This window comes from Manihot esculenta, chromosome 4 (genome assembly GCF_001659605.2).
Source record: "Manihot esculenta cultivar AM560-2 chromosome 4, M.esculenta_v8, whole genome shotgun sequence".
NCBI classification, from domain to species: domain Eukaryota; kingdom Viridiplantae; phylum Streptophyta; class Magnoliopsida; order Malpighiales; family Euphorbiaceae; genus Manihot; species Manihot esculenta.
Genome location: NC_035164.2, coordinates 30636942 through 30781120, shown reverse-complemented (window position 1 = coordinate 30781120; position 144179 = coordinate 30636942). Strand labels below are relative to the sequence as shown.

The 144179-nt window shown below is 33.5% G+C and overlaps 13 protein-coding genes and 1 pseudogene across 15 annotated transcripts in view; 8 read left to right on the top strand and 6 right to left on the bottom strand.

Moving 5' to 3' along the window:
* LOC110613289 (cinnamoyl-CoA reductase 1) overlaps positions 1-37 on the top strand; it is a 3321-nt gene extending 3284 nt beyond the window's left edge. The window contains exon 5 of the mRNA XM_021754341.2: positions 1-37. This exon is cut by the window's left edge and continues 315 nt beyond it. The gene's annotated coding sequence lies outside the window, so the exon portion shown is untranslated.
* Positions 38-11938: 11901 nt separating this feature from the next.
* LOC110612642 (calmodulin-like protein 5) lies at positions 11939-12430 on the top strand. The gene has a single exon (XM_021753417.1). It carries the CDS (start codon positions 11939-11941, stop codon positions 12428-12430), a length of 492 nt encoding a protein of 163 aa, XP_021609109.1.
* A 21431-nt stretch (positions 12431-33861) lies between these two features.
* Positions 33862-34347, top strand: LOC110612640 (calmodulin-like protein 4). Its single transcript, XM_021753416.1, has one exon. The coding sequence runs from the start codon at positions 33862-33864 to the stop codon at positions 34345-34347; it is 486 nt and encodes a 161-aa protein (XP_021609108.1).
* Positions 34348-50020: 15673 nt separating this feature from the next.
* LOC122723477 lies at positions 50021-51211 on the bottom strand. The gene has a single exon (XM_043955630.1). It carries the CDS (start codon positions 51209-51211, stop codon positions 50021-50023), a length of 1191 nt encoding a protein of 396 aa, XP_043811565.1.
* An 8538-nt stretch (positions 51212-59749) lies between these two features.
* LOC110613087 (probable WRKY transcription factor 40) lies at positions 59750-61594 on the top strand. The gene is made up of 4 exons (XM_021754025.2): positions 59750-60192; positions 60339-60668; positions 60756-60872; positions 60998-61594. The coding sequence occupies exons 1-4, from the start codon at positions 60007-60009 to the stop codon at positions 61340-61342; spliced, it is 978 nt and encodes a 325-aa protein (XP_021609717.1). The 5' UTR covers positions 59750-60006; the 3' UTR covers positions 61343-61594.
* A 1318-nt stretch (positions 61595-62912) lies between these two features.
* On the bottom strand, positions 62913-67057 carry LOC110613384 (probable GMP synthase [glutamine-hydrolyzing]). Its single transcript, XM_021754474.2, has 5 exons — positions 66323-67057; positions 64551-64608; positions 64008-64091; positions 63707-63848; positions 62913-63498 (listed from the first exon to the last, which is right to left on the bottom strand). Exons 1-5 carry the CDS (start codon positions 66786-66788, stop codon positions 63163-63165), a joined length of 1086 nt encoding a protein of 361 aa, XP_021610166.1. The 5' UTR covers positions 66789-67057; the 3' UTR covers positions 62913-63162.
* A 403-nt stretch (positions 67058-67460) lies between these two features.
* On the bottom strand, positions 67461-74043 carry LOC110613385 (phosphatidyl-N-methylethanolamine N-methyltransferase). Of its 2 annotated transcripts, XR_002487601.2 has the most exons (3): positions 73631-74043; positions 72203-72516; positions 67461-72044 (listed from the first exon to the last, which is right to left on the bottom strand). XR_002487601.2 is itself a non-coding variant. In XM_021754476.2 (2 exons), the coding sequence occupies exons 1-2, from the start codon at positions 73873-73875 to the stop codon at positions 72267-72269; spliced, it is 495 nt and encodes a 164-aa protein (XP_021610168.1). In that variant the 5' UTR covers positions 73876-74043; the 3' UTR covers positions 72202-72266. The 2 variants fall into 2 exon arrangements, 1 of the variants encoding a protein (XP_021610168.1); XM_021754476.2 differs by lacking the exon at positions 67461-72044 and having other exon boundaries at positions 72202-72516.
* Positions 67716-71007, top strand: LOC110613383 (photosynthetic NDH subunit of subcomplex B 1, chloroplastic). The gene is made up of 7 exons (XM_021754473.2): positions 67716-68134; positions 68214-68364; positions 69160-69350; positions 69478-69735; positions 69817-69922; positions 70372-70457; positions 70694-71007. Exons 1-7 carry the CDS (start codon positions 67716-67718, stop codon positions 70857-70859), a joined length of 1377 nt encoding a protein of 458 aa, XP_021610165.1. The 3' UTR covers positions 70860-71007.
* Positions 74044-74242: 199 nt separating the features above from the next.
* LOC110613256 (putative cyclic nucleotide-gated ion channel 7) lies at positions 74243-79349 on the bottom strand. The gene is made up of 8 exons (XM_021754298.2): positions 78916-79349; positions 77965-78102; positions 77276-77870; positions 76754-76969; positions 76076-76383; positions 75883-75994; positions 75439-75675; positions 74243-75229 (listed from the first exon to the last, which is right to left on the bottom strand). Exons 2-8 carry the CDS (start codon positions 78021-78023, stop codon positions 74519-74521), a joined length of 2238 nt encoding a protein of 745 aa, XP_021609990.1. The 5' UTR covers positions 78024-78102; positions 78916-79349; the 3' UTR covers positions 74243-74518.
* A 4644-nt stretch (positions 79350-83993) lies between these two features.
* Positions 83994-86848, top strand: LOC110612743 (putative receptor-like protein kinase At1g80870). Its single transcript, XM_021753525.2, has one exon. The coding sequence runs from the start codon at positions 84379-84381 to the stop codon at positions 86527-86529; it is 2151 nt and encodes a 716-aa protein (XP_021609217.1). The 5' UTR covers positions 83994-84378; the 3' UTR covers positions 86530-86848.
* Positions 86849-96969: 10121 nt separating this feature from the next.
* LOC110613824 (pleiotropic drug resistance protein 1) lies at positions 96970-104003 on the top strand. The gene is made up of 24 exons (XM_021755167.2): positions 96970-97454; positions 97562-97682; positions 97788-97876; positions 97980-98064; positions 98207-98366; positions 98447-98523; positions 98730-98783; positions 98871-98961; positions 99056-99357; positions 99449-99730; positions 99821-100137; positions 100241-100401; positions 100491-100594; positions 100688-100844; positions 100931-101008; positions 101097-101242; positions 101343-101675; positions 101898-102188; positions 102295-102378; positions 102474-102607; positions 102697-102924; positions 103026-103197; positions 103298-103552; positions 103639-104003. The coding sequence occupies exons 1-24, from the start codon at positions 97129-97131 to the stop codon at positions 103894-103896; spliced, it is 4305 nt and encodes a 1434-aa protein (XP_021610859.1). The 5' UTR covers positions 96970-97128; the 3' UTR covers positions 103897-104003.
* Positions 104004-106797: 2794 nt separating this feature from the next.
* On the top strand, positions 106798-114457 carry LOC110612639 (pleiotropic drug resistance protein 1). 2 transcript variants are annotated; one of them, XM_043956227.1, is made up of 24 exons: positions 106798-107207; positions 107316-107436; positions 107529-107617; positions 107758-107842; positions 108336-108495; positions 108621-108697; positions 108995-109048; positions 109143-109233; positions 109326-109627; positions 109714-109995; positions 110083-110399; positions 110539-110699; positions 110786-110889; positions 110979-111135; positions 111216-111329; positions 111414-111565; positions 111656-111988; positions 112213-112503; positions 112592-112675; positions 112855-112988; positions 113147-113374; positions 113470-113641; positions 113729-113983; positions 114091-114457. In XM_043956227.1, exons 1-24 carry the CDS (start codon positions 106885-106887, stop codon positions 114346-114348), a joined length of 4344 nt encoding a protein of 1447 aa, XP_043812162.1. In that variant the 5' UTR covers positions 106798-106884; the 3' UTR covers positions 114349-114457. The 2 variants fall into 2 exon arrangements, with proteins under 2 accessions (XP_043812162.1, XP_043812164.1); XM_043956229.1 differs by lacking the exons at positions 106798-107207; positions 107316-107436; positions 107529-107617; positions 107758-107842; positions 108621-108697 and having other exon boundaries at positions 108363-108495.
* Positions 114458-114507: 50 nt separating this feature from the next.
* LOC110614156 lies at positions 114508-115642 on the bottom strand (annotated as a pseudogene).
* A 10541-nt stretch (positions 115643-126183) lies between these two features.
* LOC110613765 (shikimate O-hydroxycinnamoyltransferase) lies at positions 126184-129522 on the bottom strand. The gene is made up of 2 exons (XM_021755063.2): positions 128776-129522; positions 126184-127380 (listed from the first exon to the last, which is right to left on the bottom strand). Exons 1-2 carry the CDS (start codon positions 129181-129183, stop codon positions 126493-126495), a joined length of 1296 nt encoding a protein of 431 aa, XP_021610755.1. The 5' UTR covers positions 129184-129522; the 3' UTR covers positions 126184-126492.
* Between the last annotated feature and the right edge of the window lie 14657 nt (positions 129523-144179).

The following is a 144179-nucleotide window of genomic DNA, read 5'->3' as shown; positions in this document are numbered from 1 at the left end:
GATTATGTATTCTAATGAACTTGTTTGATTCCCAGCTGATAAAATATATTATTGATAAATTATCCTATCTGATTCTCTGAAGATAAAATTAATTTTAAACCATTTAGAAAGTTGGTGAAGATAAAATAAATATAATTTCAATTTAGTTAAAAATTTTATTAAATCAAAATAGAAATTTCAATAATACTATAGTTTTATATATGCCGATTTAGTTTCATAATATATTTACTACTCATTTAATTTTTAATTATTAAATTCTAAATTTTAAAAGATTTAACTATATTTATATTGAATTAAAATATAGAATAACTCTAGTAAATATATATATAACCAATTAAATTTAATTATGATATTTCAGTCATGTATTAAAGCAAGACAATAGCGTATTAAATATGCACTCCGAGGCTTAGTCTGGTGGAAAGTGCATCCTTGTAATCCTTTGAGGTCAAAGGTTCGACTCCCCCACCCCGTTTCAAAAAAAAAAAATAGCATATTAAATATTAATTATTTCATAAAATCACTAAAATAATTTAAAATTTTCTCAAAATTCAATTAAAAGTTTTTAGTGATTGAAAAGTCTATCAATAATGACACGTGGTGATTAAAAATTGAAAATGTTCAACCACACAATTTCCTATTTACTTTTGTAAATAAGAATTGCCAAGAAAGTAACTTTATCTTAAAATAATAAAAATTTTAAAATTAATAATTTTATATTTTTATTTTGTATAAAATTATTTATTTTAAATGTAGAAATTCATAATTTTAAATATATGACTAATTTTTTATTATTAATTATTTTACTTATAATTATTTTTAATACAATAAAAGATATTATTTGTATGGTACAATTATAATATATATTATAAGTACAATAATGATTTATTACTAATTAATTTTATCCTATTGATAAAATTTTAAAATTAATAATTTTTGTTGCATAAAATTATTGATTTTAAAATTTAGTTATTTATAAAAAAATTAAATTTAATACTCTATTATTATAATACCAAATTATTATAACTATATCTAATCAAAATTAATTAATAAGATTATCATAATATAAAAAAAATAATAAATAAGATATATTAATTACTTTCGTCAATTTATTATTATAATTAAAATATTATAAATGTGTAATAAAATATAAAATTTTTATTGATGTAATAATGCTTATTATATAATAAAGTAATTAAGCATGTATATATTTTTAAAAAAGTATTATAACAGAAGTGGCAGGTAAAATTTATGGTTTATTAGCTATTAATTTTATTCTAATATGATAAAATTTAAAATTTAAAATGAAAAATTTTATATTTTTATTTTACTTAAAATATTTAATTTTAAATTTAATTATTCATAATTTAAAAGATATAACTAATTTTATTATTATTATTTTTTTAATATAATAAAAGATTGTTATCAATAAAGTTTTATTCTTATTAAAATCTATTATTTTAATTATTATAAATAAAAATTAATAGGTTAAAATTATTTTAAAATTATAAAATAATAATATTTGAAAATAAATCTTATATAAATATAACTCTTAATTTAAATATTTCGATTTTTTTTCATAAAAAAATAAGAGAAAAAAAAAAGCAAATATATATCCAAAATTAACTTTAATGGTCCCGTGTGAGATTTATGGGAGCCACAGTGGCAATTCAAACAGTTGAGTTGTTCTGTGTCTTTATCATCTGAAAAGCCTCTCTCCCTGATTCTACGACTCCATATTTGTTTATTACTATATTTACTTATAATTAGTTTAAATTTAATTTTCAATTTACTCTTAAAATTTTATACACTCTTTTAAGTATTATAGTTGTAATTTTTAAAATCAAAAAGTTTTTTCAAACCTTTTAAACATTCAAAATTTTTTATGATTACTATTATTCATTTTCGAAAGCTCATTCAAAAAGTAAAAGAATCTAAAACTCTTATAAAAGCTATATTCTCTATCTACTCATTGCACCGATGTTTTTAGTTCATGTTTAGACGTTTGAAAAAATTGAAATCGTGCTGCTTAAAATTTTTTATTAATCTTTATTTTTTATATTTTTTAATAATTATTATTTTTTAAATGAGTATTTAAAATATTTTTTAATATTTATAAAATAATATAATTGAAAAATTAATATAAAATTATTTTTCTTAATATATAAAAAAATAAGATAGAAAAAATTGTGAAATGGTGGAATCAAGGGATAATACATTTATGCCTTTTCGCGTCTCCAATTCAAGTTTAATCATTTCTTTTACATGTTTTTGTTAGCAATGCCACATTTACTAAATATAATAACTTATTAATTTTATGTAAAACAACTTATCAATATTAAATAAAAATATCTAAAATTACATCAAAGAGGGTATGATCATAATGTTACTTATTTTTTTATTAATATAAAATTAATAATAAAGAACAATTATATTATATAAAATTACCTGTATGATATAACAAATTAATAAAAATTAAACAAATATAAAACCTAATTTATGAATGAAGGGCTGGGATCATTTTATAGATTTTGCTTTTATTGTTTTTTAATCCAATGTTTAGAAAATTTACTTAAACAAAATTAAAGATTAGGATTAACAAGTGTATAATCTATTTCTTCAACTTTAACAAACTCTTAATCTAAGGGCTAAAAAATAAAAGGTACTGAAAATTGAATGGTTGGAATTTAAAAGTTCAATATCTTGTCTTGTTTACTTCAACAACTTTTAATCTAATAGGTAAGAATTAAAAGCTATGAAAAATTGAATCCTTAGAATAGAAAAATTTTGATCTAATGGTTCAAAACTAAATTGAATCATTTAATTCTTTTTAAATAATATTTTTTAAATTTAAAAAACAAAAAAAATTTAATTCAATTGAATTTTTTAGAAATTTTTAATTCTAAATAGAGTTGCAGATCGTGAAAAGTGAACCTTACATTTATGCAAATGAGGGTATTGCAAATATATAAAATATTAATCATTATAGCTGATTTATGCAATGAGCTAATGATTAAATTAAACGACAAGATAGAAAGAACATATAAGCTAGAAATTAATAGAGAGTGCATGGATTTGAATGATACGTTATAGCTCAGTCGCAATGATTAGGATCATAAATAGGAAGGAGAGTGCAGGGATTTGGCTCTGAATTGTATCCTCCGCCTTTGCTCTCTACGGAAGCAGCTTTGCTTGCGCCGAAAGTGGTGTCCTCCTCCCCACCAGAAGGCCTTGCGTTGGTTGCTGCTGCCGTGAATAATAGAAGAAATAATGCAAAGATCATTATCACCTTTGCTCCAAGAACAAGGGCTTTCTTCCAAATCAACATTGAACAGACCATTATGGTGATATAGCTATTTGGGGGGTTTATGTATACTGGCTACTATTGGGCAGTGGTGGCTATTGGCAGTTTCTGAAGATTGACGGTTTATGTACATATAGTGCAGGCTTCTTCCATGTGACCAGACACAAGTCTAGCTTTTCCTCTTTTTTTTCTCCTTTTCACAATTCAAAGACAAGCACATGCGAATCAGCGACGCAAGTCATTATGGGTATGTTTTGAAGTGTTCATAAATGATTTTTTTTAAAAAAAGAAAATTTAAAGAAAAAAACTGCTTCATCATATCAGTCAAACATTCCTCCTCACTTTCTTCTTTTTTTCTCAATGTTACTTTTTTTTCCTTTTACGTAGTAAAAGGTCTTATTTTCTTCAAAACGACAGCCTATAAATGATAAAATTAAGAGTAGAAATTTAATTTATTAATTATTGCATACGAATTAATGACGCAACCAATTTCTCCTCATTTTGAATCCATTTATTTTTGTTTGAATATAGCAGATATTATTTATTCAATTATATATAATTATCGATTTTTTTTATGAATTATAAAATTAAATTAATTAAAAATTTACAGCAAATCTTACATTTTAAGAGAACAATAAATATACTGTTTTTATTAAATACTAAGTTTATTAAATAATTTTATAGAGAAGCAAGTCGCAAAGCACGGGCCGAAGTAAACGTGGCAGAAATTAATTGGAAAAGTAGCCGTTGCACGTCAGGACTTGCGGGATTTGAATACGAAAATAGCTTGGGCTCATAATCTTATATAAATATTGATTTTATATTTATATTAACAGTTATTAAATTTATTATTATAATCAACCGAAAATAAAAAAGAATGTGAGATAAAATAGGGAATTAGGGATTTCAAAACTTGCAAATGAAGAAAATCTTTTTGAGAGAGAAAGAAGAAGAGGTGTAGGACTGTCTTCCTCCTTTATCGCCTCCACAAGTTACCTTGATCCTCAACTTTGCGCTGTAGTGGACGGCTTGCTGTTTAAAGAAATTTCGGCACCTCCATGGACGGTTTCTTTTTTTTCATGGACACAAATACCGAGCAAATTGAAAATTTTAACTCCTTTATTTTCATTAACATTTTTCATTCAAAATTCAACTCGTTAAAAAAAGAATTAGTTAGGGGTGAAATTTGATTGGTTGGATTAGTATTTAATGAGATAGATTTAAAATTAAATTAATTAGATCAAAAATTAAAATTTCATTATTTATAAAATCGAAATAAACAGAATAAGAAACAGTCAAACATTCCTCACTGTCTTTTTGTTTTCTTTCTCTTTTTTTTTTTTTTTTTCCTTTTTATAGAATTTATATGCATTCTCACTTTCTATGTCTATATAAAAGGTCTTCTTGTAATTTCCAAAAAAAAGTAATAATAATAAAAGGTTTCCTTTATAAGGAAATACTATAAATGACTAAAAGTAGAATTTTGTTAATTATTGCATAAGAATTAATGATGCAACCAATTTCTCCTCATTTTGAATAATTCTGTTCTTGTTTGAATGCAGCAGATATTATTTATTCAATTATATATTTTTTTTAGTGTTGTATATGAATTATTAAAATTAAATTAATTAAAATTTACTGCTAATGCAACATACTAAGTAGGTTTTATTTTTTTTATTTAAATAAATCATTATATATTTTCAACTTACTCAATTAAAATTAAATTTTATTTTCTTCGATTTGATTAATTTTCTAAGATGGATGGATTCCAAAACTTGCAGACGAAGAAAATATGTTTTGAGGGCTTTCATCATGATAAACGAAGATGTGTAGGATTGTTTCCTTCCTTTATCGCCTCCACCAGTTACCTTGATCCTCAAGTTTGTTGCTGCTTTGAAGAAAATTTCGGCACTTTCATTAACTTTTTTTTTTTTTTTCTCATGGACAAAATTGCCGATCAAATTGAATATAATTTTAATATTATTGAATTATACTCATATTCCATACTAAAATTGAAATTATTTAAGATTTTAAACCTATCCATGCGGAGATCCTTTCTCAAGGTTATTCATATTTTTTTTCTATACAAACTTTTGTTAGATAAAAATTAATGGAAAAAACCCAACTTAAACCAAATCCCAGATCAATAGATGCAACCCAAATACACCCATTTAATAAAACTAACTGTTAACCCAAATATTCTTGTTGTCTTGATATGACTGTAAAGATTAGATGTGGAGATATAAACGCATTTGCTGATAAGGGGTGTGCAGTATTCGGTTCAAACCGAAAAAATTGATCAAACTGAATCGGTTTGAAAATTTAGTTCAGTTTTTTATACATTTCGATTCGGTTCGGTTTTTAATTTTAGAAATTTTAGTTATTTCGATTCGGTTCAATTTTAATCAGAAAAAACCGAAAAAATCGAACTGAACCGATTAGTGATAATAATATGTTTTTTCAATAATATAGAGAAATTAAATCATATAAAGATTAAAATATTTTAATTAAATTTTAAAATATAAAAAATAAAGTGTAAAAAAGTAAAAAATTATTAAAAATCGAAACCGATCAAACCGAACCGAATCGAACCGAATCAGACCGGTTTGGTTCGGTTCGATTTCTAACTAAAATCGATTCGATTCGATTTTTATAAACATTAAAATTTCGATTTTTGATTTATTCGGTTCGGTTCGGTTTTGAACCGAACCGACCGAATGCTCACCCCTTGCTGATATAAGTACATGAGGGTTTCAGCCTACAAAGAGAAGTTAGCCTACAAAACCTATCTAAACAAAAGCCCACGAGAACCTAAAGCTTGTGGGCCAATATATTAGAAGAGGACTTTGCAACCTATTGGTTCACATTACAAGCTTGTTTCACATTTTTGAAAGAAATATTTTTCACTTTTTTTTTTAATTTTTGAGCATTAAAAAAATTGATTAATAAAAAATATTTTTTGATAAAATATTTTTATTAACATTATAATATAATAATATAAACTAAGTTATTTTTTTGAGAAATTATTCATATATATACAAAATATTTTTCGCTGAAATAATCACAGTTTAATACCATTTATCCATTTATTAATTTTGTACAATCATTTTATTTTAGTGACTAAAGGTGAAATGAAGATGAAAATAGAGATTGCAAAATTTTCTAACTTATAGTAATTATGAAAAGACAAACCATATAGACATGAGAATAGAATATATACGAATGTAATTTTTGTCATAAATAAAGTCACATTCAAAAATTTTATCGTAAAGTAAAATCAATAAATTAATTTCAACTTATGTATTCACAGACTTAATTTGGTGATAAGTAAATATGAATAAATTTGATAGGTTCTACTCTTCAATTTTCGATTCTTTTTTTTTTTAAAAAAAAAAAATCAATTTCAGTTCTAAAGGGAATTTTTTTGCAAGTTGAGTAAAACGTAAATAGATATTTAGAATGTTGACTATGGTTGTACAAATCACATGATTAAATTAAAGAGGAAAGTATTTTCATCTCTTTGGAAAGCTCACTGAAAGCTTAAAAAAGAAAAAGAACGAGCACAACTCTTAAACCCTAATATTAATACGTTTCTTAAAAGATATTATTTTAGATCATAATATAAAACTTTCGAATTGATTAATTATAATTTCACCTATAGACTATGATTTTTTGAAAGTTACCTCTTTGAATAAATTAATTATTACATATAAAAATCTAATTTGTAATCTAGTATTTACGCCTCCAATTTCTTGCTTGCTTAAAATATAATAGAAAATAGTACAAAAATTTCTATGATTAAGCAGGAAAAGACATAAACTCAGAGATTACACGAAAAGAATGGATTCACCACAATTTCAATATAAATTGCCCAAAATGCAGCAAAGCATAAGATACCAAACTTGTCATTCACCAATATGATCACTAATTATATTTTATAAAATTTTAATTAAATTATATCACATTAATAAGAACCATTTGATTTGATTTTTTTTTTTAAAAATCTGTCCATCATTATTGTTGAAATAAAATCCACTACTGCCCTTTCTTTCTAATATTCTTTTGACTATTTATCTTTCATGAGAATCGAGCAAAATAATATATTATGAATACTTGGCTCATTTCTTTCTTTATATTCACTAGGAATTTATTCTCATCATTCAATTCTAATCTTAACTGCTTAATTTTTGAAATTTTTAAAATTTTTTAATTTTCTAAAAATGGTGTAATTATAAAATATTTGTATCAGATAAAAATATTTGTTTCAGAAAAAAAAAAACTTAATATTATTTATTTTAGGATTTTTTTTTATTTATAAAATTTATTTGTATCAGACTGTTTGCTTGAAATCACAGGATAGGGATTTCTTGAGATTTAAAAGCAAAAAATGTAAGTATACTTTTAGAAGAATCTATAAAACCGACCAAGGAGGGTGGACTCATTGGTGACGTGACATGAAAAATGCCTTGAAGATGATGTTGGCCAACTTTCCATCTCACTAATATTTTGCCACTTCATTCAATTATATTCCAAAACTTTCGTATCATATGATTAAGAAAGATGAGTAAATCATTGATTTCAAAAAAAAAAAAAAAAAAAAACTTTTAGAAAGATGAGTAAATTGGAGGAAGTCTGGCCCTCCGTCCATTACCTTTCCCCATTGGTTTTAATTTTAGATTTTTTTGCTTTAATCTCTTTCAAAGGAAAAAATAGTGCACTCTGTAAATCGAACTAGATCTAGCTGTCCGTCATTGTTGGATTATAATCGAATTCTTAAATATTATAATTTACTAATAAAAATGATAAAAAAAAGAAAGTAAATTTTAATTCATTAATTTTATTTCAAATCAGGTAACTCGAAAGAATTATGATAATTTAAAGCATTGATGATTAAATAAGGTGGTCCAAAATGAAATGTATTTGAAGGCATCTATCTTTATATCGTGAGCCTCGTGTAATACATTCTCCACTACGTATTGCCATCTCAAGTTCTCCTTTACTTATTAACAACCAATCTAAAAGAACATGGAATTATAAATAAGTAAATTATATGTATAACAAAAGAATCAAATAATAAGATCAGCACTCACCAAGGCAAAATTAAATAAATAAATAAAAATGAAGGTAAGTGCAAATCCACTTGTTAGGAAGATAAGTTGGAATCATATGACTCATGCAAGTGGGGAAAAAAAAACAGCCTGAAGCAGCTATAAATAAGCTTGCTTCCATGGATTCAAATCCATTGCAAGTTCAAGGAAACTACAAACTCGAAACCTGTTTTAGTTTCCTTAGCACTTGAAAATCAATCATGTTTTATTCTCGCCACTATTCCGAAGATTATAACTTCAGTGCTTATCATTCCCCAAGCCATCAGCCAATGTACGAGGAGAGGCCGCCAATGTTTTATGACAAGGTCAATTCTTTTCATCCTCCAAGCCATCACCCGATGTACGAGGAGAAGCCGTCAATGTGTATTGACAGGCCCGCAGCTGGTGCTTTCTGGGGATCATCTCCTGCTGTTTCTCAAGATGTTTGGTTCCCAAGCAATCCACCACCACCACCACCACCACGTTCATATCATATTCCCTCCAATCCCCATCGTGTGAACAATTACAAAAGTTCTCCTGTTCCCCTGACTGAAGACCAAGTGAGGCAAATTTTCATGAAATTTGACCTGAATGGAGACAATGTTCTTAGCAGAGAAGAGATCAGACAAGCTTTCAATTATCTTGGTGCAATGTTCCCTGCTCAAAAGGCCCGTCAAGGGATCAAACTTGCTGATGGTAATGGAGATGGAGTTGTGGACATGTCAGAGATGGAAGATCTCGTCAAGTATGCTTACAATCTTGGGTATGTTGTTCGGTAAAAAGTTTCAAGTTGCTAATCACTTGGAGGGGGAAAGTAAATAAATGGTGTTCTTGCCATCCCAAATAATTATCATGCAATGCAATTTCCACCCACACTTTTTTTTTTTTCTTTCTCTTTTATTTCACTTTCTACTTGTGTTGTAAAACTATAGGAGGATTGTAATCTTCCTGCTTTATGTTCCCCCATTGTGTGGTATTTAAATTTCTTTTATCAACTGTGTCCGTAATTCTAAAAAAATATATAAAATTGGTTAGAATCAAAACAAATTAAAATTTATTTTATTATTTTATTTTTTTTCTAATTAAAAATTAAATTGGTAATGTAAGAGAGTAAATTATATCCCTTAAATTTAAAGACATGTATTTTTTTTTTTGAAAAAAAGGAAGTTAATCATGTTTTTATTCATTGTAATTTCTCAACAAGGGTTTGGTATTTTTCTTTGCAATGGTTATGAAGGTGCAATTTAGCCTACCTCTAAAGGTGGCATATATCTTTTTAAGCAGTTGTAGCTTTTAGCAAATGGTAAAATGCAGAGAAATTTTTGGTGCTGCCCCTTTTTTAAGAATTTTGTGGTCCTTGTGGATTCATGGCAATGAAGTAGCTTTTAAAGCTACGAACCCATGCTTCTCTTCTCTTTGCTCCATTATCTTGCATCCTTATGGATAAAAGGAAATTGTAAAAGCTTCCCGCACTCTGGTTTGCAATTGTCAGGAGAGTCCAATGCAATTCGTTTCTTTTCCAACAATAGAAAAATCAGACCTCCTCTAGCATGGTCTCCCCTTCACCAAATAGTAACATATATAGACGGTTCATCTTTGGGTAATCCGGGGCAAAACGGCATCGGTTCAGTCCGATGCAGTTGCTGCCATGTTTTTGCCTTCCATTTTTGTCCTCTTTTCTGGTTCTTCTCTTTAGCAAGGAACCTTTTCTGGTTCTGCCAATTGGAGCAATTGGTGGATTGTAATAGTTTGATTGGATGTCGTTAACCATGGTGCAGACATCATCCTTTCACAATGGTTTGATTGAATTTAGTGGATTGGAAAGATAAATTAAATAGTTACTTTTATATACATACAGGGGTCAACAATTAAAATCGAACCAAATCGAATAAATCGAAAATTGAAATTTTAGTATTTATAAAAATTAAATTAAATTAATTTTGATTAAAAATTAAATTAAATCGAATTGATTTAATTCGATTCAGTTCGGTTTGATCGATTTAAATTTTTAATAAATTTTTTATTTAAAGTATTTTAAAATTTAATTAAAATATTTTATGATCTAATCATTTTATATTATTGAAAATAATATACTATTACCACTAATTAGTTCGATTTGATTTATTTAATTTTTTTGATTTTTTTTATTAAAAGCGAATCGAATCGAAATAATCAAAATTTTTAAAATAAAAAACTAAATCGAATCGAAATGAATAAAAAACTGAACCCAATTTTTAAATTAATTCTATTCGATTAATTTTTTTTATTTGAACCGAATACTACTCAACCCTACTTGTATATTTGGACTTGTAATATTCTTAATTCTAAATTTTTTTAAAATTTTTTACTTAATATTTTAAATTGAGTATATTTTCCATTTAAAAAAATTGAGTATATTTTAGGTGTTTTATTAATTATAAATGTAGTATGAATCTTATATGTTAAGTTTTTTCTTTAAATTAAAAATAATAAAAATTTAAATTTCAAAAAGAATTAATATTATTTTAAAATAATAATAGTAATATGAAAATCACAATTATATTGTAAAAAGAAAAATGAAAACAAAACTATATATATATAACATATAAAAGTATAGTCTGTAGAATAAATATATTTTCATATATTTTAATTTATCGAATAATAATAATTATTTAATACATGGTTGATTCTCTTTTACTTTTAAAATATAAAAAGTGAGTCAATTATTAATAATATACTAAATTTTTTATAGTAATCATTATAAATATATATTAATTAAATAAAAACAATATTATTTCTATCTCTATAACAAAATAATATACTAAATTTTTTAATAACACAATTAGTTACTAATGCTTTGATTTTTTTCCATCATTTTAAAAAGAAAATAATTATTGAAATTATATAAATTAAAATAACTAATTTACATGAATTCTAAAATTAATTTAATAATAAAAATATCATTGTAAATAATATAAAATCTTACGGATAATCTAGGTAATTCTATTATTTTCAACATTACATTTTTATACAAGTAATTAATAATTTTTAACTATAAAGTTAATTTTTTAGAATTTTATTTAAAACAATTAAATAGAATTTAAATACAAAATAATTTGAATCTATATGAACTCTAAAATATTTTTAAATAAAAAAAATAAAATAAAATAATTTTGAATATAACTAATTAAATTTGATCTTGGACAGTCACAAAATAAAATTATTATGGGTAATTTAAAAATCTCATTATTATTCTCTTTTCATTTTCTATATATATTAGAGAATTATGGGTGAAAAAAAGAAAGTATACTTTTCAGAATAATATATAATTTCACGAAATACCGTATGCAGTGGGGAAAGGCATATAGAATTTGCCATAAAGTAGTTCCCTATCTGTGGCAGAATCCACTTTTCAGAAAGATAACTTAGAATATTATTCATGCAAGTGGGGAAAAAAAAAATCCCTGGAGCAGCTTATAAATAAGCTTGCTTCCATGGATTGAAATCCATCCCAAGCTCAAGAAAACTACAAACTCAAAACCTGTTTAAGTCCCCTCACCACTTGAAAACCATGTCTTACTCTATCCAATACACCCAAGAATATAACATCACTCCTTTTCCTTTCCATTCCCAAAACCATCAGCCAATGCATGAGGAGAAGCCCTCAATGTGCAATGACAAGCCCGCAAATGGTGCTTTCTGGGGATCATCTCCTGCTGTTGCCCAATCTGCTTGGTTTCCAAGCAACCCAACTCCACCACCACCATGTTCATATCATATTCCCTCCAATCCCCGCCGTGTGAACAGTTACAGAAGTGCTCCTGCTCCCCTGACTGAAGACCAAGTGAGGCAAATCTTCATGAAGTTCGATCTGAATGGAGACAACGTTCTTAGCCGGGAAGAGATTAGACAAGCTTTCAATTATCTTGGTGCTATGTTCCCTGCTCAACAGGCCCGTCAAGGAATCAAACTTGCTGATTCTAATGGAGATGGAGTTGTGGACATGTCAGAAATGGAAGATCTCGTCAAGTATGCTTATAATCTTGGGTACGTTGTTAGGTAAAGTGTTGGATGTTTCTATTGAGGGGAATCCAAGTAAATAAATGGTGCTCTTGCCATCTCAATAATTGACATGTATGCTTATAAGTTTCCTGCTATGTTTTCGCCTCATGGGTTTATATATTTATATAATGTTTGTGGTATTTTAAAATTTAATAATATCCCAAACTATGCACTCACAAATTTAGTCTTATAATAAGTGTATTTGAGTAAATCTAATAGATGTCTAATTCTACTCTCCAATTTTCAATATTCAATTTTCAATTTTCATTTAAAACAAAAATTCCAAACCATATGAGAGAATTATAATGGGTAAAAAATTATTAGTTCATTTATATTTAAAAATTATTTAATTAAAATATTTTTATATTTTATAAAATTAATTTTTTTATTAAAAAACAATTAATTTTAAAATTATGGTGATTTTAAACACTCTAATTCTATATAATCTATACACATACACTATCCACAATTTACATGCGTAGATTCTCAACGTTTCATTTATATTATTGTTCAAAATTCTTTTTTTTTTTTATAGACTTAGCCATTAAAGGCATTTAAAATTTAAATAAAATTAAATTGAAATTAAAATGTTTATATTTAAATGTAAATATTGATTAGAATTCTAATTTTAAAAAGACAATTGATTTCCATTTACAATATAATTATATTAAAATCAAAATTCTAAAATAATACTACTGTATGCACATAAATAGGCTTTTACTTAAATTATTATTAAGAATTTCTAACATATAATTATATTATAATTAAAATTATAAAATAATATTTAAATTAAGGTTATTTTTGTGGGCTCACAATTCCTCGTTCATATATAGCCCACAAATTCCTCGTTCATCCTTTTATATTTTTGACGGAATTAGCAAGAGATGTCTTTATTCTGCTGCAAATTAATAACCAACTGTTTCAAATGCTGATCACCAAGTCCACTATTTTATTATTTTTTTATTTAATTTTTCTTAATTTTAATTTTTATTGATTGATTTTTTATTTTTTTATTTTTTATATTTCAATTATATTATTGAGATTATTTTAGAACTGTGTTGAATATATTACTTATATATACTTAATTTATTATTGAATAAAATATAAATTTCTCCATTTACTTAAATATCTCTTATAGTATCAGAGTAATAATACACTCCAACGAGTATTGATTTATTTATTTTTCCCTTCGTCGCCCACAGTTTCCGATCTCATAATGGCCTCAACTATAAACGCTGTCAACTCTGACATCACCACCGGCACTAACATTGTAGTGCAATTTAATCCAGCATCTCAGTTACCTCTCAAACTCACAGGCAGCAGCAACTACACAACTTAGAAATCCCAAGTCTCCATGCTCAATGTATGGACACAATATTCATGGCTATCTAGATGGTAGCTTCCCTGCCCCACCATAAACAATCACTATTGACAACAATACTACTTCCAATCCGGCTTACCAGAAATGGTTTCAACAAGATAAATTAGTTCATAATGCCATATTAGCTTCTGTTGTTCCCACACTTGCTTATTCGATCACAAATGCTTCCATTGCTTGCAAAGTATGGACCTCTCTTCAAACTGCTTTTGGCAGCAAATCTCAAACCCGAATCATTCATTTACAAGACCAACTTGCTCGTATCACCAAAGGCAGTCACCCTGTAGCCGAATACATGAGCGACACTCGTCCAATTGCTGATGAGTTATCCATTGCTTTTATGAGTTCGTTTCTGTGGATCAACGTCCAAATTATGATGCGGGATCCATGCCCGATCCGGGACCTCTGCTGAATGGTCTTGTGATCTTTGTTTCTGCGGACCAATGCCTAAAATATGTGCAAAACTTATGCCCGATCTGGGACCTCTGTCCGGATAGCCTTGTGGCATTTGTTTTCAAAGACTAATATATGTGTGGGACCCATGCCCAGTCTGAGACCCTGTCCGGACGGCCTTATGGCCTTTGGTTCTATCTCCACACTTTTATCCATCCAATTTTTTTGATAAAAGAAAATGTTAAAGAATACATAATACTTTTATTTATAATATTTTTCACGAATTACCTCTTTTTAGAAATAAAATAAAAGACTCGGTTATCTAACTTGACTAATATCAAAATCTTAGAGTTTGATTCAGGGGTCCCCTATTAACTTCGGTTCTCCTTAAATCACATGAATAATCTTTCATAGGTTTACTGTCAAGGGTGATTTTGGAAATTGTGATCTCGAGTTTAGACCTCTTATCTTTTCTACTCTTTCTGATGAACTTTCGAAGTGTGCCGTTTTTAACCTTTCGATCTCGCATTTCAAATGCCTGCGCTCCTCTATTATATATCCATGGTCTTTATGAAAACAGTAATATCTAGTCCTATCTCGCTTTTCAGCTTCCTTTGGATTGAGCTTGAGAGGCCACCCGACCTACCTGTCACTCTTCCTAATCCACATTAGAATATGTATTCATAAATCATTCAATGGACTATAATTCTTACACTTACTTTGATTCTCCCTCTTTTGGGAGACTTGGTCACTTTTGTGATCTCTCTCATATCTTTATTTTTTTTTTACTTTTGGTCTTGCTTTTGGCTCATCTTTTTATTTTCTTTCTATCCTCCCTGGTACATTGGAGTAGCTTGTATTAGCCTCCGGTCGATGTCTTTCGGAGCATCGTCTGATACCTCATCTTCCTCGATCTTGTTCTTCCCTTTGGACCATGTCTGGATTGCTCCTGGCCGAGACTTTAAGGTATCAATGGAGACTTCCTCTCTTGTTTTAGGAGCCATGAGTGACGTCTCTTCCCGAGCTTTCCACCACTAAAAAATAATCCGTAATCTTCTGACATACTGAAGCATTTGCTCAGTGCTCATATTGTTAAAATTTGGCTCATGAACCCTAGAAGATGTGATTTATTCATTGCTAGGAATGGAAGATATAATGGTATCTTCATTGGCAGGAACCTTATTATCAACTCGTGAAATGCCAACCATTCAAAAGAAAATAAAAGAAAAGGTTTCTTTTAAGATAAAAGGGATAGAAAATCGGTTTTAATCCAAATAAACAGAGAAAATTCAATGGATCTCCCGACAGCGAAACTAATGATGTTGCTGGAACTGAAAAATGGTGATGTGGCCAAAGCGGAACTGAGTTGTTGTGCACGATTGGCTAATCCTGCGAGAAAGTGTGTGTGAGGTGGTTGACACCTACGACAGCCACTCTGATACTCAAGTCAGTAAACTGAAAAACAAGGCGGGAGTAAAAAATTACTTAAAGTTCAGAGTATTTGTGTGAGAAGATAGCATACTTCGATCTCTGATATCGTTCTCCTTTTATGCTATAAGAAAATGGAGATAAATATGTTGGAAAGAATCCCCTGTCATGATTGTAAATCAATCAGTGATCAAATCTTACCATGTTTAGCATAGCAATTCTAGGACATAATTGAGGGCACAATCAAAGGTCTAATTGTTCATATTATGTACTATATAAACACTGTAACTTACTACACAAGAGGTAAGAAAATAAAAACAGTTTTCTTCCTATAATCTTGCAAAATGGGGTCGCTGAAAGGAAAAATCGACATATTCTTGAGATTGCCCGAGCCCTATTGTTTGAAGCCCAAGTTCCTCCTAAGTTTTGGTCTGAAGCAGTTGCCACGTCCATTTACCTCATCAATCGACTTCCGTCTCGCGTTCTTAATTTCCAATCTCCCTTGCATACCTTGTCCTCTCATCATACCATCCCTTCCCATCTCAACCTTCCACCTAAAATTTTTGGCTGCACAGTTTATGTTCACATTCCTAAAACACACCGCACTAAACTTGATCCATGTGCTCTTAAATGTGTTTTCTTTGGATATGGTGTACATAAAAAGGGTTATCGGTGTTTTGACCCAATCTCTAAACGGATCTTCACCACCATGGACTGCACCTTTCTGGAAGAGGAATATTTTTTTCCCTCGCCAACTAGCAGTGAGGGGGAGACAGCGGCACAATCACCACCACTGCCAAATTGGCTTAGTCAGGGGGGGGGGGCCAAAACTTGATCATTCTTCCCTTCTTGAGTCTACACCAGAACCGGGAGACACTGACCATTTAGTACAGTCCTCGGCCTCAATGTCACAACCAGAACCTGACACCGTAGAATATCCTGAGGAACACACAACTGAGGTATGTGAATCTGAACTTTTCCCTGTTCCTAATAACCTCACCAGTGAACCCATTTCCCTTGAGGTTCCTGAAACAGGCCAATATATTCTACCCCCTCGGAATAATAGAGGAATTCCACCCAGGAGATATGATCCAGAATTCGAGGCAGCCAAGTCTAGATACCATGTGGCAAACGTTACCAGAGGAGAAAAACTATCACCTCAGTTGGTCAACCTACAAAAAAATATTTGCTCAGAATGGATACCAAAGGATGCCACAGAGGCCCAGAAGGACAAAAGATGGGTTGAGGCGATGGAGACCGAGATGGATGCCCTGGAGAAAAACAAGACCTGGAAAAAATGCTGGCTACCTAAGAGAAAACGACCAGTGGGATGCAAATGGGTGTTTACCATAAAGTACAAGTCAGACGGAATGGTGGACAGATATAAAGCTAGACTTGTAGCAAAAGTATATACTCAGACTTATGGAGTTGACTATCCTGAAACATTCTCTCCAGTAGCAAAAATTGATACAATACGAGTCCTATTCTCTCTAGTTGCAAACCTAGACTGGCCACTTCACCAATTTGATGTAAAAAATGCTTTCTTGCATGGTGATCTGGAAGAGGAAGTATACATGGATGCTCCACTAGGGTTCATGAGTGGATATAGAAGGGGAGAAGTGTGTCGATTGAGGCAAGCCTTGTATGGGTTGAAACAGTCACCCAGAGCATGGTTTGGGAGATTTACTCAAGCAATGAAGAAAAATGGATGTAATACCCGGCTAGTTCAGGCATCAGAATTCTTACCGTCCGGTGGAATTCAGAGCTGTCAGAGATTCTAGAAGGGTCAAAGTAAGTTTGTTCTAAAATGTTTTAACATGTTTTAAGCTTTTGATTAAGAAAAGAGTTGAGTTTTGTGGAGAGTTGAGTTTTGTGGAGAATTGGCCAAAGGAGTTTCTGTCGTGTTCGGCCCCTGAAGGTTAAGTTCGGCCGCCGAAAGTGCCCAATGTTCGGCCCCCGAAGGTTATGTTCGGCCCCCGAAGGTTATGTTCGGCCCCCGAAAGTTGCATAGTTTTGCATGCAGTTTCGGCAGCAGAAGCTGAGGTGGTCGGTAAGTTGTGCACGCTCCTCAGTCCGTGGTTTGGCCAGGTGTTCACCTCCAGATCATGACCAGAGGTTAGGCCACGTCTCCCTTGACTCATCTGCAAGCTTTTATCAGCTCGTGCAGAGGGTTGAGTGTGTTTCAACGAGTTTTGAAGGTTTTGAGAGAAAAGAGAGGTTTTGGTGGTTTGAAGCTTTGTGAAGGGGATTTGCTGAGTGCAAGTTGTTCCTCTTCTAGTTTCCGGAGGTAAGAGAGGTCTTTATACTTGTTTTCTTGGTTTAACAGCTTTTAAAGAGGTTAAGGGTAGAGTTGCATGTTTAGGATTTAGAGTTTAGTTTTGATGTTTTCATGGTGAAAGCATGATTATGTGTTGTGTTAGTTGTTTTGTTGGGGTTAATAGGTAGTTTGGACCCCTTTGTGCATATACCAGAATATATGTGAGTTGAGGAGTTGAGTTATGCATGTTAGAGTGAGTTTGGAGAGGTTGTGCATGAGAGGAAGCAAGGTTCTGCCTTCTGGAGAACCCAGCTTCGGCCGCCGAAGTAAAGATTCGGCCGCCGAACCTCTTGTGGAGTGGAGTTGGTGCTTGGCAGGCTTGTTCATGCACGAAGCTGAGTTCTGGATGAACTCAGGTTTGGCCCCCTAAGGGAGGATTCGACCGCCGAACCCCTTGAGGAGGTCCTTTCGGCTGCCTAAGGTTGCCTCCGAAAGAATGGACTTTCGGATCTGTCATGCACATTCGGCCGCCGAAGGTGCCGCCGAACATGCATGAGTTTCGGCTCTGGAGAGGACATTCGGCCGCCGAACCTGCCGCCGAATGTGTTCTGTTCAGCCTTCTTTTGCATGATTTATGTAATTATTTTCAGAGGTTTAGAGGGGATTATGGGGAATTGTTTAAGAGTTATTCAGAGTCTGTTTGACACCTCATGCGAGTCCATTTGTGTAGGTTTGGACCCGAGAGTTCGAGGAGGTCATCAGAGTTAGAGATTTCAGAGTCAGTACAGTAGCTGCTAGAGGAGCAGAGGTGAGTAGAACTAAACTTAATCTTTTATACTGAGAAAATGGAATGTGTTAGCATAGTTCATGCATCATGGATACCATGTTATGTATTAGGGTGATTGCATGAGAATCACGAATATGGTGCATTGCATTATTGATTGATAGTGGGGATTGGACCAAGGCGACATCAACAGCCCACGATCTGTCATGGCAGTGAAAATCCTGTGTGAGTTCCTACGGGAATCGGGTGCCGACAGAGGGAGTTTTGAGGTCATGTCTAATCCAAGATGTGGAATGTTTGAGTTGTGACACATTTCATATAAAGTGTGTATGAATGAACTATTTTCAGTGTTTCTACTCACTGGGCTTTATAGCTCATCCCTTTCCCTTAATCCTAGTTTTGCAGGTACAGAGTTAGCTGGGGAGTCAGAAGCATCAGAGTGTTGGTTCCAGTATTGCATGTGTAATAGAGTAGTGGACATGATGTAAATTAAAGAGATAGATGTAAAGGCATGTAATAGTTAGTAAGATCGTGTATGTATGAGTTAGAATGTGCTTTGCTTTTAGTGTATGTTGATCCTTATAGTATGTTGATCCCTAGTGTATGCATGTATCCTGTTTTATGTTTCTTGATGAGAAATGAGTCAAACCAGACTTAATAGATGTTGTGTTTCGAAAACCCAGTGAATTATAACTGTGAGGGAAGACAGGGTTTAATTTCCTTGACCCAAGACCAGTGCAGAGGGAAGATCAGGTTTGATTCCTGTGACCCATAGAGAGGCCATTAGAGAAGACCAGGTTTGAATCCTGTGACTCTATGGTAGCCAAGGTTAACTTATGATATGCTGACCCTACAGAGTGGGTTCTATGTTTCAGAGCATAGTGCATGGAGGTTACTTGGTAGAGTATCACTGGTTTAGCCCTGAGGGCTATTTCAGATTGAGATGTCTGATGTTTTAAAGGTTAAGTCTGGTAGTTTTTACAGAGAAAGAAAGTAAAACTTAGTAGTCGAGTTGGATCATGTATGGGATTTTACCAGGTACACAGAGTTCATAGCAGGCTTACTACGGGTCTAGGCGGCCTTAAGCCGATCTGGATCCTAGTGCCGAGCACTTTGGGCCGATACAGAGAGGTACCGGTTTCCGGGGTGTTACAGTTGGTATCAGAGCATAGGACCTCCTAAGTACGGTGTGTTGAGCATGTTTGTTCAAGGATTAGAGAGATCCCACATCGGAAAGAGGTTGGTTTAGAGTCATAGAAAGGCAAAGCACAATAAGTAGAATCATGTCCACTAAGATAGGAAGTTGTTTTGCATGCTGATGTGAAATACACATGTATATTCATGGGTATTAATGTTATGCTATGTATGCATGTATATATTGTACGTTCATGTGGTTTCATATGAACATGTGTGCTAATGTTTGTTTCTTTGTGTGTTGTTCTTAAGGAGAACTAAGATGAGTAGTTCTGTGGAATCAGATCCGTCTGAAGGGTCTTGTGAGGAAAATAGAGAAGAAATGGACCGAAAAGGAATGTTAGGAGACGGGAGAGAGATAGAGGTAGGTGTACAAAGAAGGGATATTGGTGTACAGGTAAATATGGTAGAAGAAGATGATCAGATCAGGGAGACTAAAATGTCAGGTGTAGGAGCGAATGAACTTTCCACTTGGAGTACAGCCACTTGGACAGGAGTGAAGTGGGGGAGAACTAGAAAGAAAAAGGTGAGAGGTTTTAAAGGGTCTGAGAATAAGGAGTTAGGGACTAGTGGAGCTGGTCCAAGTTCTGGTAGAGGTAAACCAAAATGTGAGAGATGTGGAAGAATGCATAAGGGAGTTTGTCTTGCAGGGACAACAGGATGTTATAGATGTGGTCAGGAGGGGCATATGATGCGTGAGTGTCCTATTGCGCCCTGGATAGTTCAGTCCCAGCAGACTTTAGCAGATAGAGTGGCTCAAGCCAATAGGCAAGGAAGAGAGGCAGACACATCTGATACCTCTGCGCCAGGTATGCTCATTTTGTTTTGAGTAATCTGAGGTATGTTTGTGAGGATCCTAGTAGGATGTCAGTTTTATGGCAAAGATTCAGAGAAGAGTTAATAGTTAAAGGATTAGTGAATCAAAGAAAAGCTAGAAAAAGTTGCTGTGAGATTTTAATATCTCAGGTTGTTATAAACCCAAGAATCGTGAGAATTGATTTCTCAAAAGAAAGAGGAGTAAGAGTGAGCGTAGAAAGAGGATAAAGTCAGTCTGGGATTAGTTGGTAGTTGAGGCAGAGAAAAGAGTCAGTCTTTTCTTTAGTAGATTCCCGAGGGAAGTTCCATTAGCTTTAGCTTGGATCTTCATCCTGATTTAGTAGGCGGCTAACACATTATGCACGGTGACGTGAGATACGTTCACTTAGAAGTGCTTGGATGTGTATGCTGGTTGTTTTGAAACCCAGTGTTTCATTTTCCTTGTTGCTTAGTGAGCCATTGATAGAGGGGGTTTGATGACTTCTGGGCTTAGAGTGTTTTCTTTGGGTCGGTAGACCTGAGTATGATCCATCAGAGGCAGAGTCAGTCCGTTCAGTTCAGCGTAGAGGTGAGTAGATGCGATCCAGCTGACCTTATGGTTCTAGATTTGACTGTGTGATGTCATTCTAGGGCGGATTGGCTAACTACTCATGGTACTTCTTGTGCCAACAGAGTGAAAGTAAGAAAGGTCAGAGTACAGGATGGATCAGTGGTAGTCCTTAGACAGGACAGAGTCCAGAGTATAGATGCTCAGAGGTTTGATATCAGCCCATCAGGCTCATAGCTACAAAGGAAAGGTTATCAGAAGATTCTAGCTCGTGTGAGCATGTTTAAAAGTCAGGACAGGGAATTAGCCTCAGTGCCTATTGCCAGTGAGTACTAGATGTTTCCTAGACGAGCTGTCAGGTTTTCCATCTGTTAGGGAACTAGAGTTTGGAACGAGAGTGGTGTCTGGACGCGGAACCATTTCTTTCCTTTCCCTACAGGATGGCACCTGCAGAGAGAGAAAGAGAGTTAAGAATTGTAAGAATAGTATAGAAGCTTAGTAGATAAAGATTTTATCTGACTTAGTACCTCACCCTGGAATGTTTTCAGTATTGTTGCGGGAAACGAAGGATAGACTCTTGAGATTTTGTTATGACTGTACACAGTTAACAAAGTCCCTACTAAGGACAGGTGTTCCTAGTTAGAATTGTTGATCTACTAACTGTTCTAATCAAAGATGAGTGGATTTACAGTTTGGTATGATCAGAGTACAGATATGGGTATATGATCTGTTGAGAATTAAAGAGAGAGAGTTTCACAGAGAGATTATTTGAGTTAAGAGGGAAAAGAGGACAGTTGAGAAAAGATAAAAAGAAAGAGAAGGATAAGGATCAGAGTAGCGCAGCGAAAGCTGTGAAGTTCAGGAATAGTTTGCGGTTTTGTTTGTTCTTGTGTGTTTTTTAACATTCGAGGACGAATGTTTTTAAGGGGGAAAGATTGTAATACCCGGCTAGTTCAGGCATCAGAATTCTTACCGTCCGGTGGAATTCAGAGCTGTCAGAGATTCTAGAAGGGTCAAAGTAAGTTTGTTCTAAAATGTTTTAACATGTTTTAAGCTTTTGATTAAGAAAAGAGTTGAGTTTTGTGGAGAGTTGAGTTTTGTGGAGAATTGGCCAAAGGAGTTTCTGTCGTGTTCGGCCCCCGAAGGTTAAGTTCGGCCGCCGAAAGTGCCCAATGTTCGGCCCCCGAAGGTTATGTTCGGCCCCCGAAAGTTGCATGGTTTTGCATGCAGTTTCGGCAGCCGAAGCTGAGGTGGTCGGTAAGTTGTGCACGCTCCTCAGTCCGTGGTTTGGCCAGGTGTTCACCTCCAGATCATGACCAGAGGTTAGGCCACGTCTCCCTTGACTCATCTGCAAGCTTTTATCAGCTCGTGCAGAGGGTTGAGTGTGTTTCAACGAGTCTTGAAGGTTTTGAGAGAAAAGAGAGGTTTTGGTGGTTTGAAGCTTTGTGAAGGGGATTTGCTGAGTGCAAGTTGTTCCTCTTCTAGTTTCCGGAGGTAAGAGAGGTCTTTATACTTGTTTTCTTGGTTTAACGGCTTTTAAAGAGGTTAAGGGTAGAGTTGCATGTTTAGGTTTTAGAGTTTAGTTTTGATGTTTTCATGGTGAAAGCATGATTATGTGTTGTGTTAGTTGTTTTGTTGGGGTTAATAGGTAGTTTGGACCCCTTTGTGCATATACCATAATATATGTGAGTTGAGGAGTTGAGTTATGCATGTTAGAGTGAGTTTGGAGAGGTTGTGCATGAGAGGAAGCAAGGTTCTGCCTTCTGGAGAACCCAGCTTCGACCGCCGAACCTCTTGTGGAGTGGAGTTGGTGCTTGGCAGGCTTGTTCATGCACGAAACTAAGTTCTGGATGAACTCAGGTTCGGCCGCCGAAGGGAGGATTCGGCCGCCGAACCCCTTGAGGAGGTCGTTTCGGCTGCCTAAGGTTGCCTCCGAAAGAATGGACTTTCGGATCTGTCATGCACATTCGGTCGTCGAAGGTGCCGCCGAACATGCATGAGTTTCGGCTCTGGAGAGGACATTCGGCCGCCGAACCTGCCGCCGAATGTGTTCTGTTCAGCCTTTTTTTGCATGATTTATGTAATTATTTTCAGAGGTTTAGAGGGGATTATGGGGAATTGTTTAAGAGTTATTCAGAGTCTGTTTGACACCTCATGCGAGTCCATTTGTGTAGGTTTGGACCCTAGAGTTCGAGGAGGTCATCAGAGTTAGAGATTTCAGAGTCAGTACAGTAGCTGCTAGAGGAGCAGAGGTGAGTAGAACTAAACTTAATCTTTTATACTGAGAAAATGGAATGCGTTAGCATAGTTCATGCATCATGGATACCATGTTATGTATTAGGGTGATTGCATGAGAATCACGAATATGGTGCATTGCATTATTGATTGATAGTGGGGATTGGACCAAGGCGACATCAATAGCCCACGATCTGTCATGGCAGTGAAAATCCTGTGTGAGTTCCTACGGGAATCGGGTGCCGACAGAGGGAGTTTTGAGGTCATGTCTAATCCAAGATGTGGAATGTTTGAGTTGTGACACATTTCATATAAAGTGTGTATGAATGAACTGTTTTCAGTGTTTCTACTCACTGGGCTTTATAGCTCATCCCTTTCCCTTAATCCCAGTTTTGCAGGTACAGAGTTAGCTGGGGAGTCAGAAGCATCAGAGTGTTGGCTCCAGTATTGCATGTGTAATAGAGTAGTGGACATGATGTAAATTAAAGAGATAGATGTAAAGGCATGTAATAGTTAGTAAGATCGTGTATGTATAAGTTAGAATGTGCTTTGCTTTTAGTGTATGTTGATCTTTATAGTATGTTGATCCCTAGTGTATGCATGTATCCTGTTTTATGTTTCTTGATGAGAAATGAGTCAAACCAGACTTAATAGATGTTGTGTTTCGAAAACCCAGTGAATTATAACTGTGAGGGAAGACAGGGTTTAATTCCCTTGACCCAAGACCAGTGCAGAGGGAAGATCAGGTTTGATTCCTGTGACCCATAGAGAGGCCATTAGAGAAGACCAGGTTTGAATCCTGTGACTCTATGGTAGCCAAGGTTAACTTATGATATGCTGACCCTACAGAGTGGGTTCTATGTTTCAGAGCATAGTGCATGGAGGTTACTTGGTAGAGTATCACTGGTTTAGCCCTGAGGGCTATTTCAGATTGAGATGTCTGATGTTTTAAAGGTTAAGTCTGGTAGTTTTTACAGAGAAAGAAAGTAAAACTTAGTAGTCGAGTTGGATCATGTATGGGATTTTACCAGGTACACAGAGTTCATAGCAGGCTTATTACGGGTCTAGGCAGCCTTAAGCCGATCTGGATCCTAGTGCCGAGCACTTTAGGCCGATACAGAGAGGTACCGGTTTCCGGGGTGTTACAATGGATATCGACAGAGTAACTCCGATCACACTCTATTCTTGAAGAGGCAAGGAAGGAAGATCACGTGTTTGATTATATACGTGGATGACATGATTATAACTGGAGACGATGTGGATGAAATCAAACAACTGAGGGACAACTTATTCCAAGAATTTGAGATGAAAGACCTAGGGATGTTAAAATATTTTCTTGGAATCGAAGTTCTCAGGTCAGACCAGGGAATTTTGATATCACAGAGAAAGTACATTCTTGATCTGTTAACTAAAACATGAATGATAGATTGCAAACCAGTCGATACTCCAGTAATGGTCAATCACGAGTTGAGCAAGGACTCAAAAGAAGGACCCACAGACAGGGGGAGGTACCAGAGACTGGTAGGAAAACTGATTTATTTATCACACACCAGACCAGACGTGGCATATGCTGTGAGTTTGGTAAGTCAGTTCATGCATAATCCAAAACAAGACCATATGGAGGCAACATTGAGAATCGTTCGATATCTGAAAGGAACAGCTGGGATGGACATGTTGTTCAAAAAGAATGGTCATTTCAGTATCAGTGGATATACGGACGCAAGTTGGGCAGGAGATCTCTCCGACAGACGATCTACTTTAGGATACTTCACCTTTGTAGGAGGAAATTTGGTAACGTGGAAAAGTAAGAAACAAAAGGTGGTGGCACTGTCAAGTGCTGATGCAGAATTCAGGGGAATAGCAAAAGGACTGGCATAACTCCTATGGATTAGAAAGTTGATGTTTGAGCTTGGATCAAAGGATGCAGCTGAACTCCGTTGTGACAACAAGGCAACAATAAGCATTTCTGAAAATCCAGTTCATCATGATCGAACAAAACATGTTGAAATAGACCGACATTTCATCAAAGAAAAGTTGGACAGTGGTCTAATATCTTTACCGTTTGTTCAATCAGAGGATCAATGGGCGGACATCCTAACCAAAGCAGTAGCTGGACGAATATTCCATGAGGTTTTGGGCAAGTTGGGTATGCTAGATCCACATGAACCAACTTGAGGGGGAGTGTTGGAAAGAATCCTCTGTCATGATTGTAAATCAATCAGTGATCAAATCTTACCATGTTTAGCATAGCATGATTCTAGGACATAATTGAGAGCACAATCAAAGGTCTAATTGTTCATATTACGTACTATATAAACACTGTAACTTACTACACAAGAGGTAAGAAAATAAAAACAGTTTTCTTCCTATAATCTCAAGAAAATATGGTATTTTTATTGGCTAATTAGTTGGAAATCTCGTGATCGCAGGAGATTTGCAAGATTGTAGCTAGTAGATAGTAACTTTCTTACGGAGACTCGTCTTATCGCTTAAGAGGACGGGTCTATCTGACCTGAAGCCGACTTGTCCTAAGGCCGGGTCTTTTCTTTTAATTCTGAGCATGATGGTTGCTCGAGCTGGTCGTTCAAGTCTTTCTTTCTATGAGTGAAACTGCTTATCAGTTTCTCAACCCTTGCTGCATGGCCCTATTTTACGGTGATAGTTGAGGACTTACTTAGAAAATTTTTATGTAAAATCATTAATATTAATAATTAATTTGATTTATATTGATTAAATAAAAATAACCATAAATAACTAAAGCTAACAAAGTTAGTTATAATAATAATAATAATTAAAATTAATTTTTTTAAAATATACTATTTGGTTCATATATATAATATAAGAAAAATTATTAGTCAGTTTTTTAATTTTTAAAAATAAAATATTTATAAACATTTAAAAAATTTACCAATTAATTTTTTTATTAATTTTAAATGTTAAATATTGTGAAAATAATCCAGAGAAGTTAATTAGTAAATATCTTTATAAAACTAAAATATCAATTAATAAATTTTTTTATATTATAAGAATTAAATAAAATAAAATAGTTAATGGTTAAAAGTAATAAAAAATTAATAAATATTTTAAAAGTTTAGAAATATTTTAATGTATTTTTTAAAATTAAGACTTACTAATGAGTTTGCATATTATATAGGCTAAATATTAAATTTTTTAAAATTTAATTAAAAAAATATACATGTTAATTTTCAATAAAAGTGGCAAATTATACTTGCATTAGAAGATGATATTATTTTAACCGTTTAAGAAAAATAATTTGCTTATATATATATATATATATATCTTAAATTTAAGGAGATATATCCCAAAAGGTTGAGGGAGACTTGATGAAATATATAGTAACCAACTGTATTTCTACTATTACATAAATAGATGAAGAGTTAAGGGTGATGAGTATTCTATTTAAATTAAAAAAATCAATCGAATTAAATTAATTTGAAAATTCAGTTTGATTTTTTATTAATTTTGATTATTTCGGTTCGGTTGGATTTTGATCAGAAAAAAATTAAAAAAATCAAACTGAACCGATTAGTGATAATAATATATTATTTTCAATAATATGGAGAGATTAGATCATATTAAAATTATTAAAATTAAAATATTTTAAATAAATTTTAAAATAATAAAAATAAATGGTAAAAAATAAAAAAAAAATTATTAAAAATTGAAACCGATCAAACGGAATCGAATCAAATTGAATTAGACCAATTTAATTTGATTCAATTTTTTATCAAAATCGATTCGATTTGATTTTTATAAAAACTAAAATTTCAATTTTTAGTTTCAATTTTAAACCGAACCGACTGAAATGTGCACTCTAATAAGACGAGAAGATTGAGAAAAGAAGAAAAGGGCAAAAATATGGGGGACAGAAATCGATTGGTGTGCACAATAGTGTTCTTCCTTTTAGTTATAAGGTATTGTCTGTTTCTAAAATTGGGTCGTTGTTGGTAGCTTTGATTGTGGTTTCTTTACTCTTCGAGGCAGAAAAACCATCAGTTTTGGCTTCTGTTTGACGACCTCATTTTCGTCGAACACATTGGCGATTTTTATTTAGTTTTTTGCTTTCTCATTTACAAGTCTCGTGGTATCCATGTAAAGGCTTCTTTAGACCTACTTTTAATTGGTTTATTTCTCTTTTCTCAAGAGACTTCTTACCGATGTGACTTCGGTATGTTGAGACTGTATAGTTACGTCCGGTGACCACCACGCTCGCCGGTGAAGATAGAATCGTCAACTCTATCGTCATCTCCTCCTCGGATATGCTAGTGTTTTCTATCTTAAAGAAGTTTTAAAAATACTTTGTCATGGACTTTTTCTGTCTTGATATTGTTTGCATGTTGCTTTTTTGTTGGTGTGTTGAGTCTTTTTAGTTTTTTCAGGTTGTTTGTATTGCCGCTAATATGGCCGATGATGTCTCTTATTGCTGAATTCCAAGCCGAGTAGGCTGTGCGGTGGATCAGTGGCTGATTATTTGGTTCTGTATTTAATTGTTTTTTTTTTTTAATTTGGTTTGTTTGTTTGATTTTATTTTTTTGAGTTGTTTTAATCGAGCTTTATCGAGTGTTTTCATTTGTATTTCTCTTAGTCTTTTGACTTTGCATCATATACCTCTTCAGTCTTTTGGACCTTAACAAAAATTTAAAAAACAGATTAATTTAAGGAATTTGCGTTTTCATTTTGGTGGTGTGTGAGTGGAGAATTTTTTTCGTTCTAGGACACATGGAGAATATAAATATGTAAGTTTGCTTTAATTAGAAAAAAAAATTCCTACATTGTAGGCCCCAATATGTATCAAGTCTTAGAGGATTTTATTTTCTAATTATCTTGTTTCTTATTTTTTTCTCTTCAGATTTCTTGCTTGCTTAATAAAATATATTCAGAAAATAATATTAAATTTCTATTATAAAATTATTATTTAATTTTTAAATATAAAAAAAATTAACTAATTGAGCTATTAATTTTTAAAAGTAAATTAAAACCTTCCAATAATTTTGATAATCTATTAAAAGGCTCATGCTGCTAACTTGAAAATGATTACTTTTAGCACAAAAGATTAGAGAACAATTTTTTTTTTTAAATTACTCTTCTAAAATTACTTTTTAACATAAAAAGGTTTAGGTACTTTACATATTAATTTTACGCCTTTCTAAAAAAATTCAATAGATATTTTAAAAATTATATAAAAATTTTAATATATTTTTAAAAGTTAAGAGGCTTATAAATTATTTTTTCAATATCATACAGATTAGATAATAATTTTTATTTTTATTTGTAAGCAGGAAAAGAATATTGAGAACTACATAAACTCACAGCTTTGAACCCTCTTGTACATGAAAGGGATGGATTCGCCACAATCTCAATATAAACTGCCCAAATTGCTGCAAAGAATAAGATAAATTATTTTACATATGAATCTTTAAATTACAAAATAACATTAAATCATCACCGCGATTATCAATTTAATGCCATAATCTAATCAGGAAAAGAAAAAAAAAAAAAAAGAAACGGCATGCATGCATTTCAAAATACTTTATGGAGAAGAAAAAGGCATATAGAATTTGTCAGATAAAGTAGTTCCTTATCTGTGATATATAGAATCCACTTTTCAGAAAGATAACTTAGAATATGATTCATGCAAGTGGGAAAAAAGAAAAAAAAAAAAAAAGAAAAAAAAACCTGGAGTAGCTTATAAATAAGCTTGCTTCCATGGATTCAAATCAATAGCAAGTTCAATAGAACTACAAACTCAATACCTGCTTTAATCCCCTCACTACTTGAAAATCATGTCTTACTCTATCCAATACTCCCAAGAATACAACATCACTCCTTTTCATTACCCAAACCATCAGCCAACGAATGAGGAGAAGCCCTCAATGTGTAATGACAAGCCTGCAGCTGGTGGTTTCTTTGGATCATCTCCTGCTGTTCCCCAAGATGTTTGGTTTCCAAGCAATCCAACTCCTCCACCACCACGTTCATATCATATTCCCTCCAATCCCCTCCGTACCAACAATTACAAAAGTGCTCCTGTTCCCCTGACTGAAGACCAAGTGAGGCAAATTTTCATGAAGTTCGACCTGAATGGAGACAATGTTCTTAGCAGGGAAGAGATCAGACAAGCTTTCAATTATCTTGGTGCTATGTTCCCTGCTCAAAAGGCCCGTCAAGGGATCAAATTTGCTGATGCTAATGGAGATGGTGTTGTGGACATGTCCGAGATGGAAGATCTCGTCAAGTATGCTTATAATCTTGGGTATGTTGTTAGGTAAAGAGTTGGATGTTTCTAATGAGGGGAATCCAACTAAATAAATGGTGCTCTTGCCACCTCAATAATTAACATGTATGCTTATAAGCTTCCTGCTATGTTTTCCCCTCATGGGTTTATATACCTATACAATGTTTGTGGTATTTTAAGTTTTAACTCTGTCTGTGATTCTTACAATATCCTAAACCATATCAATAACTCAAATTTTTTTGCATTTGGTGTATGTGTATCATGACAACAGGAGCAAAAGAAAAACAAACAAATCCAAACCCAAAAAAAAAAGAAGCTATAGCCAGCACCAACCCATTAAAAAGGCAACTATAAGGCATAGAATACAGTAGCGATAAGTTACCAAGAACTAGTGGAAAGCCACGAAGTCTTCATATCTATTTACACCTTGCTTATCAAGAGAGCCAGCTATGGATTTTCCATTCCGCAAAGTATGACAAAACTTAACCTTAGGCAACAAAGATAATGAAGAAGCATTGGAGTTTGCCAGAAAGATGCCATGGTGAGCTATCTAGATTTTGTGCCAAAGAAATTGCAGCTATAGAATAGGATTCTACTAAGAAATGAGAACCGATATGGGGGTGAAAAGAGGTTGAGCATAGCAGTTCCAAGGCCTTTGCTATTTCTTTGAATTCTGTAGCATTATAGGCATCAATACCTATTGGGCAAGAGAAAATGCAGAGAAAATGTTCCAAATGATCTCTTAGGATGCCTCCAAGGACACACATTATCATTTGCCATATTTCTTTATCAGCTTTACAACGTTGTAAAATAGCTTGTTTAGAGGTTGTAAGATCACGAACTTTCGTAAAACTTTCGAATAGATCTACAGAAAATTAATCTCAAAGAGTTTTGGGCTAGCCAAACCAAAGACATTAGCATTCCAGGACTTGAGCTTCAGTATCAGGAATCTGTTTAGCAGATGTTGAAGATTTGCCGCTTCTTCAATCTTATACAGACAAGATTTGGTTGAAAATACTCAGAAATAAAAGAGCCTCCGAGCTAGTAAAACTCAAGGATTTACAGATTCCATCTCATAAGCATTTACAGATTCCTTATAAAATACTCGTTAGTATTTTATAAGGAATTTATTTATCATGATTAAGCATTTTAAACCTAATATGAGGTATGCTGTTAAAAATCCTAAATTTATTGGATTGTTTGTAAATTATTTTTTATTAATTTAATTAAAATAATTTCAATTTTTTGGTTTATGAAATTCTCAAAACGAACAAAAGAATGAAATGAACTTCCAAATTTTTTATAATTAACTATGATGAGGAATTTAAACTCAAATTTTCTAAGTGGTCAGAAGAATACTCATATACGTATTTGATTTTCGTATGCAACTTCATACATGAATATTGCCATGATTTTATCTAATTTTCATTATTATATTTAACTTTTCAAAAAAAAAAATCCATATTTAAGATGAGAATAAAAGCTCCCTCCATGAAACAGGAAAAAAAGGCTCATAGATGCCTGTAGTGAGTTATATATTGAAAATTGAAAATATATAAAAGGAAAAATATTTATTTAGAAGTAATTTAATTAGTGCACTCCCAGACTTAATCTGATGTTAAGTGCATTCGGTTAAACCTGATAAATCTCATGTTCGAATCCCCATCCCCATTTCAAAAAAAAAAAAAGTAATTTAATTAGTGCAGTAATGTAGGTAAGTTAGATTCCAAAATTGAATGAAATAAAATGAAAAATTATTATAAATTTTTAAATTTTTAGAAATTTATTAATTTATTTATATTTAAAAATTATTTATTAAAATATTTTATATTTGTAAAATTTATTTTTTTAATTTTTTTATTAAAAAGAATTACCGGCTGTCTTGGATATTAATAATATATAAAACACCTAAGATTAAAACACGTGTATGTTCTCATAGTACTTTTACTAAATTACGACCAAATAAATTTTATTAGGAGTGTTCATAGATTTTCTGCAAACTTTCGAAATATTTTCAACTCAAAATTATTATTACCCTCATTTACTAAATTCATCTATAATATTTACTTTCCTTAATTTAGTTTCTCGTGGATCTTTGAGTTATCAAATATTTATATTGTTCAGTTCTATGTTATTTAGTCACCATAATTGATAAATATTTATACAATTTAGTCCATTTAATTAATATTAAAATAAATTGATTAGCAATTCTTTAGGCAGAATGATTAAATTATTTGAGTTTATAAAATGTGAAATATTTTAATTGATTAATTAAAAAAAAAAAAGGAAAAACTAGTAAATTTTAATAAAATCTAGTTAACTGATGGTAATTCTTTTAAATAAAATTAATTAAAACTTTTCAACAAAGTTTCTCCAAATCAGATGGTTGTCTTATTTTCCTCTCTGAAATTAAGCTCAATTTCTTGGACCATTCTGTTGCAACGGTGACTTTCATCCATCCTCAAAAGGGGAAACAAATTGCTTTACTGATAATCCTGCTAAATCTGGAAGTCTTAGATTGTACGACTTTGTTGCCTTGCTTTTGTTTTTGTTTCCTTTTGTGTTTCTTTTAAGGTATTTTTCATCATTAGACGTTGCTAGTTTGTTTAAGATGGATGTATGGAGTTCACTTGCTGATTCTGAGAGCCTCTTTTGATGGTTCTTTTCATGTTAATAAAATTTATAAGTTTTTTAGCTAATAAAAAATTTTAAATTTCATATCAATTTAGAATAAAATCAATATAGCCTTTATAAGAGTTTTAAACACTTCTCCCTCCTTAAACTAATTTTTGGGATAAATTAGGTTTGACCCAAATTGAACATGGTATTAGAGTTTTCCACCGAAATTAAATCTCTCATAAATATGTCATGTTTCAGTGTAGTTTTGGACGTGAGGGGATTCCACATCGATTTAGAATATAGGTGATGTGTCTTTTAGAAGTGTTTTAGACACTTTTATTTTAAGCTAATTTTTAGATAAGTTAGATCGGATTCAAATTTTAAAAAAAAAATTAAAAAAATTTATAAATTAAATTAATATTTATTAAAATTTTTTTAAAAAAAATTAATTTGATCAGATGATAATACTTTCTAGTCTAGTAAAATTAGAAAGTTGAATCGTTTTAATATTTAATTTACTAATTTAATAAATAATTTTAGAATTAATTAATAATGATTTTTGTAATCATTATTTAAATATTTTTCTCATTTAAAAAATTTATTTCTTAAATTATTGAATTTTTTTCATGAGATTGTTTAGAAATTGTTTTTTTTTTAATTTATAAGTGTATATATTTTCATTGGTTATTATTATAAAAACTTAAAAATTTCTAATTCTATGTATTGGAATTTTTTAAATATCGATTATAACCAAATTTATAAAATAATACTTTGAAATATAAATATGCTAAATTTATATTTGTAATTTCAATTTATTAATAATTTTTAAAAATTAATTAAAATATCTATAAAATTTTAAAAATTTTATTAATTAATTTATATTATAAAAAAATTTAAATATTTTTAATATTAAATAGTTAATAAATATTTTTATAAAAATGAGACCTACGGATCATATTTTTTTTAAATAATTAAAACTAATAAAATAATTAATTAATAAATTTTTTAAACTCTAAAAAATCATAATATATTATTCAGAATCAATATAATAAGTTAATGAGTTTTTTTAATGTCACAAAAAATATATAGTAAATTTTTTTAAATTTAAGTGAAAATTTTTTATTAATTCTCAATAAAAATAATAAATAATACTCTTATTAAAAAATATCACATATCACTCGTTTAAGAAAAATATATAGCTTACTTTGTATTGAGAGATAAATTGTCTCCTAAATTTAGGAATATTTGCATTTTCATTTTGGTGGTGGAGAATTTTTATGTTGTAGGACACGTGGAGAATCTATACTATGTGAGTTTGCTTTAATAAAAAAAAAAAAAAAAAAGAAAAGGCATATAGAATTTGCCAAAAAGTAGTTCCACTTTTCGCAAAGATAACTTAGAATATTATTCATGCAAGTGGGGAAAAAAAAACAAAACTACGAACTCCTTATAAATAAGCGTTGCTTCCATGGGTTCAAATCCATCGCAAGTTAAATAAAACTACGAACTCAACCACTTGAAAATCATGGCTTACTCTATGCAATACTCCCGAGAATACAACATCACTCCTTATCATTACCCAAACCATCAGCCAACGAATGAGGAGAAGCCCTCAATGTGTGATGACAAGCCTGCAGCTGTTGGTTTCTGGGGATCATCTCCTGCTGTTCCCCAAGATGTTTGGTTTCCAAGCAATCCAACTCCTCCACCACCACGTTCATATTATGTTCCCTCCAATCCCTTCCGTACCAACAACTACAAAAGTGCTCCTGTTCCCCTGACTGAAGACCAAGTGAGGCAAATTTTCATGAAGTTCGACCTGAACGGAGACAATGTTCTTAGCAGGGAAGAGATTAGACAAGCTTTCAATTATCTCGGTGCCATGTTCCCTGCTCAAAAGGCCCGTCAAGGGATCAAACTTGCTGATGCTAATGGAGATGGAGTTGTGGACATGTCAGAGATGGAAGATCTCGTCAAATATGCTTACAACCTTGGATATGTTGTTAGGTAAAGAGTTCGATGATTCTAATGAGGGGAATCCAACTAAATAAATGGTGCTCTTAATTGCGATCTAAATAATTAACCTTTTTTTTTTTTTTTTTTTCTGTTTGTGTTGTAACACCATAGGAGGATTATAATCTTCCTGCTACGTTTTCCCTCATGGATACATAAAATTATATATTTTATGTTTTAAGTATTAATGGTGTGTGCCATTCTTACATCACAAATCATATAAATAATTGGAAATTGCTTGAAGGTTAAATTTTCAAAAAATTAAAAAAATAAATAAATTTTATTTTAAATTTTTATATTTGACAAAACCAATAATATATGAATTCACTTCTCTTGATCCGTATAAGAATTTTTTTTTTTTTTATGGATTTGATCAGAATAATTGCAAATCAAATTTATTTTATTATTTTAATTTTTCCTACCAGAATAATTGATTAAAAATCTTCCTATCAGAATAATTTCCATCGGCTATACCAGCTCTAATTTTAAACTTTGATTTGAATTGTAATCAGTTGCCTATCAAATATCAATTTATGTATTTAGGAATGGATTCACCACAATCTCAATATCAACGGCCCAAATTGCTGCAAAGAATAAGATACCAACCTATCAAGCGGACAATATGATCACTAATTATATTTTACACAATTTTATTGATTAAAGATATAAAATTTTAAAGTTTGATTAAATTATGTGATATCTTCATATTTTCAAATATATATAAAAAAATGCTCTTGATATATTAAAGATTTATAATATATAAAAATATCATTTTTAAATAATATTAATAATTTGAGAATCACAATTATTCTATAAAAAAATAAAAACAAAAATTATATGTATATAACATATAAAAGTATAGGCATGTATAATAAATAGATTTTCAAATATTGTAATTTGCCTAATAATAATTACTATTTATTATAGCATAACTGACATATATATATATAATTAGGTAACTAATAAAATCAAAATATAAACTAATTAAATAACCATTTAATAAAAAAAAAAGAAAACTTAATGAAATTAAATAATATTATGTATGTTTTTTTAATATTTAAATACACTACGAAAAGGAATAAGACTCGAAATCTAAAATTTTGAAATCAAGTCATCTATTTTTTAGCCAATTAAACTAGACAATTTAACCTTGGTTATATAATTTTAAAATAAATTTATAGTATTCTTCTTCTTATTTTTTCTTTTACTGATTCACTGTTCCAATTATTAGTCTAATCAGTTCTACAATTGGTGGGAGTAGTATTCGATTTAAATTAAAAAAATTAATCGAATTAAATTAATTTGAAAATTCGATTTAATTTTTTTTATTTATTTTAGTTTAATTTAGCTTTTAATTTTAAAATTTTCAATTATTTTTATTCGATTTAATTTTAATCAGAAAAGAATTTAAAAAATCGAACCGAACGAATTAATATTAATAGTATATTATTGAAAAAGATCAAATTATATTAAAGTTAAAATATTTTAATTAAAATTTTAATTATTAAAAATAAAGTATAAAAATTAAAAAAATATATTAAAAATTCATACTGATCAAATTAAATTGAATTGAGCTGAATCAAAGTGATTCAGTCCAATTTAATTTCTAATTAAAATCAATTCGATTCGATTTAATTTATATAAATATTAAAATTTTAATTTTTAATATATTTAATTCAGTTTGATTTTAAATTGAACCGATTAAATGCTACCTTCTAATCGGATCACTTGGTTTTAAAGGATGAATGATGGTAAGATTTTGCTTTGCTTAAAAAAACAAAGGTAAATATAGTTTTCAGAATAATATGTAAAACCGACTAGTCAAAGGCGTGGGCACATCTGTGACGTCAAAAATGCTTTGAAGATGATGTTGGCCAACTGACCTAAGAATATTTTGCTACTTTATTTTATTATATGCCAAACTCTCATTTCATGTGATTAAGAAAGATGAGCAAATCTATATTCATTACTTTTCAATAATGCTATAATTCAAATTTAATATCATACTTAAATCTTATAATTTATACTTATAAATAAAAAAAAAATCACTTTTACATATCTCTGATGTTAATATACATATCATTTTACTTTTAAAATTCAACATATTAATTCATATATTTTGATTCTGTTAAACTGAAAGTACTTTTGTTAAAATAATTTTTTATTAATTTAATAAAATTAAAATATAAAAAATAAATTATTTATTTTTAAAAAATTGAAATATATATAAGTGTTAATTGCAACATAATTACTCAGCTAACTAAAATGAATTGTAATAATTTATAGCATAAAAATGATTAAATAAGGAGGTCCAAGATGGAATGAATTTGAAGGCATAAATCTTTATTCTTCATTATCAATTTGATAATGATATCTATCATGTGAGTCCTGTAACATATTCTCCACTTCGTATTGTCATGTTAAACTGTCCTTTGCATATCAGTTCATTATTTATTTATCTTAAGTTTTATAATTAAAAAAAAAATAAAAAATATCTTATAATTTTATAAGAATTTTCATTTTAGAGTCTATGATTCAATTTTATATTTAAATAGTATTTTATAACATTGTGTACAATTTTTATATTCATACTGATATGAAATCTAATTTAAATTTAACCGCAGCATATTTAATAACATAAAAAAGAGATTCCCACTTGAAGGAAAGATTTAATTATTCCTGGTAAGATAAGTTAGAACATTATTCATTCAAGTGGAAAAAAAAAAAAAAAAAAACACCCTGAAGCAGCTTATAAATAAGATTGCTTTCATGGATTCAAATCCATCCCAAGTTCAAACAAAACTTCAAACTCAAAACCTGCTCCAGTTATTATCCTCGCCACTTGAAAATCATGTACTACGATCGCTGCTATACCCAAGACTATAACGTTGTTCCTTATCCTTCTCCATACAATCAGCCAATGTATGAAGAAAAGCCGCCAATCTATTATGACAGGTCTCAGTCTTTCTGGGGACCACCTCCACCTCCTCCTCCTCCTCCACAAGGTGTTTGGTTTGCAAACAATCCACCACCACCACCGCCACCGGCACCACGTCAATATCATATGGCGGTGAATCCCTTCCGTGTGAACAAATACAAAGATGCTCCTGTTCCCTTCACTGAAGAACAAGTGAGGCAAGTTTTCATGAAGTTCGATTTAAATGGAGACAATGTTCTTAGCAGAGAAGAGATCAGACAAGCTTTCAATTATCTTGGAGCTATGTTCCCTGCTTATAGGGCCCGTCAAGGGATCAAATTTTCTGATGCTAATGGAGATGGAGTTATCGACATGTCAGAGATTGATGATCTCGTCAAATATGCTTACAACCTTGGGTTTAATGTTAGGTAAATTTTTTCTTTGTCAAAAAGAAAAAGTTTGAAGTTTCTAATCACTGGAAATGGGAGGAATAAATAAATGGTGTTCTTGCCATCCTCAATAATTAACATGTAATGTAATTTCCACCTTTTTTTTTTTTTTTTTCTTTTGGGTTTTTTTGGTTTCTGTGTGTGTAAAACCATGGGAGGATTATAATCTTCCTGCTGTGATTTCCCCTTATTATATGAACCTAATGTGTGCCTTATACAAGTAATTGATATATATTCTCCTGTTTAATTTTATGACTAAAATTATATATAATTCAATTAAATTATGAATAAAATTTATTTGAAATAAATTTCATTATTTAATTTAATATAACTTAAAAATGTAGAATTCAATTTAATTTTACATAATTTTTGTTTGATTTAATTTTAGAATTGAAATTTATTTACTCTCTAAATTACCCTAAGAATAAAGTGTATATATATATAATTTTTTATTATAAAAAAAATTATTCATAATAAATTTATTATAATAGTAATAATAAATAAAAATATAAATTTATTAATAATATATTGATAAAATAAAAATAAATTAATATGAGAGTTGATATCAAAATATATTCAGAGAATTTGAAGGTTCAAGGTAGACGACTGATTATGTAATACTATTATTTTTATTTAATGTTTATAAAATAATAGTAAAATTAAAAATATAATTATTTATTAAAATAAATTTTAATCATTTATTGTAATCATCAATATTTTTTAATTATTTATTAATTTTTAACTATTTATTTAATCAACTAATAAAATAAATGATAATAGAAAGAAAAATTTTTATTATGAACATGTTAGTTTATAAAATATTATTATATAATATTTCAAATTTTATCAAAATTTGAAAGAATTAATTTTTTAATTATAACCAATTCCATAAAATTGAATTCTTAATACTAATTTTAATATCTCTTCAAACTAGAAACATAAAATATAAAATTTAATTAAATTTTACAAAATTTTAAGAATTAAAATTGAAACAAACTTAATATTAGTTTTAATGATAAATATAATGAATATTATATTATGCCTCCAATTAGAAGGCTCCAATGAATATTTTTTAACATTATTTTATATAAAATAGTTGCACAATAAATAAGATCAAGAAATATAATACATTTTAATATTAAAATAATTTATAAATTAATAAATAATATATAGTGGTTATAAATTAATATAAATTTTTTATTAAAAGTTATAAATTATAAATTTTATAGACAATAAATATATGCTGATAATTTTTAGTCATGATTTTATCTAATTTCCGTTATTATATTTAACTAAAATTCCATATTCTTTTGGTCTGTTTTTAAGATGAGAATAAATTAAAGCTCCCACTACATGAGACAGGGAAAAAGAAAAAAAAAAAAAAAAAGAATAGTTCTGATTGTATATGTGTGTCCGAGATTGTGCAGAATAAGTTATTTATATTGAATTTGAAAAATACATAAAGAAAAAAAAAATTATTTAAAATTAATTTAACTAAAACTTTTAAATATGTATCATTATAAAAAACGGACTATCCGTTAGACGGAAAATTTGATCGCTGATAGTCTAAAATCCGCACCTAACACTTTCGGCGATGATTTTCTATAAATTAAAATTCGTCACTTAAAATTTTATCGCTAATATGTAACAGATTTTTAACAATTTAAAATATATCAAAAATATTTGCAACAGAATTTTGACTGATTATTCCATCAAAAAATATTAGTGATAAATTTTATTCATCATTAAATTCATCAAAAAATCTAAATTCATCCGATAATCAATCTATCGCTAATCTGTCAGAAATAATTAAAGACGAAAAATTACTATTGAAAATAGAAAGATCATTTTAACAAAAATAATCATAAATTCATTAAAAATATTAATATTATTTTATAAATTTATTGTAAATCCATTAAAATCGATTATAAAATTATTTATATTTTTAATAATATTTATTATCGTAAATAAAAAAATTATACATACATATTAATTAAATGGTAGATAATTAAACACAACTAAATGATTTACATAATAAATAACATCAAGAAATATAATACGCTTTGATGGTAAATATATAAAATATAATAAATTTTTAATCAAAATTTAATTAAATTATAGGATTTATACACATCATGAAATGTTTAACGATAATTTTCATTAGTTATATATATATTTAAAATTATTAACAGCATATAAAGAATGCTATTGAAATTTAAATTTATTGCATTATTTAAAAAAATTTTAATTCATTTATTTCAAATAATTTCAATTATTTTGGCTTATGCAATTTATAAAACGAATATAAAAGATATATATAAATTCACTTTTAAATTTTTTTTTTATCTAAGCTATCTTGCTATATCCTCTCTTTCACCAAGAATGAGTACAATTCTTCCAAATATAAAAGAGAAAAAAAAAATTCAATATATCATACCATCACTTGATTTTTGTATGGTTCATGTCACTTCACTGAAATATTTTTTATTTAATAATATTTTTTTATTTACAATTAACTCTAATTAAAAATTCAAGCTCGAAACTTAAAAGAATAAACTCGATGAATTTCTATTATTATATTTAACTAAAATTTTATATTTCTTTCGTAAAATTAGGTGAGTCATATTTAATTCAAATTAAAAAGTTTGATTGAATTGAATTATTTTAAAATTTTAATTTAATTTTTTATTATTTCAATTCGATTTGAATTTTAATTTTAAAATTTTTAATTATTTTAATTCAGTTTAATTTTACTAATTAAAAAGTGATAATAATATATTATTTTTTATAATATAAAAAGAATTAGACTATAGTTAGAATATTTTAATTAAATCTTAAAATATTAAAAATAAAATATAAAAAATAAAAAAATTTACTAAAAAATTTAATCAATCAAATAGACTAATTTAATTTATATAAATATTAAAATTTTAATTTATTTAAATTTGCATCAACGTGTTGAAAAGCTTAATAATATTCCTCTTAATCAGTGATCGAATAAAGAGGGTTCAACTCCCTTACGCAAGAGGAAGGTTTCTTCTATGTAATCGTATTGGTAAGAGCGATTTAGAATTTTTTTTTTTTTTTTTTTAAATGAAGTTGTAAGTTAAAATAAAGTAAGTATTCATTAAATTTTTATTTGAAATGCTAAATATTAAAAGAAATATTTTTATTATTAAATTATCTTTATGGGCTACAATGGCCATATCATATGAGGTTTGCGCTTAAGCTGCTGCATTGTAAAACCAAAAATTCCTTAGACATGCAAGCGGATAAATCAACATGATAAATAGTAATAAGATGATACAATCATGTGGTGGCCCATGTGTATGATGAATCACTAGCGTTTGATGGTGGAGATAAGATCATGGATTGCATCATCCTCATCCACTGGCGGCCATGGACTCAACTTGGGGTCAACCACAAACCTTCGCTTCTTAAACTTCAGCGTCCTGTTTACAAGCGTGGTCAAAGCATATTACATTTTTCGTTTATTGGAAAAAATAAATTTAAATGTTTAATATTTGTTATAATTATATTTCAATTTAAAAATTTTATATAATTTAATTAATTCCTTTACATTTATTTCAATTAATAATAAATTATAATATAATCTCAAAAATTTTATATTAATTTAAATTTTATATTAAAATATCACATATAAATATTATATATTAAAATATTTCATTGAAAATTTATATTTATTATTATAAATTATATATATATATTTTTAGTATATAAAAAATTATATTTTACATTAATAATATTAAATATATATATATTTTACTATGTGAAGTTATCTTTTTATAATTTTTATAAAAATTTAGATATATTAACTATATTTTTTATAGGTTATTTTAGATATTTAATATTTTTGTTTTATTTATTTATAAAATAATTATATTTGTAATGTATATTAAATTATTAGTTAATTTGACAAAAAAATTATATTTTATATCAATAATATTTAATAAAATAAAATATTTTAAATTTTTATTAAACTACAATATATATAAAAAAGAGAATGAAAAATAAATAATGAGATTAATAAAAAAAAGATATTGTTGAAATAAAAATATATATTTTAAAAACTATTTTATAGTCTAATAAAATTTTAAATACTATATTATAATTTTTTAATAATTTTCATATTCAAATATTTTTTTTATTTATAATTGAGATAAAATAAAAAAATTTTAGTTTTATTATTTAAAATTTAAAATTTTAGATATAAATACGAATTAACTTAAAAGTTTTAATTTCTTTTATTCAATATGTCTTTAAAAAAAATTATAAATGTCATGACATGTGAATTAAAATTTTTTTACTAAAATTGATTAATGGCAAATAGCTAAAATAGAAGTAAATATGAAAAATTGATTTTATTATCTAATATTTTAATGTTAGAATATAAATATAAAAAGTGATAAAAATTTAAATTTTTTATTTAATATTTATTAATTATAGAATTTTCATCTTCAAATTAACTATATATATATAATTTATTTATAATTACAAAAATATACAAATACAATGCTATTGCAAACAAGAATTAAATTGGTTATAATATGTTAAATTATTAGTTATGTGTATATTTTTATATTATAAATAATTTAATTCCTATGGCATATCGAGTAAATATGAAATGAAGGGTGAATTACATGTGCATCATGAGATGGTCATTTTTTGCCAATATCACACAGAGTCATGAATTATCTTAACTCCTAAGCTTATCCACCACAATTACCAATTCTGAAAAGGACAATTTTTTTACTTCCATTTTCAATTTAATTAAGAAAATTGTTGTAAATTATTTTTCAAATCGTCAGATTTTGAAGGATAATAAACCCTAAATTTTATTAATTATTATATACAATTTCATATTATTTTCTCTCAATTACTGCTGTCCTTAATTAATTACCAAAATATCAATCTCTTGGGTCCAATTAATTATATTTGCTTTCTCTGTTTCATAAAAAAAAATTAATTTAATTTTAATGCTTTCTAATTATTATTTAAGAAAATATTTTTTTACTCTAGATATACTCTTCTAGAATATTTTAAAAAATTATTTTTTATTATTTTTACCCCTCTTCTCAGTCACTATTTCCTTTTTCAACAGTAATTTATTAAATATTTTGATGTATCACGTTATCTGAGCTGATACATTAAATCATTAAAAATAATTAAAAAAATTTTTAATTTAATAAATTTTAATTAAATTTCAATTTTTATATAAATATGACGTCTAGTAATAATATGGATTTAGTAAGTAATTTTATTTTTTTAAAATTATTTATTATAATATTATTTACTTAGTATCTAGCTGAATAGAAAATGAATTATAAAAGGGTTCACATCCAATGTACACATGATTGAATATTTGTAGATTCTTTTTGAAAAATATAAGGTAGCTAGCTACTAGAAGACGACTCGAGATACAAAATTAGATTTACACAATAAATAAATAAAAGAAACGTGTCAAATTTGAGGTCTTCTTGCAAGTGTTGCCAATGTTGTAATAATTGTTTCAAGTTGGTTAGACAAAGGGATAAAATTAAGTCTAATTGACTAATACGTGGGAAATCAATTAGTTGAACATGTACAAAGAACAAACAGCTCTGTCTTGTTATTCAATTCTTCTAAATTCTCTTTCAAGATTCAGTTCACATTTTTCATTACCATATTATACCATTGCATGTGTTTTTTCTCCTTACATCGGTAGGTGAAGAAGAGCAAGACTCTTGACCATAGCCGGTTTCTACTTCTGGAGTGGGGTCACTTGACCCCACTTTTTATTTTTAATAAAAAAAATTTTAAAATAAAAATTGATGATCTGATATCCAAAAAATAAGATTTTACAAGGGTTGAGTGAACTTGGTCCGAGAGGAGAATGTTTCCCCCCTTTTATTTTTTTCCTTTATCTGTCAGTGACGTGTAACGGTCTCGCTGCCATTGGGCCAACTATCTCTACCATACGGATACGGACGTAAGAGAATATCAGATATCTGCTTCATGCGTAACGACCATTTAATTCTCTCCTGGCACGCATGCGGATGGACCCACTAGGCGGATGGGCTGGCTACTTCTTCTCCTCCGAACTGGACTGGAGGATGAGATTAAGACTGAAGCCCAGGGGAGGTCTGATCTTAGGACCGAACGGACTGGGCCGGCCCATTAAGAAGACTTAGAGGCCTTAAAATGGGGACTGTCGTTATGAGCTCAGCCTCGTAACAGGATGGTGAAATCCAGCGGTCATCAATTGCCCCTTTACCTTTTCATCAGTTATTGCACGAATGATGAGGGGGTAAATATCGAGAGTCATTATGACCGCGCCGCCCAAGGACAATTCTCCTCAAAACATCTTTTCGTCTTATTATTGTTTCAAATTTCGAATTCTCTCAGTCTTCTCCAAACTCTTGCTTTCCTCTGTTCTTCGTGCGCATTGCTAGCTCCGTTCTCCTGCCTTCATTATTTTCAAGGTACGCTCTTCATTCTTCCATGGATAGCCCAAATCTCCCCGACGTCATTAATCTAGAGTCTAGCATCACCCCTGCTACTCTAAAAAACTTCTTTTCCAGGGAATACCTAAATACCCTCCTTTTTTTCATCTGGGCCCCTCTCCGAAATGAGAGGATCGTTCTTCCTAATCCTCCTCCCCCTGGTTTAATCGACCCACAGAAGGATCTCAGCCTGGTCTTCTTCGCTAAACAGAGGGAATACGATTTAACCTTTCCCTTCTCTCCCTTCTTCATCGAGGTATTCCGGTACTTCGAGATAACCCCTCGGATTCTGGCCCCTAACTCCATCCTTTTCATGTGTTCCTTCGAGTCAGTTTGCCTGAGCTGGAGGTTCACACCCACAGCGCGTCTGTTTCTCACCTTTTTTCGGTTAGTGAAAGCGAGTCAATGCTTTTACTATTTTGCCCCTCGCGGAGGGCTGTCCATCTTTACGGGTCGCAAGGACTCGATAAAAGGCTGGGTAGAGGGGTTTGCAGTGGTGGAGCTGAAGAAAGAATCCGGGCTGTCTTGGGAGGTGGAGCTCTCCTGGGAGGATGTCTTTCTAGGCTGTAACGACCTGCCTCAGCTGAGTCTCACTAAGCAGGTCGGGTACCTTCGACTGACTTCTGTTGCGAAGAAGTATGATGTCGAAAGGTGTATGTTTGCGTCCAATCTTCGGGATATCAAGGACGCGGGTATTATACTTTGTTTGATTGTTTTATTTCTCCTCTTTTATCCTTTCTTGAGAGATGTTTAACTTGTGTTGATTTGATGTTTTTGCAGCTTCTCGAGCAGATATGGACAACATCAAGGACCCCAAGAACTTCACCCTCTCTCGGGAGAGTATGAATGCTGCGTTAGACGCCCTCCGAGCTGGGCGATCTGTGTCAGAAGCCACTCAGGAGGTGGCCCAGGTCATCTCTTCCAGGTCGGCAGGCCAGTCCATTCTTCCTGCTCCTGCTTCTTCCCAAGCTCCCAAGCTGAGCTCTCGAGGTGTCAGGTCTTCCAGGCCCTTCAAGCCGCAGCAGATCAAGCTTGGCTCCTCAGTCTTATCAAGCCCCCAGGTCCCAACGGGCTCCTACTGAGGGAGCGAAAAAGGCTCCAAGGGTCACCGCCAGGCCGGTTGAAGGCATCGAGCTGGTGAGGACGGATTCTGCCTTGCCTTCTGAGGACGTTCCTGAGGAGAGGTTCAAGACCTCCGCAACTGAGGAGAGGGCTCCTGAAGGGGGGATGGAGGTTGCCCCTGTTACTGAGGGAGTGGAGCCCAGACCAGTTGACGATGAGGGCGCTGCAGAGAGGGTCGGGAGCAAGTGTCCTCCTCCTTCTGAAGCGCCTGCCCCGGCTCCTGTCCCCAAGAGGTCTCGGGCCTCTAGAATACCAGCTCCAGCTCTGCCTCCTCTCGAGAAGAAGAAGGAGACTTCTGTGGTGCCTCTGCTGTCTGCTCCCGACAACGACATTTTGAACGCGGAGGATATCACTCATCAATCTCCGGCGAGCGTTGTTGCAGAAATCTTGTAGGAGCAGATGTTTGGCGGGTCACAGAAGCTTCGGATCCTCGTCTGCTTGCTCTCACTGGCCTTTTGGCGAGTTCTACACGAGAGCAAGTAGCATTCCGGTCTCGGACTCGAGAGGAGCTCGGAGGCACAATTAGGGAGATGCTTCTAATGGTAAGTTGTTCTTCTTACTTTTGAATTCTTTCGTTTGGTTTCTGTTGTCTGTCATTCTAATATTTTTTCTCTCTGTGTTAGCTGATGGGCCTCTTTATGGAGGTAGACTCCCGGGACGAATCAACTCGGAGCACAATGGACCGCCAGATTGAAGAGGCGCGTCTTGAAGAAAATTTAATCGCAACCAGCGATGCTCGGGGTCACCTTGCTGCAGCTCAGGAGCATTTGAAGACCCTTAGGGGGGAGCTGGCCCATACTAAGGAGACTTTGGAAGGGGCTGATAAGAGGGCAGCTGCTGCGGAGGCCCACCGTGATGAGGTCTTGGAGCAGCTGTCCTCCTTAGAGGAAGCTCAGAAGGAGAGGGATGAGGCCCGGCACCAGCAGGAGTCGTTGAAGGCAAATTTCGATGCTATGCTAGCTCAGAAGGATGAAGCCCTAGCTCGGGTTGTGGTCCTCGAGCAAGAGTTGAGCAAGCGCGCTGATAATGAAAAAGACCTGGCTCTGGCAGTAGAGGCATCTAGACTTCAAAACCAACACCTCTGCCAGGAAGTCGAGGCCCTTAAGAAGAGGTGTTCAGCCTTGCTCGAGGATGCCAAGCACGCTGAGAACAGAGTCCAGTTGGAGTGTGAGAAGCACTTAAGGGAGTACAAGGAGTCGGCAGAGCTCAAAAGAGAGATCGAGCAGGCCTGTGAAGCTTGTCTCCAAGGTTATAAGGACTCTTCGGAGTTGAAGGCCAAGATAGCTGAGGCCTGCGAGGAGCGACTTGCGGAATACAAAGCCTCTGACGAAATGAAGAATACAATATGGCAAAAAGGCTTCCGCATGTTCGTCTCCGGTTTCAATCGAGGCTTGAGGGAAGCCAGGTATGCCCCTTCCACGCCGCTAGCTGAACTCCGAGCTGCTGAGGAGGACTTCGATGGCGAGGAGGTGCTTTACGGGGAGGACGACAAACCTTTGCCCAAAGGATTTCCTCACACTGCAACTGGGTCTCATAAAGAAGATGCCAAGCTGGGGGAGGAAGGTGAAGAAGGAAACAGCCAGTCCACGGAGGCTGATGCCAAGCTTCAGAGGGAAGATGCAGGGCCCCAAGGAGGAGAAATTGTTCCTTTCGTAGGCAGTAGTGTAGATAGAGATAGTGTAAATAGCGATGCGCCTAGACATGTAAGTCCTTTACGGACAATTTTTCTTCCAGGAGTTGTAGATGACTGAATAAGTTGTAATTTTATTTTCCTTTTAATGAAATCCAATTTTCATTTGTGTTTATATTTGAGCTATTTCCACTGTTATTTATTTTTCTGTCCTTATCAAATTACTCAATCTGCTAAAAGTCTAATTGACTTAATCCATTGAAGGCCTACCTGGCTTAATCTGTCAATATGTTAAGGATAAAACTCTTAAACCATGTGTTCAATAATTTTTTCAAGGAATCAACCATACTACTTGTTTTATTTCTCGCCCTTGTTAATTAGGGCTGAAATTCTAGCAATTGACCGAACTTCTAACTTGTGAATTTGTGTAATTTTGGGACTACATCTTTATTTTTTACCCTGTTGACTCATCAATAATGCAAGCTCGGACATATAATTTTTGTATAATCAAAGTAAGTAAGGTAAAGTACCTTATTATGATGAATCTGTTTTCTTGAGCTCGTTTTATGTCTTGTGTTGAGTGGAACTGAGGTTGTGGTGTTGTTCGTTAGTTCATACTTTTGACTTGCCCCTTGGGCTAGAGGAAATTTGTAACATTCAGTTTGCCCTTGAGCTTCCTGAGCTCGGCTCTCTTATTGCTTGGCTTTCCGAGCTCAGATTTGTGCATCTTGGTTCGCGTTTCAGCTCTTTCCAGACCTGCCCTATTCTTTTTTATTTTTGAGCTTGCTCAGGGTTTGGGCCCTTTTTATCTTGAATGGGATCTAGGCACCTTAGGCCTGCCTCGTTCTTCGTCATCTCAGTCGATTTTGCGGTGCCGGGGGCACTTGGGGAGCCCGGTCACCTACCTGACTGAGGTCTTGCGCAAGATTCAGGTACTGTGGCCTTACTATCGCTTCGTCATCTCAGTCGGTTTTGTGATGCCGGGGGCACTTGGGGATCCCGGTCACCTTCCTCACTAAGGTCTTGCGCAAGATTCAGGCACTGTGGCCTTACTGTCGCTTCGTCATCTCAGCCGGTTTTGTAGTGCCGGGGGCACTTGTGGAGCCCAGTCACCTTCCTCACTGAGGTCTTGCGCAAGATTCAGGCACTGTGGCCTTACTGTTGCTTCGTCATCTCAGCCGGTTTTGTAGTGCCGGGGGCACTTGTGGAGCCCGGTCACCTTCCTCACTGAGGTCTTGCGCAAGATTCAGGCACTGTGGCCTTACTGTTGCTTCGTCATCTTAGCCAGTTTGTGGTGCTAGGGGCACTTGGGGAGCCCGGTCACCTACCTCACTGAGGTCTTGCGCAAGATTCAGGCACTTTGGTCTTACTGTCGCTTCGTCATCTTAGCCGGTTTGTGGTGCCGGGGGCACTTGGGGAGCCTGGTCACCTACCTCACTGAGGTCTTGCGCAAGATTCAGGCACTTTGGTCTTACTGTCGCTTTGTCATCTCAGCCGGTTTGTGGTGTCGGGGGCACTTGGGGAGCTCGGTCACCTACCTCATTGAGGTCTTGCGCAAGATTCAGGCACTTTGGCCTTACTGTCGCTTCATCATCTCAGTCGGTTTGTGGTGCCGGGGGCGCTTGGGGAGCCCGGTCACCTACCTCACTGAGGTCTTGAATGAGATTCAGGCACTGTGGCTTTACTATCGCTTCATCATCTCAGCCGGGTTAATGGTGCGGGGGCGCTTAGGGAGCCCGGTCACCTACCTCACTGAGATCTTGGGCCTTTGTGTTTGTTTTCTTTTTCTTTTTCGTTTCTTTCAATGGAAACAAATGTAAGTTATGACAAATAACAAATTTGATGGTAATAACGTTTACTTTATTGCCATGTTTCAAAATACAATCGATTCTCTTACATTTGGTAACACCTTAAGGGAAGTACCTTTTCAAATGCTGGATATTCCAAGCATGAGGCTCAGGGTTTCCCTGCATGTCCTCGATTCGATACATCCTTGGTTTGACCACCTTTATTATTCTGAAAGGACCCTCCCAGGTTGGCGCCAGCTTTTCTACTGCCGCTCTCTTTCCAGTGGCTTCCAGATTTCTCAGGGCCAGATCCTCTACTTTCAGGCTTCTTTCTCTGACCCTTTGATTGTAATAACGAGTCGCTCTTTGTTGATAAGCGGCTATACGGACTCGAGCTTCTTCTCTGACTTCCTCCAGAGTATCCAGGTTACTTCTTAACTTATCAAGGTTGATGCTCTTGCTATTGAATTGGACTCGATGGGTAGGGACCTGCAACTTAATTGGAACCACAGCTTCGGTGCCAAACGCAAGTGCGGAAGGCGTCTCTTTAGTGGACGTCCTGGGGGTAGTTCGGAGTGCCCACAGGATGCTGTTGAGTTCCTCTGCCCAATTTGTCTTGGCCCCATCCAGCCGCTTCTTCAATCCCTGGAGGATAGCTCTGTTAGTGACCTCTGTTTGGCCATTGGTTTGGGGGTGGGCCACTGAGGAGAATTTATGCCATATGCCCATGTTTGCTATGAATTCTCTGAAGGCACTGCAGTCAAATTGCCTGCCGTTGTCTGAGATGAGTACCCTCGGTATTCCGAACCTACAGATGATATTGCCCCAGACAAAGTCTATCATCTTTTGGGCAGTAATTGTGGGAATTGCCTCTGCCTCTGGCCATTTTGGGAAGTACTCTACAGCCACTACTATAAACTTTTTCTGCCCCGTGGTCTTAGGGAAAGGACTCAGGATGTCTATGCTCTACTGTGAGAATGGCCACGGGCTGGATATGCTGGACTGAGGAGTGGCCGGGACGTTGATGGCATTGGAAAACTTCTGGCATACATCGCATCTGCGGACGAACTCTTCGGCCTCCCTTTTAATGGTGGGCCAGTAGTATCCTTGCCTGAATATCTTATTCGCCAGCGTTTCTGCTCCCTCGTGGGCTCCGCATATCCCTCAGTGTATTTCTTCCATCACCTTTGTGGCTTCTTCCGAACTCACGCATCGAAGCCATGGGGTAGACTTTCCTCTTCTGTATAGGGTCCCTCTCACTGCTTAGTAGTTGGCAGCTCGAGCAGCTATTTTCTTTGCTTCATCCTTGTCCTCAGGGAGCTTTCCCTTCTCAAGGTATTCCAGGTATGGGATCATCCAGCTTTGGCCCTGCTCAACCTGCATTACAGTGGCCGTTTTGTCAAAAGCAGGTGTGCTAATATGTTGTATGTATACCTCGTCAGGGAGTTGTTCCAGCTCCTCTTTAGACAATTGGCTAAGCAAGTCTGCCTCCTCATTGTCCTCCCGGGGTATCCTCTGGTACCGTACCATAATCCCTTGTTCGACGAGCTCGGCCTCTATGGCTTTTACCTTCGCCAAGTAGTTCTGCATTATTTGGTCTCTTGCCTGATATGCCCCTGTTATCTGATTGATCACTAGCTGGGAGTCGCTATTTATTTCAAGATCAGTTACCCCTACCTCCATTGCGATTATCATCCCATTTATCAGGGCTTCATATTCCGCTACATTGTTAGAGGCTTTGAATTCCAGGCGCAGAGCATAACAGACTTTGAAACCCTCAGGTCCTTTTAGCATTATTCCTGCACCGCTACCCCCAGCACTGGATGCCCCGTCCACATACAACTTCCAGTTGAATTCTCGAGCGGACTGTCTTTCTCTTTCCCCTTCTGGTGCTTCCGGGGGTGTCTCACCAGGTCCTGCTTGTTTCTCACTGAAAGAACATTCTGCTATGAAGTCAGCGAGGGCTTGAGACTTTATGGCTGTGTGAGGCCGGTATTCCAAACAGTACGGGCTGATCTCGATGGACCAAGCAAGCATCCGACCTGAGGTTTTCGATCTGTGGAGGATCTTCTTCAGCGGCTGGTCTGTCATTACTACTCCTTGATGGCTTTCTAGGTAAACTCTGAATTTTCTGACTGCCAATAACAGAGCGTATGCTATCTTTTCAATGTTCAGATATCTGATCTCGGCATCTTTGAGCACCTTGCTGACGTAAAACACTGGCTTCTGTTCTCCTCCTTCTACCCTTACCAACACAGCACTGACAGCTTGTTCTGAGGCTAACAAGTAAATCAGGAGCTCTTCTCCTTCCAGCGGACTGTTGAGAACATGAGGCGAGCTAAGGTAGCTTTTGAGCTCTTTGAAAGCCTCTCGACAGTCTTCAATCCATTCAAAGTTCAGAACTTTTCTCAACTTCTTAAAAAAAGGCAAGCATCTCTCAGCTGACCTCGACATGAAGCGATTGAATGCTACTACCCTTACAGTAAGTCTCTGGACGTCCCTTACACAGGTCGGTTCGGGCATCTTCAGGATGGCTTCCACCTTCTCAGGATTGGGCTCGATGCCTTTTCCAGTCACCATGTATCCCAAGAACTTTCCTCCCTTGATGAAGAAAGCACACTTTGCTGGGTTCAGCCTCATTCTGTACTGCTCTAAAACCTCGAACACCTCCCTCAAGTCTATCAAGTGCTGCTGAAAAGTGGGGCTTTTCACCACCATGTCGTCCACGTATACTTCTACATTTCTGCCGATTTGGTCTTTAAAGATTTTATTCATTAGTCTCTGGTATGTTGCCCCAGCATTCTTCAGCCCGAAAGGCATAGCTCTATAACAATAAGTCCCATCTTCTGTTATAAACGAGGTCTTCTCCTCATTCGACCTGTCCATTGGGATTTAGTGATAGGCAGACATTGCATCCAGAGATGACATATAATCAAAACCAGCAGTGGAGTCGACCATTTTATTAATATTAGGGAGGGGATAACAATCTTTGGGACATGCCTGGTTGAGGTCGGTAAAATCTATACACATCCTATATTTGCCATTGGCTTTTTTTTTACTAATACAGGATTTGCTAGCCATTGTGGGTACATAACCTCTCTAATAAACCTGGCCTCCTCTAGCTTTTGCACTTCTTCCCTGGTGGCCTGCTGTTTCTCTCTTCCTACTACCCTCTTCTTTTGCTTCACCGGCCTGGCCTCTGGGAGGACGTTTAGCTTGTGAGTCATCACTTCAGGGTCTATCCCAGGCATGTTAGAAGGCTTTCAGGCGAAGCTTGATGCGTGACCTCAGATCAGGGCCATGACTTCAGTTTTCTGCTCTTCGGTCAGGCTGGCGTTAAGGCTAAAAACCTTGTCTGCCTCTGCTTCTGATAAGGGGAAGGTTTCCAGCTCTCCGATCGGCTCTGTTCTGGCCTCTTTTTTCTCATCTCGGACCTCCAGAACTTCTGAGTCAAATCTTTCCCCTGCCGAGCTCGGCTCTGATACCGTGGCCACGTACACTGCTCTTGCCTCTTCCTGGCTTCCTCTAACTACTGCCACTCCTGCTTCTGTTGAGAATTTCATAGCCAGATATCTAATGCTGGTTACGACCTCAAAATCATACAGCACAGGTCTTCCCAATATTGCGTTGTAGTTCAGGGGGAGCTTCACCACTAGAAACACCGCGTAGTGTATCCGAGCCAGAGATGCTTCTCCGAGAGTGAGGGCTAGCTTCACCTTTCCCTCTACATGTACTGGGACTCCTCCGATCCCTTTGACTGAGGCCTGGTCCCGAACTAGCTGCTCCTCGGGGATTCTCATCTACTGGAAGACCCTGTATGGTAATAAGTTCACTTTGCTTCCGTCGTCGACGAGAACCTTCTTCACTCGATAGTTGTGGATGACAACCTCGACAATAAGAGCGTCATCGTGAGGCATCTGAACGCCCTGGACATCCTCCGGAGAGAAGGAGATGGTCACTGGAGAATGTTCAACTACCTGCATGACCTCGGCACTGCTGCCCTCCCCGTCTCGGCCTCTCTTCTTTCCCCTTCGGCTCATCTGACCTCTGGTTCCTCCCACAATCATGTTGATGGTCCCACTGGAGCCATCATTCACCGGTCCTGCTCCAGTTCTTCGGGGTCTCTCTGCTGTAGGGTTCGGCTGAGGCCTTTCCCCCTCTGGTTTCTTCACAAAGTTTCACAAGTGTCCCCTCTTAATCAGCCTTTCAATCTCACTGATCAACTGGTAACAGTTATTGGTGTCATGGCCGTGCGTGCGATGGTACTGGCAGTACTTGTCAGGATCTCATTGGCTCGCCTTAGCCCTCATTAGCTTCGGCCACTGGAGGAACTCCTTGTTCTGGACTGTCATGAGCACTTCGGCTCTGGAGGCGTTGAGTGGGGTCAGGTTCTTTGAAATCCGTCGGGAAACGGCTTTTGTTCTGGCACCCGAGGGGGGAAGGGTCTTTGGTCCCTTCGATCCCAGGGCTGCCTGTACGGCTCAGGCCTTTTTCTTTGCTTTTTATCATGCCTCTCTGGCCTCCTTTCTTCTAGGGCTTTTCCCCTGTCTGCTGACCCCTTAACAAATCTACTCGTTACTAAGGCGTCATCCTGCCTTATGTACTTCTCTGCCCTCTTCATCAGCTCTGCCAGCGTGGTGGGGGGGCTTTCTACTCAACGAGCCAAAAAACTCGGGCGAGGTCGTCCCTTTCTGCATAGCCTCCACCGCTCTGCCTTCATCTAGCTCGGGGATCTGTAAGGCCTCTGTATTGAAACGGGCGACATACTCCCTCAACGATTCATCTCTTCTCTGCCTGACCGTCTCCAAGTAGCTGGTCTTCCTGTCAGCTGGCACTCCGGCTATGAACCGGCTGATGAAGGCGTTGGCCAAGTCTCCAAAACTTCTGATACTTCCCGCCTCCAGATTGTTAAACCACACCTGTACCGGCCCTGTAAGCGTCGTGGGGAATACCTTGCACATCAAGGCATCCGATAGAGTCTGCAGCTCCATGAAAGTCTTATAGTTGAGGACGTGCTCCCTTGGGTTTCCCGCTCCGTCATAAGCTGCCATGGGTGGCATCATAAACTTCTTGGGGACGGTCTCCGGTTGCACCCATTTCGAGAAAGGTGAAGAGGTAGGCAAGAGAGCCTGGTTATGATCTTTCGCTCCCAACTCAGCCAGGAGCTGCTCCTTCATTTTCTGTAGCTTTTGATCCACACCCTCCTCTTCCTATCTGGGCCGCTTCTCCAGACGATCTTCTTCCTTCCATTCATCCTCCTCCGTTCTCCTGGTTGTTCTGGCAGAATAATTGTCTGCCTCGTCGTTTTCTATCAACTCCCTCACCCTTCTCCCACGAACTCTGGCTTCCGGTTCTTCTTCTTCCCCGGCCCTCCTACCTCTTTCTTCGGTTTCTCTGCTGTTTGTCTGGGGGTGGTTAAAGGTAGGCTGGGGTTCATTGGTTCGGGGTTCCTCTACCACAGGCAATACGTTCATTGGGGTATTGAGGCCCCTCTGTTGCATCATCTGCCCCAACCAGTGGGCGGTATTTTGTAGTTGAAGGGCCATGGCTTGGAGGTCCTGGTTGGATAAGGCAGCTCCGGGCATGTTCCCTGCCGAGCTCGGCAAGGGGTTGAAGGGGATTGGTGGTTGGTTGTTTGGGGTTGTGGGACTGGAAAAAGAGAACTGTTGTCCCTCCTGAGCAGAGCTCAGGTCATTTGGGGTATTAACGAGGTTGTTTTCATTATGGTTGGCCATCGTGGATCTCAGTGGGTATTGTAAGAGTGGAACTCCGACGATAAAAAGATCTCCTTCGTTCCCACAGACGGCGCCAATTGATGATCTGAGATCCAAAAAATAGGGTTTTACAAAGGTTGAGTGAACTTGGTTCGAGAGGAGAATGTTTCCCCCCTTTTATTCTTTTCCTTTATCTGTCAGTGACGTGTAACGGCCTCGCTGCCATTGGGCCACCTGTCTCTGCCATACGGATACGGACGTACGAGAATATCAGATATTTGCTCTATGCGTAACGGCCATTTAATTCTCTCCCAGCACGCATGCGGATGGACCCACTAGACGGATGGGCTGGCTACTTCTTCTCCTCCGAACTGAGCTGGATGATGAGATTAAGACTAAAGCCCAGGAGAGGTCTGATCTTAGGGCCGAACGGACTGGGCCGGCCCATTAAGAAAATATAAAAGCCTTAAAATGCGGACTGCCGTTATGAGTCCGGTCTCATAACGGGATAGTGAAATCCGGCTGTCATAAAAAATAAAAAATAGTTTAATTCAATTTTAAAAAATTCAATTATTATATAATTATACTAGTAAATGGGATGGGAGGGCCCAGTGTCGTGAGCCAGAGTTGAAGTCGTGGAGGCGAAAGCAGTTTCAAACATGTGCTTTGGAAGTACGACCACAGGATTTTGATTTCCATATCCCAAACAGGAAATTAAAATCTTGGTTAGATTAATGAATAATTAAGTAGTTCACAGTCTTTAATGTAATTAATTAATTGATTTTTTAAAAAAAGAAAAGCCGAACCACATGCATGAATCATGAATGAGAACGCAGAGGAATAAGAATTTTCAGGTTCAATGGACTGACCCACGAACTTGAGTTTTGGGTCTACCGTCTACGAGTCTTCACAGGTATTAGGTGACTGACACTACTGACTACTGTGTGACGTTGACGTATACGTACCCCAATCACCGCCCTATCCAATTTCATTATTTCAGTTTTTATAATAAATGTTTTCACAAAATTTATCATACTCAACTTTGAATCAATTTAATGTATTTAATACTTAATTTTTTTTAAAATTTAATTAAACCTATTTAAAATCTAATTATTATTCTAAAAAATAATTGAATCTTTCTAGTTTTATCAATTTTAACTTAATACTTTACCTAAAACATAATTTAGAATATTACTTTATATTTTGAAATTATAATAATGATATAAAATATTCAAATTCTAATTTAATATGAAATATGTGTAAAATATAAATAAAAAATATTTAAAATGTATTTAATTAATTATTTATATAAATAATTACAGACAATCAATACTCAAAGCATAAAATTTAAAATGAATGTAAACTTAAAATTAGATATTTTATATCAAAATAAGCATTTGATCTTCAGTTTAAAATTGAGTAAAATTAAATAAATTAAAATTAAAATTTTAATATTTATAAAATTTGAATTGAATTAATTTTAATTAGAAATCAAATTAAATTAAATCGATTTAGTTAGATTTGATTCGGTTCGATTTAATTAATTTAAATTTTTAATTAAAATTTTAATATTTATAAAAATCAAACCGAATTAATTTTGATCAGAAATTAAATTAAATTGAATTGATTTAGTTTGATTCGATTCAGTTCAGTTTGATCGTTTTAAATTTTTAATAATTTTTTATTTTTAATACTATTTTTTAATATTTTAAAATTTAATTAGAATATTTTAATTTTAATATAATCTAATATCTTTATTTTATTAAAATAATATATTATTATTACTAATCGATTTGATTTAATTTTTTTATTTTTTTTATTAAAATTAAATCAAATTAAAATAATTGAAATTTTTAAAATTTAAAATTAAATTAAATTAAAACAAATAAAAAATTAAATAAAAATTTAAATTAATTTAATTTCATATTTTTTTAATTTAAATAAAATACTGTTCAGCCATATCTGCTCTATCAATCTATTCTAAACCTAACTTGATACTATTTGAATCCGTTACAAGATAGCGTAACATAACACGTGCGGTACCATGTTAATGGTCTGATGCTTCTTTTTATTTATACAAATTGAAATTGTTAGTGACTATATATATATATATACCTATTTTTTTCTATTATTTTTTAATTTTATATTTATTTCATTAATATAATAAATTAATATATATTTTTATAAATCATTTTAACAATTAAATATAATTTATTAAACATTTAAAATATATCAATTAAAATCAATTATAATAATAAATTACAATAAATCATATATAAATCGACCACCATTAATTATATTTGACAGTTAAATGAAATAAACCTTAAGTAGTTTTATTGCTAATGAATCCTTCTTTTCTGTTAAAATGTATAAGTATACAGTTTAATTAATTTAATTATGCTAAGTACCATGTGGAAGTCATGCAACTTCTATCCACGTCAAGATATAACATAAACTAATTAGTTTTTTATTTTTCTTATTCCATCCTAAGTCAATTGGAATCCTTAAACGCGTATTTTCCTGACAACAAAATCTAACTAGATATGCAGTCCATGCCCAAAATCAACAAATTATCTGTAAGATATTCAATTAAAAGAATATCAATCCCTACCTAAATCACAATCAACATAAAAAATTTAGAGACCCATAATTAATTAATAAATAATTTAAGAAAAATTAAATTTTATTTTTAATATAAATTAATGAGATAATATTTTAAGCCTAAATGAAAAAAAAAAAAAGGGGGAAGTTTTCTTATTTCTATAGTAGTGAGATTATAAATTTGAAATTAGGAAAAATGGTGGCCAAAATCACTTTGGACACTCTCTTTAGACTCGCTTTTTTATTGGTCCACCTCATGTTAGATATTTTTAACGGGCAACTTGCAACCTGCTTTGACACGTAAACACATTCCTTTAATGTATTTTCTTTCTTTTTTTTTTTTTTTATAAGCGATAAATTTTCCTTTAATGTATTACTTATTAGGGTGAGCATTCGGTCGGTTCGGTTCAAAATCGAATCGAACTGAATAAATCAAAAATTGAAATTTTAGTTTTTATGAAAATTAAATCGAACTGATTTTGGTCAGAAACCGAATCGAACCGAACCGATTTGATTTGGTTCGGTTTGATCGGTTTCGATTTTTAATATTTTTTTAATTTTTTACTCTAGTATTTTAAAATTTAATTAAAATATTTTAATTTTAATATAATTTAATTTCTCTATAGTATTATTGAAAAAATATATTATTATCCCTAATCGGTTCGGTTCGGTTTTTTCGATTTTTTTCTGATCAAAACCGAACCGAACCGAAATAACCGGAATTTCTGAAATTTAAAACCGAACCGAACCGAAATGTATAAAAAACCGAACTAAATTTTCAAATCGATTCGGTTCGGTCGGTTTTTTCGGTTTGAACCGGATTCTGCTCAGCCCTACAAATTAAAAAATATATTATTCTAAATTTCATTTTATATGTTAATAAATCCAATAACTATTAAATTAAATATTATATATTTATTTTACAAAATATAATTAATTTAAATATAAATATTTTAAGAAAAATTATTATTTAATACATATAATATCAAAAACTCATTAAGCGTGTTATTGGTTTTAAATAATACCGACTTAATATAAAAAATTTCACTTTTTTTAATGAAGTGAATAATTAAAACAATTTAGTATTTTAGATTTTTTAAGAATTAATGAAATAATTAACTAATAAATAATATAAAATGTTTTTTAAAATTAAAGTAAAAATTAATATGTTTTATCATATATATGGACTCAAACTAAAAAAATATTAAATAGTAATTTTAATTTTTTTAAATAAAAATTAAAAATTAAAAGATTAGAATTTAAATTCTTTCAAATTTATTTAGATATATATTTTTTTAAATATACTTTTGAATAAATAAATAAAAAATTGAGTGCAGGCTAGTTTTAAAATTTTCAGGTTTAATTTATGGATACAATTGAAATGAAGGATTCCTTAATTAGATTTAAGTACGGAATTGATTAAAGTCAAGTGCTAATTTAAAGTAAATGCATGCATGCATGTAGTAGGCAATTATAAAAAAAAAAAGTATGCTATTCAACAATTTTTTTATTTTTTACATGCAAAAGATAATTGTATTACATGCTGCAAGTAACAGTGAAACTTATTACAACATTAGCGAAAATTTATGAATTGATACTGCTATCAATTTGATGGTAGTAAGTATCTCAAATAAAGTTTAGCTATTATGAGGAGCAATATTTATCTATAGCAGAATCCATTAAAATGAAATCTGTGGAATGTCAGAGTAAATATTTAAAATAGTCATAATTAAAGTTACCATAAATGGCAAACTGCAAAAAATCGTATATACAATTTTATTTTATATTCTGAATTTTATATTATAAATTAAACGAATTGCTGTTGAGTGCTGACACAACACATATTTCCTCTACCTAATATTATGCACATTTCTACCATAATATTTTTAACTATGACAGTAGTAGTAATATGTGAGAATTAATCATTCTATACTATATCACAATTCAAATTTAATACATCTTACAAAAAAAAATACCAAATCGCAAGTGAATAAGATCTAAATGGATAAATGAGAGAATCAATAAAAACAACACTTTATTGTAATAAGTCAAAATCAATAGAGATATAACTTGATATAGTGATTGGATTAGACTATATAAATTTTAAAATAATTTTATTTCTTTCCTTCCAGATATATCATGAGATAGGTATAATTAAAGTAAATAATTGAGATTATTTGTTTTCAACCGAAACCTAATTATTAATAATATCTTTCACCATATAATAAAATCGAAAAAGCTCATGGAATTAGATTTATAACCATAGAAATTAATATATACCTAGGTGGATAATGAAACAAGAAAAGGATGTAATTATCATTTCGTGTAAATGAGACTCTATTATTTAATTTTAAAAGAAATCATAAAATCCAAAATGCAGAATAATATAGGAATGTCACACTCTTTATAGATGTATGAGATTTGAAATTTCATATCGATGACGAGTTGAATTAAAGTAAATATATATATATATAGTTAATTTAATTAATTATTTTAAATAGATGAAAAATAAATTTAAAAATTAATAGACTAAAAATTAGAAAGGCCCATGTAAAACGAGAGGACCTGAACCCAACCATTTAGTATTACAATACCCACATGTAACATTCATTGTTTAATGCTGTTTTGGTGGGCGCTTGACTTTGACAAAATTGTTGTGCTCAACCGACATACTGACCCTCTCTATTTCTTCCTTTTCTTTCTCCTTCTTCTTCAATCTCTCCTTGCTTTATATAGTCTCTTCATTCCAGCAAGTACCATATCTTAATTTTCTCACTTTCCACCTTCTTCTTTCTTCTCCAAAACGAATAGAGACTAGAGACCTAGCTTTCTCCATCTGGGTTTTCGTTTTCAACTACTGCAAGCTTTTGAGCAGCTTTGAGAGGGATAATATCAAGAATTCGTGGTCTGGGTTTTGATCCAGTACTTGTAAGGATGGATACTAGTTCGACTTCGGCAGCTATGGATTATTCTTATTCATTGGTAGATACTTCTTTGGATCTTAACATTAATCCTCGACGTTCTAACGATGTTGCTCCTGTACGAGAAAGATTAGGCTTGTCCAAAGAAGTTCAAAGCAATTTCATGGAGTTGGGGAGGAAGGTTTCTGTGAAACAAGAGGTTAGATTCTATATAGTTTAACTGGATACTGATTTTGTTTACGATCTGGGAATTTGCTAAACATGATTACTATCAGTTGCTTCTCTTGGTTTTGAATTTTTAACCAGAAAATTATCTTGTGGGTTTTGTGTTTATTTTATATTCAGAATGGAGCTTTGGTAGAGGAATTGAACCGAGTGAGCGCAGAGAACAAGAAGCTCACAGAAATGCTGAATGTTCTGTGTGAAAACTACAACGTTTTGAGAAGCCAGTTAATGGATTACATGAGCAAGAATCCAGACAAGGAACTTAGCCCATCAAGGAAGAGAAAATCTGAGAGCAGCAACAACAATATCAATGATAATACAGTTGCAATGAATAGGAATTCTGAGAGCAGCTCAACTGATGAAGAATCATGCAAGAAACCAAAGGAAGAAGTAATCAAATCAAAGGTTTCAAAGGTCTATGTGAGGACACAAGCATCAGATGCAAGCCTAGTAAGTACCATAATATCATCAAACACTCATAATTTGCCAGTTTTGGTTCAATATTTCTTACAAATCCAGATTTTTAACGTTTTGCAGGTTGTCAAGGATGGATATCAATGGAGAAAATATGGGCAAAAGGTCACAAGAGATAATCCGTCTCCAAGAGCTTACTTCAAATGCTCTTTTGCTCCTACTTGCCCGGTGAAGAAGAAGGTAAATTAAGCCAAAAATCATTACAACATTCTTCTTCTTACATAAAAGCAATTGGGTATTGATCATATTTCATGGAAAGTGAATTTGTTGTCTTATTTACACATAAAATAACTGTTTCTCTTCAGGTTCAAAGAAGCATTGAAGACCAATCTGTTCTAGTGGCAACTTATGAAGGAGAGCACAATCATCCACATCCCTCACAAATGGAGGCAACTTCAGCTGCAACTCGTAGTCTGAACCTTGGCTCAGTACCCTGCTCAGCCTCACTTGGCTCTTCTGGACCGACCGTTACTCTTGACTTAACAAAATCCAAGACCAACAACAATGATGCTAGAATTTCAAATTCAAGAATGGAAAGTAGTTCTGATGTCAGGCAGTTATTGGTGGAACAGATGGCTTCTTCCTTGACTAAAGATCCCAATTTCACAGCAGCACTAGCAGCAGCTATTTCAGGAAGAATGTTGCAGTAGGATCACACAGAAAATTTAGCCATTTACTATATGTATAATTTAGATGATAATTATTTTGAGTTTGTAATCTCTCTCACCATTTTGAAGTTTGGATTCTGATGTATTTGTAAATACAACATCAAAAAGAAGAAAAGGGGAAAGGGAAAACAAAAGCTCCTTTTCTTTTACAGAAAATCTTTTCTGCATTTTTGTCATTTTGGGTACTTAAAAAATTGTTGAATGAAAAAAATATTTTCTAGCCATTTTTAAGAACGTGAATTCATCTTTTCAAAAGAGTAATACATTTTCTAGGTTTTGAGAATTTTATTACAGTTTAGTTGGCCAAAATTAATGTTAAACAAAGTAGCTGTCCAAAATTGACTTGAAGGAGTTTAGTTGGCCAAATGAGTGCTCACTTGCATAGATACATTAACTTGGACCACTTCATTGATCTTCTAGGCTGTGGATGTTTATTTGACAGCATCACTCTTCTACCTCATAATACTGTCTTGAATTATTTTGTTTTACATCAAAATACTTTGAACAAAGTGTCATTATCATTTGGTTTTGATTTGAATCTAATAATTACGATTCGGTTCATGTTACGATCAGTACATGGGTTTATCTTTTGAAAAAAAGTGTAGTTATTATTTGCTAAAGTATTAAATATATATAAAAATTGGACCACAACTACTTCCCAACAAAACGACATTACCAGGCCATGGGAAAAAGTGAAAAATATTCATTTCAGACGGCTTTGAAGAAAGTGGCTGGGATTGGGAAGACTTGAGAATTGGCAATTAGTGCCATCTTAGTCAAATATAACCTGCTATCTTGACTTCTCAAGCTTCTTTTATGGCTTCTTTTGGTCAAAAACCTTGAATTTTTCTAGGACCAAGTGGGTTCAATACATTCTCCATCTCTGAATTCATGATATCTTTTGATTGAGTTCATGCATAAATAAATGCTTAAAGAATAATAAATATTACTTTTTTAAAAACTTTATTATGCTCCTAGTTCTTACATGAATGGATGCTATGTTAATGCACCTGGAATTCTAACAAGCTTGCGTGTACAGTACATGCATCAATTTATAACAAGAGATGAGTTGTATTTAGAATTTTCTTGCAGTGTATGATGAACTAAAGGGAGCCTAAAAGTCCAAAGCCAACAACTTGGGATGCAACAGATGGCTTATTCCTTTAAACAGATGCTAGGCTCTGTGCTTGGTAAGCGCAGCCATGTCTGGGAGAATATTTTTTTACTGTGATCAAAGGGAAAGAGAAGTAGAAGCATACATGAATACACTGCACATACACACTGAAACAAAAATAAGGAATATTGAAAAGTATTATCATCTAACTGAAAATGAAACTCTGATTTTCTGTCGGATTCGATAAGTTCTTATCAGAAAGGCTTCTGATCTTACAAAACAATAGAGAGAACAAGTTGAATCATGATGGCTATTACCTGAATAAAAAGAATCTGCTGGTTGAATGATCTCATCACTAGTGTAGCAACCTTTCCTGCAGATGTAAGGAAAGATAAAATTCCCTGTATCTGAAAGCCTGCCAAGAATTGGTGCCATAAATAATACATAGACAGATTTTCATTTTGAGGTATATTTTCTCGAAGAATCTTTCAACGTATTCTCACTTGATCGAACAAAATAATGCTTGCATCTTACAGTCACATCAATTCAAATAAGTAATTACATACCAAAATGAAAAACAGAGAGCTTGACTTCCAGCAGTAGTGGTAACTATTTATACAAAAATTACACAGAACAGATAATCGACCTTGACGTGGTTATTTTGAGGAACTATACTCATCCATAGCACTTATCTTCCCATATCGATTGGATCCATGCGTTCTTTCTTGTCAGTATTTGGCTTTAGACTCGCATCCTTTTCCTTTACTTGTCTCCCAGTAACACACTCCTGGAATCTGAAGCAACTGATGAGATGGTCATTTGTCAATCCAGCCGCTTGCATGAATGAATACATGACTGTTGGCCCCACACAACGAAATCCTCTTCTTACTAGATCTTTGCTCATGATGTCTGCTTTTGGGGTCTTGACTGGAACTTGACGGCAGTGTCGGAATTGGTTAACTATGGGTTTATAGTTTACAAAGCTCCAGATATATTTGTCAAAAGACCCAAACTCATCTATGACCTGCATAGTCGGTTGCAATGGACATGAGCTTACTTTCTTTTTGGAGGGTAAATTACCAGTTTGAAGATTATAGGTGCCCGCAATATTTTTCCAACAAAAATTGCATTTGTGCTTATTTGCAAAAAAAATGAGAGAGGAAAACCACGGAAAAGAAAATTGGAATAAGAGTTTTGCAGTATAAGTACAAAGAAAAGGCCCATGTCTCTACCTTGCACATTTGATGCGCATTTTCAATGATGGATCGCAGCTTTATTTCTGATAGTAATGAGCTGGCAGGACTTCCTTGCACAGCTATCTTTTTGTCATTTAATTTTGAAACAGCAAACGGGTCAAAGTCCAAAAATACTTCCCTGCATACAGATAAATATCCCTTCAAATCAGAGTGAAACCTACTAAACATTAGAGCATAGACAATTCAACTACAGTTTTAATTGTCAAGACTTGAGCACAGCAAGTACATATAGTCATCATAGCTCACAAAATAACTTCTGTTTTAAAATAGCAGATACCTGAATATGTGCCTTCTGTTGAGAATGGCAGGCCAAGTAAGTTCAGCCAAAGCACCTGAGAGACATAGCAGTTCAAACAGTTTCCTGCATGTTGAAAGGATTAATCAGATCTTCGAAAAAAAGACAAAAAAAAAAAAAAAAGAAAGAAAAAAGGATTAATCAGATTAAAGAAGCTACCACACAAATTTTACTTCATCCCACAGATAGGCAAAATTTCCTTTCTCATCCATCCCAAATTATGGGCTACTTTCTCTTTTAAAATGGTAAAAGCAGATTATTAATATGCCTCCAGTGAAATGTGCATTGAAATCTAAAAAATTCATAAGTTCTGAGAATAATTTAGTAACATGAATTATTTGATTTTTATTAAGCAATATGGGTAGAGGTTCTATCAGGAAAAGAGTAAAAGAATTAAATGGTTAAACTATATTCACCATATTTCCTTAAACTATGTGAAATAGAAGTAAGCCTATTTCGGGAAACAGGGAAATAGCTTTTTAATGCTTGAGAAGATAAAACAAATATTGTCCTGAGCTTACGGACTTGTCATCATGGACCTGTACTCCCCATTCTTCATCATGGAAAGCTGCATAGCATGGATCTGTGTGATGGAAGGAAGAAAATGCTTTGTTAGCTAAAAATATCAATTAAATTAAGAGTGAGATATCATGTAAAGTACAAAAGATGAAAAACAGCAAGTCAGATAATATAAGCAGCTCCCTAACCAGATGTATCATGGTTAAAAAAAAGGTTAATTTTACTACCATAAGCATAACTCTCCACAAGTAAATGCAATCAGACATCAAATCTTCCACCTAAATCAGATATTCCAATGAATTTTTTATTCGGAACATTCTTTCAGGCCTAAAGGTACATATATATAGACCTTACCCCTGAAGCATGACCAAATAAGGATGGAGATGAAAGCTCCAAATGCACATAAATGAGCATCTCCAGATTTGAAATTAACCATGTCAAGAGGTAGGCGCAGCCAACCATACTCTATGCACAGACAAAGGTTTCCCGCGAACACAGTTGTCAAGGGTGAGCGCTTGAGGACGCGAGCGCATGATGTCCTCAAGACATTAACATCTTGCCATACTATTGAAATTTCTGATATAATATTCACCTTTCTAAGTTTATCCCAAAATTATCAATCACATATATTTTTTTCCCTTTTATCCGTAGATGCATCACACTACATATGCGATAACCTCAGTTAAATAGTAATAGGAGAGTCTGCATTCTTAATTTTCCACACTTATTACTAATTTCTCACTTTTCTTACCAAAAGAGCTTGCTTATTATCAATTCTATCTCTTCTCTTGTCATATGAGCTAGCTATCAATGTCTCATGTAATGTCAGGTCAATTACTCCTCGAAATTCCGAATAGAGGATTACACCTTCTCCCTTTACAGAAAGACCATTAAGCACCACTGTGAAGGCTTCATAATTGCAAATATATCAAGGTGGTTAAGCCATAAGTTATATGCAAATTTATTAGGAATTTGTTCCATAGATTAAGGACACGTTAATTTTCAAAGTGGAAGGTGAAAACAATATGGAAAGAGAATTAGGGAGAAGCAATGCAAAATTAAATAAATTCTAAACACATCACAAAATTTTTGAACACAATCAATTCTGAACATAGTTTCAGATGGATATCATGAAAGTAAAACTTTTAATAATTATTCCAATAGACTATATAGTTCTTTTCCAGTTACTGCCATGTCAAATGCCCTTCCATCCATGAGGTTAAGTGTTAACTTCTTTTCAGGCCGCTTCAAGTCATGACATATTTGTAAGTCAGCTCATACATCAGAAAGCTAAGCACTAAGGATTCCTAAACTCAACGTTCCCCCACAGTTTTTCAACAATATGTCCTAACTGTTTGCATCCAACTAGACCCAAACAACACGAAAAAAAGAAATTATAAGCGTCATAGCTGCAAAATGAAACCTAATAACACCTCAGAATCTAATGCTTACGAAGGGCAGAGTTGATTAAATGGACTTGCATATCATGATCACCTGCCTATCAGTTGCTAGATTAGATTAAACTTAAAAAGGCCATTCCAACATAAGTTTCTGATTCTTATTTCTTCTTGTTTCTTCAATTTTCAAAAATTAAAATGAACCTGCAAACCCACGTTAAAGAAGAAAACTTCATACGATACCCTTCCTTCTCATTTCCAAACAAGTCAAAAATAGCAGTACCCATCACCATGAAAATATCCCAATTCTTAAGCATTCTTAAATCACAAGAAAATTAAAGAGAAAAATCAACTGAATATATACCCAATACAAGAACTTACCAGTACTGGGTGTAACCCAACCGCACCTTTTCTTTATTTCCGACCGATCAGCTGCATCCAGTAGTCCACTATTTCCGCTAAGCACATTGCCACTCTCCACCACCACACTATCATCATCACCGCCGGTTTTCGCCTCTTTGTCAATTCTTACTTCACATTGCTTTCTCCTTACCACTCCGTTCCTCCGTGCCGCCACCGCCATTTTCCCACTCGACCATGACCGAACAGAAAGCGAGGACGAGGACGATGCCCGGCTGTGCGAAGAATCAGACGAGGCGTCTGAGGAGCACGATCCATTCATCGACTTTTGTCGCAAAACAGCCGACGCCACTTTCCCATGTTTCTTGTCCTTGGACTCAATGTCTTGCTGCTGCTGAGGTTTCTCAGCTTTCTTTACCGGCTTTTGTGGTGCCTTGTTCTCCGGTTCTGTAATGTTCATCGACCGGACTCGCGGTGGGGCCGACATTGTCTGCTACAGAATTATTGTTCCAGAAATGACCTTGGTAAAGTTTTGAAATTTCTCTTCCAGTTGGAATATTTGTGGTTACCAAGGACGAAAACTGTGCTTCTGCAGTAGTAAGAGTGAAGTTATGTTTGGGGAGAGAGAAAGTGCAGGAAACTGGAGAGAAAATAAGGTACGGTGGTAGGAAATTTACGGTTGGACTTTTTTTGTGAAGAAAGCAAAGAATCAGGATGAGAGAGAGAGGTGGCCAGTGAAAAAGAGCCACGTCATACAAGAGAATAGCCGGCTTTTGCCGATCGAGAACCGGTAACGGAATGTAGCACCGTCGATCAGTCGTAGTCTCTGGGGCATTACATTAAAAATACTCGTATAAGATTTTTTTTTTTTTAATTATTAGAGATAATTTTTAATCAAATATTTAATCCATCTCTGCCAAAAAAAGATTTGTTTATTGAAGTACAGGGAGATTACCAAAAAGAAAAAATGGAAATTTTTTAGATCCATGATGCCGTTTATCCTAAATTTATTTTTTTACATAAATGGAAATTTTTAACTTTGAATCTCTTAATTTATTAAGTATTTGTGAGATGAAATTAGATTTAAAAAGGAAAAATCTTATAGTCTAAACTCATATACCTTCAAAAGAATAGACAATAATACATGCCAGGTTAATTATTTTCCAAAAGAAGAAAAATAATAATAATAATTTCACCATTTATCCCTGCCAAGAAGTCAATATCTAAGCAATTTCTTTTTCTTTTTTTTATAACAAATAAATGGGAAAAAACTAAAACTAAAAAGCCAAAAAGAATAAAAAAAAAAAAAGTATGGAGCAGGGGACCCACTTATCCAACCAGCTTCCACCCATTGAAATGAAATCCCAAACCTTAATAACTCCCGTAATAGCAGAGCTGAAATCAACGAAAATTCATGGCTTCAACTTCTCTGCTACCCAAAACCATCTCCCCTTTTCTCACAAACCCACCTTCTTCACTTCCCTCGGCTCACTTCACCAAGCCATCATTCTTCACTCCATGCACTAGAAAACCAACCACTCTCACCTACGCAAAGAAAAAGAACCCATGGCTAGACCTTTTTGACGACGGAGAGGACCCTGACATGGAATATGGCTCACTGTTTGCAGACGGCAAGCAAGAGGAAGATCCCAGGCCACCTGATAACCCCGATAACCCATATGGGTTCCTCAAGTTCCCAATGGGTTACAATGTGGAGATTGCTTCTTTGCCATTGAAGATTAGAGGTGATGTTAGGAGATGCTGCTGTGTGATTTCTGGTGGTGTTTATGAGAACTTGCTCTTCTTTCCTGCAATTCAGTTGATCAAGGATAGGTAACATTACAGAAATAGGTTGTGTAAATTTATGTAATTTGGTGATGGTGAGATTTGAATAGTGTTGTGTTTATTGAAGGTACCCTGGTGTACAAATAGATATAGTGGCATCAGCAAGAGGGAAACAAACTTATGAGTTGAACAAGAATGTGAGATGGGCTACTGTTTATGATCCTGATGATGATTTCCCTGAGCCAGCTGAGTATACTGACATGCTTGGAGTTCTTAAGGTTAGTTGGTATAGTATTCCCGGCTTCTTTAACACAAACAATTGGAATATTAAAAAAAAAAAAAGTGATTTTATCAGTTTTTTGGCTAGAGTAGGAGTGGGCTTATAACATGAATTTCCTTGAAACGAAAAATTGCTCTTGTAACTATTAAGAATAATAATAAGAATAATAATAATAATTCTAATAAATACTTCAATGGACATTATAAATTTAATTTATATCTTTCATTTACATAGGCATAACAAACATATCCAACTATACAAGCTTAATTATTACTCCTTTTTCATGGATAATACTAAACATAATTAGTATATTAATAATTGCATCTGTAATTATTACACCATTCACTGTTACCTTTCCAACTCCAAGTGTTTCCCATTGAAGAAATTCTTTCTTTCTTTATACATACTCTAGAACTACTCCATGGTCCATAGCAGAAAATAACAAGTATCATTTTTTCTTTCCAGTTAGATGGGTCTGCTTTTGAACTCATAAATGTTCTCAACAAATGATGGAAAAATAGAATTCCATACGATAGCTAGCATGAAACTACTAAATAACATAGATTAATAATTTTGAGCCAAGTGGAAAATGAATCTAAAAATTATTTAAGTCCAGGTTGAACTGAATTGTCAGATATCCTCTTCAGCAATTCATACGGGCACAGGAAGCCATAATCCTACAGGACTGAATCACAAATCACAACTAGGATGTGTTTCCTATTTGCACACTTATAATTTGCAGAAATTACCAATTGCAGTTAGCTTGTAAAGATGTATCCTCTTCTGTTTGCAGAATAGGTACTATGACATGGTCTTATCAACAAAACTGGCAGGGCTTGGCCATGCAGCATTCTTGTTTATGGCATCTGCTAGAGATACAGTCAGCTACATTTACCCAAATGTAAATGCAGCAGGAGCAGGACTACTACTATCAGAAACATTTACACCAGATAGTACGAATCTTTCAGAAGGTGGATATCACATGTGAGTTCTTGTCACAGTACTGTTATTTGTAGAACTTAGTACCTGGTAAATGAGACATTGCAAAACTTTCTGGAAACTGGTGTCTAGTCAATCTTGGAAGTTTTCATCAGGGCATTTCTTGGTTTAGGTATCATCAGATGATTGATTGGTTGGGAAGACCCTTTCGAAGTGTGCCGAGGCAGCCAGTGCCTCCGTTAAGAGTCTCCATTTCAAGGAAGCTGAAAGAGTTTGTAGAAGCAAAATATAGAGCTGTGGGTGCAGAGAAAGGAAAATATATTGTAATTCATGGGATTGAATCAGATTCAAAGGCCACAATGCAGTCTAGGGGTGATACTGATAGCCTGCTGCCTCTCCAAGTATGGGCTGAAATAGCAGACGCTATGAGGTACATTATTTTATCAATTTTTCTACCTTTGTCACGGTTTTAAGACATTGATGCAAAACTTGATGATTACATGGAAAACAGGGATTTTAAGCCAGTTTTCGTCATTCCACATGAGAAGGAAAGGGAAAATGTAGAGGAAATAGTTGGTGATGATACCAGTATTGTCTTCATCACAACTCCTGGACAGGTATGTGTCTTCTTCCACTCATTTTCTGATAATCAAAATGCTGCCTTGAGAGAAAGAGAGAAGTTGCAGGAAAATATGCTCAATCTGGAGCACAAAAAAATGCAAAGCATATTTTCTTTTTTTACAACTAGTTCTAGGAGACTGAACAATTATTGATTTTTTCCTTCACCTTCTGCACAGACCTTGCTTGTATGGTACAAAATATCTTGGAGCATGAAGCTGAAACACCATGTGTGATCTAGAATATGCATTACGTTGCATCATTCTATAAATTCCATTAAATTTAAAGAAATAGCCATTGCACATTTGAATGCTCATCTATCACATGAATATATAGAATGACTTCTGCCACGAGATAGTATAACTTCCAACAAAAACGCTTGCACAAGGTTTAATCAATAGTAAGATAACTTTTGGGGAACATTAAATATAAATCGTTTTTGCTTCAGCTGGCAGCTCTCATCAATGACTCAGCTGGGGTAATAGCTACAAACACAGCAGCCATCCAATTTGCAAATGCACGTGAGAAACCTAGGTAAGTTCTCTGCTAAATATAACTCATGTAATCTGATTGATTGCATAACCTCCTGATTTAAGTTTGTAGACACAAAGCTACTGTTGATCAGTATCTGAGTGTTTTAAACTAAAATTTATGCATGTGCAGCATAGTATAGGTATGTGTCATGTCAATAATTTTCAGAATATGATCAAAGAGTATTACATAATGCGAAGAGGCAACTCTAATTAGTATTTTGGATGACATTTTTGCAGCATTGCACTGTTTTCATCTGAAGAGAAAGGTAAACTATTTGTTCCAAATGCAGCAGAAAAGAAATGCACGATTGTCTCATCTAAGACTGGCAAACTGAAAGACATCGATTTTGAAGATATAAAACAGGCAATGCAAATTTTAGACTTGTCCCTGGTTCTGGCATAGAAGAAAAAGAGACTCAATTTTCCTTTTTCTTTTGTTTTTTAATTTCATTTTCTTTTTCCCCATCTTCTCCTTCTTTTCCAATCTTTAACTTCTATTTGTACATGGAAGGCATAGTGTTGAAAAATCACATTGACAGATAAATTTGATAGTGTCAACTTGCAAATAGATTTCAAACAATAAGGCAAATGATTATTGCTGTTTGTGACAATCAAGCAACCACAAATTCATGAAACAATTGCAATTTATGATATAGGCAGTGTTGATTCAATTCAAATAAAAGTTTTAGATCAGGGAATTGGAATTTAAAGCATTTGTGTTCACTTTGTCCAAGCTTGAAATATGTACAAATGAATTCTATCCCTTTTAGGTTTCATGCAATTGGCTTAACAGAAAAACTTGTCATCAAAAGCTCAAACATCTTATAACTGATATGTGCTAGAAATCTTAGGAGGTGTTTGGTTTATTCTGTCTAATGCAGCTATTAGCTTTTTGGTCCCAACAGCTGAACCAAAAGCGTTCATTGAGTTATTTGAAGAGACAGGCCCTAACGGCTGTTGATCTAAAAAGCTCCCTAGTAGATTGCTGTCTTGACTTCATTCTAATTTTGGGCTAGGTTTCCCCTATTGAAATTCATTACTAACAAAATCACCCTTTACCAAGTAAATTTATCATGTGACAGAATTATTTACAATTCTCAACAATGAGATATAAGTATTGGAATATGAGAAGTAACTATACCATAAAAAAACTACAGCAGTATGATATCCTATTTATGGTAACATCTTTATTTATTACAAACATTCAAATTGAAGTTTTCTTAACTAAATTTCCACCATCACAATAGAGAGAACATTAAATAAGATGTATTGTCAATATATTTAAAAAATAAAGTTATCCTAAATTGTCATATGATATATAACAAAAAAACAGCTTATTTTTATTGACTACCTAACATTCATAGGTTATCAATGACCTTCCATCAGCAATAATTGCCAAATACTCTTCACAGTTGAGCCAAACAGACCATTAATACAAATAACAATTGCCAAAAGTTTAATAGTACATTACAACGTAATGCACACTCCAAAAGTCAGGGTCATATCTTGTTGATCGTTTAAATGTTATCGACTGCTTAATGGATACATGTGCATATTGCTGCAATTGAAAATAACTGCGAAAAAATCACTGAAAAAAAAAAAAAGGAACAACCTTAATGACTTTTTATGAGAATGAGTGACAGACATTGTAAATAATTATAAAAAGTTGAAATATAAATTCAAACACAAGGGGCAACATGTTCAAAAGGTGTTATTAAACTAGATTAAAAAAAGTCAGTAAAGCACCTTCATATTATGATCCCCATCAAAGTCTTCAAGATCATTGGTTAGTGAACTGCAATTCTTGTAATCAAGAAAGTAGCTTTGCTCGAGTAGCCGGATCCTCTTTAGATTCCACATGAATCATAAATACACACCCCAGAGACCACAAAAGAATGTATTGGAAGGGGACCCAAGATAGACATGCAAGAAGGCTCAAAATGCTTCCAACATATTGAGGATCTTTTATAACACCAAATGGAAATTCTGTCACCCATGGAATATTCTTTCCAAAGCGTACACCATAGTAAGTACCTGATTCACCAAGCAATTGGTATACCCTGTAATATACAGATTTAGTCAGCCACCAAATACAGATTGTGACAACGTAGTCCGTCACTGCCACAAAAAAAATTATTTGGAGTGAAAGTAGATCAAGCATTTAAGAAAAGCCCCAAAATGATCCAGTCCCATGTAATGTTTATGCAACTCCACTTGTACTCAGATAATGAGAAATTACCAATCCCAGACAGAGATTCAGTGACTCTGATAAATGACAAACTGCAAGTCCTTCAATTCAACAGAGAAAAGCCACTTCCTCAATAACAAACATGCTTGAAAACAACTATAAACTCTTCATATTTCTGGTTTACTTTTCATGAAGCAGAAACTAGAAAGGAATGGTTTAACCACAAATATGATGAATGGAACCGTTAAGAAATAGGTAAGGAAGGTTCTTTAGGCTTGCTGAAGCAGCTTCCTCGTCCATAAACAAAGCTGCAAGTTCCTCAACTAGAACTTGATACAATATTTCCTTAAAATGATAAGTAATAACAGTGATAAATAAATGAATACGACTGATTTCCAATGATGATGTCTCTTGCCAAGTCCAATCAAGAAAAAGATTGTAAACTATATGATTCTGTGCCTTTGCCCAGCACAAGGTGACACTAGCATCTAATACCCTTCAGTTGCCTAGCTACTCTATGTATGGACTAACAGTAAAAGCAAGCTAGCATAGAGGAAGCACAATAAACCAAATCTCTAAGGAAACTAATTGAAAGGCAAGCTAATGATCTTTGCACGTAACCATAGGTACAAATAAATTAAAATCCAATTAAGCAAAAGAATATGCATGAATTATGAGCTGAAAGCTTGATCAAAAGATTAACATCAACAATGCAAGTCACAACAAATCTTGGGGAAGATTGAAAAGAGTTCAGCTCAATCAAATACTAAAAAATTGCACAAAAAGAAGATTGTGCCATCACCACAAAACTCAATAAGCTCAACCACAAAAAAAATAAATAAATAATAATAATAATAAATAAATAAAGAAAGATCCCAACGACAATAACAAGAAATCCAAATCTAGCTGCAAATATAATTCGATACCCAGTAAGCAAATCGCGCACAAAGTATCATTTAAAGATTATGTATTAATTAGTGACTGACCTGAAGTTGAGAAACTGGCCAAAGCCAAAGAGGGGCCAGAAGTAGAGAGGAGGAGGCAAGAAGAAGGAAGAGACTGAATAGAGAGAAATGAACTGAATCAGCTTTAAGAAATGGGAGACACAGGCCATAACTTTACATGGGTCACGCCCTTTCCCACAAAGGTTCACCCATGACTGGGGATTTGTCCATAGCCAGTAGTAGTACGGAAATGGAGGAAGAACCCCCATTGCTGCAAAAACACCCATTTGCTTGCTTCGGACACCGAATTTTCTCGGGGAAAAATCACTCTGTTCCAATGACTAATGTACTTCACAGGATGAATCACGATTCATTGGTAGGGGCGAGCAAGCCAGCCGCCATTCCCCGAGGCAAAAGGGCGGGGTCAGTGGTGGTTGCGTGCCTTGATGGGCTGGGCTGGGAGGCTTCGGCCTGGATCAGGAATTCAACCTAAAAGCACTTGAATTTTTGCGTAATTAATATAGGCCGATGGAAAATCTTTAGGTGGAACCATCACCGGAGAAATATTAAAGTGAATTATACTGTTTTTTATAAAGAAATGATTATCTCTGTATCGAGTTCAGACAAATATTACTCTAAATTAATTTCTTGGACTACAAATAAAAGAAATTATCAAAATCCTTTTAAACATGGAGAGACTAATTACGATGTAAACTACGTCAAACTCAATGAGTATAATAAAACTATTATATATATTGTAAAATTTTTAACCCGTGTGAAATTTACGTCCATTAATTCACAAATTAAACCTCGATCCTCTGTACAATCACAGGCACTCGTGTGAAATTCTGTGGCATTCTAATGGGTTAAAATAAAAACTGCAAACAATTCCTTCTGTGACCATGATATGGTGCATAAAGCTTTAGCATGCTACTCATCTACGCTAAAGTCAGGTTCCGGGGGCTTCTGTGGCGTCAGCAAACTTGGACCACTACTTGCGCTGCGAAGCCTGTGTGCACGAAGAGCGTTGGCTGCAAACCGAGAAACAAGAAATGTCGCACCAAGCCTGCACAAACTACTTGGTGGAACTAACGCCTTCTCGTCGTCGTCACCATCATCATCTTCCTCATCATATTCTGCTGCTTCTTCTTGCATACGCAGTTCTGCCGCTTTCCTCCTTGCATACTTACGCCAAGAAGCTTGTATTAATATGGCAGCCCAAGTCCTCCATTGCTGTGAGTAAAAACGGAATGTTTGCTGCACTTGCCTGCTATGAAGACGCCTGAACTGACTTGCAACAAATTTCAGCTCTTCAGCTTCTAAGGCAAAAGCCTCTACTTCAGTTAGGGCCATGACTGTTCTTGTAGATGATGGTAAGCTAGTACCAGCTTTAGGGTCTAGTGCCCAAGTTAGAAGCTCTTCTCCACAAAAATCTCCTTCTTTTAGGAATCCTCTGTTGAAAAATCCACTCCTTCCACCATCAGTAGTCACACTCTCTAGACGGCCACGAATAATGAATTGCATCTCATCGACAGGGTCACCTTCACGGACTATATAAGTTTGCTCTGTGTATAGACTTGGCTTCAGTCTTTCACATATAGCATCTAGCAGCCTTTCATCCATATTGGCAAATAGAGGAACCTGCAGAGTCATGTTGCTTAGAGAAGAATGAAGCACATTAACTATCCGGAAATTTTAAAGTGGACCCAGTTTATTGTAGATGCAAAAGACATTGAAGTGGATTCATTTATTTTTTTAATGAAGGGATCCACTTGTCTGAGTCTTAGGCAAGTATTTTGGCAAGTATCTCCCTGAGCCAACAAGTTAAAAACTAGAAAATATATACTTACCCTTCTGACCAAATTTAAACAAAGATGTCTCTTGATATCTCTTCTGAGATCTTTTGGTAGATTTTGGACCAAACTTTCTTCATCCACTCCCCGAGTTTCCAACCATTTGTATTGATCATATCGCCTGACTCGCTCCTTGAGCTCCTCTGGAAGCAAGCGATGATGCATCCATTGCTCCGAATCACGCCTTTTGATTCTCATCTCCTCTAGACGAATTGTAATGGACTGAAGGTAGGTCTGCAGCAACCAAGACAAATCAAACCCAGAATCAAAGATTCAATATCTTTGCGCACATTGCATTTGTTTTCAAATGTTGTTAGTAGTGAAATAGGTTCTCTTCCCAAATAGCATTTCAGATTAACAACATTCTAAAAAGAGATTATAACATGCACTAGCAGCCTCTGATCTGAATCAAATTGACTTCCAACTTGACATTTAACTTACCTGCATGTTTCCAATCAGAAGCGCAAAGAGGATAAGCCCAGAAATGGCTATTGCAATGGAAAATAGAACCTCTAAAGGATAGGTGCTGGTTTGAAGACCCTGACCAAGTGTACTGTGGCAAATAAAATACATAAGTTTAAACAAAAAAAGAAGATTTGGCTATTATATAAGGAAAATGTTTTGCAATATATACCTCAAGTTCTGCAAGCCCCACCATAAACAGTAAAAGAATTTAGTGACGAATTTCCTTGAAGCTACAATGTCTGATGACATAGCTTGTGTGTAGATTCCATAATGAAATGATGAATTGCCATCATCATCTACACTACAGTTGTTTGAAAGGACATCATCGCTGACTCTTCGCCACTCATGGAAACCTGGCAATATCTTATTTCCACAGTATAAGAAGCTTATGTCACATTTTATACTTTCAGTGCAAGCTTTCTGCCAGCATGTGTCCTTGCGTTCGACAGCTAGTAAGTACCAGAAAGCCCCAGCTATCTGCAAATTGCATCCAAAGGCAATCAGATAAATTTGATGGTGAATCATTTCTTGGTATTCTGATAAAATCATTTAGATCATCATGGTTCATCCAAAAAACAAACTTTTCTCCTATCTGAATATCCACTCAGAAGTGATAATTCCAATGCTACAAAAAAATTAGACTTTTACTGAGGATAAAAATCTCTACTAAATGTGTAAAATTTATTTTAGCAGCGGAACTAAAATTCGCTACTAAGTCGCATGCTAAAAATTTTTGCGACCTATTTAGCGGAGAAAGTTTATTGCTTATGCACCATTAATGGTGATTTTTTTCCGACTAAAAACTTCGTCACAAAAGCTTCACTTAGTGATAAGATCAAATACTTACATGACTGGCAAGCAAGTACCAAAGCAAATAGTATGCAGCACCAGCCCAGGCACTATCAGCAAAAGCACCAGCTGTCTTTTTTAGGTCTGAAGCCAAAGGAACAAAGCGGAGAAATCTTGGGATGTATTGAAGAAAGACGAGACCTAACAACGTTCGTTTAGTAGCCAATACCTCTGAACCTTTTTTTTTGTTATTAAGATATTTCCATACCACTATCTGCAAAAACCAATTACATAAATGCATCAACTGTGAGCAGAACCAGATGGTAAATCATTAAGAAGATTGGTGAGATGGCATCATAATCCAAGTTCTTCTAAATTTTTACTTGCAAATACTTATTATGATGATCATATCATATGTAAGGCCCTGGAAAACTTCGTTTTGTTCAACAATTGTCTTAAAATTTAGGCATAAAAGAAGATCTGTTACTAGGCAAGTGAGAAAATTTCATAGGCATAGTCAAATGCTCTATAATTTTAAGAATGCAATCATCTAGTAAAGCAAAGAAGAGGTTTCTCAAACCTGTGGGAAGGGGAGCACAGAAAGGAAATCAGCTGTGAAATAACGACCTAAATAACGGGCAGCAATCTGTGCAGGATCTATGACAAGTTCACCTCGGCCAAAGACCCTCGACGATGGCGCAACATAAGCTGTACGAAACTGAAGTGCCATCCGAAGCAGATAGAAAGCATCAAGCATTGTCCGGACAGACGTAATTGCGGCTGCTAGCTTTGTATCCATGCCCAGACACGCCATTTTATAGTTAAAGACTGGTAGATAAAAGAACAAAGGATCAACAGACACTGCGAGAATGCAGGACATGACAAAAAGCCTATTCCATAGGAGGAGAGATTTGTCTTGAGGATCAAATATCATTTTCTCAGACACTTTAAGATCCTCAGGAAATACTGCACGAGTGACTCCAGTTTTTATATGTCGACCAATTGTTATCAGTCCTTCTGATCCCTTTTTCATCCCAACCGTGAAAGATTGTCTAGGATTCTTCGCTCCGCTCCCGCTAAGGGAGAATCCTTCTAAACTCAACCAGAATTTCTTCATTCCTCTGTTTGCCGTAATGCTAGTTTCCAATGACAATGTAGAGTCCAAATCATCCAATCTGCAGGTGCGAATACAATTCAACGACAAAGTTCTTCTACTTTTTGATTCAAAGCATAATCATCATGAAGAGAATTGTTATGTGCATTGTATACCTCACAAATTTCTCCCTCTGGCCACCAATGTACTGTGACTTGTAACCACAATCAAACATTTTGTAGCACAGGTCACATAGATACCTTCAAGGCAAACGTGACCAACTACCATGGGGTAATATCAATCAACAGAAACTCCTGCACAACCCAAAGAAGTGTGAGTTGCAGCAATAGAAATCCTTGCTCGGAAAATTCTCAAACGATTCATGAACATGTATTTCTCAAGTCTTTTCGAGTAGATTTAAGGTGAGCACAAGAAAATATCAATAGGTTGTAAGAGTTACACCCATCTTAGCATCAAAATAACAACAGAGAAAGCTTAAACTTCCATTGAATGCTGCATAAAACCCTAAACCAGCCCCAAAAAGAAGAATATACATGCGATTACTATAAAATTGATAGGATAATTACATGTAGCAGCCCTAGAATTGATAGTCAGTTATGGGTTAACAATCTGTAAATAATGCAAATGCTACCTTTGAAACATTGGCATCACCATGCCCTACAGGAATTGTTAACCCCAGAAATTACTATCCCCAATTATCTCCCAACAATTCCCAAACAAGAAGAATTTCATTTGGCCTATTAGGATAATTAATGCATTGTTATTATTCTCAATATTTCATGAAATATTGATGGCATTCTGATCCTATATGCTCAGATATACAAGAACGTAAAATATAACTCACTTCTCTTCCTTTATTAAACCTTCTCTTTTCATTTTCTAAAACAAAAGTGTTCCAGTCCCATGAGGACATTGGCAAATTTCAAATTTTTCTAAACGAAAAATATATATGCACGCAAACACATTAGAACCCATGAAAAATGATGAAGAAAAATCAAAAGGCAATTAAAAAAAAATAAAAAGGAAAAACTATATAGGAGATATTGAAACTCAGCTGCAACATTTCATGATCTTGGAAATATAAGGAAAATGATTAATGAACGTACCCGATGACATTTAAACTTCAAAATTCTACCATTAATGGAGTTTAATTTGAGTTTGCAGAAGAGAGAGACAATATAATTTTCCGAGGAAAAGGTATGAAGATAGATTGGAATGAGGGAGGGAGGCAGGGAGAGAGAAGAGGGAGAGAGGAAAGAGGGAGGGAGAGATTGCACAGCTAAACCGTTATAACGGTCGCACAACATTTCTATATACTTAATATTTTCTGCAAAATAATATTATATGCAAGATAAACATACTCTTTTATTTTTCTAATTAAATCTAGCATAGTAGAAAATATTATAAATATATAAAAATTATAAAAAGAAAAAAAAAATTATTTCTAATTTTACCAACTGCAGCAATTTAGGAATCTTATCAATTGAACATCAGCTGTTTGACATATTTACCAAACTGTTTAGGAAAATTATGATAGTCCAGGAGAACTGAGAATTCAACTACATGGCTTAGTTTTGGCAGAGGTAGTTTGTGGCAATCTATAGTTCTCATTATGGGCTACAGGCAACATGCCTAGTTTCTGTTGTTGGACATGATAATCTAATTTCATATTGTTCTCGTTGGGGGCCACAGGCCCAGAAAAGACAGGCCTAGTTTCTGTTCTTGTTCATCCCCATTAAACATTTACTCTCTGTTTAGTATTAAGAGTTTTGAAAAAATTCAATTCAATTGATTTATTTTTTTAAATAATTTATTTATTTAAAAGTAAATCATTTAAATTTTTTTAATCAGTTTGTATTAAATTTGAATTCAAACAATATTTATTTATCATAATATATATTTATTTAATTTTATAACTAAATTCAATTCAATCTATATATTTTATTTATTAGCTCAACATTCAAACTATCTAATAACTTTATACCTCATTAATTATTAAAGTAAATTTTTATTAATTAATATTATATTAATTATAAAATATAATAAAAATTATTCAGATTTTGACTGTAAATTTGCTCATATAATAAAAGCACAACTTAAAAATTAAATAAAAATAATTAAATGAAAATAAAAATATTAAATTTAAATATTATATTTTAAATAATAAAAATATCTAATTAATTTAATAAATTTTACACTTGTAAACTAAAAAAAGTTAACTTTAAAATAAAAATTATAACTTTAACTTTAACTTTTCAAAAATTAAAATAAAATAAAATAAAAAATTAAAATAAATTTTGAATATTATTTTAATTTTTTTAAAAAATATAACCAATTTTAATTTTATAAAAAATAAAAAATAAAATAAAATAATACTTTATACATTATTTTAACTTTTTTTAAAATATGGCTACTTTTAAATTTTACACAAATTAAAAAATTAAAATAATTTCTACATGTTAATTTAACTTTCTTTCAAAATACAACTAATTTTAATTTTATAAATTTTTTAAAAAAAATGTCTACATTATTTTATTTTTATTTTAAAATGTGACTAATTTTAATATTTAAAAAATTAAAAAATAAAAGTAATTAAATGGAGATATTATATTTTTAGTAATAATAAAAATAAAAAAATTAATTAGTACAAATACAAAAATTAAGAAAGTGAAAGTAAAATTAAAATTAAAATATATAATTAGATATAAAATAATTATTTATTAGTTAATTACTAAAAAATTATATAAATTATATAAAATATTTAAATTAATTCCACCTAATTATTTAATTAGATTTATTAATTTAAATTGAATCGAATTATCTTTTTTTAATTATTATTATTCATGCTTATCAAATTTATTTTTTATAGGATCAACTATCATTAATATAGGTAAAATTTTAATTTATTTCAGAAAAAAATTATTTTTTTTAAAAAAAAATCATTAGTTAGTTTTTTAATTTTAAAAAATATATTTAAATGTTTTTGACATTTCAAAAAATTTATAAATTAGTCTCATTAGTAATTTTAATTGTTAAATATTATACAAAATTTTAAAATATCATCAATATGAATATATTAAGTAATAAATTTTTTATAAAATTGAAGAATTAATAATAAAAAATTTTAATGGTTAAAACTAATGAGATGATTAATTATTGAATTTTTTTAAATTTTAAAAATATTTTAATATATATTTTAAAATCGAGTGATTATTTGAGATAATAAATATGGTTATTATTATATTTTAATGGAATGTATAGTTAAAATCATTTAGAAATAAAAAATCAGATAAACTTATCCCCACAAATTATAACCTTTTCTGAAAAGTTGATTAGGGTTATGTAATTGAGATGATAGTGATTTTGTCTGGTAGCTTTTTTGTGTATTTGAAATTGAAAAATAATTAATTAAATCATTATAGTAAAGTTTGCATGATAATAGATTATTAGTGTACATTTATTATTATTATTATTATTTAATTAATCAGTTCACAATTTTTAATTAAAAGGATGCATTGTCTTTTCAACATTAGCCTCTAATTTTTTGGGGGGGGGAGATCTTTAAAGTCATAGAGCTATTATTGGCCTTTAGTATATGAGGGTCCTATATATTATCAAAGCACATGCACAACAATGCATATGCATAATGAATCCAGAAAATTCAAACAGGCAAAAATACAAAAACCATCAAGGCATAATAAATAAATAAACAAATAATTTTTTTTTAGAAAAAAAATGAAACAAGTATCCAATGCTTCAATCTGAAATCTCAACTTCAAATTCCTGTTTCTGTTGATGGAGAGAACCCCACAGCCCACCACCACACAAAAGCTAGCCAAAAACTCCAACAACGCACCCATACCCTCAAATCTTTCTCACCTATCCAACTTATCAATTTAGGGTGTAAATGAATTGAATCGTCCGTGCACTATTCGATATTCAATTCGATAAAAATTCGATCGAGTTCAATTCAATTTTTAAACGATTCAAGTTTGAGTTTAATTTTGAGACTCGTTTAATAAACAAGTCAAATTTAAACTTTATAGTATTTGACTCAATAAGACTCGTGAATTCAATTCGTTTTTTGAGTTCATGAGCAAACTCACGAATAAACTGAGATTATTATTATAAAAGAAATAACTCTACATATACTTTTATAAGACAAATCTAAATTTTTTAAAATTCAGTTCATATAATTTAGTTACACAGGCATATATTTGAATTATTAAAATTTAAAAATTCATCTTTATAAGTTTACGAACTAATTTATAAATATATTTATTTAATTAAAATTATTTTAGTTCAAACTTATTAATTTTAAAATAAAATTCATTATACATGTAAATAAATTAAACTACTCATGAACTATTCGAGATTAAACTCAATAAAAACTCGATTCGTCTAAACTCGTTTGCTAAACGAGCTAAGTTTAAACTTGTTAATATTTGGTTCAAATTCGAAATAAGTAAAATTTGAATTCGAAAAAATTTTAACGAATTAAATTTAAATTTTTCAAAATTCAGTTCGACTCGATTTGTTTAGATTCTACGTATTATTTTACTTAGATTTTATCTGAATACTAAAAACTATTTTAAAAATTATTATTGAATAGAGTTTTAGTAGTTTGACTGAATCAAAGTATTAATATTATTTACCGGGAATAGTAATGAATTTAGACAGATTTTGGAGGATTCACATTTTGTCAAGTATATATCAAATGTCACAAATATTCTTTGGCTTTACACTAAGACCATTCCCACTTTCATTCTAGCACCCCATATGTGCATAGGTAGCTATGTCTTTTGTCTTTTTCTTCATTTAGAAAATATTTAAATTAATTTTTTTCAGTCATGCATAATTTTTATTTCTTTTAAAATAATTTTTTAAGTTCAAATTTTTAAAAATTTTTCATTTTAAATATAAAATTTAATAAAAAAAAATCAATTAAATTCAGCTCTTGTAAATTTCTTTATCGAATAACATTCAAAGGAGATTTAGTGAAAAAATGCTTTTAATAGAATGACTTTGTATTAAAGCTGACATTGGGGACCATACTATATCATTTACCTTTTTCAAAAATTTTATCTTTCTCCTTTCATTTTTGTCAATATTATATCATAATTTTTACATTTTTATTTATATTTCTATCAATTTTTTTGTAATAACTAAAAAAATATATTAATTTTAAAAAAAAAATTAAAATAATTTAAATAGTTACGTCCAATCAAGTGAAATTGTTTTGTGTTTCCATCCCATGATGGATAATCAAAGGATTCATGTGGTGCAGCTTTTGTACAGTCATTAAAATCATTATTTAACCGCTGAATTTAATCTAATAATAAATATATTAAAATAAATTTAAGAATTTTTTTTTTTTTTTTAAAATAGGAGATTGGAGGAGTCGAATCTCAGATCTCTTAGGTTTATCAGAATATACTTTCCACAAGACTAAGTCTTGAAGTGCAATAAATTTAAAAGTTTTAAAACCCTAATTTTCAATCTCCAATTCATTTATAGCTTTAACAAAAAAACAAAGCCGTTATTTAAGGAAATTGGCCACAAATGTTTCAAAAGAACCCAACCTTACAACTATTAGAAGAGAAATACTAACCACACTCATTTTTTAAATGATTATTCAACATGTATCATCATGTTGATTGAAAAAATATTTATTTATATTAATTATTATTTTTTAATTAATTATTAATTATTATATTTTTTGATTAATATTTTTATAAATATTAAAATTTTAATTTTTTAATTTATTCAATTGAATTCAATCAACAATCCCAATTTTTGAGATGGTGTGCCTTTATTATTGGTTTGGCAGAATAATTTTAATTTTTATTGTAATATCAAATCTGAAAACACTTTATTTAATCAGTGTTTTTTATTAAACTCAGGAAAATATATTTCTTGCATTTCGTTCTCTAAAGGAAATATTGGGATAGTGGTCCTTTGCGTTTTTACCAGATTTTTCAACTACTAGCACTTGGAGCCTGGTTGGCAACAACTTTGAGAGCAAAAAATTAAATTTTTTTCCAAAAATATTACTTTAATTGCAGTTAGAAAATAATTTAAATAAATAATGTAAATAAATTGTTTTATTATTTTAATATTTTTATAGCTATATTATATAAAAAATAAATAAACAAATGAAAAGAATAGAATTATCAGTTTACCGCCGCTTCTTCCTCCACTAACACAATAATCCAAGTTCTCGCCATTTTCTTTTTTCTACAGCATCTGCAAAAGCTCTCTCTTTAGTCAAAAACGTCTTGGGACCCTCCACTCCACGCTTCATCCATTTTCCTAATCAATCACTGTTCCAAGAATCATCATCAACCTATTATATCAATTACACTTCTAAAATACCATCATCAATTAGCCAACTGTAAAGCAATCTACAGCATTGGATGCAGATTGCAAGAATTTAGAATGAACATTCAAAAGAAAAAAGAATAAGAAAATCCCATTGACATACCCTTTTCTCTTCACCATTTTCTAAGGCCAAATCCTGCAATTCCAGTGAGAACCCAGGAAAAGAATTAAGCTTTACTGCATAAAGAATGCCTTCAAGGCCTTTGTCTCCAAGTTATTTTTACCATCATAAGCCTGGTTTTATCACTAAGACCAGAATCTTGTTCTTGACACTAACAATCTCTGCATCTCTTGTGATTATCTTTACAATTTTCTACTTTCTTTACCATCTTTGGTATTTTCTTGTAAATCGCTCAAGAACAATCCCTTTCGACTCTGGTACTCCTCTAAAGCTTCAGAGATTCTCTTACAAAGAGCTCAAGGTTGCCACTAACGATTTTGATGATGATAATATTATTGGCAAAGGTGGTTCTGGTACTGTCTTTAGAGGCATTGCAAGGGATGGGAAGCTATATGCTATCAAGAGGCTTGATACTCTCTCTTTACAATCAGAGAGAGAGTTCCAAAATGAGTTGCAGATTCTTGGGGCTTTGAGGTCAGCTTTCTTGGTTACTTTATTGGGATACTGTTTTGAAAAGAATAAGCGCTTGCTTATTTATGAGTATATGCCTAATAAAAGTTTGCAAGAATTGCTATTTGGGGATGGGCATTTGAGCCTGAGTTGGGACAGAAGGTTCAGTGTTATTCTTGATGTTGCAAAAGCACTCGAGTTTTTGCACTTGGGATGTGATCCACCAGTGGTTCATGGGGATATTAAGCCTAGCAATGTTTTGCTTGATTTTGATTTTAGAGCCAAGATTTCAGATTTTGGGTTATCAAGAATTAAGGTGGATGGTGAATTTGGGGTTGATTTGTTTAGCCAAGACTTGGGGAAGAGTCAAGAACTATGGAAGAGTCAGGAGCTTTCTGGAAACTTGACCTCAGAGACTCCTGCAATTGGTACTCCTGTGGAGCCATGTCAAGAGGTAGATTTTGCTCGTGCTTTACAAGCGTCTTCTTCCTCAAAAAATAGTAGAAACTGTTATACTGTTAGAGCTTTGAATGTGAATTCTTTCAATTATAACGCCAACATTGCAAGTGAGAGTGATGTTAAGGTAGAAAATGGGAAAGGGAAGGAAGTCTCTGGGGTGGATGTTTGTGGTGATGATTGGAATGGTAAGTTTGTGCCTTGTGATGATGAGCCTTGTAGTATTGATCATAGCAAAGAGCTGAATACTGGTTCATCTGTGGTTGATGATTCCACTTGCACAAAAAAATGGGGAAAGGATTGGTGGTGGAGACAGGATGGAAGTGGTGAATTGTGTAGTAAAGATTATGTTATGGAGTGGATTGGGAGCCAGATTTGCCCCTCGGCGAATCCTGATTGGGTTGAAGAAAAGAAAAGTACTTCTGATAGAAGAGAATTGAATCCTTCATCCCCATTAGATAAAGTGGAAGATGCTAGTGAACCTCAGTTAAATGAACTTGGGTTTGAAATTTGCATAAAAGAATATGAGAAGAAAGATTCAAGGGGCAGGAAGAATAGCAAAAGGAAGAATAGGAAGATGAAAGAGTGGTGGAAAGAAGAGCACTTGGATGAGATTAGCAAGAAGGGTAATAAGCTGAAGAATCTTGAAACCAAGTGGAAGAAAAGGCTTAAAGCTCCACATTTTCATCTGAGTCGCCGGTTTCACTTCCATAGGCGAATGAATTCTGGGGAGCAGACTCTAAATGAATCTGATCAAAATGGGGAGTTCAGTTTCAGAAGAGGGTGGAAGAAAAAGAATTTGCATTCTGCAGGAAGTGATATGTGGAGTGGAGATCTTTTTAGTCGCGAGTTAAGCAGCACAACGAGCATGAGAGGCACCCTGTGTTATGTAGCACCAGAATATGGTGGATGTGGGTACTTGATGGAGAAGGCTGATATATACAGTTTAGGAGTTCTGGTTCTGGTGATCGTGTCCGGTAGAAGGCCATTACATGTTCTAGCTTCACCCATGAAGCTTGAGAAAGCAAATCTGATAAGTTGGTGTAGGCACCTAGCTCAATCTGGCAACATCTTAGAACTTGTGGATGAGAGATTGAAAGATGAGTACAATAAAGAACAGGCAAGCTTGTGCATCAACTTAGCATTGAGTTGCTTGCAGAAGATGCCTGAATTGAGACCAGATATTGGAGAAATTGTAAAGATTTTGAAAGGGGATATGGATCTTCCATCTCTGCCATTTGAGTTTTCTCCCTCTCCACCATCTAAATTGTTTAGCAGATCGCGGAGAAGACAGAAATCCAATGCAGAGTAGCTAGTTCTGGTACATATTCTTCATTTTTTTCTCCTTGTGTCATGTTGTACTTATATGGGGTTTTGGCAGAGTGCCTTGCAGGAGAGATGACTGGAAGCTGTATTAATGTAAATCAGACAAATTGATATCTGCTATCTTTGCTCAAGTATCATGTTCAACATTGTTTTACTCTTGCAGCTCACTTTATTACAATGATGATTCAGGAATTAGGACAAGAAAGCTAATGCTGGTTTGCCTGAACAATTAAAACGGTTGCTGCTGCAAGTGTTAGTTTTTGTTTAGTTTTCCAGCTGGGCATAAATGAAACTTCAATTAATTACATCCTTTGTGTTTGTTAGTTGTAGATACAAATGGTGTTGCTAAATGAAAATAAAATCAGCAATTTTTTGCTTTCTTCAATAATTTCAGCTTCCAAAAACATTTCTGGAATATACCCTTTTGCTTTTTTTTTTTTTTTTGGCTTTCTTCAGAAACAGGAAACCAAATGTAGCTGGAATAATTCCCTAGTACCCAGAGTTCAATTCCTCTGTCCCTCCCCAAATATCTTCCGACAATGGAAAAAAACATAGTTTTAGAAGAAGAAAATGCAGTAAATGCACCAAAAACAGACTCTGGATATGCTTGTGCATTAATGGATATTATAGCTGCTTCTGAAAATACCTACCTATTTAAAGGATTATGGTCCACACTCCTGACTCCACATAAATAGAAAACCATTGTAATTGTGGTAGCCCTTGTTCCTCATTCCTTGGATGCTTGTTCCTTTTAATTTAGGCAGGTTTTGTTAACCAGACATGTCTCAATCTTATTAAAAGTGACATGATCAAGTAATTAGGTCCTAAAACAAATTACCCACTGAATGAGCTTATCACCATTGGATGGTTATAAATTCCCTGGTGATTAGGGTTAGATTCCCCACCTCCTCCTCCTTGGGAATTTTTACCCAAATTTCAGCCCATATGATTATTTTTTGGATCCAGATTTAAAATTTATACAACCAAAATGTAATGGAATAAAAAGAGTTAACTAATATTAGAGATTCAATCTATAAATTAAATTTTTATTAAAAATAAAATTAATTAAATTAAATAAATGAAAATTAAGGGTTAAATAGTTAATGATTAACTAATATTAATGATTAGGGTTTCCAGAATAATATGGTTAACCCAACATTAAATAGCAGCAGCCCTTAAACAGACACAGATTGTACTTTAAGGCCCACTGTAGAATATGAGTTTAAAATAAAAAATAAAAAATATTGATTAAGATATTAAATTTATCAAAAAAAAAACTATTGACTAATGGATTAAATAATTAGAAAATATAATTTATATTTCCTTAAAAAAAAGCTTATATTTATAGATATGTATTTATTACATATATAATTATTATTATTTAAAAATTTTATATATTACTTTTTATTTATTTAATATTTAAATGAGTTATTTTAGTATTTATATATAACTTAAAATTTAAATTTTTTATTAATATTAAATTAATTTAAATAATGAAATAATTATTTACTTAATCTATCATTCACTATATATTCAAATTCAATTATAAAATTATCATCTACTTATAAATTTAAATGTATACAAAGTTCAAATTTTATTAACTTTAAATTAATTTAAATAATAAAATTATTATTTACTTAAATTTTAATTATATACTTAAATAAATGTAGATTTTATATATTATATATTTATAAATAAAATTTATATTAAATTCAATAAATTATTCTTATTATAATAAGTAATTTAATTCTACTAAATTTAAAGTTAATAACATTAAAAATTAATTTGACCTAGTATAATAAATTTATAATAATTATTACTTATAGCTATATTAATATTTATATTATTTTAATTTACTTATAAAAATATTTTTAATTTTTATTATAAATTATAACTCATTTATTATTATAATATATATAAAAATTGACACAGTAATCAAGAGATAAATCATTGTCACAAAATTTTAATTATAAGAAATTATCTTAATTTTTTTAAAATTACTTTAATTTTTTTTTTTCAAGTTGATTTATGGCGATACATTTTTGTTGTTCTTCCAAGTAGGAGCAGGAATTCAAATTTATCTAAAGTGTGAAATGGCATTTTTTGTTTTTTTAAAAATTTTAATTCATACAATTCATTAATTTTAAATTTAAGGCTTCTTCATCCCATCATGAGGCCGATAGTAGCAGTCCACAACCAGGAGGCTCCTAAACCCTCGAACAAGTCGGGCTCAACCCGTTCATCCTCCAGACTGGACTTTTATTTAAGTCACTTGATCAGACCGGTTCAGCCCAGTTCAGACTTAAAAGCCAGACCTTCCTGGGTTTCGGTCCCTTTTCCTCAAACCCAGGCACAGGAAGAAATAATTGCGGGTCCAGTCATTTCGCAGCCCTATCCACTCACGCGCCGAAGGGAATTAAATGCTTGCCTGACACAGGGATGGTCCTGAAATCATCTATACGTACGAACCTGCAACAAGAGGTACTACAAGATTTTTCCGGATTAGTAACGGATTTTTCCATTACTAATCAATGAAAAATCCGTTACTAACCAATTTAGTAACGGATTAGTAACGGATTTACATCTGTTACTATGTACTTCGTTGCTAATGCAATAGTAACCGATTAGCAATCTGTTACTAATTTAGTAACGGATTTAGTAACGGATTTGTAATGAAATTTAGTAACGGATTTGTAATGAAATTTAGTAACGGATTTCAAATCCGTTACTAATTTAATAAAAATTAAAAATATATAAATAAATTGCATCCGTTATTAAATTTAGTAACGGATAAAAATTCGTTACTAATCCGTTACTAATTTGATAAAATAAAAAATAAAAAAAATATATTAAATTTATATTCCGTTATTAAATTTATTGTTAATTTTAAAAAATATTTAAAAAATTATATTAAATTATTAATTTATATAATTTTTTTTGAAATGGAATTAATTTATTTCATTATATTTTACATTAGATAATAATTTAATTATGGTAAACTATTAATTTTTTCATTGTATTTTATATTAAATATTAACTTTAATATTTTAAATTTTATTAATTTTATGAGAAAATTATTATAAAATTATATGAAAAAATTTAAAAAAAGAAAAAATGTGAGAGAATAGAAAAAATGAGATATAAAAGAGAAAATAACAAAAGAAAGAAAATAAAAGAAAATAATGATAAAAATGAAGAGCAAATAAGAAAAAAGGGAAAATTAAAGGAAATAAGAAAATGAGAAGAAAGGAAGAAAAAAATAGAAAAAAGAAAGAAAATGAGAGAAAGATGAAGAAAAAATGAAGAAAAATAAAGAGAAAATGAAGATATACAAAAGAATGTAAAAAAAAAGGTTAGAGTATATATATGAGAGAAAAGAAAGTAAATGAATGAATAATGAAAGAAAAAGGAAGGGAAAATGATAGAAAGTGAAAGAGAAAATGAAAGAAAATAGAAGAAAAGGAAAGAAAATAGAAGAAAATGAAAGAAAAAATATGAGAGAAAATAAAACAAAAATCAAGTGATAAAAGGAAGATCAATAATGAAAGAAAATTGAAGAGAAAATTGAAGGAAATGAAAGAAAATTGAAGAGAAAATTGAAGGAAATGAAAGACAATGAAAAAAAAATGGAGTTAATAATTAAGAAAAAAAATAAGATAAGGGAGAAATGAAGAAATGAGGAAAGAAGAGGAGAAAGAAAATGAATGAAATGAAAGGGAAAGAAAATGGGGAGAAAGAAAATGAATGAAGTTAAGGGAGATAAAATGGGTGAGTGTATAAATATGCGAATTAGTAACGGATTTAGTAATGGATTAAATCCGTTACTAAATTTTTAAAAAAGCGCGGGCGAACTCAAATAAAAAGGCGGTATTATTCTCCAAATTTTAGTAACGGATTTCTTAATCCGTTACTAAGTTTTAGATTAGTAACGGATTAAATCCGTTACTAAATTTTAAAAAAAGCGTGGGCGAACTAAAATAAAAAGGCGTTATTATTCTCCAAATTTTAGTAACGGATTTTTTAATCTGTTACTAATTTTTAGATTAGTAACGGATTTAGTAACGGATTTAGTAACGGATTAAATTCGTTACTAAATTTAAAAAAAATGCGGGCGAACTAAAATAAAAAGGCAGTATTATTCTCCAAATTTTAGTAACGGATTTCTTAATCCGTCATTAATTTTATATTAGTAACGGACTCAATAACAGATTTTTTCCGTTACTAAATTAGAAATAAAAATGCGAAAATTTAAAATAAAAGCGCAGTATTTTATTTTCTAAAATTTAGTAACGGATTATAGAATCCGTTACTAATTTTTGAATCAGTAACAGATTATATCCGTTACTAACTTAAAATGAAAATTTAAAATTTTAAAAAATAAATAATCAATTTTTTTATTTAAAAATAGTAACGGATTAAATCCGTTACTAAATTCGTTACTAATTAGGTTGCATTCCATTATTAAATCCGTTACTATTTTATTTATTTAATTTATTTATTTAGTAACCAATTTAGTAATAAATTTATTAACGGATCGAGATCCGTTACTAATTTTTATCTAATTTAGTAACGAATTTATAACGGATTTCAAAATCCGTTATTAAATTTATAAATAATTTTATTAAGTAACAGATTTAGTAACGGATTGTTAATCCGTTACTAAATAATAAAAATTAGTAACGAAATATAAAATCCGTTACTAATCCGTTATAAATTTATAACGGATTTAAATCTATTACTAATATCCGTTACTATTCCGACAGATTTTGTAGAGGTCCTATAGCTGAATGGCCATCTTGCGTGAGGAAATGAGAGAGTATAAAAGGGAGAAAATACCCTCCTCTACGGCTAAGTTTTTTTCTAAGTTCACAAACCCGTAAAACCCTATTTTCTGAATTTCAGATCATCAAATATTATAAAATATATCTATAATATATTTCTTAATTGTAATATAACTATATTACAAAATAAACTTGAATCTTCTTTTTTATTTCTTTTATTTTTTGAATATTAATTTTATTTAGATACTTCTTATTTTTAACTTTTATTTTATTAATAAAATTAATTTAAATAAAAACATTATTTTATTTTAAAAATTTAAATTTTAAATAATAATATTATCAACTATAAATTAATTAAAAGCTATTATAAATAAATAAAAAATTTAAGAGCAGACTATCTTAATATTTTCATCTCTTTTTATTTGTATATATAGTATAGAATAATATATATAAATATATGAATAATTATTATATTAAAAGAAATTATTTAACTAATATAATTTCCTTTTACAATAAAATAAAATGTGTACTTATACTATATTATCGTAAATTAATATTTTTTAAAAAATTATATTTCAATAAAATTTAATTAATTAATTTAGAAAATAAACATTACTTAATAATAAAATTTAAATTTAAAAAATACATTAATTTAATTAATTCAAAATTTAATTTTTATTTATTTTTAATTATTATCAAATTAAAATAAAGGTAAATATATTATATTAATTAATCACAAATTACATGATATTTATATATAAGAGTGATACAAAGATAAAAACTGATATATTCAAAAATAATGATGAAGTTGATTTAATATGAGTAATATAATCTATAGATTTTAAAGATTAGCATTTTTTCATATATTATTCTTAAATTTAATTAAATAGTAAAATTATTATCTATTTTAAATAATAAAATTATCAACTATAAAATAATTAAAAATCATCGTAAATAAACAAAAGAGTTAAGAATATTATGAAAATTCCAATATTTCCCTTCTTCCCACTTTTATTTATAGTATAGATAATTAGGATGGCAAGAACTTCATAGTTTTAACTACCTAACAACAAAGCCAAGATTGTAAGCATATCTGACGAAATCCTCCATCTCTGACATGTCGATTACTCCATCTCCATTGATATCAGCATGTTCGATCCCTTTACGAGCCATTTGCGCAGGGTATACTGCACCAAGATGTTTGAAAGCTTGTCTAATCTCTTCTCCGCTAAGAACATTGTCTCCATTCAGGTCGAACTTCATGAAAACTTGCCTCACTTGTTCTTCAGTTAAAGGAACAGGACCAACTCTGTAGTTGTGCACAGCGAAGGGATTATGGGGAATATGGCATGGACGTGATGATGGTGGAGGTGACGGTGGAGGTGAATCGCTTGGAAACCAAAAACTACGTGAAGCAGAAGGACACGGGACACGACAAGTGCCAGTAGAAGGCCTCTCCTGTGCAGTAGAATTATGATCTTGGGGACGATGGTGATGAGAATACATGATTTTTGTTTGTAATTTTGTTGAACTTGATATGGATTTGAATCCATGGAAGCAAGCTTATTTATATCCTCTGATTTTTGGGTGTTCTTTCAATTTCTATGTTATTCTAACTTATCTTCATAAAAATATATTCTTTTCCAAAAATTAGAATCTACTTTATGATATTTTTTTTATATGCTTTTCTCTGTTAAATACAGAAAAATAATTTTTATATAAATTCGAATATATACAGTTATTAATAAATAAATAATATATTTTTTAAAATTATAGTTGATTTTGTGCTTAAATTTAAATTATTAAATAATTTCATATACATAAAAAAAATTTTATTTTATGAAATGCACGTTAGTTTCTATTCTATATATGTATGTGTAAAAATTAAATCACTATTTTTATATTTTATTTCAATTTGGAATATACAACGAAAAATTTATAATTGCAATAGGAAGTGGAGAAAAAATTATTAAAAAAAAAAAAGGGAAGTGGAGAATAATATTTAACGATAGATCGTGAAGAATATAGATCGATGCCTTAGAAATAGAGGTCTCATGGGACCACCAAATTCAATCATGAAATGCTATAAATTATAATTTTTTTTTTATATAATTTCATTATTATTAAGATTTTTATATATAAATTTATATTTTAAATTAAAATTAAAAATTAAAAAATAAATTATTTTATTAAAAAATATAAAAAAATTTTTAATTTTTTTTTACAAAATGAATTATACGAAATAGAAAATAAATTCTAATTATATATGTTTTTTTTTGTTGCGATTCAAGTTGCAATTGTTTTAATTTTTATTTTTTAAAAATTACTGTTTTCTTTAAAATTCAACTATTTACCACAGAGTTAAACCCCTAAATACAAAGTTACAATTGCTTTTGGTTGGACTGATACTTGCCTCTTTGAATCCCTAGGCTTGTATCTTTGTACTTGCATTGTGATTTTAGTTGGTTTAAGTTTTTTTTCTCCTTCTCTTTTATAATTGGGATTAAATTACTCAACCTTTTGAACTCAATAGGATAAAATATTTAATTCAATTTAATTCATTTCAATCCTAATTAAAATTAGACTAAAGTTATTTAAACTAAATAGAATAGTTAAATCAAGAGTTAGTTTTAATAATAACCGAATTAGATTGAAAAATTCAACTAAATTAAGCTTATTATATTTTCTAAACTATAAATTTTCATTTAAAAATTTTTCAAATAATATATAGATAATAGAAATAATTTAAAATTAAATTAAAATCAAACTTAACTAAGGTGAATCAAAACCAAAACTGAAATTTAAAAATTATATAGTTTGGCTCACATTCCACCTTTAAATGAACCAAAATCAATTCAATTTGTCAAATTAAGGGGAAACGATTATAATTGTGCAGTCTAATAATTTAGATTTACATAACACTTATTTATTTGTGAAAAATGATTTGTATTTAAAAAATATTTTTCGATAAAATAACTTATTTTTTATTGTTTGATTTTAATTTTAAAAATAAAAATTTCAAAGCTTTTTATTATTTAATTTTATTTATTATATAAAATAAATAAAAATTTACAATCACTAACGAAGAAAATCTATTCAATTTCAAAGCTTTGTCTATCTTGCCTTAGTCAACAAGAAGGCTTATAGCGAAGTGCAATCAGAGGACCCTTAATGCGTGGTATCCATAATAACTCAGGATTCCAAAGCCCACAAGAACCATCTAGTCTAAATGAGCAAACCCTAAAATTCTAAATTCTGGCAACTTGATCCATCCAATTCGATTAGAGAAAACATCACTAAAAATAATATTTGATCCTATTTTTTAGCTCATAATTTCTAAAAAATTAGAATTCTAACTTTTAAAACAGAAACACTCAATAAAATAACAAATTAAAAAAATATATATATTCTCCTAAATTTTGGCAAGCTACCTTCTAAATATGAGTGATACTTTAAGCATTTTTCTTTTAAAACAGAATCTAATTTTTGTACAAAATAAAATTTCTGATTTTTTGATTTATAGAAATAATATTTGAAATTATATTTTTGTATAGTTTTAAATAATTTCATTATGATTTTAATTTGATAAAAAAATTGTGATAGGTAAAAATAATTATAATTTCATTCAAAAATAAATTTATCTTTCAGTCTGAAAATTTAAATACAGCAGAAAAATAATATTTAATCCTATTTTTTAACTCTTAACTTTTAAAAAATTAAAATTATGACTTTTAAAATAAAATAATAATACATTCAATAAAATAATAAATTAAATTAAAAAAAATATTATCTTTTTTTTTTCAAAAGTTGAAAAGTATTTAATTATTTTATATATTTATTTATATTTTAAGATAATAGCATGAGTGATAGTTGATCACAATTATTGATGATTATGCTTTTTGGTTTTTCCTCTTTTTCCTTTTATTGGATAAACTTAAAGTCATATATGCTTTTCAACAGTTGAGTGCCTGTGTACTTAATGATTCACACCAACCACAATCAATGGTGTACACTGCAGAAAAAATATTTTGTATGTAAAATATATTTGTGCAAAAATTAAAAAAATAATTATTTTTCATTCACATACTTAATCCAATGATAAATATCACATACTCTTCAATTTTTAATTTTCATTTCAAAAATAAATTAATTATTTTATATTATTTAATTATAATTTAAAAATAAAAAATATAATAATATTAATAATATTTTTAAAAGTAAGCAAATTATTTTATTTTTAAAATATTTTATAATTGATCAGAAAAATATTTTTTATTAATTAATTTTTTAAAGAATTTTAAATGTAAAATAATCTCTATAAAATAAAATAGGGAATTAATTTTTATTATCTATTTGGAATCAAACCTTTTGAATTTTTATTTTATAAAATAAATAATTATAAACAAAGCACTTATGCTTAGTTGTCCAAATGAATTCCAGCTATGCTAATTCATCAGCGTAAAAGGAAAAAGAAAGAAAAAAGGAAAAAGCTAAAGGAAGTGCGAATCTCATTTCTCTACGTCTATATAAATAAAAAATAATAATAAATAAAAAATGACATTTCTCTACCGAACACTTCATATATATTTGCCACGTACGATGGGATTCCAAACTGACTTGATATTAGCTTATAGTTTGAATATACAATTTCTCCAAAATTCAAAATTTATTTTAAAATTAAAATTTTTTTAAAAATGTAATTTAATTGATTTTTTTAATTCTTATTTAAAATAAAAATTCAAAACTTATTTTGAAATTAAAAAATACTTTTCAAAAATAAATTATTTTTTATAAATAAATAGAATTTAAAATTTAATAATTATGTTTTATAAAATTTTAAATTATAGGAACCACATTTTAGGAAAATTTACCCAACCGGAAATCGCTGAGGCGCAATGCGCCTCTGGTCTCTCTGTTGAGATCATTGGTGACGCGGTTCACAGGATGACCCCATTAGTGACGCCATCACATTATCCGCAGATTTCATGCGAACTATCTCAGTCCATTTTTTCTTCTTAACTGAAAATATTGGGCCGTAAGCACTGGAATCTGGATTTTATAAAAAAAATAATATATTTTTAATAAATAAATCAAATTTCATCTAATTAATATTATAAAATTCATTGTATTAATCCTAAATAAAATTATTATATTTGACTTCCTTATTAATTCAAAATTTCCAACAAAATTAATAAATCAAATATATATCACGTTGTGAATTTAGGAAGAGAAGTCAAATTCCTTTAGACGCCTCACAACTGTTTTATTTATGAATTATCTTCTATTTATATAATTATATATAAATACATATTATTCCGTTTTTATTTTAAAATTATTTAATTAAAATATTTTTAATTTTAAAAAATTTAATTTTTTAATTTTTTTTATAAAAAACTGTTAATCATAGTATTTAATACATGTAATTTCTATAATTTAATAATTGTACTTTTTACTCCTTAAAAAGCAATTTTAAAATAATTTAATTAATAATTTTTTAACATAAAAATTAAATAATTTAATTTTACAAAATATAAAAATATTTTAATAAAAAAATTTAAATAAAATGGAAAAATTTAGGTACATAATTTTAAGAACAGCCGCCAAATTGTTTTCCGTGTCACTATATAAAGCGGAGCCCTCTGGCGTTCATTTTCATTATCCTCAACCACGGTAACCCCATAATCTTGGATTCTCATTTTCTTTTTCTTGAATCAGATTTCAAAACAGATACAAAACAAACAAACAATCTGGGTTTTGGTGGGTTTTAGCTTTTGGCTCTGTAAGCGCCAGCTTCTGCTTCATCAATGGAAGGTCCTGAAGTTTATGTAGGTGGTGGTAGTTTTAGAAGAGGAGACTCTTCTATATGGAGAAGCAATGCCATGGATACTTTCTCAAAATCTTCACGAGAAGAAGACGATGAAGAGGCTCTGAAATGGGCTGCACTTGAGAGATTACCAACTTATGATCGTTTGAAGAAAGGGATATTAACAACATCGAAAGGTGAAGCCAGTGAAATTTATGTACAAGATCTTGGATTTCAAGAAAGGAGGACTTTGGTCGATAGGTTGGTGAACGTCGCAGAAGAAGATAATGAGAGGTTCTTGTTGAACCTCAAGAATCGCATTGAAAGGTATGAAATTGTTTATTGATGTGGTGATGATAAAGCTAATAATGGGAACTCTCTGTTTTTGGTTCTTGGAGTTCTTGTTTAGTTGGGTTCTGTTTTTGATATTTCAGGGTTGGGATCGAACTTCCCACCATTGAAGTCCGATTTGAGCATCTTAATATTGAAACAGAAGCTCATGTAGGAAACAGAGCTTTACCCACATTCATTAACTTCTCTATTGACATGGTAGAGGTAACTTCTTGCAGACATTGATCAAAAGTTCCAATTCCAATTTGTTATTCTATTCTTTCTTTTGATTAAGTTGCTAAATTTTAATTTTCCTTTACAATTTTAAAGGGTTTCTTGAATAAGCTTCATATCCTTCCTAGTAGAAAGAAACGCCTTTCTATCCTTCAGGATATTAGCGGAATCATCAAACCAAGAAGGTGAAATGAAACTGAACAGATTTTTTTTCCTTTATTTTTCATTTAAGTTTATAATATTTGGAAGCCAATTCTCAGTTGTCTTTTCTAAATTTGTTTATTGCAGAATGACATTGCTTTTGGGTCCTCCAAGTTCTGGCAAAACCACTCTTTTGTTGGCTTTGGCTGGAAAACTTGATCCTAAGTTAAAGGTGATGATTACCTTCCATGTGGTGTTGATTTTTCTGCTTTTTTCTTTTTATAAAAAAATATTTTTCATGCTTTTTATTAAATTTTTTAGACTTTATTTCACTGTTTTCCCTCTTTTATTTGACTAGTTCCAATTTGCTGCAGTTCTCTGGTAGAGTGACGTTCAACGGTCATGAGATGAATGAGTTTGTACCCCAAAGAACAGCTGCCTATATCAGCCAATATGATAAACACATTGGAGAAATGACTGTGAGGGAAACATTGGCTTTTTCTGCAAGATGCCAAGGGGTTGGACACCGATATGGTTAGTTCACTATATATATTTTGATTAATATGAACTTCACAATTTTGTATGGAGATCTCTAAAATTTCATCAATTGGCAGAGATGTTAACGGAGTTATTAAGAAGAGAGAAAGCTTCAAACATTAAGCCTGATTCCGATCTTGATGTTTTCATGAAGGTGAGAAAACCTATACATCATCATGAAGATGATTATTTAGAGCTGTTAATCAATTTTATTTTTTTAAAGGTGAAAGGGCAAGGCATGTTCTATCTCTCTATTTTATTCACATTTCTAACGATCAATTAGAAGAATTTTTGGAGGCTAAAATGAGTTATGTTTCATAGCAATTGGCTTTCATTTAACTTTGCATTCTTTTGGTTCAGGCAATAGCAACAGAAGGTCAGGAGACAAGTGTGATCACAGACTATATTCTTAAGGTAATATGACCAAGTAACTGCCTTGGTTTCAGGATCCAAAAGATTATATTCTTTGACACATTGATGCCTTTTCTCTTAAATCCACAGGTTTTAGGACTAGAAGTCTGTGCAGATATTATGGTGGGGAATGAAATGTTAAGGGGTGTCTCTGGAGGACAAAGGAAACGAGTTACAACAGGTAAGTATCCTAAATTAGTCCATTTCTATGCTTCACTTCTATCATCCATCAACTCAATTACCTTAATGAAAATGTCCCACAACTGAAATTGCAGGTGAGATGCTGGTTGGTCCAGCAAAAGCACTGTTCATGGATGAGATTTCAACTGGTTTGGACAGTTCAACTACTTTCCAAATCGTTAACTCGATAAAGCAGTACATTAAAATTCTTAATGGAACAGCTGTCATCTCTCTCCTCCAGCCAGCACCAGAAACTTATGATCTCTTTGATGACATTATTCTCCTATCTGATGGCTGGATTGTATATCAGGGTCCCCGTGAACATGTTCTTGAGTTTTTTGAATTCATGGGCTTCAAGTGTCCTGAAAGAAAAGGAGTGGCTGACTTCTTGCAAGAAGTAAGCACAGACATGGTTTATCTGTTTCACTTATTATGTCTGAAAGAAATCTAACATTCAATGCTACTCATGAAACTGTAACTCATTATAGGTAACATCAAGGAAAGATCAACAACAGTATTGGACTCGTAAAGATGATCCTTACTGTTTTGTTACAGTTCAGCAATTTTCTGAGGCGTTTCAGTCATTCCATGTGGGAAGAAATCTTCAAGCTGAGCTTTCTACTCCATTTGATAAGACCAAGAGCCATCCAGCTGCTTTGACAACTAAGAAGTATGGTGTTGGAAAAATGGAGCTGCTTAAAGCTTGCTTCTCAAGAGAGCTCTTGCTCATGAAGAGGAATTCATTTGTCTATATCTTCAAGCTTTCCCAAGTGAGTATTAACATTATTTTTATTGACATTGTTATTTTCTAATGCTTGCATATGTGAATTTGACTTTTGTTTTTTTACTGAATAAACTAGCTTACGATAATGGCAATAATTGCAATGACACTCTTCTTGAGGACTGAGATGCACCGAGAATCAGTGATCGATGGAGGAATTTATGTGGGTGCTTTATTCTACTCTGTGGTTTTTATCATGTTCAATGGTTTATCAGAGATTTCAATGACCATTTCAAAGCTTCCAGTGTTTTACAAGCAAAGAAACCTCCTATTCTATCCTGCTTGGGCATTTTCTCTTCCCCCATGGATCATTAAAATACCTATTACACTTGTGCAAGTTGCTCTTTGGGTGTTCATCACCTATTATGTGATTGGATATGATCCCTATGTTGGAAGGTAATATAATTCAAAACAAGAAACAAATTTGTCCTTCATTTGCTGGAGACTTGCCAATAAATTTGTTTCTTGCAGCTGATGCACAATGTTGTACTTTCTGCAGGTTATTTAGGCAGTACCTTCTTCTTGTTCTTGTTAGCCAGATGGCTTCTGCATTGTTCCGATTTATTGCTGCAGCAGGAAGGGACATGATTGTTGCAAACACCTTTGGGTCATTTGCACTGCTTACACTTTTTGCATTAGGCGGCTTTATCCTATCACGAGGTTTTATTACTAAATTTACTAATCTTCCTGTAGAAATGATAAGTAATCCTGATAATGTACTAATTTATTTTCTTCTTTTAATGCCACAGATAATATAAAGAAATGGTGGATATGGGGTTACTGGATATCACCATTGATGTATGGGCAGAACGCTATAGTAGTTAACGAGTTCTTAGGAAAGAGTTGGAGTCGAGTACATTTCTTAAACTAAGTTAAAGCTATGACTACATTTGTGTGTTTGCCTCTTAACAATCAACTGATATCTGAATCTACTTTGGTCTTAAAGGTTCTTCCAAACTCGAGTGAACCGCTGGGAGTTGAAGTTTTGAAGTCCAGAGGATTCTTCACAAATGCATATTGGTATTGGATTGGAGTAGGAGCATTGGTTGGATTCACACTACTGTACAACCTTTGTTTCACCCTAGCTCTCACGTTCCTAGGCCGTGCGTATCTTTACCTTGTGCAATTCATAATTCCTGACTCAAATGCTTTTTTTTTCCCTCTTAATATTGTTAATCATGTCATGCAGCATTGCAGAAGCCTCAAGCTGTTATATCTGAAGACTCTCCAAGTGATGAATCAGGAAGTGACCACCAAACATCTGCAAGTAATAAAACTCATTCTTAACGTGTGTTCAATGGTGAGAGTTTATGCTATGCCTATTTGTTGCTTGCTGAAATTTAGCTGACATTCAGAGAGTGGGAGTGGTAGTGGCAGTTCATCTGCAAGGGCAGAGGTCAGAGTTAATAGCAGCCATCAGAACAAAAAGGGAATGGTTCTTCCATTTGAACCACATTTCATCACTTTCGACGAGATTAGGTATTCTGTTGACATGCCACAGGTAAGTTAAGTTATGTAAATTAAAAATCAGCTGGTTCTTGAAAAAAAATAGTTGCAGATCTAGAAGTAAAGTTGAGTTGTTGTTTAATTACATTTTGCAGGAAATGAAAAATCAGGGTGTGACTGAAGATAAACTGGAACTTTTGAGGGGAGTGAGTGGTTCTTTCAGGCCAGGTGTTCTCACAGCTCTAATGGGTGTTAGTGGTGCTGGTAAAACTACTCTGATGGATGTGCTGGCTGGTAGAAAAACTGGTGGATATATAGAAGGAAACATCACAATTTCTGGCTACCCAAAGAAGCAAGAAACATTTGCTAGAATTTCTGGATATTGTGAGCAAAATGACATCCATTCTCCACATGTTACTGTCTATGAATCTTTGCTATACTCAGCTTGGCTTCGCCTATCTCCTGATGTCAGCAGCGAAACCCGAAAGGTAAGTAACTGCACTCAAAACATCTGTCTCAGGCTCTTTTTTTTTCCTCCATCTTTTCTCTGATAAAATTAGAAGGCTACAAGAAAAACCAACAAAAATTTGGGCAAAATGGAATCTTCTGGGCTATACTGTGCAAGAGTTTGGTCCAAGGGTCTTATCATTCAACGGAAGCACAGTGCAGCGCAGGTGTTGATTTGTTCTTTAATGAAAAGTTTTTTGCAGATGTTCATTGAGCAAGTCATGCACCTTGTGGAACTAGAGCCGTTGAGGCAAGCATTAGTGGGACTGCCTGGTGTTAGTGGCCTGTCTACCGAGCAACGCAAGCGGTTAACTATTGCAGTTGAGTTAGTGGCAAACCCTTCCATAATCTTCATGGATGAGCCAACTTCAGGGCTAGATGCAAGAGCTGCTGCAATTGTTATGAGAACAGTTAGGAACACTGTAGACACTGGAAGAACAGTTGTGTGTACTATCCATCAGCCGAGCATTGACATATTTGAAGCTTTTGATGAGGTGAGAAATGTTAGAAGATTGTAAAAGTCCTCAATATCACTTTATATACATGTGTTAGATATGTTTGATATGTGAATAAGTGATTGTTGTTGTGTTGTCAATGCAGCTCTTCCTAATGAAGCGAGGAGGACAAGAGATATATGTAGGGCCATTAGGTCGTCATTCGTGCCATCTAATCAAGTATTTTGAGGTAGAAAAATGATGGATAAGATATATAGACGACGTATATCTTTGCCTTTGCTCATCTTAACTCTAGCTAATTCATCTACCTTTTCTTATATCAAGGGAATTGAAGGAGTTCCTAATATCAAAGATGCTTATAATCCAGCAACTTGGATGTTGGAAGTTACCAGTTCAGCTCAAGAATCAGTTCTCGGAGTAGATTTTGCTGCTGTCTATAGAAATTCAGAACTTTACAGGTAATTCTGATTGTAAGCTACTTGACTGCAAAAAAAATTTCTGTTGCATAGCACTTCATTTTGTTACTGAAGTGTATCATGTATTTCAGGAGCAACAAAGAAATGATTGAGAAATTGAGCACGCCTGCACCTGATTCAAAGGACCTGTATTTTCCTTCAAAGTACTCACAGTCATTTTTCACACAATGTATGGCTTGCTTGTGGAAGCAACGCTGGTCATACTGGCGCAATCCGCCCTATACTGCTGTGAGACTGCTCTTCACAACCGTCATAGCTTTGATGTTCGGAACAATGTTCTGGAACCTTGGCTCCAAAACGTAAGTTACAGTATGAGTAATAAACCAAAGAATATGAAATTTCATATTCCAGCAGTTCTCCAATCTGCCTCCTGATCTAATAATCTTGTCTTGAATTATAGGAAAAAGCGTCAAGATCTTTTCAATGCAATGGGATCAATGTATGCTGCCATTGTCTTCCTTGGGGTCCAAAATGCTTCATCCGTGCAGCCAGTAGTTGCTGTTGAAAGAAGTGTTTTTTACAGAGAGAGAGCTGCTGGAATGTATTCTCCCTTGCCCTATGCATTTGCACAGGTAATTAACTAGGCCTCAGATATCACAAACTTCACTTACAATAGAGATTTTATACATGGTTAAATGATTTTCGCTTTTATTTTTATTTTTTGGCTCACAGGTCTTGATTGAGCTTCCATATATTTTCATCCAATCTGTGGTATATGGTCTTATAGTTTATGCAATGATTGGATTTGAATGGAATGCTGCTAAGTTCTTCTGGTACCTGTTCTTCATGTACTTCACATTATTGTACTACACCTTCTACGGCATGATGTCCGTGGCCGCAACACCAAACCAACACGTCGGAGCCATAGTTTCGTCTGCATTCTATTCACTGTGGAATCTTTTTTCAGGGTTTATAATCCCGCGACCGGTAAGTGTCTGCACCAGAAATTCTGCTAGTTCCATGTTTCTTTAATGTTAATGTTCTGATAATGTTGTTTCATTTGTCAACGATAGAGGATTCCTGTGTGGTGGAGATGGTATGCTTGGGCATGCCCTGTTGCATACACATTGTACGGATTAATTTCGTCGCAATTTGGAGATCTAAAGCATACACTTGAGTCAGGTGAAACAGTGGAAGATTTTGTGAGAAGTTATTTCGGTTTCAGACATGAGCTTCTAGGAGCAGTAGCAGCTGCAGTTGTTGGCTTTGCTACACTCTTTGCTTTTATCTTTGCCATTTGCATCAAGTTCTTCAATTACCAAAGGAGATGAAAAACGTCTCCATGCAAAACATTGTATGCACAACGGTGGTTACACGTTAACATTGATTATGGGATACTCATCGTGATCAATGCATGGTATTATAAAATTTCTCCCAAGTAATTTGTAAATATTATCACAACCGCAAGTTAAGTTTTGTAAAATTCAGTTTTGTTTATTAAAAAATTCTAAAAACTCGAGCTTGATCTCGATTTGAATTTTATTATTTAGAATGAACTCAATTTAAAAATTAAATACTATAATCGAACTCGATTCAAATTCGATTCATTAAAAATTTATTTAAACTAATAACGAGTTTAATTCAAGTTCGAACTTGAAAACTTAATTAAAAAATTCGTTAATAAAATCTAATTAATTTAAATTTTTAAATATTAAATTTTAAAATAAAAGGTCAAAAAGAGATTTTAATAAAATCAAATGTAATTTAATTAAAATTTATTGTAATTAAAATTTTAATTTAAAATATAATAAAAAATAAAATTTTAATTTAAAATATAATAAAAAATAAAATTTTTATTTATAGATTAGATTCATTCCTTTATTTTCATAAGTTTTCGACATGTAATAGGAAATATAATAGTTAATGAAAGGCAATTTTTCTAAGATCGTTGGTTCAATTAGTGTAAACAGCAAATTATTAAATTTTTATTATTATTATTTAAATATTTATTTATTTATAACATCAAATATTATTCAAATACTAATTATATTAATTATATAAAATGTATTTAATATAAAATTAATGATATAATACTAAATTTAATAATTATTTATTTAAATATTTATATTACATAAAAAAATTAAAATATATATAATAAATATATAAATTTATATATAAACCGTCAGAGATATAATTTCTATTTAAATTACATAATTTTAATTAAATTTATATAATTTTATTATTAGTATCAATAAATATTTATTTATAAAATTTATTAATATATTATCATTGATTATTATATATTATCATTTGATTATTTATATATTATTATTTATTTTTATTTAAATATATAATTTATATTATATTATTTTATATTATATAAAAAATAATATACATATAATATAAATATAAAATATTATATATTTATATTAATATAAGTATGGTCAATTTAAATTATATAATTATATATATATTATTCTCAAATTTTATTAATAAAATCATATTAATTTATATTTAAATTATATAAAAATTTTAATTTATAAAATTATACGAATAGTATTAAATAGAAAAATAATCATACAAAAATATATATAAACACATGAAAGTAATAATAATAATAATAATTTAATAAGAGATTTAATAATTTAAAAAGAGTATTTACTTAAAAAAATATTCAGTAAAAAGTAAATATATAAACTAAAAACATAGTTATGTAATTAGGTGATAGTAATTAAGTAATAAAAATATATAAATTAATAATAAATGTGATAAATAAATTAAGTGATTAAAAAAATATGTAATTAATTCATCTGAAATTTGAGGTAATTGAATCGAGTCGAATCTCTTAATGAGTCTGCTCGACGAACATCTTAACGAGTTTATTTATGAATCTTTTAATGATTACGAGTCTCTTAACGAGTCTATTCACGAACTTATGAACTTTAACGAACTTATGAACTTTAACGAACTAAATACTATTGGATTTAAATTTAATTTATTTAATAAATAAATTTAAAAATTAAGTTTAAATTTAAGTCCTTTAAAAATTGAATCGAGTCCGGTTCAACTTTTATCGAGTTTACGAATACCTTAATTCGTTTGTACATTATCTCTGCTGCTAGATATACAGCCTGTGAGCTTTCATTGTTGTTAGATTGTATTGATTCAGAGTTGTATTTTTTTTAATTATAAATTAAAACAAAATCAGTATGTAATATAAAAATGAATGAAATTGAGATGTTTTTTTCAAAAAGTGTTTTAGAGCTGTGTGAAAATATTTATACTTTTTAAAAAGATTTTATTATTTTTTTTAAGAAATTAGAAAATGTGTTCATTTTAACTGCAGATAAAAGTGAACAGAGTGAATAATTTATAAAATATTAATTATTTTCCATAGTTGCCCATGCTTTAAAAGAAAAGTTGTCTTTCTCCAATTCAATGATGTATAATGAAACAGATTTTTGTAACATCCAAACTTCTTATGAATTTTTTTAAAGAATTATTTAGGTTATGTAAGTGATTGCATAAGCATTCCCATTATCTTATTATATATATATATATATATATATATATCACTTGTGTCCATGTTCATGTAACACTTGATTACAAGTCCCACTAATTTTTATTAAGAAATTTGATTTTGTTTATTCTAACAAAATTCAGTTGTCCAAAAACTGAATTTTATAATTTAAAAAAATTATAAATTAAAAAAGTTAATTTTTATATTTTAAATAAATTGAATTATAAATTAAAAAACAAATTGTAATAAAGAATGATTTAGGTTATGTAAGAGATGACATAAGCATTTGTCACTGTATCTCATTTTAATAATATATATAAATATCTTATATCTTCTATTATGTTCACACAACACTTGATTACAACTCCCACTATACTTTAATAAAGCAACAATTCTAATCAACTAAACTGGTACCCATTGCATAATTGATTTGATTAATAAGTTATTTAGTTAATGTAAAATATTTTTTTATTAAAAAAAATTAAGTATTTTAAGATCTGTTTGTTTCAAAAGAAAATATTTTTAAATAAAAAACATACTATACTTGGTGAACTCTTATAAACTCAGAATATGTATAATTCTTAATTATAATGTAAGACTAGTCAAATTATACAATCAAACATAAATAAATAAGCTTTCAAAAAATAAATAAATAAATTCATTCTGTTGTATGAAGTATATATAACCAGTGCCCATGCCACGTCCATCTCATTATTTTTTATCAGAGTTGAGCACTGAAACTCAAAGCTTACATAGTCTCTCGTTTCTTCAATTATACTACTACTAATCTTCTCTATCAATGGAGGGTGCTGAAATCTATATACCAGGTGGTAGTTTAAGAAGAGGAGACTCTTCTATATGGAGCAGCAATGCTATGGAAGGCTTCTCCAAATCTTCAAGAGAAGAAGATGATGAAGAGGCTCTGAAATGGGCTGCTCTTGAGAGATTACCTACCTATGATCGTCTGAAGAAAGGCATATTAGCTACATCTAAAGGTGCCAGCGAAATAGATATTCACGGTCTTGGGTTTCATGAAAGGAAAGCTTTGATTGATAGATTGGTAAAAGTTGCAGACCAGGATAATGAGAGGTTCTTGTTGAAGCTCAAGGACCGGATTGATAGGTAAAGAGATTGTAGGAAAAAAATGGGGAATTATCTTTTTTATATATAGTATGTTTTCTTGGATGATATTGTTGATAATTTCATCATTCTTGTTTCTGGGTATTCTAGAGTTGGAATTGAGTTTCCAACTCTTGAAGTTCGATTTGAGCATCTGACTGTTGAGACAGAAGCTCATGTTGGAAGCAGAGCTTTGCCCTCATTCTTAAACTTCTTTGTCGACACAGTAGAGGTAACTACTGTCAAACAGTGATAAAGAGTTTCAATCAATATGATATATTTGTTTAAGTTGTTTACTGTCTCACTTTTCTCTTAATTTTAAAGGGTTTATTGAACAATCTTCATATGCTTCCAAGTAGAAAGAAACGCTTCTCTATCCTTGAGGACATTAGTGGAATCATCAGACCAACTAGGTGAATTGCAACTGAACTGAATTGATTTCTTTTATCCCCTTTTAGTTCAGATTTAGAATATTTGGAAGCCATTCCTCTTTTTGTTTTTTTTTTTGTCTTTCTTTCTTTCTTTTTTTCACCTTTACATACTTTTATTGCAGAATGACATTGCTTTTGGGTCCTCCAAGTTCTGGGAAGACCACTCTTTTGTTGGCTTTGGCCGGAAAACTTGATCCTAAACTAAAGGTAATGGTTATAGGAAAAATTACTATTTAATCCCTATATTATGTAAAAACTCATTAGTTAGTCCTTCAGTTTTAAAAATACATTAAAATATTCCTAATATTTTAAAAAGTATACTTACTAGTCATTCTATTAATTTTAGTAATTAAGTATTTTACTATTTAGTTTTTGTGGTTTGAAAAAACTCATTAGTTATCCTTCTCGTATTAAGAGCATTTTAGACTTTTTTGCAATACATAATGGCTAAAATTAATGGAGGGAGTAATGGGTAGATTTTTTAAAATGTGAATGACATTTTAATGGATTTTTAGAAAATGAGAGACCAACTAATAAGTTTTCTCATAATAAAGGGACTAAATAGTAAGTTTCTCATCATTGTATCAGTGTTAATTATTTTCCTTTACATCAACTTTTCTATTGCTTTTTGTTAAATAGAAGGCCAAAATTTAACTCTTTAGCTGCTTTTCTTATTTGAGAAATTTGATTTCTTCTGCAGCTTTCTGGTAGTGTTACTTACAATGGTCATGGAATGAATGAGTTTGTGCCCAGGAGAACAGCTGCCTATATCAGTCAACATGATACTCATATAGGAGAAATGACTGTGAGGGAAACCTTGGCCTTTTCTGCAAGATGCCAAGGTGTCGGACACCGATATGGTTAGTTTAATATATTACTCTTATTTCATATATCTATTAATATGAACTTCACATTGTGGTCTGAAGATCTATGCCTTGTCCAAGTAAGGCTAGTCAATGATTATCAAAATTTTGTCAATTTGCAGAGGTGTTAACAGAGTTATTAAGAAGAGAAAAACAATCAAATATTAAGCCTGATCCTGATGTTGATGTCTTCATGAAGGTGAGATATTCCATCTTCATGGACACAGGTGTTTAAGGAATTTGTTCAAAATTAAAACATATTCTGCCAAGACAAAAACATTTTGCAACCCAAAAATAAAGAGTTGTATGATTTCAAAAGAGCAAGCATTGCTGCAATAAGTGTTTCTATTGGCTTCAAAGTTAAACCATGTGCTATGCACATACTTTTAACTTCTGTTATTTGATTAAGATTTTTGTGGTTATGTTCAATCATTGGCTTGGTTTATGTCTTCTATTTGTGATTAATTTTCATTTAACTTAGAGATTTCTGTTACAGGGAATAGCTGCAGAAGGTCAGGAGACTAATGTGATTACAGATTACATTCTTAAGGTAATATCAACAAGAAATTACCTTGACTCAGAAACATTTAGCATCCAAGAGATGATATTCTTAAATATTGATGCCTTTTATCATATATCTACAGATTTTAGGGCTAGATGTGTGTGCAGATATTATGGTTGGGAATGAAATGTTAAGGGGTGTCTCTGGAGGGCAAAGGAAGCGTGTCACAACAGGTAAATATCCTCAATTAATCCATTTTACACTTAACTTCTATCAGCCATCATCTTATTCAATTTAGTGACCATCTCCTGAACTGAAATTGTAGGTGAGATGCTGGTAGGACCAGCAAAAGCACTGTTCATGGATGAGATTTCTACTGGCTTGGACAGTTCAACTACTTTCCAAATTGTGAACTCAATAAAGCAATTCATTAGATTTCTTAATGGAACAGCTGTCATCTCTCTGCTACAGCCAGCTCCAGAGACATATGATCTCTTCGATGATATTATTCTCCTGTCTGATGGCCACATTGTGTACCAGGGTCCCCGTGAACATGTACTCGAGTTTTTTGAACATATGGGATTCAGGTGTCCTGAAAGAAAGGGTGTGGCTGACTTCTTACAAGAAGTAAGCACAAATATGTTTTATCCTTCTCATCTATTAATCTGATTGAAGCTGGACATTAAATGTTCAAGAAATATCTCCCAATTTAGGTAACATCAAGGAAAGATCAACAGCAGTATTGGGCGTGTAAAGACTCGCCTTATAGTTTTATCACAGTTAAGGAATTTGCAGAGGCATTTCAGTCATTTCATGTAGGACAAAGACTTAAAGATGAGCTTTCTACTCCATTTGACAAAGCCAAGAACCATCCAGCTGCTTTGGCGACAAAAAAGTATGGCGTTGGTAATATTCAACTGCTGAAAGCTTGCTTCTCTAGAGAGTTACTGCTCATGAAGAGGAACTCATTTGTCCACGTCTTCAAGCTTACCCAAGTGGGTTGAGTGTAGAAATTAAATAAATCTATCTGCTAAAATATTTGCATAATGATCTTTATTTTTTCCACTTTTCCTTTCTGTTAGCTTACAATAATGGCAATGGTTGCTATGACACTCTTCTTCCGGACTGAGATGCACCGAGATTCAATAACTGATGGAGGAATTTACTCGGGTTCTTTATTCTTCTCTGTGATTTTTATCATGTTCAATGGTTTGTCGGAGATGTCAATGACCATTTCAAAGCTTCCAGTATTTTACAAGCAAAGAAATCTCCTGTTCTACCCTGCATGGGTGTATTCTCTTCCTCCATGGATCACTAAAATTCCCATCACGCTCGTGCAAGTTGCCCTTTGGGTGTTCATCACCTATTATGTTATCGGATATGATCCCAGTGCTGGAAGGTAACAGAACTTATAAAACAAAGGGATAATAACAGAATCTCTGATTCAATTATTAGTACTTGTCAAGGAATTTGCTCTGACGAAGCTGATGAACATTATACTGTTGTAGCTAATGCACATTGTGATGTACTCTTTGCAGATTATTCAGGCAGTATTTTCTGCTTGTTCTTATTAGCCAAATGGCTTCTGCATTATTTCGATTTATCGCTGCAGCAGGAAGGAATATGATTGTTGCTCACACCTTTGGAGCATTTGCATTAGTCCTACTTTTTGCATTGGGCGGCTTTGTCTTGTCACGAGGTTTAATTGCTGAGTTTGTTTCTTTGTGAGGTTAATCATTTGTTAACCTTATCCGTCTAATTTCTCTTTTATGTTTAATGCCACAGATGACATAAAGAAATGGTGGATATGGGGTTACTGGATATCACCATTAATGTATGGGCAGAATGCAATTGTAGTTAATGAGTTCTTTGGAAAGAGTTGGAGTCATGTAAACCTCATAAACTAAGCTTTGTCCAGATCTGTGTGTATGCCTTCTCTAATCAAATTACATCTGAAATTTTTTCCTGGTTTTTACAGGTTCTCCCAAACTCAACAGAACCACTGGGAGTTCAGGTTTTGAAGTCTCGAGGATTCTTCCCACATGCATATTGGTATTGGATAGGAGTAGGGGCATTGGTTGGGTTCACACTGCTATATAACTTCTGTTTTATTATAGCTCTCACATTCCTTGAACGTAAGTATCTTTACCCTCCTCCATTCATGTTTCCTGAAGTGAAGGCATATTATTAATGTGGTGCAAATTGTATTATGCAGCATTGCAGAAGCCTCAAGCTGTTCTGTCTGAAGACACTCCAAGTAATGAACCTGGAAGAACAGCTGGAGCTATTCAGTTATTGAGCCAGGATAGCAGTCACAAAACACCTACAGGTACTCATTTGTAGGTTCCAATCATTGCTGAGGCAGGTTATGCTGCATCTCTTTGTTGCTAATTAAAATTGAATTAACATCCAGATAGTGGGAGAGGTAGTTCATTCAGGATATCATCTGAAAGGACAGAGGTCACCATTGAAGGCAATCGTGAAAGAAAAAAAGGAATGGTTCTTCCATTTGAACCACATTCTATCACCTTCAATGATGTTAAATATTCCGTGGACATGCCACAGGTTTGACAATTTTGGTAAATAAGAGAAAACCTGCGCATGAAATTTGTTCTTTGGGTACGAGTTTAAGTGATTGTGTAACTCACATTGCAGGAAATGAAAAATCAAGGTGCGACTGAAGATAAATTGGAGCTTTTGCGGGGTGTGAGTGGTGCTTTCAGGCCTGGTGTTCTCACAGCTCTAATGGGTTCTAGTGGTGCTGGCAAAACTACTCTGATGGATGTGCTGTCTGGTAGAAAAACTGGAGGATACATAGAGGGAAACATCAAAATATCTGGTTACCCTAAGAAACAAGAAACTTTTGCCAGAATTTCAGGGTATTGTGAGCAAAATGACATCCATTCTCCTCATGTTACTGTCTATGAATCTTTGCTATACTCTGCCTGGCTTCGTCTTCCTGCTGAAGTGAGCAGTGAAACCAGAAAGGTTGGCATCTGTTCCAAAACCTGTTTCAGGCTTCTATCTTTCATTTTTGTACTAACAAAACTCAAAGATGAAGGAGACAAATCAATGAAAAATGGATCCAAATGAACTTTGTAGTTAGTAGTTCTATCATCATCTGGAATTTAGCCTAAGGTTTTTGATTCTTGTAATAGCAGCACTATCTGGAATAAATTACGTTGTGTTGATGTATTGAAAATTGTTCGCAGATGTTCATCGAGGAAGTTATGCAGCTTGTGGAACTGACGTCACTGAGGCAAGCTTTAGTCGGATTACCCGGTGTAAGTGGCCTCTCGACTGAGCAACGCAAGCGGCTGACTATTGCAGTAGAGCTAGTGGCAAACCCTTCTTTAATTTTCATGGATGAGCCAACTTCAGGGCTAGATGCAAGAGCTGCTGCAATCGTTATGAGAGCAGTTAGGAACACCGTGGACACTGGAAGAACAGTTGTTTGCACCATCCACCAGCCAAGCATTGACATATTTGAAGCTTTTGACGAAGTGAGATAATGTGGCGGATTATAAAAATTTATGCTTTCTGTCAGTTATTCAATCTTTAGGTATGTGACATTATAACATGATGGTGCAGCTATTCCTAATGAAGCGAGGAGGACAAGAAATATATGTGGGACCACTGGGTCGCCATTCTTGCCATCTAATCAAGTATTTTGAGGTAAAAAAAAAAGAGGATATATATATATATATATATATATATATATATATATATATATATATATACATATATATATATATATATATATATATATATAGAAATAAATGCTGGAAGGATATATTTGGATTTTTTCCTCATGTTAACTATCACTTGATTCATGTATGTTTCTTTATTTGAAGGGAATTGAAGGCGTACCTAACATTAAAGATGGATACAACCCAGCAACTTGGATGTTGGAAGTTACCACTTCAGCTCAAGAAACAGTTCTGGGGATAGACTTTGCTGTTTCATACAGAAATTCAGAGCTATATAGGTATATTTGCTTAAAAAGTATATGACTTTTAGGTTGAACTTAAAATTCTGTCTACTTCTAAGCCAACAGGTTTATCGTGTGATACATGAAGCAATTGTTTAAGAATTAGGACATAAATTAGTTGTTAAATCTTTGCTGAAGTGTAGTTTATCTTTCAGGAGAAACAAAGCACTTATTGGTGAATTAAGCACACCTGCTCCGGGTTCAAAGGACCTGTACTTTCCCACACAGTACTCCCAGGCATTTTTGGTACAATGCATGGCTTGCTTATGGAAGCAATGCTGGTCATACTGGCGCAATCCAGCATATACTGCTGTGAGATTGCTCTTCACAACCGTCATAGCTTTAACTTTTGGAACAATGTTCTGGGACCTTGGCTCCAAAACGTGAGTTACAACAGGGTTAATAAACTGAATTGTTAAGTTTGGATTCCAGCAGTCATATTTGCCTTTAACTATAATTATCTTGACTTAAATTATAGGACAAAGCGGCAAGATCTACTCAATGCAATGGGATCTATGTATGCTGCAATCGTCTTCCTTGGTATCCAAAATGCTTCATCTGTGCAACCAGTAGTTGCTGTCGAAAGAACCGTCTTCTACAGAGAGAGAGCTGCTGGAATGTATTCCCCCTTGGCCTATGCCTTTGCACAGGTAACAGAGATCCAGACATTACTATCCTTTCTCACCATGGAGAATCTACAAATGGGTTAATTCTTCTCTCTCTTTTTTTTTCGGCAGGTTGTCATTGAGCTTCCATATATTTTCTCACAAGCTGTGGTATATGGCCTTATAGTCTATGCAATGATTGGATTTGAATGGACTGCTGCTAAGTTCTTTTGGTACCTATTCTTCATGTACTTTACATTATTGTATTACACCTTTTATGGCATGATGTCTGTGGCTGTGACACCAAACCAACACGTCGCATCCATCGTTTCCTCTGCATTCTATTCCCTGTGGAATCTTTTTTCAGGATTTATAATCCCACGACCAGTAAGCATCTGCTCTGGCATTTGTTCAAGTTCCAGGTTTCTGTATTACTGAGTCTTGTAGCAAGAACTGATATTGGTCTTATCTTTTTTCTGCTTTCACTGTATCAGAGGATGCCTGTGTGGTGGAGATGGTATTCTTGGGCATGTCCAGTGGCATACACATTGTACGGCTTAGTTTCATCACAATTTGGAGATATAAAGCATACGCTTGAATCAGGCGATTCTGTCGAAGAATTTGTGAGAAGTTACTTTGATTTCAAACATGAGCTTCTAGGAGCAATTGCAGCTGCAGTTGTTGGCTTTGCTGCTCTTTTTGCATTTACCTTTGCCGTTTGCATCAAGTTCTTCAATTTCCAAAGGCGTTGAATATTTAGTGTATAGAGAAGTAATGTAATAAGCAAGTGTTCAATAATAAACATTTTTGTTTTCATCTAAAAATGTAAGCTCCTCTCTATTTGAGGATTCCTGATCAAAAGTATTTTTTTTGGGCAAAAAAAAAAAAGAAATTGAAACTAAAACAGTAAATAGATGAATCAAATTTAGATCAAAACAAACTTTTTTTTTTGTTATTGCTATTGTAAGTAACAGCTTAGACACACAAGTTTTCATCATCTTGAATTCCTCAATCGTTACATTTGACTATCAACCAAAACAGAGAACCAAAGCAGAGAGCCTAAATTCAGAACATTCTAATTTGCACGCAAGTTCATGCCTCAATCAACTTCTTCAATCTTGGGCCTAGCACCCGCTCCGCCGGCGCTGGTCTTGCCATAGGTTCCGCTCGGCATTTCGGTGCCACCCATTGGTACATCACCCTCAGCTCCAGCCTGATACAACTTTGCAATAATGGGATTGCACAAGCCCTCAACCTCCTTCAACTTGTCCTCAAATTCCTCCACCTCTGCTAATTGGTTTCTGTCCAACCACTCGATAGTCTCATCAATTGCTTTCTCAATCTTCCCCTTGTCCGCCGGAGCAAAATTTTCGGCGAATTTTTTTCATCCTTCACTGTATTTCTCATGTTGTATGCGTAGTCCTCCAAGGAGTTTTTGGCCCCCACTTTCTTCTTCACCTGCTCTGCTCATCCTCTGCTTTGTACGGCTCTGCTTCTCGAACCATTCTTTCAATATCTTCCTTGCTCAATCTTCCTTTATCATTAGTGATTGTGATCTTGTTCTTCACTCGAGCAGCCTTATCCTCCGCAGAGACATTCAAAATATCATTAGCGTCAATGTCGAAACACATATTAATCTGAGGAACGCCTCTGGGTGCAGGTGGGATTCCAGTGAGAATGAAGACAGAGTCCTGTATGCTCTCTCGCATGCAGTTCTCTACCTTCTTAAGGCTCTGGCATTAGTACTAATATCCTTCTTGTGCTTCCTTTTGAACTCTGCAACAAAATGGTTGACAAGCCTATTGTCGAAGTTCTCTCCTCCAAGGTGGGTGTCTCCAGCAGTTGCCTTCACTTCAAATATGTCCTCCTCGATGGTCAGAAAAGAAACATCAAAAGTTCCTCCACCAAGGTCGAAAATCAGGGCGTTCTTTTCGCCGGACCTCGACCCTTTCTTGTCCAAACCGTAAGCAATGGCTGCAGCCGTAGGCTCATTGATAATCTCATCACGTTCAGCCCAAAAATAGCACCAGCGTCCTTGCTTGCTGGCCTGCCTCTGCGAGTCATTGAGGGTTCATAGCAACTTGATTCTTGGCAGCATTGCCAATGAGACGCTCGGTGTCAGTGAAGGCGACATAAGTAGTAGTTCTGTTGCCCTGATCATTGGCTATGATCTCAACCCGGTTGTTCTCCCGCACGCCCACGCAGCTGTAGGTGGTACCGAGATCGATACCAATAGCCTTGCCTTTGGAGAAAACTATAACAAGAAATCAAGAAACAAAGAACACTGGGCTGTAAACAAGAATGAAAGCTAACTAAAGAATCAAGAACTCTTGATTGAATGACAGAGAGCTTTGCTTTGGTTGGCTATTGAGAGTAGCTTCGTGTTTCGGATTGCTCCGAGTCTGAAGGAAATGGGCGAAGGTGAGAGATATTTAGAGGGGGGTATCAATGAAGAATTTTCTGGAGGAGAGTAGAGAGAGAAGGATCGTGATAATCTGCGCAAGTGAAAAAGGTGCAACTATATAGTTCTGGTGAAAGGTGGTGAGGCGGTTTCTTCTGTGGAGATTTTCACAAACACTTTGTCGGCGTCATAACAGTTACATTGATTACCGGGACTTAAATATAAATGTTGCATCCATCATGGGTTACAGATACTAAATTATAGTCTATTAAAAAATATTTAAAAATGGAAAAATAAAAATTTTAACACAATCGACTCTTAATAAATGTAATAAATGAACAATGATGATGAAAAAAACGCATCATATTCTTTTTTTTTATTCTTTAACTGCATAGTAATACATTACCTGCACAAATGCAGCTGAAGTACAAAAACCTATATTTTATTGGAAGAAAATTTGAATAAAGAAAAAAAAAAATGCTATGCAAAGTTTACTTTTTATTGACCGCAACATTAACTTAAATACAATAGACAATAGACTAAATAAAACATGTCTCTATGTTTAATAATTAAACTAAAAAAAGTAATTAATAAAGGGTATGTCATTGAATAAATCAAAAGTAAGAAACAACAGAAAAATAAATAAAATTTTAATAATTTAATAGTCAAGAATAAAATTACAACAGCAGCTAAGTCAACTTCTTAATACTTCTCATTAGCTTTGACATTGCAAACTCTATATTTTTCTTTTAGACAGTTAAATTTGTTTCTTGACAAAAGTTTAGTGAAAACGTCTACAACATTAAGATCTGTTTTGCAATATTTCAGATTGACAAAATCATCTTTCTGCATATTTCTGAGAAAAAACAACTTAATGTTAAAGTGTTTTGTTTTTTTCTTGAAAAACAGGATCGTTAGAGATAACTATTGCAGCCTGATTATCCATAAACACGTTTGTGCCTTCCTTTTACTTCAAGTTCAGATCAAACAATACATTTCTAAGTCATAAGACTTGATTTGCCGTAGTTATAGCTGCAACAAATTTAGCTTCTACATATGATTGAGCAACCACCTCTTATTTCTTACAACACCAAGAGAATATCTCTGATTCCATATTAAACCAAGAGAAGATCTCTGATTCCAGATTAAAATAATAACCTGAAGTACTCTTCATATCATCAGAACTATCATAATCACTATCAGAATAGCCCAGCAGAACACAATCTTAACTAGCACTGAACTTGATTCTATAATATGGTGTTCCTCTTACATATCTTAAAACTCTTTTAGCAGCAATAAAATGAGTTTCAGTGGTACAATTTGTGAATCTAGATAGCATACTTACAGAGTGTAGGATATCAGGTCTTACGGCTGTTAAATACATCAATAACCCATTAGATTTCTGTAAAGAGTTTCATCAATCTTCTCAGCTACATATTCTTTGCCCAACTTTTTATTTTTACCCATAAGAGTTGTAGCAAACTTGCATTCATCCATTCTGAATTTCTTCAGAATTTCGTTGGCATATTTGGTTCTTGCTACTTTTGTTGAACTTCCATTCCAAGGAAAAATGTCATTTGTCCTAAGTCAGTCATCTCAAATATCTGTTGCATATATTTTTTGAACTTATTCACAAGTTCTAGATTGCTTCTTGTGACAACTAAATCGTCCACATACAGTGAAAAATAACAAAATTGATCTCATCACTTTTAATATAGAGGGTAGCCTCTCTAAGACTTTTTTTGAATTTCAGTTGCATCAAGTGCTCATCAATTCTGCTATACCAGGCCCTTGGAGCTTGCTTCAAGCCATATAAAATCATTTTTAGTAAGTACACATCTTCATTTTGCTCTTTCACAACAAAACCCTTGGGTTGTTCAACATAAATTACTTCATCAAGCAAGCCGTTGAGAAATGCTGACTTGACATCTAGCTAATACATTTTCCAACCCTTTTGTACAACAATAGCCAACAACAACCTGATTGTTTCAATTTTGGCAATAACGTGTCAGAAAAATCAACACCAAGAATTTGAGCATAACCTTTCACAACAAGTCTGCCTTTATACTTGTTGATGGAGCCATCTGTATTGAGCTTTGTCCTGAACACTCACTTTACTCCAACAACTTTCCTGTCTGCAAGCCTTTTAACCAACTTTTAGGTTTAATTTTTTTTTCAATCATGTGTAGCTCCTCCTTCATTACAATCATCCATTTCGGATCTTTCTCGGTTTTGAAAAAATTCTCTGATTTAAGAACAACAACATTGCACCTCTCATAAATTTCAGAAAGTGCTCTTGTACCTCTTATAGGAATATCATCTATCAACTCATCATCTATGAGCTATGGTTTTGGAACAAAGTCAGGAAACATAATTGCTTGCTTTCCTTCCCAGTTCCACTTATCATTCTCTATGAAGTACACATCTCTGCTTATCAAAATTTTCTTGGTGTTTGGTTGAAAAATTTTGTAAGCTTTTGAGATTGTGATGTAACCCACAAATACACCAGGTTCTGCTCTTTTATCAAGCTTATCTCTTGATCTATGGAACACGAACAAAGCACAAACATCTAAATATTTTAAGATTTTTCAAGGAAGGTTTAAAATCATACCAAGCTTCAAACAGTATCTTTCCTTCTACTGCCTTTGTTGGAAGCTTATTGAGTAAGAAAACTACAGTATTTGCAGCCTCCACCTAAAATTCTTTTGGCAAGCTCTTCTCTAGCAACAAACATATGGCCATCTCTATTATAGTTTGATTTTTCCTCTCATTGACTCTATTTTGTTGTGGAGTGTATGGAGCAGTGAGTTGGTGCTCAATCCCAGCCTTTTCATAAAAAAGATTGAACTAATTTGAGGTGTGCTCATTGCCATTATCTGACCTTAAAACTTGAATGTGATGACCACTTTGTTTTTCAACCAAGTTCTTAAATTTCGAGAACGCACCAGCAACTTCTGTTTTGAACTTGAGAAAATATATCCAACACATTCTGGAATAATCATCAATAAAGATGAGAAAATACCTGCTCCCATTTAAAGATAGAGTCCTGTGAGGTCCTGCTATGTCAGTATGTTTGAGCTGCAATTTCTCCATAGCTTTGCAGATTGCTTTCTTAAATGGAAGCATAGATTGTTTTCCTTGTTGACAGGTTTTGCAATCTGGAATTTCAATGTCAAGTTGAGGTAGACCCTACATTAATTCTCTTCTCTGTAGATTTACCACTGAAGTGTGATTGAAGTGGCCAACTCTCTTGTGCTAGATTTCTCCATTAATTTTTGTTGCAGAAAATATTGATTGTTCTTCTTCCAATGGATCTAATGCAAAGCATTTTCCTTTCATTTTCACTCTGAAAACATCTTTACATTTTGAATATTTGATAAGACATTGATTTGTTTCAAAGAGAACTATGAATCCTTTCTCAAGCAATTGTGCAATACTCAAGAGATTTTGATTTATGTTAGGTACAAATAACACATTTTTTATTAACTTTGTACCTAAGATGCTTTCAATTGCTACTGTTCCTTTTCCTTTTATTAAAATGTATTGTCCATTGCCAATCTTCACTTTGGAGGCTACTGAAGTATCCAATTCTTTGAAGAGATCACAATCAAAGGTCATGTGATTTGTACACCCACTATCAATGAGCCACTTCTCACTTGAATGATAGGTTGAAAAACAAGTAGCTACAAAGAGTTGCTCCTCCTCTTCTTAATCAACAACTTGAGCAATATTCTTCTGTTGCAAGTTCACTTGTGTTATAGTCTTTTGTTGAGTGTTGCTTTTACAAATTCTTTGGTGATGTCCCATCTTTTGACATTTCACACACTTCTGGTCTGGCTTTCTCTAACATTTGGAGGGAGAATGTCCCTTCTTTCCATAGTGTTTGCAAGGAGGGAAATCATATCTTGTTCCCTTGAGTTTTCCTTTTTATCTTTCTCATTCTTCTTCCATGCTCCTCCTTGACTGGACTGAACTTTTGCAGCTAATGCACACTAGACTGAACTTTTGCAGCTAATGCACCTTCAACTAACCCTTCAAACCTCATAAGCCTTCTCTGTTCTTGTGCCTACAAAACTTGCATAAAATTTTACCAAACTATTCTTTGACAGATCTTTATGTAACGACCCCAAAATGGACCGTCACCGGCGCTAGGAATCAGGTCGGCTTAAGGCCGCCAGAACCCGTAGCAAGCCTGCTAAACTCTCTGTGTACCTGGAATACATACTCATACATGATCATACATTATCTGTGAAAATACAAACAAACTCTTTTCTGAACCAAGGCTTAACCTGTGCATGCACTATCTCTGTACGCTGTACTTTGTACGCTGTACCCCTGACTAGAGCTTGCTCTAGATGGGTTAACTCATACCTGTTAAGCCTGGTTTCCACATACAGGAAAACATATATACATATACAGATCATGTACAAAACATACATTACTAGGTCAAGCACATTTCGAACTTTATACACAACTATTACATCTCTTTCATATTACATGTCCACTCTAAGCTACTCTTTACTCTTCCTGTACTCTGCTGGACTGTCCCTGTACACTGTACACTGAACCTGCAAATCTGGGGTTAAGGGAGTGGGATGAGCTCTATAGCCCAGTGAGTAGAACAGTAAAACGAGTAGAACAGTAAAACATCTCAGTAAAATATGATCTCATGGAATGCACCATATCACAGACAAGCCACATCAAGAGTAAACCTGTCACCACATAGTCCCAGTAACTCTGTGCCAGGGCGTAGAATCGAGCACCTGGTCTTCCTGTCATATATGTATATGTGTATATAACACCTCTGTACTTACCATTGCCAGGGCGTAGTCAAAGGCTCCTGGACTTTGCTATACCTGCCAGGGCGTAGTCAAAGGCTCCTGGACTTCGCTATACCTGCCAGGGCGTAGTCAAAGGCTCCTGGACTTCCTGTCTGAGACTATTGGATCATTCAGCATTTACCCACATCAACAAAGAACTATGCAATGCACCATATTCGTGGTTACTAATGCACTCAACCTAAGGCATAATCATGATGCATGAGATATGCTAAAACATTCCATTATGTGCAAGTAAAAGAGTTAAGTTTAGTTCCACTCACCTCTGGCTATCTGGACTGACTGACTCTGCAGGCTCTGAACCTCTGGAGCAGTACTCACTGCTGCTCTCTCTGGTTCCTCTGGTCTGTACCTATACAGATGGACTCAAATGAGGGACCAAACAAGCGTATGAATAACTCTCTTAACCTCCCCAAGAATCCCCTTAAACTCACTCAACTCTCCATGCAAAGCATGCAAAAGAAAGCTGGACAGGACACTTTCGGCGGCAGGTTCGGCGGCCGAAAGTCCTCTCCAGAGACGAAACTCAAGCACCTTCGGCGGCCGAATCTCAAGCTTCGGCGGCCGAACCCTTTCGGGGGCAAGCTTCGGGGGCCAAAACTCACTCCAGAGACGAAAGTCTCACACCTTCGGCGGCCGAATCCCCCAAACAGAGCCGAACATGCAAAACAGGCTGTGGCAGCCAAGCCACCATGCAAGAGGTTCGGCGGCCGAATGACCTTCGGCTGCCGAACCTGAGTTCGTCCAGAACTCAGCTTCAACAGCAAACTATCTCCTCCTTTCCGTCAATAACTCCAAACATGCATATACCAACTCCTCAACACACATATACATAAGTATATGATCACAGGGGTCCAAAACCATCGAATAACCCCAAACAACAAATCAAACAGAACACATAAACATGTATACATGCATAAATCATCAAAAAGATCCTTTTAACCTAAAGCATGTCTCTCTCCCCAAATCCTTTAGAAACCTTCTGTAACACAGTAAAACATGTTCAAGATCTTCACGTACCTCCTGTAAACACGAAGATGAACGGTCTGAACTAAGAAAATGGATCACCTTCTCTTCACACTCATAAACACTCAAAACTAAGTTTGTTTTCACCTCAAAACTTTCCACACCTGAGAAACCCTTAGCCTGAGCAGCTAAAAGCGTGCAGATAAAGTATGGGAGATGTGACCAACTTCTGGACATGATCTGGTGATAACACCTGTCCAAAATGCTGACTAAGGGATACAAAACTGCTGGCTAAGCAACTCAGCTTCGGCTGCCGAATCGCATGCAAAACCATGCAACATTCGGGGGCCGAACCTGAATTCGGAAGCCGAACATTGGGCACTTTCGGCGGCCGAACTTACCTTCGGCGGCCGAACTTACCTTCGGCGGCCGAACTTGGCTCCTCTGCCTTGGTTCATTTCAACTCAACACTTGGTTCCATTTACCTGTAACACAGTAAACCACACAACATTTCTTGAGAAACTCATATCTCCTACCCTCTAGAGGATTCCGACATCCCGGAGTCCACCGGACGACAAGACTTCCGGTGCCGGACTCTAGCCGGGTATTACACTTTAGTATTTTTCAAAGAGGAAAATATTGCTTCAAACTTCTCAGGCACAGTTACAAGTATTTTTTGAATTATTCTAGAATCAGAAAATTCAAAACCAAGTAATCTTACTTTATTTGCAATCCCAAGCAATTTACCAGAGTATTCCTTCACCGTCTCATAAGCTTTCATCTTTTGCAGCTCAAATTCTCTTATTAGATTAAGAATCTACATTCCCTTGATCCTCTTATCTCCTTCATACTCCTTTTTCAAGAATTTCCATATTTTAAAAGCTGACTTCACTGTTATAATTCTGATAAAGATTTTTGGTGAGACTGCAGCAAGTAAAGTAGCTTTTGCATTCGACTTTCTTGTCTTCTTCTGCTTATGACTCTTGATCTGCGCTAACGTTGGATTTGTAGGTAATGGAGGAATCTCATAGTCCTCTTCGACAGCTTTCCAAAGATCATTTGCCTCTAGATGAGCCTCTATTCTTACTGCCCAAACATGATAGCCTTCTCCATTGAAGGCAAGTGGTACTAGTGAAGTAAATGGAACTTCTGTTGAATCCATGGAAAGAAAAACAAGAAACATAAACTTTCTTTTAATCACAAGTCCCTTGTGAAGAGAGCTCTAATACCACAATTTATTAGAAGAAAATTTGAATAAAGCAAGAAAAGAGAATATTGTGCAAAGTCTAATTTTTATTGACCGTAACATTAACTTAAATACAATAGAAATATAAACTGAAATAGCTCAAAACAAGCAACTACATGGAACATATTTAACAACTAAACTAAAAACAAGCAACTAATGGATGACATGTCATTGAACAAGTCAAAGTTAAGAAATAACATAAAAATAAATGAAATTTCAGCAACTTAGTGATCAAGAATGAAATTGCCGCAACAGCTAAGTCAACTTCTTAACAAGTTTTTTTCATACTCTCTCTCTAGAAGGTCTAGAGAGAGTTTTTTTCTCTCACTTGGATTTCTTTTTCTAGGAGCAAGTCTCCCGTTGCCTCTGTCGCACCGTCAGTTCCCTTTGCCCCATCTAGGCAAGGGGACCTCCTCTTCCCTTTTTGCCGGGAGAGTGGGTTTCCTCTCCCCGCCTTCGGGTGGTTTTGTATATAGTTTTTTGTTATTTGGCAAATCCTGTGGAGATTTTTGAAAGGATTGTTAGATCTGGTTCTTTAATGTATTTTATGGGTTTGGCTGTTAGATCCGATCTCTATTGCTTTTACTCTTTTAAAATATGCAGCTGTTTGTTATTTTGTTGGTTTTTATTCTGTTGTTTGCATACAGTTTTCTCCTCCTTGGACTGAGTGTTGTTACAATGGTGCTTAGTGCTTTGTTCTTCAATTGGTTGCTCTTCTTCCCTTTGTCGTTCACTTTCCTCTAGTGAAACTTCATCTCTATCTCAAAAGGTATAGATGAGATCTCACTGTGCATCAATTTAATCCTTTTGGCTTCAGTAGAGGGAGACTTTGAGTAGTCGTGGTCGGCTCCTTTGAAAAGCGAGTTGTACCTAACTTTTAAAAGTTTGATGTATTTTCATTATGTTGAACTTTAGAGGTTGAGATTTCTCTGTCTTTCAAAAAAAATACAAAAATCTATTAAACAAATAATGACTCATAATTAGATAAAATTGGTTCTAAAAGAAAAATATTTCTTTAATTACGTTGTTGCCATAGGAGCATCATATTCTCATGCACCTTTGTTGAAGCAGTTAAAAGTTTATTTTAAATTGTCTGGATATGTTGGTGCTAAAATCAAACGGCAGATTTTCAAGTTTCAACCTTTATTCTTTACCACCGATTTGGAAGGATCTGGTTTCAGATTTTTAGTATATTTTTATATTACCTAAATCAAAATATATTCATCCCCTTCATACCCAAAAGCATAATGAATAAATGTATAATGAATAAGTAAGTTTATGTAAAAATATTTTAAAAAAATTATTATTTAATTTATATAATTTGATAAAATTATTATGGTAGCTAACACTCGTAATATAAAATTAAAAATACTTTTAGATTTAGATTTTTTAGAATTTATTTATAGTCATTCGAATTCTAACGGTTCAATATTTTAGATATTTTAATAGGATTCATATCTCTAAATAAGAATAATTAATTGTAAATTATTATTTAATTTATGTGATTTAATCAAATTAATTATTTAATCAATTTAATTTTAAAAACACATTAGCTAGTCTTGTTGTTTCAAATCATTAATTATATATTCTCTCTTTTTTTAAGCCATTAGTAATACATGACGTAATTAAGATACTCTTGTTCTTTATTATTAATTGTAATTTATAATTTTAAAATTACAATTATTCAAGTTTTACTATTCATAATAAAAATTAAGAGAATATTTAATTTAATTTATAAAAATTAACTTATAATTATAGTGATATTTGAAGCGTATAAACATTTCACATTTTAACTAGTTTTACCAAGCAAGTACTTTATTTAATTTTGAAATTTTATTGGATTAAATAAAGTATATAATGAAATTTTAAAATTAAACGAGTAAAATATAATAACTTGCTTTGATAAAACTAGTTTACGATCAGTTTAGTACTAAAATGAAAAATCAGTCTCCCAATTTATTTATTTTATCTTATAAATTGAAGTTTCAAAATATTATAAATAAATATGTCAATTTATTTATAGAATTTATAAACTGATTTAATCAATTTATAAATGAAGATAAATACCTTTTAAATAGTAATAGTTTGAGAAAATACATACTAATAAATATGTTTTTGAAAATAAAGAAATTAAATAGTAATGTTTTTATTTTATTAAATTAAAAATTATCTTATTTTATTAAAATTTAAAAGAAATTACAGTTAGTAACAACTCAAAGTCATGCAAGGCAAATTGAAGCGAGGTATCAGTCAATATTCAAGATATTTCAATCAATAAATTACATAAGCAGAGAAAGAAAGAAAGAACTTCCAAATCTAAACCCAAAAAGAAAAAATTGAATTATGGAAACACCTGATCTTTGATGGTTCTATTTAATAATTTGAAAAATTCAAAGTAAATGCTGCTTGGCTTGTACAGAGTCCAGAGGAACTTCCTCTTCTTACTCTTGTTACACAGTGAAATTGGGATATTATTCTGATACCTTCAAATGATTTTGCTCCTCTTTAATGCTTCCACTTTGGTCAGTATCCTCTTTTAACCCTTAATTAATTAGACCAACCCCTTTCTTAGTGTTCTCTCACAAGTTGTTCAGTTTTCTTTTTAACAAAACTCATTCAGGAAATGAAGTTTACACTTCTTGCATGGTTCTTCATCTTCTTGTGTGGCCATGCCAATGCCAAATCAAACATGGGTTTTGATAGCAAAACCACGTCAAAACAAGAAGATTTCACCCTCACAGAAACTGATAAACATGTACAAGTGCAAGGTAGGGACTCCTTTTGTCTTTATGAAAGCATTTCTCATTTTAAACCCTAAAGATTTATATCCTGCACATGGATTTCAGAGATCAAATGGAGAAGATGGAAGCCCATGTACTTTTCCACTCAATGAAGGGAAAGAAAGGAAAGATTTTAACCAGCAGTGTAAAATTTGGGCAAATTTTACTTAAATTTACTTTTTAGTGGACCCAAAATACGAATAAATAGATTTCATTTAATTTTATATGAGCATTTATGAGGAAAGTTTTTGTAAGTGAAATTTTGATTATATTTCTTGGTATCTTTCTTGGAAAGCATATGTTGAATCCAGGCACTACTATTAACAGCAATTTCTACAGCATCCGTGCTTCTCATATTTGACAAAAACTATAATTATGCATATAATTTCTAATTCATAAATAACCTCATAAAATTTAACAACATTACCCTTATTAAATTAGGAATACATCGCTTTCTTTTTCCTTCCCAAAAGTCAATATATGGGCAAAGTTGTACAACATGAGTCCTCTCAAAGGGACGTTTTCTGTGTAAATTCTTCTCACATTAACCATGTAAGCAAAGGTCTGAAGATACAAATCCATAAAGGAAATAAAAAGAAACGAAAAAATTTCTGGTGCTACGGGAAAGTGCCTTGGCTTTGATTTATCACCAGCATCCTAATTTCTTAAATTTCATAGATGAACTTCTCAAACAGTTTCATGTGTGCAGATTGCAATGCAATGGCTACTGATAAGCTCCCATCATTGGTTGGGCTGGGCAAGATGAAGGATAGACCCTCGTATGGAATCCCACCAGGCCCCATAAATATGGGTCTGCCCCATCCAAAATCTGCATCGTGAATTGGCAGCCTAACCCAGCTAGTGATCCCAAGATTTGGGCACTTAAAAGTATGTGCTCCACGAACAAGAGCTGATAAATCAGGCTGAAGCTCAAGGTAATCAAGTGCTGACCTTAAGTAATCATTGTCCATGCGAACCAATGCATCATGAACTTTGCCTGCTGCATACCAAGTTGGCTTTGATTGCATATCACCTGCTGCTGCAATTGGTGTTGCTGTAAATATCACATTGCCAAAGTAACCAGGTGGAAGTGGAGGGCGCAATCTGGACCTTCCATCGGTTGCTATGTATAACTTGGATTCTTGATCACCTTCTAGTCCACGAGCCCTGCAAGCAGATCTCCATACATGACCTGCCAACATCTCATAGGAGCTATAAGTTATAGTGTTTCCGTCTTCCTTTGCCTTGGCTTTGAGTATGTTGAGCTGATCCCTAGTCAACTTGAAAATGGAGACTGTTGTGCTATCTGGTTTCAAGTTTTCTGCAGAAACTTTCAATGCTGGTGGAGGCTGGTATTCAATGTGGTGGAATGCAGGCTGAGGTGGGTCTCTGGCACGGAGAAGGGTGCGGTCAATGAAAGGGGGAATGGTAATGTCAAGACCACGAGCCATATCTGACCATGCATTCACGAAGTGAAGACCAGAAAATCCATCAGCGACATGGTGCTGCATGCCAACCCCAAGTGAGACGCCGCCGCATTTGAAGAAAGTCAACTGCAGAGAATCGAATAGATTATTATTATTATCAGTAAATCTGTGCTACTGTTTCTCGCATCCTTTAACCAACCGAAGAAAACCAGAGTCCACGCAATATATTCATAAATTCTTCCTTCAATATCCAAATCATGATGGCTAAAAATGGTACCAAATCACTATCAAACCTGAATGAGTACTCATCAATAAGCAATTTAGGTGATGTTCAAAGGCCCCCTGACTATTAACAAGGAGCATGCTAATTGTAATAAATTAGTTAATTTAATTGTAACAATGAGCACTTTAGAACAAATTAGTTTGTCTAATTGTAGAGAATTTCGATGATAGCGCAGTTAAACAATTCCAAAATCAATCGGTCCAACCAAATAAATCAGAGAATAGCAATAATTCACTCTGATTTATAACTTTTTTTCAGTTGGAGACTGAAAGTACGGAAAATTATTAGATTAAGTCAGATTATATCTAATTTATAATTTTATATTAATCTAAAAGAAAGAAAGAAAATAAAATTAAAAAAAAGCTATTTTGAGGAAAAATGATTATTTAGTTACAGTTGTATGATAAAATTTACTATTTGATTTTTATTAATTTTAAAAAATATATTAAAATATCTTTAAAATTAAAAAAACTAATTTTTTTTAAAAAGTCTAATAAATACATAAAGAGAAATTAATTAATAGATATTTTAATGAGATGAAGAGATAACTAATAAATTTTTTTATAATATCATAAGAATTAAATAATTAATAGATAAAATTAAAAGATAAAAATAATTAATATTTTATTTTAATCTTTGGAAGATTTTAATATTCTTTCAAGATCTTGCTCATGCTATAAATTTAAATAGTAAATTTTTTATATTTTTATTTAATAAACCGAAAACCCCATAAACAATGGGACTTCCAATTTTTCTTAAAAAAAAAAATTTGTTCGAGCAAATTACTGTTTATGATATTATGGTATTTATTAAGCCAGCCGATCGAACAAAACCTCCCACCCAATTTCTCTAGCAGTATTAAATTAAAAAGAAAAACCCACCATGATCTACGAGCTATCAGTATTCATTAATTGGTACAATATAGAGGAACTATACAATGAAAAAGATGCATTAATGGCATGAATCTCCCATCTCTTTAAGAGATCCATGGACTTTGCTCTTTAATAAGTCTGAGTTACTTAAAGCAAATTCAAATTAATAGAGTTGGTATATTATTTGAATTAACAGAACTGATAAATTTTGAATAGTCGATGGGATATATATATACAAAAAATAAAAACCAATGCATTAACGCAGAAAATAAAACTTACCTATCAGCTTTAGATTTAAATGCTATTTTTATATGTCATGATATAATTTAAAATTTCAATTTATTAATTCTTCTTATCAGCACATACCTGCAGAACCAATAAAGGATAGGTAGATATGCCGCCGGAGTAATCCACGGACGGAATTAGCTTCTTGAGCTCCAAAGTGGGAGCGAAATCGCCGAAGTCATCGATCACCGAGCTGGTTTCCGCCACAACAAATAGTACGCCTTCCGCATTGCAATCAATCTCAATACGACCATCCTCGTCTCTCCGCAACCGTCCAGCCATCGGATAGAACTGCACCAGGGCCTTACTAAGCCCCTCCTTCACCACATTTGGATCAAAGAAGTTGAGAGCACCTGTTGGTCTATAGAAGTAAACGCTCGGGGTATGGAATCTCGGCACCACAAGGTCGACGTTCGCGTTCCACAATCCTCGCCGCGGGGTCTCCTCCGCCGGCTTCACCAACGTTGACTCCTTCACGTCGATAATCATAGTTGCGGTTGGTAGGTTTGTGTGAATGGGTCCTACTAGCTCGGACGGGTAGGGGAGTTTGACTGCAGATTGTTTGGATTGCAACAAATTAGCAGACGGAAAACTTTCCTTCCCAGTTCCAAAAGTTAAAAATAATACAACCCGTAACTGCAACGGAATGGAATAGAAACGGTACAAGAACAGAAGGAAAGGATATGAAGAGAAAGAGGAAAGGAAGAAAGAGAATTAGCTGTGAAGTAGAAGGAAGCGTTTGGCACGGAGTGGGAGATCGGATGGAGGAGAGGAGGATTTGATGGATAACTCGAAAGTGGAGTTGGTGAGCGAAGTGGATGCGCGCGGCTCTTTATAAAATAGAAAATGCGAGAAATATATATATATTTTTTCCTTTCTACGGTTCTGTGGCTCACCTACCCCGCCTACTGACTTTGACCAGTTATCAACTGCCACGTTTATTTTCCACTCCATCGGACCTTATCAAAAGTGGAAAATTTTCCTTTCTACGTTTATCGAGATGGTTTCATTCCATTTGTTTTCTGAAATTATTTGTTTGTATTTTAAAAATCTTTTATTTATATAAAAAAAGTATTTATTTATATTTTAAAAATGATAAACCGATCCAAACAAGTATTTATCATGAAAATTTTCTTATTTTAGAAAAATTTATAAATAAAAAGTTTATTTAATCACTCCAAATATAATTCAACACAAAATTTCAGTCACAGTTTTGAAATTTCTTGTGTGGAAATATTCTGGTTACTCTCCCTTTTACTCCTAATTTTTTCTAAGTGGGTGTGAATATATTGACTATTATTCTATCTCTTTAATTAATTATTCTTTATTAAACTCTTAAATTAATAAAATATAAAAATGTTAAATAATTGCTTGAATGAAAATAATGCACCATCCATTTTCTCACTTCAATTTAAAGATAAAGCGTTGAATTGAAAAGAAATAAAGTTATATTTTTATTTCTATAATTATTTAATTTAATCATAAATAAAATTATACTATTTAAAAAATTATTTTTCTCCATAACATCAAAACAAAAACATAAAAACATTGCATTCCTTCTATTTTCTTCCTTATTTTATCATTTTTATTTTCTATTAAAACAAATGTTAAGAGCTGGATAAAATTAATAGTATGATTTTTTTGTTGGTTAAGTAAATCGGTGGAAAGGACTCTAATTTAAAACTATCAACCATGTTTTCGGCTATTTAATCAAATTACACTATATTTTATGTATGTGTATTAACTATTAAAAGGTAGAGAGGAGTAGATTGGGTATTTGGTCGGTTCGATCGGTGAATATTTGATTGATTCGGTTTAAAATTAAATCGAATTAAATAAATTTAAAATTAAAATTTTAATATTTATAAAAATTGAACCAAATTAATTTTGATCAAAAATCGAATCGAATTGAATCAATCTGATTCAGTTCGATTCAATTTAATTTGATCAATTTGAAATTTTAATAAATTTTTTATTTTTTTCATTTTATTTTTAATATTAAAATATTTTAACTTTGATCTAATTTTTCTATACTATTATTCAGTTTTATTTTTTTAATTTTTTTTCATTTAAAATTGAATCGAAATAATCGAAATTTTTAAAATTAAAAATCGAATCAAAATAAATAAAAAATCAAATCAAAATTTTAAATTAATTCAATTTATTTTATTTTTTCGATTTCAACCGAATACTACTCCATTTTCGAAGAGTGATTTTAGAGTATAACAACTATATACAATAATCTAATAATAATAATAATAATGTAATATGTGAAATAAAAATAATTAAAAAAATAAAAATTAATTTTTTTTTATCAATACTGGTGTTAAAATATAAATAATTTGTCATGTCAACTAAAAAATATAATAGAGAAACAATTTAATAAATAAACATAATTAGTTGGGTGATATTGATGTATTGGGCAATTGATGATATGATCTCAAGTCCTCTAATGTTGTTGTATTATATTAAGATAATTAATGAAGCTTTTGCCTCATTTCGTTAATTTTATGTGGGTTGTTGTTGCTTATATTATATTAATTTTGGACCAGCATTTAGACTTTGTTACACAATTATTTTTAACCTTAAGTCTAATATTTATTCTAAATAAATATTTAATTCATTTATGAGAATTGAATTTTGGAATTTACTTAAAAAGTAAAAAATATCAAACCATTTATGATTTAATTATTATATTTTATGTATATTAAAAATTAAAAAATAATTAATATTATATAATTAAATAGTATGAATATTTAAAATTATAAAAATAAATACTATTTTAAATTTAGAATAATTTTTTTATAAAATAATTAAAGAGTTTGATTCTATAAAATATAAACTATTTTAATTAAAGTAAAAAGAATCGATAGTTACTTTTAATAAAATATAAGACTTAATAATAATTTATTTTTTCCATTTTAGTTTTTCTTGTGTAAATAATATTCAAATCATGATAGTGTTTAAATTTATTACTATTTACTAAATCATCTCTATAAAAATTTTAATTTATTATATCTATTGAGAAATTAGATGTTTAAAAATGTAAATTATGTAAAATTACTTTTTAAATTAAACTTCATCTGTATATTCTCACAACACAATAAGCAGCCCCTAAATATTTTTATCCTTAATTTAGTACATAAAATTTCAAAATATAATTATTTAATTTTTACAATTCTAAAACTACAATTATTTAATTTTTAAAATTCAAAACACAGCTAATGGAATGGACTAAAAATATAATAAAGATTTTAATATATATATATATATGTATATATATACTAATTAATGTCTGTTTTTAAAGCAAATAGACTAAATACTTGGTTTTATTATATTACAATAACCGAGTATTTATTTAAAAAAAAAAACAATAATTAAAAACTCCCAAACTTATGAACTAAAAGAAATAAAATATAGCGTTGTTTGACATTTTCTAAACAAAATTGTTTCATAACTTGTATAATTATTTTTTCTTGATAAAATATTTTTTTTTATAATTTCGTTTGTTTAAAAAAAGTAATAAGGGCATATAGTTTATGATCATTGGAAGTGTCTGTTATATTTTTTTTTTGGAAGGATTCTTTGATATTATTTTTAAAATTGGTTAAATAATTTAATTAAAAAATAAAATATAATTATAAATTTTTTTTGATTGTTAGTTGATATTTTATTTATAAATAGTTAGTGATTTTGCTGAAATTAGATTGGTGACGTGGCCGAAGCATAGCTATACTGTGATTAGATAGAACCTGCAAAGAAAAAAATGTAAAACGGTCTGACGCTCGAGTAAGTATATTAAAAAAGAGAGCAGATGAATTATTTAGAGTTCAGGTATAAGAGAATAGCATATCATTGTCTTTGTGATTTTTCTTCTTTTATACTGTAAGAAGGTGGAGATAAATATAGAATTTTTCGATAACTCGGTGATGATGTGGCCGGTTGCTTTATAAGGGATGTTACCAACTAATACGTTGGTGATCCTATGATTACAGCTGTAATAGAAATAAATGGGTTATCCCTACTAACGGTAACTTCATGCTGAGACTCGCCTTACTAAGGGAAGGGCGAGTCTTGATGAGAATCCAGGTGTTACAGTGTTCGGGTCTTCTTTCCTTAGCCTGGCCCGCATTTCTTACTCATTGTGTAATACCCGGCTTGTAATACCCGGCTAGACTCCGGTATCGGAATTCCTACCATCCGGTGGAATCTCGGATGTCGGAAACCTCTAGAAGGGTAAAATCATGTTTTTATAAAATGTTTTAATGCATTTTATGGTTTTAAGCAAGAAAGAAATTAAGTTTTGAATGAAAATAGTCTTGAGAGGAAGACTCAGGTTCGGCCGTCGAACCTCAAGTTCGGCTGCGAACATGCATGCGCTTCGGGAGCGCTTTAGGCCCCCAAAGGCATAAGTGAGGAAAGTCCAGGTTCGGCCGCCGAACCTTAAGTTCGGCCGCCGAACATGGCATGCATGCGGAGGCACGTTAGGCCCCCGAAAGTGGCCTGGCCAGCCACCTATAAAGGGGTCCCTTGTCCAAAACGGACTAGCTTTTCTCCCCATTTTCGGCCAAGGTGAGCTCTCCGCCGTCCCTTGTTGATTTTGAGTTTCTTCCTTTGAGTTTTCATGATTTCTTATGGATTTTAACTTGGTTTTTAAAGATTTCAAACTTAGATCGAAGTTGTGACGCTTGGAGACCTCAGGAACCTATTTTCCCCAGATCTCTAAGTTAGGTCACACTCTCTCTCGATCTTCAAGAGGTAAGAGTCGATCTTGAGCTCATTATACGTTTAAACAAGTTTTAAGTTGATTCTTGGAGGTAGAAATGCATGTGTAGGTTTATGTTGAGTTTAAGGGTTTATGTTGAGTTATTGTGCAATGTGGATTGTTTATGTGTGTTTGATGTGTTGTAGTTGGAGTTTAGGATAGTTTGAAGCCCCTAGGAGCTATTGTATGTATTTATGCATGTTTTGGTTGAGTTGTGAAGTTTGGGAGGCTTTTTGTGCATGAGTTGAGGCTGAGTTCTGTCTTTGGAAGAACTCAGGTTCGGCAGCCGCAGGGACTTTCGGCCGCCGAACCTGCCTGTGGAGGCCAGCCTTTGGTTGCTGAGCCCTGCCCCCGAAAGTGGACTTTCGGCTCTGGAGGGAAGTTTCGGCTGCCGAAGGTGCCGCCGAACATGCATGAGTTTCGTCTCTGGAGGGAACCTTCGGCCGCCGAAAGTGCCGCCAAAGGCGCATGACTTTCGGCTCTGGAGGGCCTTTCGGCCGCCAAACCTGCCGCCAAAAGTGCCCTGTGCAGCCCTCCTTTGCATGTTTTCTATGATTGTTTTGAGGTATTTTAGGGGGATTTTGGGGAGTATTTTAGAGTCATGTTCTTGTATGTTTGGTCCCTCATTTGAGTCCACCTGTGTAGGTTCGGACCCGAGGAACCGAGGACTCCAGCAGTGAGTCAGCTGCTCCAGTGTCTGGTCTGAGCTAACCAGAGGTGAGTGGAATAACTCTTTATGTTTTAAAGTAAATAATGGATATTTCAGCATGATTCACGCATCATGGATACCATGTGATATATTAGGGTGTTTGCATTAGTATTCACGAATATGTTGCATTGCATATTATATTGTTGATGTGAATGAATGTTGAGTGATCCATTGGCCCTCGTATGTTATGTCATGATATGATGATGATACGGTATGGAAGTCCAGGAAGACCCATTCTACGTCCCTGGCACTATGTAAGAGAAAGTCCAGGAAGACCCATTCTACGTCCCTAGCATCTTGGAATGTTATGTTATGTTATGTAAGAGAAAGACCAGGACCCATTCTACGTTCTGGCACTAATGGAAATGTAGAGGGCTATTGGAGACAAATTCATCCTTGATGTGATTTGTTGTGATGTGATGCATTTCATGAAAGCATGAACTTTTAATATAATGTTTTATTATTCTGCTCACTGGGCTTTTTAGCTCACCCCTCTCCCTTAACCCCTCCAGGTTTGCAGGTACGGGATAGACCAGGAGGTCAGTTAGAGTAAAGTTATGGTCATGTAATCGCTAGTGGTGGACATGATAAATATTGAAATGTAATGTTTAGTACAGTCATGTAATGAATAGTATTAGTCAGTTATGTAATGTAATGATGTTATTGAGGATAGAATTGTGCTTGACCCTAGTATGTTGTTAATCCCTTTGAGTACATGATTTTAATGATGCTTATGTAAACCAAACTTAATACATGTTATGTCACCCCATTGGAGCATTGATGAGGACTCCAAGGAGGGGTTAATGTTTATGATTATGTTTATGAATAGTGCATGCACAGGTTGAGTTTGGTGAATGAATGAAAAGAAAAGTTCAAAATTTTTATGTATGTCTTGATCATGTATGGGATTAAACAGGTGTTCAGGTGGTATGTTAGGCTTGCTACGGGTCCCGGCGGCCTTATGCCGATCTGGATCCTAGCGCCGGTAGCGGTCCGATTTCCGGATCATTACATGGCTAGACTCCGGTATCGGAATTCCTACCGTCCGGTGGAATCTCGGATGTTGGAACTCTCTAGTAGGGAAAAGATGTTTTTACAAATATTTTTCATGTTTTTAATGATTAATTTTGAGTGAAAGTTTTAAAGAAAAAAAAAGAAAGAGAATGAAGGAAGAGCTCAGGTTCGGCCGCCGAACCTCATGTTCAGCCGCCGAACATGGCATGCATGCGGAGGCACGTTAGGCCCCCAAAAGTGGCCTGGCCAGCCACCTATAAAGGGGTCCCCTGTCCGAAATGGGTGAGTTTTCTCTCCCCATTTCCGACCAAGGTGAGTCTCCGACCTCCCTTGTCGATCTTGTCTTCTTCCTTCAAGTCTCTCATGATTTTTAACAAGTTTATCTTGGTCTGAAGATATTTGAGCAAAAAGAGTGAAGTTGGAAACTTGGAGACTCCAGGAGCTTGATCTCTCCCATCTCCGAGTTGGATCGCCTCTCCTCTCGATCTTCAAGAGGTAAGAGTAGATCCTCACCTCTTTTCATGTTTTGAGTAAGTTTTGAGAAGTTTGAAGGGGTTTTATGCATGATTAGGGTAGTTGTCAAAGGTTAGGGTCATTGTTGAGTTTATGGATAATGTAATACCCGGCTAGACTCCGGTATCGGAATTCCTACCGTCCGGTAGAATCTCGGATGTCGGAGACCTCTAGAAGGGTAAAACCATGTTTTCATAAAATGTTTTAACGTGTTTTATGTTTTAAGCGTGAAAGAAAATGAGTTTTTGCATGAAAACAATCTTGGAGGAAAACCCAGGTTCGGCCGCCGAACCTCAAGTTCGGCCGCCGAACATGCATGCGTTTCGGGTGAGCCTTAGGCCCCCGAAGGCATAAGTGAGGGAAGCCCAGGTTCGGCCGCCGAACCTCAAGTTCGGCCGCCGAACATGGCATGCATGCAGGGGCACGTTCGGCTCCCGAAGGTGGCCTGGCCAGCCACTATAAAAGGGTCCCTTAGCCGAAAACGGGCGAGTTTTCTCCCCATTGTCGGCCAAGGTGAGCTCTCTGCCATCCCTCACCAATCTTGAGTTTCTTCCTTCAGATCTTTCACGATTTTCATTAGTTTTACCTTGGTTTTGAAGATTTCCAAGTTTAAAGCAAGTTTGGAGCTTTGAGGTTCAAAGAAACTCAACCCCTCCCATCTCCGAGTTTAGGTCGTCTCTCTCTCTATCTTCAAGAGGTAAGGGTCGATCTTGAACTCTTTTTATATTTTAAACAAGTTTTAAGTAAGATCTATGGGGTAGAATGCATGTTTAGCTTATGGTTAGGTTTATGGGTTTATGTTGGTTTATGGACAATGTATGTTGGTTTTGTGTTGTTTGATGTGTTGTAGATGGAATTTAAGATAGTTTGAAGCCCCTAGGAGCTTGTATGCTTGAGTATGTGTGTTGTAGAATAGGATTATGCATGTTTGTAAGGTTTGGGAGGCATTGGAGGCATGAGGAGCCAAGTTTCTGCCCTTTGGTAGAAACCAGGTTCGGCAGCCGAAGGACTTTCGGCCGCCGAACATGGCTGGGAAGGCAAGCCTTTCGGCTGCCGAAGCCTGCCCCCGAAAGGAGACTTTTGTCTCTGTCTGGGAGTTTCGGCCGCCGAAAGTGCCGCCGAACATGCATGAGTTTCGCCTCTGACTGGGAGCTTCGGCCGCCGAAGGTGCCGCTGAACCTGCCTGACTTTCGGCTCTGGAGGGACTTTCGGCCGCCGAACCTGCCGCCGAAAGTGCCCTGTTCAGCCTTCCTTTGCATGTTTTTGCATGATTGTTTTGAGGTGTTTTAGGGGGTTTTTGGGGGATGTTTTTAGAGTTATGTTCTAGTTGTTTGGTCCCTCATTTGAGTCCACCTGTGTAGGTTCGGACCCGAGGAACCGAGGACCCCAGCAGTGAGTCAGCTGCTTCAGTCATTGTCAGAGCTAGCTAGAGGTGAGTAGAATAAACCTTTACGATTTAAAGCAAATAAATTACAAGTTTTGAGCATGTTCATGCATCATGAATGCCATGTGATGAATTAGGTTGTTTGCATTAGAATTCACGAATATGTTGCATTGCATTTATGATGTTGATGTGGATTGGTTATTGGATGATCCTTTAGTCCTCATATGATATGATGATGTTACGACATGATATGGTATGGAAGTCCAGGTTGTACCCATTCTACGTCCCTGGCACTATGTAAGAGAAAGTCCAGATTGTACCCATTCTACGTCCCGGCACAGTTGGACTATGTAGAGGACTATTGGTGACAATACCATCCGAGATGTGATTTGTTGTGATGTGTTGCATTACATGATGGCATGAGATTTTAAATATTTTTATTATTCTGCTCACTGGGCTCTAGTAGCTCACCCCTTTCCCTAATCCCCCAGGATTGCGGGTGTAACGACCCGAAAATTGGACCGCTACCGGCGCTACGATCCGGGTCGGCTTAAGGCCGCCAAGACCCGTAGCAAGCCTGACTTGCAACCTGAAAACCTGTTTAATCCCATACATGATCACAACATACATAAAAAATTTAAAACTTTTCTTTCATACATCCAACTCAACCTGAACATGCACTGCACATAGCCATAATCATAATCATGATCCCTCTGTGGGATCTCATCAATGCCCCAATGGGCGATACATCATAAGATGAGTTGGCTTTCATGAACATAATAAAACATTTTTGATTATGTAATAAAAGGGATACCTCATACACAATGTCAAGCACAATATCTAATCCTCAATATCATTACATGACTGAAACCGTACTTTTACATAACATTAATACATCTATCATGTCCACACTAACTATTACATACACATGACTTCATTACTCTTGTAAACCTCCTGGTCTACCCTGTACCTGCAATCCTGGGGAAATTTGGGAGAGGGGTGAGCTACTAGAGCCCAGTGAGCAGAATAATAAAACACTTAAAACATATGATAACATGAAATGCATCACATCACAGCTAATCACATCAAGGATGAACTTGTCACCAATAGCCCTCTACATGGTCCAACTGTGCCAGAACGTAGAATGGGTCCTGGTCTTTCCCTTACATAGTGCCAGCGAACGTAGAATGGGTCCCACTGGTCTTACTTTCCGTACTGTACATATCATATCGGCATATCATAGATCGAGGGCTATGGATCATTCAACATTCATCCACATCAACATCAAAATGTGCAATGCAACATATTCGTGAATTCTAATGCAAGCAACCTAATTCATCACATGGCATTCATGATGCATGAACAATGCTCAAAACTTTGAAATTTATTTACTTTAAACGTAAAGGTTTATTCCACTCACCTCTGGATAGCTCTGACCAGACACTGGGGCAACAGACTCACTGCGGGGGTCCTCGGTTCCTCGGGTCCGAACCTACACAGGTGGACTCAAATGAGGGACCAAACATACGTGAACATAACTCTAAACTATTCCCCAAAAACCCCCTAAAACATCATGGAATAATCATAGAAAAACATGCAAGAAAGGGCTGGACAGGGCACTTTTGGCGGCAGGTTCGGCGGCCGAAAGTCCCTCCAGAGCCGAAAGTCAGGCAGGTTCGGCGGCACCTTCGGCGGCCGAAAGTCCCAAACAGAGACGAAAGTCTCCTTTCGGGGGCAAGCTTCGGCAGCCGAAGGCTGCCTCCACAAGCATGTTCGGCGGCCGAAAGTTCCTTCGGCTGCCGAACCTGGTTTCTCCCATAATGGCAAAAACTCAGCTCCCCTATGCATTTATGCCTCCTATCTCATCCAAACATGCATAAACCTATTCTACAACACTCATACACAAGCATACAAGTTCCTAGGGGCATCAAACCATCAAAACCCCAACTACAACACACAAGCAACTCACATTGTTCAAAATCACATCAAAAACCCATAAGCTCAACATAAGCTACACATGCATTTTCTACCCCATGAACTTGCATAAAACTTGCTTAAAACATAATGTAAGCTAGAGATCGACTCTTACCTCTTGAAGATCGAGGGTGGAGGCGATCTAACTTGGAGTTGGAAGAGATTTGAGTTTTTGAACCTCAAAGCTCCAAAACTTGCTCAAAACTCGGAAATCTTCAAAACAAGATGAAAACTAGTGAAAAACTTGAAAGATCTGAAGGAAAAGACTCAAGATCGGTGAGGGGTGGCGGAGGACTCACCTTGGCCGACAACGGGGAGAAAAACTCGCCCGTTTTCGGCTAAGGGACCCTTTTATAGTGGCTGGCCAGGCCACGTTCGGGGGCCGAACGTGCCTCCGCATGCATGCCATGTTTGGCGGCCGAACTTGAGGTTCGGCGGCCGAACCTGGACTTTCCTCACTTATGCTTTCGGGGGCCTAAAGGCGCTCCCGAAGGCATGTATGTTCGGCGGCCGAACCTGAGTTTTCCTTCAAGGTTGCTTTTATGCAAAAACTCATTTCCATTTTACTTAAAACCATGAAATACCTTAAAACATTTTATAAAAACATGATTCTACCCTACTAGAGGCTTCCGACATCCGAGATTCCACCGGACGGTAGGAATTCCGATACCGGAGTCTAGCCGGGTATTACATTCTCCCCCCCTTAAGAACATTCGTCCCCGAATGTTTCTCAACTAGCACATAGCATGGCATAAAACATAACATACATACATACATAACACATAAACACATAGAGATCTAACCTTAAAAGAGATGAGGGTACTGCTGGAGCATAGACTCCCGTGTCTCCCAAGTGCATTCCTTCAAATTGTGGTGGTTCCACAGGACTTTCACCATCGGGATTTCCTTGTTCCTTAACTTTCTGATCTGGGTGTCTATGATCCGTACTGGCTGCTCAACATAGGTGAGATCCTCTTGGACCTCCACATCAGGCTCACTAAGAACCTTGCTCGAATCTGACACAAACTTCCTCAACATTGAAACATGGAAAACCGGATGGATCCTTTCCATTGAAGCAGGTAAATCCAGCTTGTACGACACATTCCCAATCCTTTGCAAGATTTCAAAGGGTCCGATGTATCGTGGGGCTAGTTTACCTTTCTTCCCAAAGCGAACCACTCCCTTCATAGGAGACACCTTGAGCAATACCAGATCCCCCTCCTGAAACTCGACCTGCCTTCTGCGGATGTCTGCATAACTCTTCTGTCTGCTTGCAGCAGTCTTGATTCTTTCTCTGATTATGGGTACTACTCTGCTGGTAATCTCAACTAGCTCAGGCCCTGCCAAGGCCTTTTCTCCCACTTCTTCCCAGCAAACAGGTGATCTGCACTTCCTCCCATACAAAGCTTCATATGGAGCCATCTCGATGCTAGCATGATGGCTGTTATTGTAGGCAAACTCCACCAAAGGTAGATGCTGCCTCCAAGAACCGCCAAAGTCCAGCACACACATCCTGAGCATATCCTCTATGGTCTGGATGGTCCTTTCTGACTGTCCGTCCGTCTGTGGATGGAAAGCAGTACTGAAATCCAACCTAGTACCCATGGCGTTCTGCAGACTCCGCCAAAATCTGGAGGTGAACTGGGGCCCTCTATCTGACACTATCGAAACAGGAACCCCATGCAGTCTGACGATCTCATCGACATACACCTGCGCCAACTTGTCCACAAAATAGCCACTCCTGACAGGGATGAAGTGAGCAGATTTAGTGAGTCTGTCCACAATCACCCATATGGAGTCCACTCTGTTGGACGCTGCCAGTAACCCCACTACGAAGTCCATAGCTATATTTTCCCATTTCCATTCTGGAATAGGTAGCGGGTTAAGCATTCCAGCCGGCTTTTGATGTTCCAGCTTCACCCTCTGACACACTTTGCAGGCTGACACAAACTGTGCCACTTCCTTCTTCATAGCTGGCCACCAATAAAACTTCTTTAAATCTTGATACATCTTGGTGGCCCCGGGGTGAACGTTGTATCTCGCATTATGAGCTTCTCTCATAATGTCTCCTTTTAGCCTTATGTCATCTGGTACACATAGTCTGTGTAACGACCCGGAAACCGGTCCGCTACCGGCGCTAGGATTCAGGTCGGCTTAAGGCCGCCAGAACCCGTAGCAAGCCAAACATACATCCTGTAAACCTGTTTAATCCCATACATGATCCAAAACATACATAAAAATTAAAACTTTTCTTTCATTCAAACATTCTTTACCCAGCCTAGCCTGTGCATGCATAAACATAACATAAACCCCTCATTGGAGTCTTCAACAAATACTCCAATGGGGTACATAACATATAGCAGGCTTAGGTTACATAAACATCATAAAACATTTATCTCATGTATTTAAGGGATTACAACAGACTCTAGTCAAGCACACTATAAAACTTACATTACATAACATAACATACTTTTACATTATGAATAAACCATGTCCACTTCTATGCTATTACATGAACTTCTCTTACTCTTCTGACTTCTCTATCTACACGGCACCTGCAAGACTGGGGTTAGGGGAGAGGGGTGAGCTAAAAAGCCCAGTGAGTAAAAAGTAAAAACATGATATTAATTCCTCCCTTTTTAGGTATTTTATTCTTCATTTTATTATTATTATCATTTGCTTTAATTCCACACTTTTTAGGTATATTATTATTCATTTTATTAATAACATTAACTGACATAACTTTTACTTTACATGCTTTCATGAAATGCAACACATCACATTTAATCACATAAAGGATGGTATTGTCACCATTAGTCCTCACATCTCCAAGTGCCAGGGGCGTAGAATGGGCCTCGCTGGTCTTTCTCTTACATAACATACATAACATAACATTCCAAAGTGCCAGGGGCGTAGAATGGGCCTCGCTGGTCTTTCTCTTACATAATGCCAGGGGCGTAGAATGGGCCTCACTGGTCTTCCATAACATATCATCATAACATAACATTAGAGGACTATGGATCACCCAATAACCATCCACATCAACATCAAATTATGCAATGCAACATATTCGTGAATTTCTAATGCAAACATCCTGAAACATCACATGGCATTAATGATGCATGAGTATGCTATCAGACTCATTCATTTGTTCATTTATTCATTACTTAAAAACTTAGGGAATAATCCCACTCACCTGGTGACCGAAGCTTTAACGACGGACTCTGAAAGACTATCTCACAACCGGGGGTCTCGGGTCCTCGGGTCCGAACCTACACAGGTGGACTCAAATGAGGCACCAAACAACAAGAACATAACTCTAAACATACCCCCAAAAACCTCCTCAAAACACCTCAAAACATCCCTAGAAAACATGCAAGAAAAGGCTGGGAAGGGCACTTTCGGCGGCACCTTCGGCGGCCGGAAGTCCCTCCAGAGCCGAAAGTCAGGCAGGTTCGGCGGCACCTTCGGCGGCCGAAACTCCCAGACAGAGACGAAACTCATGCATGTTCGGCGGCACCTTCGGCGGCCGAAAGTCTCGGACAGAGCCGAAACTCAAACTTTCGGGGGCAGACTTCGGCAGCCTAAAGCTGCCTCCCAAGCTGGTTCGGCGGCCGAAAGTACCTTCGGCTGCCGAACCTGGTTTCTGCCAAAGGGCAGAAACTTGGTTTTCTTTGTCCAAAACAACCCCCTACACAACCAATCATGCATAAACCTATTCTACAACAAGCATACTCAAGCATACAAGCTCCTAGGGGTCTCCAACAAGCTTAAACCCCAACTACAACACACAAGCAAGCCACATTGCACATAAACACACATTAAAACCATGGATTTTTCATAAAAACCCATCAAGCCTACTCATGCATTTCTACCCCAAAACTTGCATAAAACTTACTTAAAACACATATAGAACTAGAGATCGGCTCTTACCTCTTGAAGATCGAGAGAGAAACGATCCTAGCTCGAAGATGGGGAGATTCGAGTTCTTGAACCTCAAAGCTCCAAAACTTGCTTAAACTTTGAAACTCTTCAAAAACAAGATGTAACTTGTTAAGATCTAAAGGATTTGAGGGAAAACACTTAAAATGACCATAGGAGGGCTAAAGCTTACCGTCGGCCGAAATGGGAGAGAAAACCTCGCCTGTTTCGGTCACGGGGTCTCTTATAGGGCTGGTTCTGCCACCTTTCGGCGGCCTAACGTGCCCCCACATCTCATGCATGTTCGGCGGCCGAACATGAGGTTCGGCGGCCGAACCTTGAGTCTTTCAAACAAGGCTTTCGGAGGCCTAAAGCGCTCCCAAAACCCCACCATGTTCGGCGGCCGAACTTGACTTTCGGCGGCCGAACCTGGCAAAGCCTCCTTTAGTCTTTTTCATTAAAAACTCAATTCCTTTTCACTTAAAAGCATAAAATACATTAAAAACATTTCATAAAACATGGTTTTACCCTTCTAGAGGTTTCCGACATCCGAGATTCCACCGGACGGTAGGAATTCCGATACCGGAGTCTAGCCGGGTATTACATTCTCCCCCCCTTAAGAACATTCGTCCCCGAATGTTCACCAAACAACACATAACATGGCAAACATATAACATACATACAAGGCACATCAACACATAGGGATCTAACCTTAAAAGAGCTGAGGGTACTGCTGGAGCATAGATTCCCGTGTCTCCCAAGTGCACTCTTCCAAGTTGTGGTGGTTCCACAGGACTTTCACCATCGGGATTTCCTTGTTTCTTAACTTTCTGATCTGCGTGTCTATGATCCGTACTGGCTGTTCAACATAGGTGAGATCCTCTTGGACCTCCACATCAGGCTCACTAAGAACCTTGCTCGGATCTGACACAAACTTCCTCAACATCGAAACATGGAAAACCGGATGAATTCTTGCCATTGAAGCAGGTAAATCTAGCTTATACGACACATTCCCAATCTTGTGCAAGATTTCAAAGGGTCCGATGTATCGTGGGGCTAGTTTACCTTTCTTCCCGAAGCGAACCACTCCCTTCATTGGAGACACCTTAAGCAATACCAGATCCCCCTCCTGAAACTCTAACTGCCTTCTGCGGAAGTCTGTATAACTCTTCTGTCTGCTTGCAGCAGTCTTGATTCTTTCTCTG

Bases quoted from the DNA above. Each gene is read 5' to 3' on its own strand.
- LOC110612642 (XM_021753417.1), top strand. From the start codon at position 11,939: ATGTCTTACTCTATCCAATACACCCAAGAATATAACATCACTCCTTTT.
- LOC110612640 (XM_021753416.1), top strand. From the start codon at position 33,862: ATGGCTTACTCTATGCAATACTCCCGAGAATACAACATCACTCCTTAT.
- LOC122723477 (XM_043955630.1), bottom strand. From the start codon at position 51,211: ATGTCGAGGTCAGCTGAGAGATGCTTGCCTTTTTTTAAGAAGTTGAGA.
- LOC110613087 (XM_021754025.2), top strand. From the start codon at position 60,007: ATGGATACTAGTTCGACTTCGGCAGCTATGGATTATTCTTATTCATTG. The intron at 60,193-60,338 runs GTTAGATTCTAT...TTTTATATTCAG, and splicing joins AGGTTTCTGTGAAACAAGAG to AATGGAGCTTTGGTAGAGGA. The intron at 60,873-60,997 runs GTAAATTAAGCC...GTTTCTCTTCAG, and splicing joins CTTGCCCGGTGAAGAAGAAG to GTTCAAAGAAGCATTGAAGA.
- LOC110613384 (XM_021754474.2), bottom strand. From the start codon at position 66,788: ATGTCGGCCCCACCGCGAGTCCGGTCGATGAACATTACAGAACCGGAG. The intron at 64,092-64,550 runs GTCCGTAAGCTC...TTCAACATGCAG, and splicing joins GTACAGGTCCATGATGACAA to GAAACTGTTTGAACTGCTAT. The intron at 63,849-64,007 runs GTATCTGCTATT...ATCTGTATGCAG, and splicing joins AACAGAAGGCACATATTCAG to GGAAGTATTTTTGGACTTTG.
- LOC110613383 (XM_021754473.2), top strand. From the start codon at position 67,716: ATGGCTTCAACTTCTCTGCTACCCAAAACCATCTCCCCTTTTCTCACA. The intron at 68,365-69,159 runs GTTAGTTGGTAT...TTCTGTTTGCAG, and splicing joins ACATGCTTGGAGTTCTTAAG to AATAGGTACTATGACATGGT. The intron at 70,458-70,693 runs GTAAGTTCTCTG...ACATTTTTGCAG, and splicing joins AATGCACGTGAGAAACCTAG to CATTGCACTGTTTTCATCTG.
- LOC110613385 (XM_021754476.2), bottom strand. From the start codon at position 73,875: ATGGGTGTTTTTGCAGCAATGGGGGTTCTTCCTCCATTTCCGTACTAC. The intron at 72,517-73,630 runs GTCAGTCACTAA...TGTATATTACAG, and splicing joins GGCCAGTTTCTCAACTTCAG to GGTATACCAATTGCTTGGTG.
- LOC110613256 (XM_021754298.2), bottom strand. From the start codon at position 78,023: ATGTTTGATTGTGGTTACAAGTCACAGTACATTGGTGGCCAGAGGGAG. The intron at 75,995-76,075 runs GTATATATTGCA...TATTTGCCACAG, and splicing joins TGGGGCTTGCAGAACTTGAG to TACACTTGGTCAGGGTCTTC. The intron at 75,676-75,882 runs GTAAGTTAAATG...TGGTTGCTGCAG, and splicing joins TTCTGATTGGAAACATGCAG to ACCTACCTTCAGTCCATTAC.
- LOC110612743 (XM_021753525.2), top strand. From the start codon at position 84,379: ATGCCTTCAAGGCCTTTGTCTCCAAGTTATTTTTACCATCATAAGCCT.
- LOC110613824 (XM_021755167.2), top strand. From the start codon at position 97,129: ATGGAAGGTCCTGAAGTTTATGTAGGTGGTGGTAGTTTTAGAAGAGGA. The intron at 98,065-98,206 runs GTGATGATTACC...AATTTGCTGCAG, and splicing joins AACTTGATCCTAAGTTAAAG to TTCTCTGGTAGAGTGACGTT. The intron at 99,731-99,820 runs GTGAGTATTAAC...TGAATAAACTAG, and splicing joins ATATCTTCAAGCTTTCCCAA to CTTACGATAATGGCAATAAT.
- LOC110612639 (XM_043956227.1), top strand. From the start codon at position 106,885: ATGGAGGGTGCTGAAATCTATATACCAGGTGGTAGTTTAAGAAGAGGA. The intron at 109,049-109,142 runs GTAATATCAACA...ATATATCTACAG, and splicing joins TTACAGATTACATTCTTAAG to ATTTTAGGGCTAGATGTGTG. The intron at 113,375-113,469 runs GTGAGTTACAAC...CTTAAATTATAG, and splicing joins TGGGACCTTGGCTCCAAAAC to GACAAAGCGGCAAGATCTAC.
- LOC110613765 (XM_021755063.2), bottom strand. From the start codon at position 129,183: ATGATTATCGACGTGAAGGAGTCAACGTTGGTGAAGCCGGCGGAGGAG. The intron at 127,381-128,775 runs GTATGTGCTGAT...GATTCTCTGCAG, and splicing joins ATCCTTTATTGGTTCTGCAG to TTGACTTTCTTCAAATGCGG.